Source organism: Cnephaeus nilssonii (assembly GCF_951640355.1).
Source record: "Cnephaeus nilssonii genome assembly, chromosome: 2".
Classification (NCBI taxonomy): domain Eukaryota; kingdom Metazoa; phylum Chordata; class Mammalia; order Chiroptera; family Vespertilionidae; genus Cnephaeus; species Cnephaeus nilssonii.
The window spans coordinates 37,206,160-37,309,002 of NC_137073.1; the positions used below are offsets into that span (position 1 = coordinate 37,206,160).

General features: G+C 39.2%; 1 protein-coding gene across 1 annotated transcript; it reads right to left on the minus strand.

Moving 5' to 3' along the window:
* Positions 1-346: 346 nt before the first annotated feature.
* On the minus strand, positions 347-51,808 carry SLC27A6 (solute carrier family 27 member 6). The gene is made up of 10 exons (XM_079787011.1): positions 51,172-51,808; positions 39,963-40,166; positions 35,083-35,241; positions 33,411-33,535; positions 17,544-17,738; positions 10,474-10,564; positions 7,278-7,476; positions 5,956-6,053; positions 4,649-4,779; positions 347-942 (listed from the first exon to the last, which is right to left on the minus strand). The coding sequence occupies exons 1-10, from the start codon at positions 51,650-51,652 to the stop codon at positions 766-768; spliced, it is 1,860 nt and encodes a 619-aa protein (XP_079643137.1). The 5' UTR covers positions 51,653-51,808; the 3' UTR covers positions 347-765.
* Between the last annotated feature and the right edge of the window lie 51,035 nt (positions 51,809-102,843).

Sequence of the window (102,843 nt, forward strand, 5' to 3'; positions counted from 1 at the left end):
ACTATCCTTGTCAGACATTTCCCATTTAACCACTCACAAACCTGCCATGCTCAGTGCCCATTCTGCCTCTGATCTTGGTGTCAATACCTGTTATTCTAGTCTATTCTTTCCATGTATTATTAGTGGTTTCTACAGCTCTATTTGATTTTATTGTGAATTTGATCCTGTTTATACATCTTCAAAAATCCCTAAATCCTTTGGACTTACCCGTTTTCCTGCTTTGAAGTTTTATAATTCTTCTACCATTTTAATGTGAGCTTAAGATGAGGAAGATGGGAGTGCATGCATTTAGTCGCTCAGGTTCCTTTGACTGTAAATTTATCATTCAAAACATCAGAACAGAACCTCAAAACATATTAATGAAGATGGTTTTATTGAATTACAGGACAGGGCACATAAAAATTAAATATTTGAGTAATTTAACCAATTATTCAAAACTAGAAACTTTAAATGTTAAAAAGTACATTTTTAGTAAGTATCTAGACAATAGCTACTTATTTATTATTTAAGAGTTTTGTGATTAAGGCAAGTATTTAGTTATGCACTGAATCCCCATATTCCCCATATAGGTAAAAAAGATAATTAATTAAATTTTGTTATTAAAGCAAATTAAAGTTCTTAATTAAACAAAAGCTACTGCATAATAAGGAAATACAGCACAGGCTTAATGTCAGTTCCTTTCCTCCATTTCATGCTGAAGAACCACATACTCTCCTCTCACCTCTCCTAAGAAAGCATTTGAAAACGCTGTATATAAAAGAAACCTTAAAGTTTGATCTCACCTAACATTATTTGATCATAAAGTTCTTTGGTCAATGGAACATAAGTTTTTTTCAAGTTATCCATGAAGTAAAGTGGATCAGAAATTTTCAATGGACTAAATCCTTCTTGCACCAACTGAAACTTCTTTGGTTTGAATGTCCCTGTTGTTTCCATCTTTTCCTATAAAGCAGTTACCAGGATTAGTAGAATAATTTAATATTATATATAACACAAAAGTAACATGTTTAACAATACAGACTATAAGAGAGTTACAACATTTTCATACCCAATGGCCATCTCTATTTACTACTAATAATATAACATTAGAAATAAAAAAATTGGCCTCTAAACATTTAAACCTTTAGCTTGATTTAGCTGTGAACTTTATTCAACATATAAAAACTATGAACATAGTCAATAACTGATTACAAAGGATTATAAATATGTCTAAGACACATAGGTTTATCTCTTCAATCAATGTCAATACAATTATGTACAGAGTATGCTATTAAATACGAAGATAAAGGATGTAAAAGACAGATATCTATTCCATAAGGCAGGTTACTATAAGAATCAGGGGGAGTAAAGAATGATCTAAAACTTGAGTTTCCAAGCTATACACTGAGGTGCATTGTGGTACCTAAGTGAATTTCTAGGGTCTCCACGGAATATTTTAAAATTTCAAAATAAACCCAGTGACATCTGTCATTCACCACTTGGAAACAACTAGCTCAATATTAGTTTGTGTTTCATTCATTTCCGTAATGTTATATCTTTGCGAAACAGAGTTTTCAGTGGAGCTGTGATAAAAAGCAAACCCAAATCAACATGTAACATGGAATTAGGCTGGGCTTGTTCAGTCCAATCTAATTCCAAAGTTTGAAGAGTTGTGCAATACCAAACTTACACATCTTTATTTCTGTGGTTATTTGAAAATGAAATAAAAGTATTTTTCTTTCACTTTATGTGTATTATTTTTTTCAAATGGCAATTAATTTGTTAGACCCAAATACTTGTTAATTTGTTTTGGCCTAACCTCTGAATAAACAAATGTTTAGGTATTTTTTTTTTTTTTTTGGTCCAAGAGTGTCATAAAATAATTACGGAGACACTAAAGATACCACGAATCTAGAAAGTTTAAGGAGCTCTGCTTTAAGGGACTTAGAGGAGATATGAGTGAATCTCTGGCAGTTTCAAGCATGGAGGAGCAACCTTGTTTTAAATCAGATGACAGGTGGAGGTCCATATGAAGTTCTATGAGTAACCTGGTCGCTTTGATTTATACTTCTAAACAAATTCTAGACTCAACTTCTCTTTGAACCTCCTTCCCTGATCTCATGCACTCTCTCCCCTCTCCTACCCAACACTGTCATCTCAGAATCTTTGATTACTTCCTAAGGATAAATTTCTGGAAATAAAATTGCTAAGGCAAAATACATGCAAATTCTAATAGTCTGATCACATATTTAGCACATTGTTTCCTAGAGAGGTTATAACAATTTGTGTTTCAAAATGAAAGGATCAATTTAATTTCTTCCCAGCCATACTAAATAATAAAACATTTAAATTTTTCTTGTAAATTTATTGGCAAGAGAATTCTTTTAAAATTTGTGCTAACCAGATTTTTAGTAAAATAATTGTTTTATTCATTTTGTCAGAAGTTACTTATTACTTTGCTTATATCAGATCATAACTCATTTATTAAATAAATATTTTGACAACTAAGTGTCATGCATTATTCTAACTATAGTAAATACTGTAATAAACATAGCAGTCTTGGCCCAAGTACTTTTAGGTGCTTAATGATGCTAAAATATTTTCTAAATTTGTATAACACTGACATAGTCTTCTAGAGTAGTCCTATGCCAAAATACTTCTTTTCAATAACAATGAATTTAAGTAGTCCCAGGAGAAAATGTTTAAAATATTATGATTTCTCAACTTCCTATTTCATTAAAATACATTGCTTCTAGTGGGATAGGGAGGGTTAGGAGGGAGCTGGGTGTGGTCATAAAAGGACAACATGGAAGGATCCTTGTGGTATTGAAATTGTTCATATCCTGGCTGTGGTCATTGATGCATAAAGCTACACAGCTAATAAAAGTGTATGGAACTTAAGACAGAAGGGGTTAAGAACAAGCCTCCCAAAGGTATGCCACTTTGGCATGTGAATTATTTTGAAGGCAAATGAGACCCTGAGGACTCATGAGAAAATTTATATCTCCCTTAAAGAACTTAAATTAGGGGCCTTGCCCATAGTAAGTTATCACCAGAAATAACATTTTATGACCTATCTATCTGGCAGGGCAAATTTCTAATTACTGAATGCCTGCTCTTCCTATTGTCCCGGAAACGACCTTCCTCCTCTGTGAAGCCCCAATGCACCTTACCTCATCCTGAGCTCAGAATGCCACACGTACCTCATTCTCACTTTCTGTCGCTAAAGCTCTCATGTACGTGGGGCCTCTGACGCTCTCAGGTATGTGGGGTTCCCAGATGTATGTATGCATAAAATTTGGTTATTTTCTCTGGGTAATCTGTCTCATGTCAATTTAATTAGTAGACCAGCTGGAAGAACCTAGGCTAGAGGAATATTTCTTCATCCCCCACAACACACACACACACACACACACACACACACACACACACACACGCACACGCACACGCACACACACACACATGCACACTAGTACAAGTAAAACAGAAAAGTTTAAAAAGATGGGCAAATTGTATCAATGTCAATATCAGTTTTGAAAAATGTTACCATCGGAGGAAACCAAGTAAACAGTACACAGGATCTTTTCTGTATTATTTCTTACAACTGCATGTGAATCAATTAAAAATGTGTTATTTCTGCTTCATATTTACTTACCTTTAGTATTTCAGATGATATGAAAATAATCTGAGATGATGTATGTAAAAGCTCTTAAAAGAAAAATATCATGTAAATGAAATATGTATTTATGACAGGTCAGATTATATGTCCCATTGGCCAAGCACTGACTTGACCATAAGGATTGCTCAGCAAATGCTTTAAAAATAAATATGACCCCATCTATCACGCTATTAGAAATATAATAGCAATATGACAAATGTACCCAGAAAAATTCTGTGATTGGATGTTGAGAGATGATGAGTACTAGCTTTGGGAAATTTCATTTAAAGCACAATATTAAATAGATGAATGGCTGATGAAATGAGCAAGCAAAATTACCCAGTAGCTGAATAAATGTGTTTTTATTTTTATTGTGTTTTAGTCTAGTTACCGAACAAGAGAAAGAGCCCATTTCTCAAAACAAATAAGTGCAGAATTCCTCCAAAATATAAAATCCCAGAGGGGTTTTGTGGCAATCCTTATAGCCAAGTCATTGCTTGGCCAATGGGACATGTCATCTGAACTGTCATAAATACGTGTTTCATTTATATGATATTTTGGACAGAATGAGGACAAAGATTAAAAGCAAAACTGTTTAAAGCCAATTCCCTTTAAGTTCTGTACACTTCCTATAGACACCTTGATGTCAGCTTGGTGGAACCCCATATTAGGCACATAGCACTAAATGTCCTCAGAAGGCACGTGTGAAATGTGGTTTTCGGCTTGCCACTGTCTCTGGGACCATCATTTTTTGCTCTGAGATCTTGACTCAACAGGGAGGGAGCAATTCTACAACTAGGACAAAGACAAAGACAGCCTAGCATTTCATCATGCTCCCCCTTCTATAATTAAGTGTCAAATGTGGCATAAATTAACATGCTGCGGCTTTTCATCGCTCTTCAAATTCTCTAATATAAATAAAATGCACATATTAGTTAAAAGATAAAATCTTATTTTATAATTAATCTCCTGGATTCCTGGTTTTTAAATTTAATGGGTAAGTAAAATTACCTGAATTCTTAAAAATCGTGGGCAGGCATAAGCTGGTAGAAATGTTACAACTTGTTCATAAACTTTTTCCAAGTCTAAAGACTTATTTGGTTTTAAAGTAATAGAGGCCATTCCTGTTTTTCCTTCACAATCTGAAAAAGAAGTTTGAAATAGAGTCCATTTACAAGTACTAGGTGCATTTTAAAAATAGTCCTGCATACTAATTGTTGTAAAGGGAGACATTACACTTATTGCAGCAATGACAATGCGACAGTAACGTAAATGAGTGGGTCCTTCCCTGAGCATACGATATACTCTCTAGAAATAATTTAGGAACAAGGAAGGGCAGAGTCTAATCCTAAATATCTACACTACAATAATGAAATAGATGGAATGGAAAACACCATAAATGGCCCATAATTTGCATCTTACCACCACTAATATAAAATATTAAGAAGAAATATGTATTAAGAAGAGAAATGTCCATAATAAGCATCAATGCAAAAAATAAAGGTCATGTCTTTATTTAGAGGCTGGTATTGTCCTAACTACATCCACAGATCGCTTCCTGCGTATCATGCCACCCATAGATGTTTCCAGGGGACTGGAGTCTCCCGCAGCATTTCTCCAGCACCCAGTGGCTGGCTATTAGAGTAAACACCCCTTCCTCTGCGCCCCTATACACACTCTCACCCCACCCCTACATCCCCATGCACTTACAAACATTAGTTAGACAATTCTGTCATTAGTAAAAAAAAAAAAAAAAAGACAGTGACGAGGAGTCCCGTTATTTCAAGTTGGTCACTTTTATTTGCCATTTCCACCATCATGATACAGTCCTCACATGCATATTTATAAAGATAAGTGAGGCCAAAACAATTTAAAAATAATTTTTAAAAGGTTCAACTTAACTACAAGTCAGTGTTCTTAAACATTTAAACTAGAACACGTTTCTGTTTAGTGGCATGTATAAACTCCAGTCTCAAAGAGAAAAATAATAGACTATTAAAAAGCAGTGAGTCACTGGCCCGAGTGTTTGAGCTCTGCTTAAAAATGAACACATATATTAAAATTCAATGGGGAAAAAAATCAACCCACACTAAAATAAAAAGCAAAAATCATAAAAATTTCAATGGGTACCTTTCCCCTGATGTGGCCATGAAGTTGGTTAGCTTGCTCTAGGGCATTATTTGCCATGACAAGACTGAGATAACTATCAAATATATATATAAAAAATGTTGAATTAGTAAGAAATGTTGAATTGCAAAACTAAAGAAAGTTGGCAATTCTCTCTGAGAATCCTTCCCAAACCCAAAATATATTCATACCTGGCACTGCCACACCATATACGTTTGATTCTTGTATGAAATCCAACATTCCAATAATATCAGCAACCTCTGTGGTTGCAATGTTTTCTCCTTTCCATCTAAATAAAACACAAGTTCCAGTTAGTACACCTATATCTGAAGAATTAGGTGCCCAGTTTTATTTTTAGTGCCTTGCACTTAGCTCTGTGCAAACACCTAGTAAGGAAAAATAATGGCAGTTTTCAAAACAAAATACATATTCTAAGGAAGCACTTTGTTGATAACTCAACAAAATCCAGTATCTATTTTTTAGTTAAAATTACTTTATCTATGTCTCACTGGTATAAATTGCTTACTGTAAAATGTTTTTTACAATATGTCATAAAAATAAAAGCATGATAATCCTTTTTATTTTGTAATATAATAACAGTTAAGTAGAAAATATCCCCTATCTCTAATGACAGATAGAAAACACTGAAAGGAAAGCTATAGTTGCCTTTCACTGTACTGAACCCTTTTGATTTCTAGGGATTAATCCCTTTGGCTCTTTCAGTGCATCTGAATAGATATTTTGTTCTAATTAAAATAAATTTTAATTGATTTCAGAGGGGAAGGGAGAAGTAGAGATAGATAGAAACATCAACGATGAGAGAGAATAATTGATCAGTTGCCTCCTGCATGCCCCACACTGGGAATCGAGCCCACAACCTGGGCATGTGCCCTGACCAGGAATCAAACCATGACCTCCAGGTTCAGAGGTTGACGTTCAACTACTAAATCATGCCAGCAGGGCTTAAAATAATTTTAAATAGTGTGAGCTCCTAACTTGGTACAAGAAAGTGAGGAAGTATAATTCATTTATTCATTCAAGCAATTTTTGAATGTCTATTGTCTATCCTTCACTGTTCTATAGTCATTGATTAGGAAAGTAAAATGTCATAAGCCTAAAATAATCTTAAGTATTAAGAAAGAAAATCTAGAAAGGGAAATGTTGCTGTTTAATTATTTTTATCACTAGGTCAAGAAGTAGACCATATTTGACCAAATTGGTTTTAACTCTACCATTTAGATTTCATATCTGTGTACCTGTTTGATATTCTAAGAAAAAGGAGCTTACTAATTTGGACCAAATGGATTCATTAAAATAATTATAAAAATTGACATAAAAATTTAACTTATATTTCAATCTAGAAACAGGTGGCTGATAGATTTTTAAATGGGGAGACATGGTTGAGTCTGCCCTGAAGGTAAAGAGCATGTGGTCTATAATGCTCCCATAGAGCCCTGCTCAGAGCACAGTTCACAATCACAGAACAGGCAGTGTAACCGATGATGTCTCATACCTGAAAGTGTCTCCAATACGGTCACAAAAATAGAGAAAATTCTCGTGATCTTGGACCATTAAATCTCCTGTGTTAAAGTAAACATCTCCCTTCTTGAAAACATCACATAGCAATTTCTTTTCAGTGTGCTTTTTATTCCCAACATAACCAAAGAAGGGATTCTTTTCATTCACTCGGGAAATGAGAAGTCCAGGTTCTCCTGTGAGAGAAAGGCATCTTCAATGATCTGATTAAAACTGTTATTATACACACCATGCACGCACCTAATTTACATCTGACCAACACAATAGTGTTGCCTATCTGCCTTTCCTCTGAACTTATTTTATTATGTTTAACATCATTTGCTCTGGGTGCTCAGAGTACAACCAGCACATCTTTTCACAGACTGCCACAAATGCAAATTACTTTGGGAAAACTAACAAAAAGGAAATGGAATGTGAAGAAAGTATATTAAATTTATTTTACATCCTGGCTGGATAGAACAGTGGCTACTTTTCTTTTGGATTATGCAGATTTTACCACTGCTAATAATGGAAATTCTATAAATAACAACCATAATAATAATTTTAAAAAGGCGATGATAACAGCAATATTTACTGGGCACTTACTATGTAGCAAGCCCCAAAACTGCCATTTTGTTTATTCTTTACAGAAATGCTTTGAAATTAATAATTATAATCCCTATTTCACAGGGAAGAAACTAGGGGCCAGAGTCCAACAGATAGACAGGAATGAACCTAGTACTCAAATTCAAGTCTCAATGATTTTTGCAACCAGGTTTTTGTATAATACTATCTCTGATATAATTAATATGTTATTAGAAGTTTAGGAAAATGTTTTATTCCTCTGGTATGTTAGTCTGGTAACCCTCGATGGGCAAGAGATGAAACATGAAATTTATTAGTTTTACTTTAGACACATCATCAAAAGTAATTTTTCAATAACATTTATTCAAATGAATCCAGATTTTGGCCAGCAATCTGCAAGGTGAGAAACTACTTCCAAGAGAAGGGTGGAAGACAAGGAGAGCAGCAATCACTGCCCCAGACAATTTCAAGGCTATTGGTGACTTGTTTTGCTCCTTGTGAAGCGAGTGAACATCTTTGTGATGAGTTAAATGGGTTAAATTCCAGCTTTTTTTTTTTTTAAACTTTCTATTCAACTGCCAATTACTCCTATTCCTTCTGGACATTCTGGCTTCTAAAGGCTCACAAACCAGTGGCCAAAACAAGCCTGCTTTGCTACAGCAGAGACCCCTCATGGTCACTGTCATTACCAACCCCATCATCATCATCATCTCTATCATTATCATCGTCATAATCAACTTCATTATTACACTTATTGAGCAATTTCTGGGTACCAGTCACTATTCTGAACACTTTACATATGTATCCCACTGGATTCTCATCACAAACCTGTAAGACAGGCCCTTCTATAATCTTCATTTTACAGTTGAAAAAACGGAGGAAGAAAAAGTAATTTGCCCAGTGTCACACGCAGCCAATTGTGCGGGTTGGAATTTTTAACCAGGACACCCTGACTCCAAAGCCTCTTCTCATTGCATATTCCATCAGTCTGCATTCCCTATAATTCAGAATTTTCAAGCCTCACCTTTCCCTTAAATTTTATGTTGTTTTTCTTTTTCAGGACACAAGTGACGGTTTCTTCCCTAAGAAATCAATTATTGCAAATGCTTGAAAGGTCATAGGGTATTCTTATCTGTCATTTACAGGCAATTTATGCAAGACACAATGCCTTAATGGGTAAAGAAAATATTTAGTAACCTTTAATTAGAACTGCAAAATAGTAATAAGCAGTTCTGGGATTCAAGTTCCAATATCAGATATTACTGCAATTGTAAAAAATAAAATAAAAAAGAAACCACATACTAACTAGCAAGGTGTGTTGAAATGAAGTTCCTTAGAAATGGCTTTTCTTTTGAATACTATCTATAGAATTCATTTAGGGAAAGATATTTGATAAATATCCTCAGGCTTGAAATTCAGAGGATTGGGAAATCTGTGTTTTTAATAGATAAGGTTTATATTTTTTTCTTTACTTTCAGCTGCCAGGAAAAACAAAACAAAACAAAAATCAGTTTTGCAGCATTTACCTCCACATCTGAAGTAAAGATTTAAAGGAAATCATCTCTGAAACGTAGTTTAAACATATTCTGAGGCAGTAAAATGTAAGTTTGGCCTGATTTATTCAGTCTGGTCTGCTAAACAATTTTAAGTGCACATCTCTACATTTAATTTTCTAGATTGATGACATGCAGCAGCAAGTTAATTGGGGCACTTGCTTTCATTAAAATTTCTAACTAAAGCCCTAGCCGGTTTGGCTCGGTGGATAGAGCACCGGCCTGTGGACTGAAGGGTCCTGGGTTCGATTCCCGGTCAAGGGCACATACCTCGGTTGCAGGTTTGATCCCCATCCCTGGTCGGGGCATTGGCAGGAGGCAACCAATTGACGTCTCTCTCTCATATTGATGTTTCTTTCTCTCTGTTTCTCCCCCTCCCTCCCATTCTCTCTAAAAATCAATGGGAAAATGTCCTCTGGTAAGGATTAACAAAACAAAACAAAAATTTCTAACTAAAAATTATAAGAAAGTCTACCTTGGTGGAGGAGGAGGAGTGAAAGGGAGAAGAGAAGGGGTGGGAGTGACAAGCACATGCCTGGCCCTCTGGAGGGCTTTGCACACATCATCTCCAATAACGGAAAACAACAAATGCACGAAATAAGTGTTGTCACCTCTACTCTACATAGGAAGAAAATGAGACGCAGACAGGCTGGGTGACCTTCCCAAAGCAGTACAGTTTCTAAGTGTGAAAGCCCAGATTTAAATTAAAGTCTGCCTGATTTCCCACTGCACCTAGAATGTTAAATTAAGTCATTCATTTTAATGTTGGTGATATAGGACATTGGACATATGCCACTGTCAGAAAACAGAAGTAAATGGTCGATTAAGAAAAACATGAGGCCAACAGTAATCCCTTTTAAATTTTAATAATTTAGCATCTGAGAGATTCATTTGTGGCCTCTAACATCTAATAATTAAACCATTCTACCTACATTGAAATTCCAGTTAAGTCATATTACCTATTAGAAATAATCATTCTTTCTTTTCTAAATTTAAATTTAAAAGGAAATTCAGAAACCTTGCCTGAGGTGACATCTTCAAATATAAGAATCTTACCTTTTTTTACATGACTACACCAGCCCTGTTCATTTCTAATGGGCTCATCTTTCTGGAAATCATACTTTATCAAGTCAAAAGTGAAAAAAAACTGCAAAGACAAAATCAAACGAAAACAAGACTTAGTTATTTGTGCAGTGACATCTATGGGTAGAAGATTTTGTTGAAACAGTGAATTAGAATGTGGATTTTTTAAAACACACACTCTTTACTGATGCAAAATTAAATATTTGAACATCAAAATTGAAGGTATTAGTAAACAGTACTCATGTGCTGGCATTTACTTTCATTTCTTTCTTGTTGCCCATTACACCTTGGCAAACATTCCTAACTTTAATCCTGAATGAGAGAATGCAAGTGATCCCTGCACTCAACTACATACTCGACTACCTACAGGGAGGAGGACCACTGCCTTGCCTTCTCCTTTTTGCAGTCATTCAAAACACCCCTTGAAGGGGAAAGTTTTAATAGAAATAAAATGTAAACTATGTGAATATAAGGAGCTTATTGTCTATTTTTAATTTACAATCCCTTGAAAAGGGACAGGTGCCCAGAAAGTACTTGTTACCTGACACTTTGATCTTTCCCCCAGGCCTTTCACCTAATGTCCCTAATGCAACACTCAGTACTTGGGTGCACTACTGTGGTGTGAGATGGCAAATTTGTTGGAACATCCTGATCACATTGGGTATCAAGCTTATTGGACAACTTTCCTTGTCCCCGAATATTTACAGCTGCCCCCCTCCTGAAATGGTCATTATTACCATGTCATGCTGATTCATAGATCCACTAAAATCTGACCTGGGAGAGAGAACTACAGATTGGTTCAATCCAAACCCCCTCATTTTATAGTTAATAAAATTGAGGTTTTTTCCTGATTAATTAAATAAGCAATCTTATTAAGCTGAACTAGAAAATAGTAAACTAAAATAGAGGAAATAAAATGAAGTGAGAAAAAATAGAAAGGAAGGACAAATAGGAGAAAGAGAGAGAAAAAGGAGGAGGGCTAGAAGGATGTGAGAAATGAACAAATCCTACATAATAAAAGGCTAATATGCAAATCAACCGAACGACCAGTCACTATGATGCGCACTGACCACCAGAGGGAAGATGCTCAACACAGGAGCTTCCCCGTGGTGGTCAGTGCACTCCCAAAGGGGGAATGCTGCTCAGCTAGAAGCCAGGCTCATGGTTGGTGAGTGCAGTGGTGGTGGTGGGAGCCTCTCCCGCCTCCGTGGCAGTGCTAAGGATGTCCAACTTCTGGCTTGAGTGGGCATAAGCCGTCAGTTGGACATCCGCTGAGGGCTCCCGGACTGCAAGAAAATGCAGGTCGGGCTGAGGGACCGCCGCGAGTGCACGAATTTCATGCACTGGGCCTCTAGTCCTATATAATAAAAGACTAATATGCAAATAGACCGAATGGCAGAACAACTGAAACAACTGAACAACCAGTCACTATGACGTGTGCTGACCACCAGGGGGCATGTGTGGAACATGGTGGGCATTGGCCATGGTGGGATGGTGGAGCAGGTGAGTGGGAGTGCCAGACGAAGGCAGGGCGCTGGTTGCTGTCATCGGGGCAAGCCTCTGGTGGTTACTGAAAATTCTTTGCTCCCGCATGCCGCAGTCCTGCCGGGTGCTTGCACCTGCTGCCGATGCTGGCCTCGCTCGCTCCTGCTGCCAGCACTGGAGCCATTGCTTGCACCCGCTGCCAGTGCCTGGCATTGGTCCCGATCACTAGGTGCCAGTCCTGATCACTCAGTGCCATCAGCGGTTGTAAGCAGCAGTTGCCAGCCCTGATTGCCCCTGGGGGTTTCTCCACCTCCCCCTGCTCCTGAGGGGCGATCGGGGCAGCAGCCGCTGCTCACACCCACTGATGGGGCTGGCCATGTTTGCACCCGCTGCTGGTGCTAACCCCAATTGCTCCAAGTGGGAACGACGCTATTAGCGCGTGCGAGTGGCGGTGGTGGGAGCGGGGAGGCTGGCAGACAGGGGACTGGGGGTTGCAGCAGGAGGGGCCAGGTAGGGGTGCGGAGGACCTGCCCCTGTGCCTACCACAGCCTCTCAGCCCACAGTTCCTTTCAAGGTGCATGAATTCATGCACTGGGCCCCTAGTATAGAATAAGAGGGAAAAGATGAGTGAGATTAATAGTATTATTTTTATCAAAGACTAAACATTAATATCTCTGGTTTTTAATCTTAGTAAAATCAGCATGTAACTAGAATCATAATTCATTATTTGAATTAAAATATAAATGAGAACAACTAATATTGACTTACTGTACGCCAGCCACTGTGCTAAGGAATTAAGAGCAGTTTTTAATTTAATCATTAAATCACCCTATAAAGTAGAAATTAGTATTATCCTAGTTTAAGATGAGGTCCAATGAAAGAGGTTGCAAAGCAAAACATATTGTTATTCCAGACATAAAGATTCTTTATTAAAATGCAAGCTTGCATCTTGTTGGTCTTTGTCTGTAATTGAGTAACTGGATATTGGCCACTTGCCTAATGACTGGTAACAAGGAAGATTCCAGAAGTTCCAGAACTGCATTTGTCAATTTGGCCAAATAAGAACAGAGTCCTGTTCATTATCCAATCTCTTCTCTCCTGTTTTAATATGCTTTCTATTTTGAAAAAATTGCCCAGCAACTGGTGTTATTAGCTTTAGTGTTATTTCTTTTAAATTAATTTGGCAACTACCTGCATGGGTGACATTCACTCCACACCAAATCACTGTTCAATGTGCCTGTTGTCAGATACAGGGCACTTGATGGTCAGAAATTGGGTAATTTCATGATATAAATGAAATTTAAATATATCACAGCATCTTCTAGAAGTCGCCAGGATCAGAGCATTAGGTCTCAGCCAGAGGGATTTTTATATTTCCCTTGCCTTCAAGAGGCTCCACACGTTACAAAAAATGGCTGTTATAACACAAATAAAAAAATAGGTGCCACACTTTATTTCCTGAGTAAATATGCACATGTACATTTTCACCCTACACTATGTGTATCATTTGCTTTTTCTGCCTCAACATATCCAATGGTTCTTTAATTTACGTTTGATATTTTCACCAGGATATATTTTTCAGATGACCATTCTGTACCATATCCCTCTTACCCCTGGAATAAAATATGCTCTTTTGCTAATGATTCAAATCTTTATTTTAAGGAAGTTTTCTTCTATTAGGTTTCAAATAATTATTATCTCTTTGATTTTTTTTTTTCTTGCAGGAACACAAGTTAAGCATATATCAAGTCATTGTTTTCAAAATCTATCTTGTTAATTTATTTTATATTATTACTAGAGGCCTGAGGGCACAGGATCTGTGCACTGGTGGGGGGCATGGCCTGCAGGGATCGGCCCGCTGTGGGAGTGCTGCTCATCCCGGTCTGCCGAAAGGCTGTGGACCTGCCCTCTGAGCAGCTGCTCCCTGGTCCAGCATCTTCCGTGGAGCTGGAGCACTCACCTCTCCAGGGGACCCGGTCGGGGCCAGGCCCAGGGACAATAGCACTGAGAGGCGGCGGAGTAGGCCTCAGTCCCATGGCCACGAACCTGCCTCCCAGCCTCCGGGGTCAGTTCTGCGAGCCTGGTGGCGGTCCTGCATGGCCTGTGGGCATCCGGAGGAGGCAGCAGGGAGTGAAGAGGAGGAGCCTGGGGTGAGGAGGTGATGATCGCAGCCCGGGTTCCTGCCTGTTGGCCCAGGGTTTGCAGAGGGAGCAGCCATTCATCCCAGTCAGCCGAGCGGCATGCCCACTGTGGTAACGCACTGACCACCAGGGGGCAGACGCTCAACACAGGAGCTGCCCCTGGTGGTCAGTGCACGTCATAGCAACTGGTTGACCGGTTGTTCTGGTCGTTACGCCGTTTGGTTGCTAGGCTTTTATTATATAGGATATGAATACTCTTTTTATTATTTGTGTGACCCCCCATTCATCTTGCTCCCTAACAATGTTTACAGTCCTGTTTATTTTTAAGTCCTTTCATGTGGTGTTAATCTCTTTAATATTTTCATTTTTTTCTTTATTGATTTTTTTTGAGCTAAGTATGCCTATTTTCCAACTCCTTTTGTTAATTTATGTTTTCCTTGAAATTTCATCTGCTTTAAGCTCTTATTTTTAAGGAGAATATTAATGCAATTTTTGAACCTATAGAAAATTGTTTTTCTAAAATTTTCTTGGCCATTTTGTTTCATATAAATTTTGGGAGAGTTTGTTCTAGGTCTGTGAAATATGCTGCTGGTATTTTAATGGGGACTGCATTGAATCTATAGATTGTTTTAGGCAGTATGGACATTTTAATGATATTGATTCTACTAATCTATGAACACGGTATATTCTTCCACTTGTTTATATCTTCCTCTATCTCTTTTTTTCAATGTCCTGTAGTTTTCTGAGTACAGATCTTTTACCTTCTTAGTTAAGTTGATTCCTAGGTATCTTAACTTTTTTGTTGCAGTGGTAAATGGGACTTTTTTTTTTACTTTCTCTTTCTGTGAGTTCATTTTTAGTTCCGGGCCATTTTGGAGGACTTATTATTTTGATGTTCATATTTTTTTCAGTTGCCTTTTAATTTAGATTCATTCCCCACCTCCTTTTCAAATTTTATTTCCCCTAGGGATTTCATGTTTGTTCCTTCCCCCGGTGTAGAAAAGAAGGCAGTCCATAACTTTTACTTGAGTTTGTTTTTTTAAATGAGTTGTCACCAAATTTTTTATATTGTTTGCTTTGGGACACATATCCCTTCAGTCTCATGCATTTAAATAGTAAGTATAGCATACAAGAAGGACATTTGGGTCATAGGAACTCTGTGTTGCTGCTTTATCTTTTTCTTGCACTTATAAAATCCTATTTCCATTGAGAGGCTGATTCCTCTCAGACACACTTATCAAATCTCTCTACACAATTATGAAAGAGTTACTGGTCTGATTTTTTCTGATTGCCTGATATGTAACAAAACAATATGTGAATGAAGTAATAAAAGACAGAATTCATATGATATTAGGTACTTTTATTTCATTTCCAAACTGGAAAAAAACCCCTAAATGAATGGAAAAACAGGAGTTTTCTAAATAAATTGGAGACAATCATGACTTCTTGCATTATTGACATTACTAGAGGCCCAGTGCATGAATCCATGCACATTGAAAGGAAATTAATTAGAAGAAATAATTTAGAGGCCCGGGAGGGACCATGGGAGGTTGGCTCCAGGGCGTGTCGAGCCCTTCTAGCTCAGTCCCAATCGACCAGACCCCAGCAGCAAGCTAACCTACCAGTCAGAGTGTCTGCCCCCTACTGATCAGTGTGCATCATAGCAACTGGTGGAGCGGTCAACCGATCAGTGGGACACTTAGCATATTAGGCTTTTACATATATAGATTATAGTCTGACAGGGAATTTGAGATATCAGAAAATTAAAATTAAGTCAAGCCAATAATAAAATACAAATATTCTTCATTGTAATCTGTGAGATGATTACTTTGGAGTGACTCAGCTTCACTAAAGAAGCTTTTAATATAAATACCAATTCTTTAATGGAATTAGTTCAATGAATTGAGAAAATTAACTGTAAGGGATGTAAAACTCAGTTAATATTAGCACTTACTTTCCCCAAATTACTTTTATTCAGAATGCAAATGCACTTCTGGCAGGACTACAAGACCCTTAAAATCCCAAAGAATGCATTAACCTTCTTTAGGTTCCAAACATTAGGGCAATTTATATTAGTTTTGAGTCTATTTTTTTACTTTTTAAAAATTATGTATTTTATATATTAAAAATTTTTTTCAATTACAATATACATTCAATATTATTTTGTATTAGTTTCAGTTGACAGCATATTTTTTATCTCTTTGACACTAAATATTTTACTATGTTTTAAATTTATGATTTTTATTATTTCCTTCCTTTTAATTTGTTGAGTTTGTTTTTTAAAATTAACACTATAGAAATGGATATTTAGCCCACTAATTTTCAGCTGTTCTTATCTGAGTCTATCCATTTGAAATGTAACATTTTCATTATGATTCAGCTCAATTTTTTTGCTAATTTCTGATATTTTGTTAAGTCATGAAAATGTAGAGATATTTTGTTTCCAAATACATAGGAAATGATCTAGCTGACACATAAAAAATATATTTTTACCTTCATTAAACTGTTGTCAGAGACCATAATCCATATAAATTAAATCTTTTGAAATTTGCTGGAATTCCCTAAGTGGAACAATAATCTTTGTGAATTTTCACCAGTGCTAGAAAAAATGGATACTCTGCAGTTTTTAGATGTAGTGTCCTATATATGTCCATTAGTTCAAGTAGCTTGTTCATTGTATTATTCAAATATTCTATATCATTGACATTTTTTGTTTGTTCTATAAAATTTTGAAAAAGCTATAAATACAATATTCTACTATGATTCTGAACTTATTTTCCCTTGAGGTTATATAAATTTTGAGACTATTTTCAATTTTATTCTTTAAAAAATATTGTTGAGTACAAATTCTATTTTGACAATTATTTTCTCCAAGTCAGTTGAAGATATCTGTTTACTATTTTTTGTGTTCCATGGTTGCTGTTGAGAAATCAGCTGTAAGTCTTTTACTTTGAAGAAGGTGATTTTTGGGCTGCTTTTAACATTTTAGTGGTATCTTGATAAAGTTTTAAAATAAACCATATATTAGAAGCCTATACATAAGTTTTGACTGATATAAAAATGAAAGGCAAATAGAAATAGTGGATTGAAAATACTCAAAGAAAATGGAGTCAAATTAGTATATATCAGGATCTATGCTTACTATTTATATTGACATCATTAAATCTGAAAACTGAACAAAAGAATTAGGTATCATTATCCTCATATGAGAGGGAAAACATGGAAGGTTGAGGTTTTCATAATCTCTAGTACTATAGTTCGCCTAGAGGCTACTACTTTATTCATAGAAGTTCTCAACTTAAAAAAAACAATAACACACACACCTGGCAATACTTACCATAATGTATAAGCACAAAGCTAGAAGAGAGGTCATCAGGTCTCAAAATATTTCTTTTGTAAAGAAAATATGGTACTTACTTTGTAAAAGAAATTTGTTCTCCCGACTGCTCCAACTTTCCCAGTGTGATTCATAAAACAAATGTTTCCTTCAGTAGCTCCATAAAGCTCACACATCTTGATGTTTCCAAATCTGTCTAAAAATTCTCTCCATACATCACTCCGTACACCATTTCCAACTGCCAAACGCACCTTATGATCCTTTTCTCCTTCTCTCTGTTAGAAGAAAATATTTTACTTGTAATTTATTAATTCTAGGTTCCCAATTCTTTCTTTCATTACTATTACTCAAATGGTAAGTACCTAGAAGCTGTGTGTGTGCAATGAAAGGAAAGTAAAAAAAAATAAATAATGTAAATCTGTTGCAGAATCGTGTCCAAAAGCTAATGAAACTAACCTGGCCCAGAGTAATAAACCTTTATTTCCCCATATGTGAGAAAAGCTCTTTCTAAACTCCAGCTTATTGAAACCTTATTTTGGTAAAGATCAGGTCAGGAAGAAAGCATATTTCGGGGAGTTGGGGGTGGGGAGGGGAAAGCATTACTTAAAAAAATTATTAAATATACTTGAGTTTGTACTCTCAGTTCTATCATTTATTGTCTATATACCTTTGAACAAGAGGTTGAATACTATTCTGATTCTCAGTTTATTCATTAGCAAAAACTGATAATAATACCTATTAATCTCACCTATACTATACTGCAGTACACAGTTAAGCCCCATGCCTAGCATATAGTAAACAATAAATTGAGGTCATCTAACCACTGTAATATTTGGTTTGCAAATATATGATTACTACTTGTAACTATTATATTTTTGAATGTGCAATATTCTTATATTTTTACTTATAAATCATATGTTAGAATTTAAATAACTATATATTTTATTGTACATTCAATAAGCAATATATTAATTAATATGAATTATACAGTAATCAAAAATCATAACCTCACACACCTGTTAGAATGACTACTTTAAAAAAGACAGGAAGTAAGTGTTAGAGAGGAACTGGAGAAAAGGGAAACCTTGTGCACTGATGGTGGGATTTCTAGAGTGGATTGCAACCACTATGGAAAACAGTGTGGAGTTTCCTAAAAAAATTAAATACAGAACTACCAAATGATCCAGCAATTCTACTTCTCGGTATTCATCTAGATAATGAGAACGCTTATTTGAAAAGACATATACATCCTCATGTTCCTTGCAGAGGCAAAATATTGATAGCAGGAGGCTACTGCTTATCTTGAGAGAACTACTCAATAAACTAATGTGATAAAATAAAAATGAAGAGACGGCTAAGACTGTGGATACACTGGAAATAACAGTCTGACTTGCTGTTGCAGGCGTAGGCCCCACACCAATGGAATTTAAGGTAAATATTTTGCAGATAGAGGAAAAAACTCACTCAGAGCAGCAGCTCCTTCCAAAACAGAGGATTCTTTTCTACCACTAAAGAACTCTGAGGAGTCTGCCCTGTTCCCACCTATGGGCATGCCAGATACTGCCTACCCGGCAGGAACTAGCTTTTGGACTTTCCATTGCATTTCCTATATAAAACACTAGTGTTGCTAATCTAAGGATTCATTCTGCCTGAACAGAGAACTCTTTAATATGGAATAACTGTTGGATGCTTTTCAGGTCGGAGGTGAGTTTTAGCAAGCAATATTATTTATAAAATGTGTTGGCACACTCTGGAAACCAGTAAGAAGGTGATTTATAAACCAAGTCCCATAGACTTTAACCTGTGTGGGCTTTAGCTACACCAGTTTACTAAATAAGAATAACCATTAATCCAAAATGATGTAATTGGTATAGAAAATCCAATTACCAGAACTAAGATAAGGCTTTTGCCAAGAAATATAAAATTCATTTATTTAACTCTCAAGTTATTTTTATTCTACTCTCCTCTCCTTTAAAAGAAAATCCAGAATATCATGCTTTAAGGGGTGTGAGAAAAGATTAACTGGTTTATTATTTAGTGTTGTGGGAAAAAGAGAATTTATATCTCTATGTTGAAATGTATGCACATGATAGAAAATTTGGAAAGTACAAAAAAAAGCTGTAATTCTACCACACCAACATTATTATTTTTATATATCCATATGTATACATATAAAAAGTTATAACCATACTACATATAGAACTACATACTATTCTACTTTATTAATATAATATTACATTCTGAACTACTAGCTCTTATCCTTTAAAAACATGATTATATAATTTTCACAAAATTATATCACAATTTATTTACTACCACCTATTTTTGGATAGCCACACTGTTTATAAAAATTCATTCTTATAAATAATACTGAGTGAATATCTGTTTATAAATCTTTGCATCTCATTAGGATAGAAAGATTCCTGGAAGAAGCCAATAGTTGTAAATATTTTTATGACTTTGTTACTAAATTGTTATATAAAAAGAATATCCTATCTACATCATACCTCCCCAATTAACTAGAACTAAGGATTTCCATTTAATTTAAAACACTGTTGATTTGATAAGAAAATGTGTTGTATTATTTTTTTAGATTCAATTTTTTAATTTCAGACAAGTCAAATATTTGTTATATAATAATATATAAATAAGATTAACATTTTATTTTAATAGCATTATTAATTTCCTTTTATTTTTACTATTTTCATTCAGTGTTTATTTTTATAATTAAATATATTATTTATTTTCATAATTATATTAATCTCTGCTTTTGTTCATGTTTCTTTTTTATGATTAAAAGTCTCTTTTCCCATCTCATAGGCAAAAAAAACCCCCACCCAATACGTTTTCTTCTTGATACTTAACTATTATATTCATCTGGAATTAACCTTGTGAGAAAGGTATAATGTTTTTAAAAATTCATATAATGACATTATTCAGGTTTTTGTTTGCTTGACTCAAATCATGAGCCAGGTAATGTGTGTGTGTGTGTGTGTGTATATATATATATATATATATATATATATATATATATATATATAATATATGTAAGTAAAAATAAATATACATAAATAAAAATAATATATAAATAATAATGTAAAAATTATTTGAAGCCCTATTGCCCAAAATATATCATTATTTTTGGTACAAACACACACAAAAAGAGAGAAAGGAAAGAAAACCCAGAAGTTAAAGAAAATAGTCTACAAAGGAATGGAAATTTTACCTAAAAGATATATATAATAAGATGTTATAAAATCTAAATCAAGGGTTAGCAAACTATAGATTGCAGGGGCCAAATTTGGACCACCTCCATTTTTATAAATGAAGTTTTATTAGAACTTAGTCATACCCATTTATATGAATTGCCTATTGCTGCTTTTACAACAGAGGCAGAATTAAGTAGTTGTGACAGAGACCGTATGACCCACAAAACAGATAAAGCTTTTGAACCCCCGAAGTAAAAAAAGCAACAGTTCTTAATATTAACATACGTCCAGCACCATCTGGTTAATGGATAATACATCTGTGTCACAAATATTGGTTCATTAAGCGTTCTCATTCAGATCCCCACGTATGTTCATTTTATGTTTCTTTCTTAGGAAGGGATTTATCTCACTGGAAATAACTGGGAGTTTGTTTTGTTTGTAAAAGGGGTGAAGAGTTTCTTAGGCACATTGAACATGTTGGTAGGCGGGCAAAATATTCGTCAGATGAGCCTTAAAGCAAAACAAAAACAAAGAAACCCACAACTACCTGCCTAGTGATGTTGTGAAGTTCTCTTGTGGCCCTGGAAGATGACTGGAAGCCAGGGGAGGTGTAAAAACATTTACCTGGCAACTGGCATGATGGATGGGGAGGTGGGCAGGGGTCGAGAATATTGGCTGAAGTGATCCAGGTAAAAGATGATAAGGGGAAGAACCTAGGTTATGGTCAGGAGAATGAAAAAGGAGAGTCAGCAGAATGACAAGGGTGAGGAAGAAAAAAATCACCAGAATTGGCAAAAGGAACCTTAAAAAGTGACCCTGGAAAACATGGAAATTGAGAGGAGGGTCTGAAGGTTCCTAATTATATTTGGTTTTATGTGTCCATTTTGAAATTGCTGTGAAACTAGCAGTGCATCATATAAAATAGAACCAAGTCTTCATAACACTCATCTATAATTTTAAAAATTCCCTTCTCTGTTCATCAATTCCCTTGAGCTTTCTTTAGAACAAATTCCCATTCCCTTTAATTCTCCCTGAACCCTGAGGTTACTACCTAAATATCACTGGGTATCACTGGGAATGGAATGAGGAGAGCATGCATGCATAAATATGAGTACACTTAAGTGAATGAATGGGTATAAAACACCTGCATATACACATACACAATGGAAAGAAACAGTGTGGCAGAGACTGGGGGACAGAGAGACAAAGAGATGGATAGAGTCAGAGAGAGTGCATGAGAGACACAGACAAACTGAAAGCAGGAAAGACAGAATGATAGTGAAAGAAAGTGAAAAAGACCGAAAGAGAAAGCTAGCAAGAGAGACACAAAGAGCAAGAAGAGAGACAGAGTGACAGAGACTACAAACACAACAGTGAAACGGAGGTAGTACATAGGAACATAGACACAGAGTGAAGTATGCACAGAGACCCACAGTCTACGAGAAACAGAGATGCAGAGAGAAATCACACACTCATACAGGGATGCCAAGTGAGGCACATTCACAGAGACAGAGACCCACACACTGAGAACGATGAGATACAGAGACAAAGATACATTCACACAGAGAGATATTCTCTCTCTCTCTCTCTCTCTCTCTCTCTCTCTCTCTCTCTCTCTCACACACACACACACACACACACACACACACACAGAAAAACAAAACAAAACACATACACCCCAAACAAATCTGGACACAGAGAAAGATATTGGAAGAGAGAGAGAGAGAGCCACACCCAAATATGTTGACACAGTTGCACAAGTATTGAGACACACAGAAAGAGATACACGCAAACAGAAAGACATACGAACAGAAACCGAGATAGAGAGAGAGATCAAGAAGGAGAGCAAATACAGAAATCCAGAGTGCAGGATGTGCGGGACAGGAAAAAGAAACATGTTTGCAGCCCGATCAGGAAAAGCAATGGGAGTGAATATGTTTGAGCTCTATGTCCAGGAGCTCAGGCATTATCTCATTTTAATCACCACAATAGCCTATACAATAAGAAGCATTATCCCCATTTTGCATATTGAGCTAATGAAGTTCAGGTCCAAGATCACGTACCAAATAGACAGAATTTGAATACACTAAAATGTAAGCACTATGTGGGCAGGGACTGTTGCCTGTTCTATCCTCTGCTGTATCAATTGCCTAGGACCATGCCTGGTGCATAAGAGACATTCACAATCCATTTGTAAAAGTAAGAAAGAAAGGTAGGGAAGGCAGGTTCAAGAAAGGAAGGGAGGGAGGAAGGGAGGGAGTGGGAGTAGGAAGAAAGGATGGAAAAAAAAGAAGGGGGGTAAGGAGAAAACCAGCTTTAAAAAACCCTTAAAACCCATGCTCTATTTTTTTCAAGCATTTCTCCACGATTTCAGTAATAGGAAGCAATCAAAACATGAGTTTCTAATTCAGTAGTTAGTGTTTAAATGTTGACACACTCCCACACATGTATAGAGTAAGCCATTTTATGATATACTAGAGGCCTGGTGCATGGATTTGTGCACCGGTGGGGTCCTTCAGCCTGGCTGCACCCTCTCGCAATCTGGGACTCCTCGGGGGATGTCAGAGAGCCAGTTTCGGCCTGATCCCTGCAGGACAGGGGCTGGGAGGGACCGCAGGAGAGCTCCAGGTTTTGTCCAGCCTGTCTAGCCCAGTCCCGATCGGCCAGACCCCAGCAGCAAGCTAACCTACCGGTCAGAGCATCTGCCCCCTGGTGGTCAGTGTGAGCCATAGCAACTGGTTGAATGGTCGAACAGTAGGAGGGACAATTAGCATATTAGGCATATATATATATATATATATATATATATATATATATATATAGATAGATAGATAGAAAGTACTAATTTTTAAAAAATATTTTATTGCTTTTTTACAGAGAGGAAGGGAGAGGGATAGAGAGTTAGAAACATCGATGAAAGAGAAACATCAATCAGCTGCCTCCTGCACACCCCCACTGGGGATATGCCTGCAACCAAGGCACATGCCCTCGACCGGAATCAAACCTGGGACCCTTCAGTCTGCAGGCCAACGCTCTATCCACTGAGCCAAACCGGTTAGGGCGAAAGTACTAATTTTATCTTCAGCCATTTAAAATCCCATTTACTAGTAGAATTTAAAAGAGAATTTGCTGAATGGGTCAGGGGTTTTAATATTGCCCCCAAATTTTGGATTTCAGCAGACCAGTTTCCTTCTGGCTTTCAGTGCCTGCCATGTATCAAATTGATGTGACAGTACCAGTAAAAGAGTCATACTGATTTGAACTAAGGCTCTTGTTTCTTCAAAACCTTTTTTGGGACCTGTTGACCAGTTATACGTGATGCAGTGATTGACCTATAGTTACCTCCTACTGTGTCACAGATTTCTTTATTCAGTGGCCGGAGATAGCAGGCCTCTAACAATGCCCTGCTAGAAACAAAGTCTCTTTCTTCCAGAAAATGTGCTTAATCCCACTCAGAGAATCTATAACAACACCAAGCTGAATGGCCTCTTTATATGTCTATGAGAAGTTGAAACTCCCGGAAGTTGTTTAAATACAGGTAATTTTGTATCAACTTTGATTTCTCAGTAAACAAAGACTGTACTGTTTGTTAACAGATGGAAAGACAGAAAAGAAACATAAATTCATAGTGAAAACAAAGGGGCAAATCGTTTCTACCTTCAACCCTGGAAAACTAGCTGCTTAATGCCCCAAACAAAAGTATGATCTAATTCCTAAAGGATCATCTAAAATATATTAACAACATATGTTAGGGATTATAATTCTTTCATCTTGATTCTATTTAATGTAAGACCTCTTTTTCTTAAAACTCACTGATAATTACATACGCACACCAACATACCCCATAACAGTAACTACACATTCCAACAGTTCGCTTCCTTCACAGACACTAATATGCATCAAAAACATATTGATAGCAAGCCAAGTAGGTATTACAGAATAGATACAAAACAACATTAAATACAAATAGGGTATCAGAGAATCCTGGGGCACCCCTGCCCCATACAAAATAGCAGAATTTCTTATGCTGAAGCAGGAAAGGCATGGTCGTGGGAGAGGGTGGGGGCCCAGGACATAAAACGAGCAGCCTGCCAGGCTAAGCCAGCGCGGGCTCCGGTGTCCCCTGAGAGTCTTTGTCATGCTGCCTCTGCAGCCTGGGTCTGGGCAGGCCATGGTTTCAGAGATGACAGCCATCAGTTCACAAATCATCTTAAGGCATAAATAATAGTTTGAAAAGACCTCTGTGATCTCAAGTGTTACAGCAAAAAGCAAGCACACTGTGGGCTTATTTCATGCTCATTTTCTAGCTGTAATAGTAATGGTATTGCTGTTTACAGACCACGTATTCTGAACAGGCGCTTTCTCTCCTGGCAGCCCTGGGGAGGGCTGAAAGTGGAAGGAAAACAATGCTTCAGTCCAGAGACATTTCAAAGTTGCCTTCGAAAGAGCGAGCAGCCCTGGCCTCTAATCTGAATGGCTGTGCTGACTCACCTGAAAAAACAACAACAACACACTGCAGACACCGAGGGAGCTTGCTCTTCCCTGGAAACCCAGGAAAAGGGTCACCTGAGCCCCAACCACGATTCATGAATGAAATGTTCTGAAAGTGCAGGTGCCCATGAGCTGTGAGCTGGATGCAGCAATGGCCTGGCTCCCTCCATGCGATGATGCAACTCTGATATATCCAAACTCCCTCTTTGCTTCTGTCCTCCCCAGGAACTCCGACTTCCTGATTATAACCGACTTCCCTTGCAGGTCTAGGACTAGGGAAAGACTGGGTTTGTCCTGAGCACAGGAGTCTCCCAGCAGCTGGGCTTGTTAGAGCACTTGATTTCTAAAATATAATTCTACGAATTTTCATTGAGCACCTACTATATGCCAGACACCACTGTCGGTACTGAGGATACAATTATGTAGAGAAAAAAACATGAACTCTCTGCTTTCCTGAAACTTATAGTGTGTGTGGGTAACGTAGGGGTAATGTGTAATGGGCTAATAACTTATATGAGGAAAAATAAAGCAGTGAAAGAAGACAAGGAGACACACATTGTAGTGAAGAGTCTGACTCCGTTCTCGATGTTTGACGGCTGATGACTTTCCAGCCACACCGGTCAGTCCCCTTTCCTCTTCTGCCCACATCTGGCACGCTAACGGGAAAGCCCCGTGCTCCTCCCGTTGGTACCACAAAGCACACAAGCAGTTCTGAATGCACAGGACTCCTTGCCCCAGCGCTGCCTGCTTATCACAATGAAAGCTGAACCAGTCTCTTTCAAGTCATTTTTGGACATGCTTGGGATCCCACCCTGCCTTCCCCAGAAAGCCCTGTCATGTGAGCAATAAGCCTGTTCATATTCCCCTGGTGGCATCAGCAGAACAAATGTAGCGTTTGGGGTCCATCTGAGTGGGTAAGGTGACCATACCAGACACCAATGTGGGTTGTGGCCAGACAAGGCACTTGCTAGGAGGGTCAGAGGGTGAGCCACACAAATATCTGGGGGAATATTCAATGGGGTGAGACTGACAGTCCTGGTGCATTGAAGGAAAAGCAAGGAGGTTGGTGAGGCTGCAGCAGTGTGAACAAGGAGTAGAGTGTGTGGGGTAGAGGTGGGCGGGGGCGGGGGAGGGGGGTCAGGGGAGGTCCCAGCAGGGGAGCAGATTACTTAGAGCGTGTGGTCCATGCTAAGGGAATTTGAATTTTCTTTCAAATAAACCGTCTGAGGGAACTGGGTAGTGAAGTAACATAATCTGACTTACACTTTAATAGAATCATATCAACTACTATTCCAAACATGGAATAAGGAAGAGGCTATTGCTAAAATTAGAGGCAGGAAGTAAGTAGTGCTTAGATGAGAGTAGCAGGTAGGTGGTAAATTGAGGTTTGACTGTGGATATATTTGAAAGTACGATCTGCAAGATTTGCTCATGGATTAGACAGGGGTGTGAGAAAAAGAAATTTCAAGGGAATCCCAGAGATTTTGTGACTGAATACCTGGAAGGATGGAGTTGTCATTAACTGAGAAGGTCAAGGTGTCAAGGAGTACATTTTAATGGAGGTGGTAAAAAGTTAGGCTCTCGCCATTTTTGACAGAAGATATCAATTAGATTTCTAAGTGAGGCGATTAAGTGGGAATCCAGACATCTACAACTTGAAATCAAGAGAGAAGACAGGCCTGGAGATGTAAACTTGAGTTAAGTTGTGGAAGGTATTTGCAGCCAGGAACATGTTCAGGGAAGGAGAGAAGAGAGAAGAGAGAAAATGTGTGATTGTGGAGTCCTGGGCTCTCTAACATTAGAGATGAGAAATATCGAGCCATGGAGAAAATTTATTTTTGAGCCTGGTTTATGTGAGTCTAATCTAAAGACAAACACTGACTAGATGGGGTTGTGAGCCTGTCAGGCTGAAGACTATCTTCAATTTCGGCATATTCACTAAGATGAAACCACCTTGTGAGGCTCCTGGGAGAAGGCCCTGCCATTGTGGTCAGTCTGTCTCTGGCTGGGCCCATTTTGTCAAAGTTTTAATGCACCGTAACGAAATAATCTAGAATCATAAGGATCCTTTCTGGCTCCCCGAGAATCTCTCAGATTTTAAGAAAACAGAATAAAAAGAAAAGGGATATAATTTACAGAAAATATGTATAGGGTGTCCCCAAAAATGTATACACACACTTTGAATAATTATAAAGGCAGTGTTTATTAAAATACACTTCATTTTCAACATGGAGCTATCAGCTGTTAAAGTGTGTATACATTTTTATGGGACACCCTGTCTATAGCCTAAATGATAAAGTATGCTATTAACTTGAAAAGTAGGCTTCACACATATGCGTGATTTTTTTAATTAGACCCTGCCCACACTATACTCTCTGGGGTCCAGATTTGTACATCCTATTTTACTTCTTCACATGGGTGCCTTATTAACATACCAAACTTAACAGGTCCAAAATAAACTTAATTTCACCCCTCAAATCTGTTTTCCTTATTTCTTCAAATGGTTCACAATTTAACTAGGTGTTTGAACCAAAACTCTGGACTCTATTCCTGATTTTATCCATTCCTTCACTCCCTGTCCCTGAACTAACATGTCCTGCCATCTTTCCTTCAAAACAGATCCAAATTGGTACAGCTTTTTACAATTTGCTTTTATCTTTTCTCAAATGCTCTGATGGAAGTAAAATCCAAATTCCTATTTATGATCCTCCGAGCCCTATCAGATCTGGTCCACAAATGGGCCAGCCATTCTTCTTCTCTTCAAACAGTCAGGCTGGGTCCTCTATGGGTCTCTTAGTTTTTAGTTCATTCTGTGAGGACTGCAATCCCCCAGCTTTTCCAGCTGGATCCCACCCGTCCTATCAGTTCCTCATCTCATAAGTGACCACTCAGTGCAGTCTTCCCTGACCACTCCATCTAATTAGCAGGGTCCCACTCCCACCACTCATCATTCTCTAGCATCTCAACCTGTTTCATTTCTCCATACTTGTCATTGTAATGAGTTTTCTTCATATCTTTGCTGGTTTATTTTCTCTCTCCCCAAACTAGAGTGTCAGTTCCATGAGAAAAGGGGTCTTATTTGCCTTGTGTGCCCCGCCCCCGCATACCCAAATCAACAATATTACTTGAATGACATGAGTGACATATATGACTCTATCCCAAGATATATCCGGATGTAAGTATGGTTTACTATCGACTGCCTTAAGAATTATTTAAATAAGATATATTCTATAGCAGGAGTTCCCCAGATACTGATGTTAGAGTTCTACCATGTTCCTCACCTATCATCCTATCATATTAAATGCAGCGTTAATCTTAAAAAAAAAAATTAGATGCAATCAGAAATTGTATTGCATTGCTTCAGAAACATAGAAAACTTGGGAGATTGCAAGGTTGGAAAGAATTCGCCTGGTCAGTGTAGCTCAGTGGTTGAGCATCTATCTATGAACCAGGAGGTCACAGTTTGATTCCTGGTGTGGGCGTGTAGGAGGTAGCTGATCAATGATTCTCTCTCATCATTGATATCTCTCTCTCCCTCTCTCTCTCCCTTTCTCTTCCTCTCTGAAATCAATAAGAACGTGTGTGTGCGTATCTATATATATAAAATCCTAAGTGACTGGCCGACCGGCTGACTGGCCAACCATTCAGTAGCTATGACGCGCATTAACCACCTGGGGGCAGACACTCAATGCAGGAGCAGAAACCACAGGCATGGAAACATGGAACAGAATGATGAATCTCAGAGGGAAGGGGGGAGGGTGGGAGGAGATTAACCAATGATCTTATATGCATACTAGAGGTCTGGTGCACAGATTCGTGCACTGGTGGGGTCCGTTGGCCCCCGCAATCTGGGACCCCTTGGGGGATGTCGGAGAGCCGGTTTCGGCCTGATCCCCGCAGGCCAGGCTGAGGGACCCCACCGGTGCACAAATCTGTGCACTGGGCCTCTAGTATATATATATATATATAAAGGAAGGTTGGAAACAATTGCTCTCCTAGTCTCAGGGGAAGAGAATAGTTACCTCACTGCTCCGTGAATAAGAGGAGCCAGTACCTTGGCTTTTTTTTTTTTTTTTTTAAGGACAGTGCTGCTGCCACCAGTTTGGCATAAACATGCCAAATGTTTATGTCAATGTTTATGCCAAAGGAACTTTTGCAACTGGAGCTTTGAAAAAGAGAAAAAAGTCGGGATTGGGTGTGGGGTGGATAAACACTTTTGCCAAGGAAAGCCAATCCTAGGGCGTTTTTATGCATCTACTAAATATATAAACACTCAACTCAGACTGATTTTCCTTGCAGGTAAATCTCCTTTGGAATATATTACTTACCCTGACATTCACAACGAATCTGGATATATTCAGAGAATGTGTGGTTTTGCTTTCTTTTACTTAAGCATTTATTTTAAATGAGTGTCTATGGGACTTCAAACCATGGCTTATGAGACATCCTATTTTAATTCATCGAGGGTGTGGACCACATCACTGGTTCACTCTCTGGCGCTACCCGAATCCACTGCTGTTCTAGTTGCACAGTAGGCACGACCCCTTCCTAGAAGCTCATAGAAAGGAATGAACACTGGACAGCAAAAAGCAAGTTCTTGAAAGGATAAGATGTCCTAACAGAAGACTCTCCTTTGCCTAAACTTTAATGCCAAGAACTGCTTGTACTTGTTCTGTGTGAGCCCAACAAAGAGATTAGGAATACAATGCACCTCAGCTCAGGAAAACGATTAAGCTTTCCTTTGGGCAAAGCTGTATTTATTTCCCTTGCTCCTGCCTACAAGTAAGTGCTTAGAGATTATTTCACAAACACCGTCTTTCCTTCAAATAACTTATCTCAGAATTAAAATATCTAAATTAACTAAAGTAATCAGGAATTCTTTTTCAGTTCTCAGTTCTCTAAATTATCTCATTTCCTCAAAATTTGTGCATTACAACTGTAAAGAGGTAAAAGAGATATTTCATTTCATAAAAAATTCAAAGGAAAACACCTTGAAAAAGATTTATAGAAAATATGACAAACTATTAATATCTTTATTAACACTATCATACCTTGCCAGTAATCTTAATAAAGAAATTAAATATATGATTATTTCTAGCCTATAAAATTATAAAGTTAAATAATCTTTTCCCCATTAAAAAAACAACAACCCAAGGCATTCTTTGTTAAAATAAACTATTATTAAGAAGCCCAAGCAAATTGGGCTTTATCCACCCTATTTGAAAGGGTGGGCCATCAGGACTGGCTTATTTCCCCTTTTCCTTCTTTCAGACACTTTTGAGGAAGCTTCAGGGAGGGCTGAGTTCTCTAGCATACTATTTTTAACGCCCCCAGTACTGATAAAAGACTGTGCAATAGGCATATTTCCACATTGTTTAGATTAACTTCAACCACTTTGAAATGCAATCTGGAAATATTCCATAAAAATCACCAAAATATCCATGTCTGCTGACTACTTTCACTTCTGAGACCCTTGTACTGACTATATTGCATGAAGATACTAATTGCAGCATTATACAAGACGGTAAAACTTTAGGACAATAATAAATGCATGTATTCGACCATTCAATAACTACTTAGTGAGCAGAGGACCTTGCAAAAGCTAATGTTTCTATTAAAGGATGAGAGGAAATTGGAGTGCCTGGGGGAACACTTAGAAAGGCCCTGGGGAAGTTCATTAGATAATACCTACTATGAACTATGGCTTTTATCTTACTGCAGGACATTAATTCCGTAAATTAACTCAATCCAGAAATCATATTGCCAAAGAGTATAATGAAAACTAGAAGAGAAAATATGCCAGGTTGTGGCATTATAATTCTTCCATTGGGACTCTTCAGGTAAGATCACAATCCTGATAATGGCAGTCTCCCTGAAGAGAATAAAGGTAAAAACCACCTAAAACATTCCTCTGGGACTCCCTGTCTTAGCTATGGCTCCAGGAAATCCATAGCTGCCCAAGCACTCCTGACCAAACAAAAGGAGTAAGATAGGAGGCTTCTGCCACGAGGAAGGTCAGGAGCTAGACAGGAGGTCTGTCCCTAGTAAACTCCAAGCTTAAGGTAAATAAAAGCATTTTGTAAATAAGATTATCCAGTGTCACATTTTTTTCTGTGTTTATGTCCCTTGTGTAATCCCATATCTTTAATAAAGTTTTATTTAAATGCCTGCAATCTCATTTTAGCTGTGCTGTGGGTAAAGGAAGGATTCCTTATTTTAGCTGACCAGAGAAGACATCTCAGCCCGCCTTCCATGCCTTAAACTGGGGTGATGATGGCAAAGGTGAGAAATGCCCTGGTCTGGGAAGGGTGTTTCTCAGAGGCACAGCACAGGGCAGGCTGTCTCTAAGGCAGTGGTTCTCAACCTTTCCAATGCCACGACCCTTTAATACAGTTCCTCATGCTGTGGTGACCCCCAACCATAAACCTATTTTCGTTGCTACTTCATAACTGTAATTTTGCTACTGTTATGAATCGTAATGTAAATATCTGTGTTTTCCGATGGTCTTAGGTGACCCTGCTAGCGGTTCTCAACCTGTGGGTTGAGAGTCTAAGGCAGTGATGGCGAACCTATGACATGCGTGTCAGCCCTGACACGCGTAGCCATTTCTGATGACACGGGCCCGCATGCCAAGGATGAAACATTTGCTGCTCCTGAGGTTGAAACATTTGCGACTACAGTCTTGGAGTTAGTTTTTTCCTCAAAGTGTCACACTACCCGAGTTATGCTCAATTTTTTGGCGAAGTTTGACACACCAAGCTCAAAAGGTTGCCCATCACTGGTCTAAGGGTAAGCATTCTCTATCACCATTCTTCAAGGGATGGTGTTGACTTGATTACTGAGTCACTTCTTTGTATCCTCAAAAATGTTTAGAAATTCAGACAGTTAAAAAATAATCATCTTGAACTACAGATGAGACCAGGAAAATAAAAATAACTTCTGAAGGCAACAAAGCAAACACATTAATAAAGACAAACTTCAGGCTGTTGCAATTCTCTGCCTGTTTACTTTCAGAAGGGGGCATTTTACCAAAACTCTGTGGGAATGATTGCTTTAGGTGGGAAGAGAAGTGTAAGCCAAAGCAAAATTTCTTTTTTACATTTAAAGCAAAACCAAACAAAAAGATATTCTAATATAATCACTTATTCAAAATAAAACAAAAATGGAAAAACAAGTAAAATCAGTGTTGTTAGTTGTGTTTTTTTAAACAGCATTTAGGAAGATTATTTAATTCAACCTTGGAATAATTGCTTTCTGTAAACATAGCATGTATCTCTTTTCATAATCAGATGCATGCTATGTACACGGAGATTGCCATCAGTCTAAACATGAAGTGAACTGGATTGCAGGTCTGTCTTTTCTGCCACAATATAGAGCACATTAATAGTACACTCCTCCATAACTCTCCTTTTATTTTTTTTCTGATTTGTTTTGTATTCATTTTATCTTGGATTAAGTTATTTTATCTGTGTAAGTCAGCTAAACTATGTTCTGGAAGAAGATCATATCTAATAAAACAGTAATATGCAAATTGACCGTACCTTCGCTATGCCCACAGCCAACCAGAGCGCACAAGATGGTGGTTAATTTGCATATGCTGAGGGAGGGAGGAGTGAAGAAAGCAGAAAGCATGGCAGCTGTGTGGGTGGGCGGTGGCGCAGCTGTGGAGCACGCGGCCATGGTGGCCTCTGAGCCGGTGGCAGGCAGTGTGAGCGGTGGTGGCGGTGGTGGGAGGGGCGCACAGTGGAGGCGGCAGGCGGGGCATGGCGGGCGGTGTGTGAGGCCGTGGTGGCCTTGGAGGCGGTGGTGGCTGCGGGCGGGGCGTGGCAAGACTGGTGTCGTGTGGTGGGGTGGGTGGGCGGGTGGGGCGCGCAGCAGCAGCAGCGCGCGGGGCTGAGGAGGCGGCGGCAGCTTGCGAGGCGGGTCAGGGTGATCAGAGCCAGCGGCAGTGCATGGCCACAGAGGCAGCTGCGTCAGCAGGCGCAGAGGGTCAGGAGTGTGGGGCGAGGTGGGCTGGGTTGGGTGGGCGGGATGGGCGGGAGGCGCCCCGCCCTTTTGGCCCGCCCCGCCCCGCCCCGCCCGCCGCAGCGGGAGAGGTGGGGGGGTGGGAGGGAAGCCCGCCGCCAGAAGTCTTGCAGGAAATATTCCTGCAACGGGTCCCTAGTAGAGTATAACAAACAAAAATTACGTTTTCTCTCAATACTTTTCTTTCTGGATTTACTTCTCCATTAGAATGATTACTCTTACCTTAGGTTGTTTGCAAAGGTAACGACAAATTTCTCCAATATATTGAAACACAGTCACATTATACTTTTTGCAGTCATTCCAAAACTGGCTTGCTGAGAATTTCTTCTTTAATACACAAGTAGCTCCTATGAGAAGAGGCAAAAAAGGGTACTACGTAAAAAGTTCAAGGGATTTTATAATCCAGCAGTGGCCATTTATATCAAGCTCATTTGAAAACATTAATCTTACAGTCCATATCTTGAGATTGAGGGTAAGGGGGTTAGTAAGACAGCTCCAATAAAAAGTTCACTGATGACTGCAGAACCTAACTTTAGCAACACTGTAGGTCACATGAATATGTCCGAAAGGAAAGCTCTAATGATTTGACCATCATCTTTACTTACTGTGGACATTGATCATATTCTAAATATGCTACTCTACAAAGTTACTTTATAGTATTTTAGACATATAAACAGTAGTAAATGATCTCTATCCTACATAATAAAAGCCTAATATGCAAATTGTCCCTTGGGTGGTCATTGCACTGGGAGTTCGACTGGGAGACCAGGAGTTCAACCACTCGCTATGACGAGTGCTGACCACCAGGGGGCAGCGCGGAACATGGGGGGCATCAGTGATGTGGCACTGGCAGCGGGCGGCAGTGGAGGCACTGTGGGCCCCAGTGGTACCTGACGAGAGTGGGACCGCAGCGGGACGGTGGATCAGATGAGTGGGTGGTGCCAGGCCAAGGTGGGTGCGAGCGAGGGACTGATGGCCCCACTGTTTGCCCCACAGATGGTGACCAACAGTGGTGGCGGCGGTGGGGGGTGGGGCTGCCTCCCAGCTCCCAGGCACTGAGGGAGCTGGGCGGGGGTGGGGGTGGGGGGGCTCCTGCCCTGGTCGATCTCCCTGCAGGCAGGATGGTGGAGAAGGTGAGGGCATGGCACCAGGTGGGGCTTCGGGGCTGCGAGCCTGGGGGCATGAGCTGGGGCCCGATCCCCACAGGCCACCCTGAGGGACCCCACCCATGCACGAATTTGTGCACCGGGCCTCTAGTTTATATATAATTTCAGGACGAGCTGGTAACAGACACATAACCTCAGCATGTTTATGAATGGAATCTACTGTGTCACAAGCACCACCAACAAACTTATTTGGTGTCTGGGGCACACTGCTGGTGAAGACAGCCTCAGCAATGCTTACTATGCACTTACCTTTCCAGCGTAAGTTTGTCACGTCTCCCTTCCTGAGACAGGGTCTATATCCCAACCCTTCAGTTTCTGAAACCAGACTGGCTTGTGACTTGCTTTGATCAACAAAATGACTCCCAAGGATAAGCCCTAAGAGCTGCAGCTTCCACATTCACTCTCTTTAAAGGTTTCTACCACCATTTAAGGAGGCCAGGATAGACTATTAAAGGATGAGCGACCCCGTGGAGAAGAAAGCCCAGTCAAGAGCCAGCTCCATCCGCATGGCCAAACTCCTAGGGTACTACTCTTTCCACTTCAGGAATACACTGAGCATATCATGAAATTGTGTACTTTTAATAAATTGTATAAATTATTAAATGGTATAATTACATAGTATGCACACAATCATTCTGAATTCTACTGGTAGAGTATCAAAATTTAAAAATACAAGTTCTAATTATTAGGCATTTTGAAAATGTATCATACAGAAAATAACAACTTACCTAACTCAATACATCCACCAATTCCCAGGATAGCTCCAGAACTATGATACAGAGGAAGGGTTATATAAATGATGTCGTCACTAGTACAACCAAAAGCCCACAATCCAGCAGCACCCTTTAAAGCCTGCAGCTGGGTAATCACAGCTGCTTTTGGTAGACCTGGGAGAAAAGAAAAAACATACATCTGTAATAGGAATGAAGTATGGTCTCTCCTAGACATCTTGAGGCTACCTAACCAAGGCCAAAATAGAGGCACAAAGAACGGATTTAGAGATGACAGCAACAAGATTTAGGAAAGCAGATGGATCACTGACACCATCCACTCAAGAAGCTGAGAACTAAGGTGAAGCCTTGAAGAAAGCTGATTAGCCCCCACAGAACCCCAAAAGAGGCTCAGAAAATTGCTTACCATGTACCTCATGGAATAGAAGATTATTATGGAACTATAAACAGGGAGCTTTATAGAAATTCTGTATATGAAGCAATTACATTGACACAGAATCTATATACGTAAATCTTACCTCTTGTTCACCAAGATACCACATAATGTCGTAGGTCCCATAGACTTTAATGGTATGAAAACTGACCTTAATTCTTTTCTTAGTCAAATACACTCTGAATTTGTTCCTGGGTCCCAGAATATAATATTTTCATGGTCCTGGGCAAACAGGACTTGGCAGCAGTAAGAGTGGTAAGGAAATATTCAATATCATCCAAAGGGCTCCCTTATAACCTGCCGAAAGGGCCTGTGAGAAGACTCATGTAACTTTTTAAATCCTGACTTGCTACATCACTTCCTAACTTGCACCAACACTTTCTTCATTATCAATAGTATACATTTATTTTTTTGTGAAAATCTAATGATTTTTATGATATTAGGTGACATACTGATTGATGTAAATTCTCATATTTATTACCATTATAATCATTTAATTCAGTTCGGGTTTGAGTTGTAAAACATCCCATATAATAAAAGCCTAACAGGCTAAGTATCTGGTCATCTGGTTGTCCGTTCAACCAATCAAAGTGTAATATGCTAATGATATGCGAAGGCTGCTCAACCACTCGCTATAATGTGCACTGACCACTAGGGGGCAGATGCTCCAACTGGTGGTTAGCTTGCTGCTGGGGTCCAGCTGATCAAGACTGAGTGAGACAGGCTGGACATGCCCTGGAGCCCTCCCCTGGTTCCTCCCTGGCTGGTCAACCTCCCACATCCCTCCCTGGCCCTGATTGTGCACCTGTGCCCTCTCACAATCCGGGACCCCTCCAGGGGATGTTGGAGAGCTGGTTTTGGCCCGATCCTGCAGGCCAGGCCAAGGGACCCCACTGGTGCATGAATTCGTGCACCAGGCCCCTAGTCAGTTTATATTAGAAAGAGAGAAAGAGAAATGCTTTTTATAAAAAAAATCAATTAAATCCTTACTGAGGCTCAATGTGATTTTGTTACATTCTTTGATAGCTTTGTATTCATAAAGCATGACATTATCTGTATGCCTAATTTTGTATGTTGCTCTGTTCTGGCCTCAATAAGACCTCATGGTGCTCAGGACTTTGAGCTAAAAAAAGATACTCGAATAACTTTCCCTGTATAATAGGTCATTCCCAAACTAATTGTGCAAGAATGTCAATATATGCTTTTGATATTGGTTTTAAAATTCAATAAAATATAATATAATAAAATAAAATTACAGTCCCAGATTGCTTCCTCCACACTGGTAGATGATCTGAGATTTATTCTCTGGAAAAGGTAACTCTGGAAACAGCAGGAAAGAGAGAGACTGGACAAATAGGGGGAAGAAGGGAAAGTCTGCATACTCCTCCAGCTCCCTTTTGACCCTTACCTAGTTTTATCCTTCCAGATCCTTGTCTGAGGAATCTGAATAGCCCACAGTAAAAGCTAGGACACTGACAGTCATAAATCCCCCAACAAAGTGTCCTGGACAATGAAATCACCCAGTCCACAGGTCCCACCAGGCACACAGAGCTCATCTAGTCAGCATGTGCTATGTTTTTTGTGTGTTCTGACGTTTTGTGTGTTCTGTACTTTAAGTATTAACTGTCGGTCAAAAGTCACCAGATATTTGAGGAAATTCTCTATGGTAAAGGTTAGAGACCAATACAAACCCCAAACAAAAGGATGATGAAGAAAATGAAGACAAGGTAAAGAGGGTAAATTTTCAAAAAGTTATTATAATTAATATTCCAAGAGATATGAGGATATAAAATATCAATAATACAAAAATAGCCAAAAAAGGAATATTAAGAGAACACAAGGGTTAGAAGATAAATCTCTCAAAAAGTAAATCAAAAGATAAGAGAAGGAAAACAGAAAAAATAGAATTAATAACTCAGTCCAGGAGGGGCAATCTTCAAAATGTTAGAGTTCTAAAGATAAAAGAATAAACAAACAAGCAAATGTACTAGAAGGAGGGAACGAGGAGAAAGAACAGAAATAGAAAAGGAAAGAGAAGGGAAGTAGGACTTAAAATTTTTTTTTCAAGTAACTAGAATTGCAAGACATGAGTTTCTATACTAAAAAGGTTTACAAATTTCCCAGCAAAAAGGATGAATAAGACCAGTCCCCCTATAAGTCATTATGACATTATAGACTAATGAAAACTCATAAAAGATTCTAAAAATCCTCCAAAAGAAAGAAAAAGAATACCAGTTTGCATATAAAGAATAAGAAATCAGAAAGAAAAAGACTTCTTAATATGTATACTGAGAGTCACAAGATAATAGAGTATGTCTTCAAACCCCTGCACAAAAATCATTTCTAATTTGGCTTCTATACAAACAAGTGTAAGGGTAGAAAAAAGAAGACATTTTCAGACATGTGAGGATCAACCCTACCTCCTAAACACTCTTTATCAGACAGCTACTGAAAGCAGGACAATGACAAAATGAAAAGTAAACCAGGAAACAAACTTAGGATCTAAGAATTAGGGGGTCAGAAAAAAGAAAAGAGTTGAAGGGAATTCCTGGGAATACAGCGAAGAATGAAACCAGGACGGTAAGAAAGTAACTGGTCAAGACTGAAGTAGAGTGAGGAAGGCTCTGGAAAAGAGAAGGCCAAAATCATGGACTGATAAAATACAGACCATCCTTTCAGTTTCAAAGGTGAGTTACCTTTTTGACAAAGGGGTGAGCATGAGCCAGTTATATGTGTATAGGAAACCAGGCTAGCAAACAAAAACAGTGATTAATTTCAGGGTGGAAGGAGTTTTATGTGAAAGGAAAGAAATATACTTATGCTACACTGTAGAGCTCAGCTAGAAATAGTGTTTAGTAAGTTATGATACTGATACTAATAGAGTCAAAATTTATGGTGAAATAATATTAGTGTGATGCTGGGGAGAGAAAGTGCCGGCCCAAGAGAAAAAGAAATGAGTGGAGGAAGAGAGTGCTGATAAAAGAAGACAAAACCCTCATCCTCCTATGAGAAAAATCAGTAGATGCTTTTTAGTATGTATCTATTTATGTGTCTAGTAAGATACTGATTCTATTTAGACATATGGAGGTGTTTATATAAAGAAAGATACAAAAGTACTCAGTGTAGTTGGTTTGGTGAAGGAGACTCTAAAACTTTTAAATTTTCACTTCTGTGCTATATAACTTCAATACAAATAAATACCATACGAAAACATAGCAATGCCTTTGCTTTCAGCCTGTTGTGCAAATGTATAAAACACGCTGGTTTTAATCCTGAAGAACAAAAGCTGTTCTCTTTGGGCTGGGGAGGAGGCTGCAGGGGAGGAGCAGTGGAGAAGATTGTTTAAAGGCCAGAGTCACTTTCTATTTTTTCACAAGACACGGTCATAAAGATAAACCAGTTAATAATCTTCTGCAGGAATTTTTCAAAGTTGATCATTTCTAGAGTTTCATTGTCTCTTTCAAAGTCCAAGTCAGACTAATTTATGCTGACAAGTTGGTACATACTAGCATTTTCCAGTTCATTTATCAAAGCTTGTAAACATAGTAAAAATATATAGTCTACTCTCTAACTTGAAAGAGATCATTCTTAGGTTCCAAGTAGAAATAAAATAAAATAAATAAAATAAAATGTAGGAAAAGAAAGGAAGAAATGAAGAAAAGGGAGGGAAAGGAAAGAAGAAAAAAGTAAAAAAAGTATGCAATCGTAGTTTTGCTTCCAATACCACCTGTGCAAAAGAAATTAGTAACAGTATATTCTTAATATGTCTCATTCAAACCCCCAGTCATCTTCGAACTAATTACAAAAGCTTGTTTGGCCTCTGAAATACCATTCGGTTTTTCCTAAGAATCAATTAAGTGTAACATTTCTTTTGAATTCTCAAGCAGTTTAATTATTATTATTATTTTTTGATGTGTGCATGTTATTATTGTTTATCTAAAGAAGGGAGAGTTTAGTTACTTGATTCTGTTTTGTATTTTCTCCCAAACCTGCTATGCCTTCAAGACTTCCTGTTTGTCACATGTTCCAGTCACCTTAGGAGAGTCAGCAGAGCCAGCAGAGCCAGCTACAGGAGCTTAAATTGCAGCGACAGCTGAATTGTTTTAAGGATTTAACATTTTAAACAAGAATATATAAAACTGTTTTAAAGTAGACTAAGGGATTTTTTTTGATCCAGCAGGATGATTAGAAACTATTTAAAGGAATCTCCCCATTTTGTATACCAGGAATCTAAGGAACAGAGAAGCTAGCCAAGATCTTGCCAAAGGAGCTGGTCAAGTCTTGGGACAGTCCTTGGCCTTTCCTTGGTGCTATCAAAAGTGAACGTGGTGACTTGCCAAGTTCAAGTTAGACCGAGTTCAAGTTAATGCCATTACTCATGGCAGAAATTTGCCCAACACTGTTGCTTTCTTTTTGGGTATTAAGAAAACAAAAAGAGTCATACCTGTTGTTCCAGAGGTGAAAATATAAAGAGACGGAGTCTTGAGGTTCGAGGCAACATGGTGGCTGCGTGGCAGCGGCTTGTCAGATGCTGTCCTCAGTTTCTCTGTGAGTGAAATCACGCCTCGTGGAACAGAATCTCTTACCGCCCAAACACTCATGTCATCTGGGAGGCTGGGGAGGATTTCTTCTACAGCTTCAAGCAAATCTAAAAACCAAAGGATTAGGAATAGGTAAACAAAACAGAAATCTCAAACCATCCACCTTGGGTTTTCTTGGGCGTGTTGGAATAGAAATAAAATGTAAATACAATGCTAATTTCACTTTCATGTTGGGTAAGTAACATCAAAGTCATTTTATTATTCTGTTTCAATGGGATCAACTGAAAGGTAAATCTAGCCATCATTTAATTTAATCAACACAAATAGGCCAATTCAAATTGAATTTTGAAGAAGTTATTATCCAGACTATGTTTTTTTCCAATTAAAATAAATGTATATATATTTTTTAGAAAGGGGACAAGATTTGGGATTAGACTACCCTGGATTGGACCCCAGCCCCACTATTTACTGACTGGAGAGAGAGAAAGACAGAGAGAGAGAGAGAGAGAGAGAGAGAGAGAGAGAGAGAGAGAGAGAGAGAAAGAGAAAGAGAGAGAGAGAGAGAGAGAGAGAGAGAGACATCAATTGGTTGCTGTCTGCACATGCTCTGACCAGGGATCGAACCCACAACCTGGGTATGTGCCCTGACCGGGAGTTGAACCCGCCACCTTTTGGTGTACAGGACAACACTCCAACCAACTGAGCAACACCGGCCAGGGCTTAAATTAAACTATTTTTTAAACTCTGCTTTAAATCTAAATTCAGGACACTGCATTAAACATTGTCCTTGAAATACAACTCAGTAGCTCCAGAAAGCCATCTGCCTATCACTGTTTAGTTCAACCACAATGAAGTACATTTGGGAGAACCCCTGATCGCTATGGAATCACAAGATCATTATGAGTTAGAGACCATTTCAGAGCCCAAAGTGAAGTGAGGAGATTTAGAGATGTAAAACATGCCCTGGTCAGAATGCTCACGTGCATGCAAATATGGACCTTTCCACCTAAGCAATTATACTTATTCCAATGTTTTTTGTTGTTGTTGTTTTTTTAAAAAACATATATTTTTATTGATTTCAGAGAGGAAGGGGGAGCGAGAGAGAGATAGAAACATCAATGATGAGAGAGAATCATTGATTGGCTGCCTCCTAACCCCCCCCCCTACTGGGGATCAAGCCCACAACCAAGCACGTGCCCTTGACCAGAATCGGACCTGGGACCCTTAGGTCCGCAGGCTAATGCTCTATCCACTGAGCTAATCCGGCTAGGGCTATTCCAATGTTTTAACAAAACTTTAAAAATAATCACAAGATATATTCTGCTTTGAAGTTGAATCAGGGTCCTGCATTAAACATTTTCCTGGAAATGTGAATCACTATCCAGTTATATAAAAAAGCCATCTGTCAGCCACTGGTTAGTTCTACCATAATACAAGACATTTGTGAAAAACTCATGATTTCCTTCCTCAAAATCTATAACCCAGATTGATCCCAAAGAGGCAGCAACAGAAATATGTCAAATGGGACAAGGCAGTTCACAAATAAAATCTGCAAGAAAATGAGGGAAACACAGAAAACGGTAAGGAGTTGATATGTCATAGGTGGGACTTGAAATTTTTTTTTTTTTGTCTCCTGAGGATATTTTTCCCATTGCTTTTCAGAGAGAGTAGAAGGGAGGGAGAGAGGAGGGCAGAGAGAGAAAGAGAGAGAGAGAGAGAGAGAGAGAGAGAGAGAGAGAGGGAGAGAGAGAGAGAAACACTGATGTGAGAGAGACACATGGACTGGTAGCCTCCCGCATGTGCCCCACTATATATTCTTTTTTCTTTACTTAGAACAAATAGGAAATGTTGCAATGCTTGTATATCATTTGAAAAAGTATACATAATTACATTCTTTGATATATATATATATATATATATATATATATATATATCAATAATAATAATCTCTTTCATTTTAAAGCAGTTTATAAATTTCAGTGTTTTCCCATATGTTATCTATGGGATCCTCACCATAGCCATATCCTCATTTTAAAGATGAGGAAGGCATAGTTACAGGGGCAAGTAATCTCCTCCAGCTCAGACCTCTAGGAGAGGCAGTGTGGGGATGCAGCCCAGGTGTTCTGATGCTAAATCATAAAAGCTTGTTGGGTGCACGTTTGTCCTCCTTTCTGCTCCTTTTGATTCCCTCATCTCCATCTTTTCCCTTCCTCTCCCCTTCCCTTACTACCGCCCTCACACTGTTCCTTTTCCCCTCTCTCACCTTCCATCTGTCCATCTGCTTTCTTTCAGCACCTTTTACACCTCAGCTATGCTATGATTCACAGCAAAGCAATGCAATGGTAAAATTTTATTAGCCAATTTACAAATAGATATTTGTGTGGCTTTGGGGAATAGGCCAAGAACGGTAATGTAACCTCTTTGAGCTGAGAAAGTTTGTTTTGTACACTGATACAGTCTCAGAATTTAGCACAAAGGAGATGCTCAATAAATATTCATTGCCTGGATGAGTGAAAGACCTAACAAAAAACTTTGAGGTACATATGGGCATTCAGTAACATTTTTACTTACAAAATTTTGCCAATAAATTGTCCCTCTACTGTGTATTTGGTAACTGATTTTGAGAATAGATGTATCAATGGAATTTCTTTGTTATTTTATATCAATGTTGTTAAGTGCTAGAAGCATGACACCCCAAAAGTACAGTGTTTTAGACACACTAAGCATCCACAACCCAGCTACATGCCCTTGACTGGGAATCAAACCTGAGACTCTTTGGTCCCAGGGTCGATACTCTAACCACAGACCCACACTGGCCAGGGCAGGACTTGAAATTTTTAAAATGTTTATATCTATAACAAATCCACACAAAAGAAACTGTAAGAGTCCAGAGAAAGTATCCAGTTCTAGTGAGCATACACAGGAAGCTGCCACATACAGATTGCTCTGCCAAGACAGAGAAGTGAAAAATCACAAGGAATGCTGGGGGAAGAACAAGTCCCAAATAAATGAAAAAGCAAGACAAACAAGTAATCTAGACTTCCTATTTTCCTTTAACTTTTAGTACTAAATTTTGTTTTAGTCACTCTCTCTGGCACTTTGCCCTGTGTAAGTACAAGTCTCTGAACCGACTCATTTCATTATCTTAATTTCAAATCTCTCACCTGGAATTGTAAATTAGCAGCATTCACTTCTATATGTTCTGAATGACATGTCTATATAAATTGGCAAAATAAGTGCAAATTGAGTTACACTATGATTCATTTAAATTGTGGCCCCAAATCTTTGTTGGAATTATTGTCTAAAGAAACAGTGAGCATTTACAAAGAGTGATGACTTTTACAGGAAAAAGGAAGCAAGCAGGTTCCTAAGAATCTGAGGAGATACAATTTAACTTTCTTCATACGTTGAAAGTAAATTGACCTAGCTGAGCCTTTTAGAATTTTCAAGTAGAATTTTATCTAACAAAAGCATTCCTGCAATAGTGGTAGGAAATGTGGGTGAAAATAGTGAAGATTGGAATAAAAAAGTGAAATATTATGTAGGTGATAAAAGAATTATTATTTACTTATCACTGCCACTCTTTTATAGTAAGAAGAAAAGTTTTAGTGTTATTTGGAAATTAAGTTCTGAATATTAGGTCTTGACAAAAAGTAGCATTTTAAAAAATCCTTCAAGGAAACTTGGCCATGTTTCATGAAGATATACTCTTTATTGAAGTGTACTGCCATTGAAATCTCTAGAACTGTAAGCGCCTCGAAAGAATGACGTGTGCTCTCCTCCATGCTTTGGCTAATTGCCCCTGGCCACATACACCATAGGGGCTGCATACTGGTAGATATCTGATCAGAGAATTGACCTCTGCTCCTGGGATTCACTGTACGTGCAGGTCTTGAAAGTAAACTACCATAAGAAAATGAGATAGCTGAGACCTTTAACAAAGTCTACATTGCAGGAGAAGGCTCCATCTCTCTTTGCAAAGCAATAGGGTCTTCCATTGTTTCTCACATTGTAAGGCACTATGTTAGGTGGGGTTGCAGCACAAAACCAGGTCTCTCCTTACAATCCACTAGTACTTTTTGTACAAATTAATTTCTTGTTTCTACATTATTATTATATATCTTATTCAAATTTATGAGGCTATAAAATCAGTGAGTTACTCATACTGTATTAAAAACTCTTCCAATTACCCTGTTCTACATAAAACAAGCTAATATTTTTAAAGGTATTGCTTGTAGCTCTTAACACATTGCCAAACATTTCAACTTTAAAACTTTATGCATTAATACAACTAATATGATACTCAATTACAAATGGTCAACTTGAGTTTCCATTATTGCAAAGCAATATTCACACAGAATCCACAGTGAAATTACAATTTCACCACATACTTATAACTACCATCCTATTAGTTAGAGCAACACTTTAGGTTTTTCATGGAATGCATGAGCAGGCTACAGTTTCTAAGAAAACTGACCCATAAGTAAGCAAAAGCAGTTCATATGGTGATGTAGATACTAATACCTCACATCAGGCCTGAAACTCATTTCATCATAAATAATGTGTCAGCTATTTTTACAAACATGAGTTTATTAACAATCATCATAATCCCAGGAAGTGCACAGAAGCACGTCTTTCAATTGTGATTACACACTGTTCCTTGAAACAATTTTATTAACTGCCCTGAATACATGCACATAAGTTTGTAAGTTTGGTTATGTGTTTTCCTCTCAGCTGTTCCCACATCTTTTGGGGAACAAGCAGGCAAAAGTGTACAAGAAAATAAAAAGTAAAACACTTTGTTTAATATTATTTACAATACGTTGATTGCCAATGAGTAATTATTACTCAAATGGGAGCACAATGACATAATGTGCCTGGTTTACCATTTTTCAATGACAAAGTAGTGAAAATTAGAAAAGGAAATCCATAAAAAAATCTCTAGGCACAATTAGATTAATTAGTACATAAATTATATCTTTTTAAAAAGGCACTTCCAAGATGGCATTTTTTTAAGATTCAGACCCCAACAGGGCTATTTGCCACAAGCCTTTTGGTAATAAATGAAAGAATCCACTCTTCTTGGCCAGAGAATAGATAACCATCTAGCTCCTAACCTGTGTCTGAGAACATTCCAGCCCTGGTCTCTGAGGGCTGGGAAGCAGATATGACTACACTGTTACTAGGGAGGACAGAACTGGCTTAAAACCAGTTTACTCGGGTCATGTGACATGTGCCTGGATCTCCCTTCATACAGCCTTCTGCCCACAGCAAATCCCATACTAGGAGACTCGGGAGCAAAGACTTTGCATATATGTCTCTGCCACTATGCAGTTAAAAATAATTACGGTAACCATTTACTGAATATATACTATGGGTCAGGCACTCTGCTGTGTCCTTTATATTTAACTCACATAAGACCCAATGATATTCATTGGTCATCAGCAATGTGTTAGCAGTCCGTCAATGGCAGAGTTAGGATTCAAGCCCATGTCTGTCTGAGTCCAAGATGGGTATTTCTCCCAGTTAGTCTGAGGAAACACAGCCTCCCTGTAAATTGTTTTTGCTCCTGCCAGTACTCAAGCATCATGCCCTTACAGTAAATACAAGGCCAGCAGATATTGCAACTAAGAACATCAGGTCAAGTGTCTCTATGGTCAGTAAAGAATAAATGGTGCATCGTCCGTGCGTAGAACATGGCCTTTGCCAGCTTGTGAACCATGAAGCCACTTAAACTGCCTATCAAAGTCAGTTGTGTTCTTTTGGGATGGCAGTAATTCTTGACCTAGCTGAATCTAAAACAGAAAAAAAAGGCAAAACAATGATTCATTCTACTAAGTATAAGAAAAAGTATAGAAATTCCCTGAAAATGAAAATAGATTTATGTCAGGATATCATGGTACATGGATAAAAAAAAAAAGAAAAGTCTACACAGGCCATTTTATCTATCTGAATATATATTACTCTCTACAAAATTTAAAGGGTCTTTATTTTTCCTCTAACTCATCCTCTTGGTCTTTAAAAACAGATGACTTTATGGTTAAAAGTCATTTGAAGAATTACAATGGCCCGATTGTTAACTGGAACATTTGTCCTGCACATTCTGAATGCAACAGTTCACAAAAACTAAAGGGCAGGGCTTCGTGCCTTATTTTAACTTTATTGAGCTGACACAGGATTTTTACTTCTTGTGAACAGAAATCCAAAACCCTTCTAAACATGTAAAGACACAAAATACTATTGAATCTAAAGTAAAAGACTTCAGGGTAACATGAACATAATCGCTTAGTTACATGTAATTATAATGACTTAATATGTGGAATATTGACAAAGGAGAGACAAATATATATACCTGGAAGTACATCTGAAATCTTGTGGATGCCTAGTGTGTCTAAAACACTGTACTTTTAGCACTTAGCAACATTGATATAAAATAACACAACAAAGAAATTCCATTGATATATCTATTCTCAAAATCAGTTACCAAACATACAATAGAGGAACAATTTATTGGCAAAAATTTGTAAGTAAAAAAGTTACTGAATGCTCATATGTACCTCAAAGTTTTTTGTTAGGTCTTTCACTCATCCAGGCAATGAATATTTATTGAGCATCTCCTTTGTGCTAAATTCTGAGACTGTATCAGTGTACAAAACAAACTTTCTCAGCTCAAAGAGGTTACATTACCGTTCTTGGCCTATTCCCCAAAGCCACACAAATATCTATTTGTAAATTGGCTAATAAAATTTTACCATTGCATTGCTTTGCTGTGAATCATAGCATAACTGAGGTGTAAAAGGTGCTGAAAGAAAGCAGATGGACAGATGGAAGGTGAGAGAGGGGGAAGGAAAAGGAACAGTGTGAGGGCGGTAGTAAGGGAAGGGGAGAGGAAGGGAAAAGATGGAGATGAGGGAATAAAAAGGAGCAGAAAGGAGGACAAAAGTACACCCAACAAGCTTTTATGATTTAGCATCAGAACACCTGGGCTGCATCCCCACACTGCCTCTCCTAGAGGTCTGAGCTGGAGGAGATTACTTGCCCCCTGTAACTATGCCTTCCTCATCTTTAAAATGAGGATATGGCTATGGTGAGGATCCCATAGATAACATATGGGAAAACACTGAAATTTATAAACTGCTTTAAAATGAAAGAGATTATTATCATTATTGTTGCTAAGTATATCAAAGAATATAATTACATATACTTTTTCAATTGATATACAACCACTGAAACATTTCCTATTTGTTCTAAGTAAAGAAAAAAAGAATATATAGGTAGATGACAACCTTGGCAGCAGGCATTACTAGCAATAATAATCAGAGTTGAAATATTGGGGGAAAGGAGTAGGTTTAATCTAAGACTATTTAATTTTCTATAAATACTGAAATTTTGCAGGGAAATTTGAAATGCTACTTGCCACATCTTCTAAACCAAATTACACAGATATAAAACTTTTTTTGCAAGAATTTTTGAGTCTTCTCTGAAAAGAAAGGAATACTAATTATAAACATTTGATTGTTTTCTAGTTATCTGTGTATTGAAAACTTGATGTCTTAATATTTGCAACTTTTGCTTTACTATTTTTACATAAATGGGATCATATATTTGTCATAGTTATATCCTAAGGGGATTGACAGCCATAGAAACCTGTGGACTATACAGACAGCAGCTCTGACATTGGAGACCAGGTTTTGAGTGTTTGCTCTGAAACTTACTAAGTTGTGTCATCTTAGTCACCTAGGTGAATTTCTTTCCCTCTCCATCTCCAAAATATACTTCTGCATCTGCCTCACAGAATCGCTGGGAGTGCCTTTTACAGAATCAGCCTCGAGTAAATGCCAACAGTTGATATTTTTGTTAATGATAATAACAACAAAAGCAAATACATTTTCAGAATTTAGCACAAACAGAGGCTCAACAAATATTCATAGACTGGATGAATGAAAGACGTAACAAAGAACTTTGAGGTACATACGAACATTCAGTAACTTTTTTATTTACAATTTTTGTTAACGAAGTGTCCCTCTGCTGTCTATTTGGTAACTGAACAAGCCTTTTCCTTTGGCTTGTTCCTGGAGACAGAATTACTAGACACCTGCCATGACTGAAACTTTACCTATCACCATGAACATTACCTGGCGTGTCTGCAAAACCTTTTTGAAACTGGTTCTATAATACTTCTAAAAAATAAAACTTTGCTAAGACATGCCGAAGTAAAGTGTTTAAGGTCCTATTCCAAACAAATTCCTTACTAGTCTTTCTTATAGCTAACACCAAATTAGGTTGTAACAGCAAAATCCAAATGAGATCCCTTATCAAAAGCTTGGATGACTACATAATAATAACAGCAATTATTTCAATTCACTGAGGCTCTAGTTAGTACATACCAGGCACTCGGCTAGCCACTTTACAAAAACTATGTCATTTACTTTTCAGAATTACACTGTGAAGTAGATAGTATTATCACCATCAACTAAGCAAACGAGCCCAGGGCAGCTTCTTTTTCTTTTTTTTAAATAATATATTTTTATTTATTTCAGAGAGGAACGGAGAGGGAGAGAGAGATAGAAACATCAATGATGAGAGAGAATCATTGATTGGCTTCCTCCTGCACGCCCTCTACAGGGGATCGAGCCCCCAACACAGGTATGTACCCTTGACCGAAATCGAACCCGGGACCTTTCAGAGCACAGGCTCTATCCAATGAGCCAATCGGCTAGGGCCAGGGCAGCTAATCTTATCTTTGCTCACACAGCTAAGAAGAGACAGACCATAAATGAAATCCAATTCTGGCTTATCTCTATCTAAACCACAAGATTGGTCTTTCTACCTCCATATACTTACTCTCCCTGGAGATATAATTATTTAACTGTTCATCTCAATCAGAAATATCCAATGATAATCTAAGGCTTCTTAAATTTATTCTAAAATCTATATGTATACATTGTTCACTGATTATACTCAAGATGCCAAAAATACAGTATTTTTAGGGTAAGAGCTTCAAATACAGAAAGTGACTGTAATCTAAGCTATGTCTTAAAAAATATTGTGTAACTAATCAAAATAGAATTGTCCCATCTTTGAGAAACTTGTAATTTATATATTTTGAAGGTATGCTAAAAAGAGCCGTTAGTAAGATTTAAGGTTGATTTCTCCAGCTACCTTCTTATTGAACAAATTGACTAAATGGTTCTTTCTTAAAACTCCAGCATCCCGAAGTGGCTTTGATATCTAAAAAATGAAATCAGTTATTGGAAAGCAAAAGAAAAGCAGGCACAAGTAAAACTGAAAAAATTAATTGGTCCTAATTAAGCAACAACCCAGCCAACAGCAAAGCTTGAATACTCTACTTTGAGAGGTAACCAGGCCTATGCATGTTAAAAGGCCCTCAGGAGATGCTATGAGATATTTCTCGGGTTGGCCTTAACATCATGGCTTCAGAAATCTTTTCTGAGATACTGTCTTGCTTTTCTAAAGAGAATTTGTGGCTTTATCAATTTTTAGCATAATTTGAGGTTTAGATTTGCTCCAGAACCTGCAATCTAGATTAGAATGATACATAATATGGGAAGTGAATACATCAGAGTATATCCAGAGATGAACTGTGATTTCTTTTTCCTGCTGCACTCCCATTATCACTTGCCCCTGCACAAGTGGTAAACGTTGTTTCACCATGTTATCAAAATTGTGTGACTCATTTATACTACTTATTGCTACAGTTCAGAGACTAAGTATCATTTTTCATAGTTTGATTTTACTTTATCATGCAACCCATCTTTAGTAATTAGGCATTCAATTAGGCATTTCTTCTTAGATCAGTGTCAACATGTACCGGTATATCCAAAGCCTGAATCCAAACAAAGGGAGGGGAAAGAAGGTTAGAACTTACTGAAAGCAAGCAAGCAAGCAAGCTGTGGTACATTTACACAATGGAATACGATTCCGTTGTTAAAAAGAAGGAAATCTAACCCTTTGCGACAGCATGGATGGACCTGGAGAAAATGATAAGCTAAGTGAAATAAACCAGAGAAAGACAAGTACCATATGATTTCACTCATATGTGGAATCTAATGAACAAAATAAAGTAACAAATAGAAAAAGACTCATAGATAAAGAACAAACTGACAGCTGTCAGAGGGCAGGGGAGTTTCAGGGCTGGATGAAAAGGCTAAGGGGTTAAACAAACAAACAAACAAAAAACTCACAGTCACAGATAATAGTACGATTATTAACAGAGGGAAAGAGAGGTGGGGGAGGAGGAAGAGCATAAAGGGGTGGAGAAATAAATGGTGATGGGAGGAAACTTGATTTGGGGTGGTGAACACATAATACGATACACAGATGATGGATTATAGACTTGTACACCTGAAATCTATATAATTTTATTAGCCAATGTCACCTCAATAAATTCAATTAAAAATTTGTACTTGCTATTTTTCTAAAAAAAGAAAAAGAAAAAGAAATGATATACAGATGGGGGCAGGGGACGAGAGAAAGAGGTCTTAGAGTCTGCCAAGAACCCGCCCACTGGCTGGTAGGCGGGTGCCCAACCTTGCTAGGCAAATCCTAGCTTGCAGGCAGTGCAAAATAAGAGTAGACATGAAGATAGGAATTCATGCACCTCAGATTAAAAATATTTGTTCTGCGAATACAATCAACCTTGACAGTGTTACTATTAGAGGCAGGTAGGTATTCCACAATGAAATCAAGGTATCTTTCCTACTCATCAAATACTTTTTTCAGATCTGATCAAATCTAGAACTGACTGAGTTCTAAGTCTCTGTGCTTTTGTACTCAATGAGTCTCTACTAATTAGCAGTAAAATTGCCCTCTTCTCAAAATAGAAGCAGAGATTTCCTAAGTTTTCCGAAACTGTCTTGATATCTACTAATCTACAACAGAGTAAGTGGGAGAGGAGGGTATTATACCACCAGTGGTAGAATTGTAAAATTCTTTTGTAACATGCAAACTTCATCACACACCCAAAGTATTACTTGTGCACTGTTCTAACAAAAGAAGGGCGGGATGGGGGTGGGGGAGGGGGAGGGAATGGCGTGGGGAACAGGGTGGGAGGGGCTGACATTCTGCCGCAGAGGACACCCCGTACCCTACCTGCGCCCACCACCAGGGCCCGAGGCTCACAGCTGCGGATGCAGTGCAGGAGGGAGTTGGACCGAACGTTGGAGTTGAGGAAGGCCACCACGCAGCCCAGCTTGGCCAGGCCAAACCACACGTGGACAAAGTCGGGCTCATTGCTCATCAGCAGAGCCACAGTGTCCCCCTTTCCCAGCAGGGAATGGCTCAGGAAGACGTGGGCCACTCTGCTGCTCCTTTTGTCCACATCCTCGTAGGTATGGGTGTCTCCCTCATACACGATGAAGGGTTTCCGGGGCTGCTTCCTGGCATGGCCCAGAAATGCATCCAGGACAGTGACCAGCTCCCCTCTCCGACGGTACAGCTCTATCCGAATCCCACAGCGGATCACCTTCAGCAGGAACCAGAAGTCCTTCCAGAAGTAGGGGAACAGCAGTTTCTGCAGGAAGTGCAGTAAGACCATTCCCGCCCCTAGTCCTGATACCCATGACAGGAGCATGGGGGCCGCCGGGCCGGGAGGCCGCTCGGATCCCAGCCCTGACAGTGGCCTGCTCTTCCAGGCCAGTCCTCTGCGCTCAGGACTGGTACCTGCCCTTCTTACCAGCCTTGGAGGGGCGGGGGCGGGGAGCTTCTGAAACAGAGTTAGAAGTTTGCAGAGAGAAGCTTGCACAGAGGGGATCCCGGGAATGAGGCTTGAGACACCTGGTGGCTGGGGAGAGCGCGCTGGATTCAGGCGAAATGCACGCAGGCAGCCGCCAGGGGCCTCGGCGTCTGGGAGCCCGGCCCCGCGCCCTCGCCTGGGCGGCCCGGCGGCGGTCCTCCCGCACTTGCCCGCCCTCTGTCCGGCGGCTGACCCTGAACCAGCCCCAGCTCAGGAGAAGGGAGTCCCGGAGCCAATGCTCTCCTCGGAGTAGCTCTTCCAGCGACTGCGACGTGGAGGCTGAATTGGAACCTGGAGAAACTGGGGTGGCGACACAGCTGAGAGATCAGAGGCTTCTGTCCAGACACGTCCGATTCCGAGGGGGGTTTCGGGACCGCGCCACCGTCCCGCGTGGGACCCCAAGGCCCGTGGGACCCCGGCTCTGGAGCGCCGCCTTTGCTGCGCTCCGAACTCCCCTCGGACGCAGCGGGTCTGGGCGACCTGCTCCGAAGTCAGAGCCGCGCCGGCTGGAGGAGGTGCCTCGGTTCCCGGCCGCAGCTCCCCTCCCAGTAACCTTGGGGGCTGGTTTATCTCTGCTCCCAACTGCGGCGGGGGTGTCGGCCGCCGGCCTCCCGCCTCCTGGCTCCGGGCCAGCCCAGCTCCTCCTCGCCTCCGGGCTGGCAGGGAACAGGACAGTCCCGGAGGGAAAGGCAGGGATGCCAGAGGACGTGACGAAGGATCGAGGAGAACCGGGCTGCTGGGGGACAATTACAGAAAACAAAACGAGAGGGAGGAAGGGAAGGGGGGGGGGGGAGAGAGAGAGAGAGAGAGAGAGAGAGAGAGAGAGAGAGAGAGAGAGAGAGATGAATGGGGCAGTCGAGGAATATTTGAATTCTTTGTTCATAAACCACCACAAAGTTGGTTTTGTTCTACAAAACGTATCTCTGAAAAAGGCTGGTATTGACATTTATTTTGGAATTCAATGCTTAGAGTGCCTAGACAGTGCTTTTCACAAAAATTCCAAAAAAAAAACATTGATTGATGTGGTAGCTTCAGTCCATATGGACATCCATATTTTTTTTAAAAAGTATAAAATACTGACTATTCTCTGTCCTTAAAAATAAGATAACACTTTAAAGTTAGATCATTTAAAAAATTCTCAGACTTCAAACTAAGGATTCTAAAAGGGGCAGAAGGAGGTGGAGAGGGAACAGGTAATTGCAAAGAATAACAGCAAAATGTTGTACAATGATGAAATTTTACCGAAGACAAAGGACAGGGGCATTTAATTATACACTGTTTTCCTTGCAGACACTCATCCCAGCTCTCTGCTTTTAAGATTAATTGTGCCTATTGAAATGATTAAGCACTGTCTCACATTATCAGCTTCTGCTTCTTCTGTCTTTTGTTTTGCAACTGGGTTCTAGCTAACCTCAGATTTTCTGATACAGAAAGAGCTGGTAACTCCAAAGACATGTCTGAAAGTGATTACTTGCAGTCACAGTGAAGAGCCCGCAAGACGCTCTTCAAACCCTTTTGTGTAGATGAAGAAAACACTTTCTAAATTGGCAATTCAGAAAGATCTTTTTCAGGTAAAAGAAAAGTGATAGCATCAAGTAGTTCACAACTGGGAAAATCAGTTTCAGCTTGAAAAGCATATTTGAAGTTCTCTCCTTTTCACTCCGAGGCCTCGTCTGGTGGCAAGGACCATAGGCCAGGTATAGAAGGTCACCAGGGAGAAAGCCCCAGGGGCTTAGCAACGGGCAAAACTAGGAAAACAAGGACTGTGCCTTGTTTTCTTCCCCCTAGTTGCTAGGGCCTAGCATATTGCTGGTCGTGCGGTTCTGTCCCTCCCCTGACCTTTCTTCTCTAGGCTTGTTCCTAGTCATGTAGTAGACCCGCCTAGAGGGGGAACAAGGGGACCAGAGAGTAGCCCTTAAGCATTAAGCTTCCCAGACAATGAGGCTCTAACCGCATCAAATACATCTAGGCCTCAGTTGTGTTTCAGCTCGAGGCCCAGATAAGCAGCAAAACCAGACAAGTGATGCCGGAGCTGACCTCAGGACCAGCTGCGGTCACTAATGACCCCCAATCAGTGAAGACCACGATACTGAAAGGATACACCTGGAAAGCAGAGATCTCTTGAGACCATCTCCTGGGATGCCCCCTAAAACCCCAACCTTAAAAGCCCTTCGAACTGAGGACCCAGTTCGTGCTCTCTCTCTCTCTCTGGAGCATGCCCATGCCTTTCCCCTCCCTCTCTTCTTCCCTCCCAAGGCCTTTACCTTCCTCTCTCCTAAGCTCCAAGGACCCTTCTTTTGCCGCTGTAATTTGTTTCCTGAATCCATTTCTTCTGTACTCACTTCTTCTACCTCTGGCTTTCTAAATAAACTTTCTCTTATAGTTTGAGTCTTGGCTCTGAATTCTTTCCTAGCCAGAGCTCAAGCACCTGGGTCACTAGACCAAGGTCCAGTCTAACACCTAGTGGCATTCTAGCTGCCAACAGTCTGCTTCAGTCACCTTCTAGAAAACATTTGAAGCAGAGAATGGAATATGGAACAGCTGGTCTCAGACATTAGCTTTACAATACAAGTCTGTCCTCCTCTAGTGGAAGAAAATGAGTAAAGAAACACGATTTCCATCTTTTTATTTTGTTAAATTAGAAACAGTAAGCACACATTAAAACAATTACTATCTACTGTCACCACTGTTTCATAAAGGGAGGTCTTATTTCAACATTAAAAAGAAGGAAGGGCATAACATTATAATAAAGGACCATATTTCAAAATAAATAAAATTAATTTCATGAAAAACTCATTGTATTGCAATTACTTTTCTTATCATGGTCCAGCTAACACTAACCCCAGGGCATGGAACTAAATTTTCATCAATTACTAATGTGAGTCAAAATATATATCTGGCACCATAAATGTGAGACAATCTGACTTACTGGGAAAACTACAAGCATATATTGCCAAAATTTATATTTACCAAGAACAACTTTGTGTCCGAAATCTTACTGTGAAGGAAGAAATCTGAAAATCTTGGGATGTGTGCATTGTGTGCATTCCTGCATCAACCCATGTGTCTGTTCCTATTTTTCCCCAGAAATTTTGTATTCACTTTCAAATAGTGCCAAACACAACTGAGTAAATAGATATAATTATTAGTTATAATTTTCAATTATTGCAAAATGGGCGATAGACAATAAGCTAGTTACAACTTAGTAAATTTATCATTTAACTAAAATAAGGAGAAGTAACAACATGCAAATAGTCTGGACATTTGTTAACATTACTTTTGATCAGGGACAATGCAGTGGTTCTTAGGTTCCTCTTTAGAACATGTAGAAATTTTGTGTTTTTAATGTTATTTGAAAATATTGTGACCATGCAGATCAATGCAAAAAGAAAATATATCTACCCTTTTCCCATTTCTGATTTGAGTTTTCTCTCGAATACAGTCCCAATTCCCTCTGCACCCTCAGTTCTGTTGAAGATTAACTGTTCAGTGAGTAGATCAAAGTAAGACTGAACGAATTGTATCACATGATAGATCCTGACTTGTCTTATGCCCATAGGATTTTACCACTGTCACTTGATAATTCTGACTTTATACAAACACATTACTTGTGTGCAGAAGAACTCTGATGGAATTCTACGGCAGTCACATTTCGGAATATGGGAGGTTTGGGTGAGAAGGAAGATATTCAGAAAGGACCCAAATGATGCTATGTTGGTACCAATACATGATGACAAATGTGTGCAATGGGCCAAGAAGCCATAAGTACCTAGACCGCAGCTGGCATTTCAGGAAGGGGATAAGGGTGGAATGGATATGTGAGGGAGTAAATAGCTCTAAAAATGAGGGTCAGATGCTCAATGTAAGACTCATCTACTTTACAATTCTGTCCAGGAACAGAGTCGTGTTCAGGTTTTAATCACTATTTTAGTCTCTGATCATAGCTTGGTTTTTTGATGGGAAGCTTACTCCTCCTACGATCTGTTTGCATTAATGAGCAATCATTACCCAGAATATTATTCCTCACAAGGACTCATGAAGCAAACTCAACATTAATGATGAGGGCTGCTGTTAGAGGGTAGGGAGGGGTTAACATTACTACATGTCTTAGACACATCAAACACTCTTGAAATATAAAAATTTTATAGTACCAATAAGTGATCCTATAATAATAGTCTTGGGGAACAATTGTCAAACAAATTAAATATTTAACTATCATTTTTGCCATAGACTAAAAACTATGTCCAGAAATTTATGCCAATCAGGCTTCTGACAATAATTTACACATATATTTTATTCATGGATTTAAAAACAGCTTTCTTATCTCCAGATACTTCTGTTTATGAAACTTCCCCTTCCACAGTGTTGGTGAAATGTACTATTTGGAAAAGATCTTTATGTCAAGTTTTATCACTGACTCTGAGTCCTCAGGGAAGCTTCATTTCTATTTTATAAGTCACCTAGTGTGTGCAATGGGCCAAGAAGCCACGAGTACCTAGACCACAGCGGTCATCTGATTGTCAGTGAGATAAATCAAAGAAACTGATAACTTTTATTAGGCATTAACAATATTCCGAATATGGCAGTGAATTGGTTCCATGGGCCACTACTTGTACATGTCTTATGAGGCCTACGATTTAGTCTTATTTCTTGTGTATCTCATTTCTTGACACATCATGCAAGTTTATAGTACTTAAAATTAAATTTTCCCCTCAATGGCTTTATTATGATATTTATTTCCCCCTTTGGGGTCAGACAGTCCAGTGCTGGTAGGTGCAGGGCTGACATGACTCTGCCAAGGTCAACCTGTGGCTTCCACTCATGGAGTCTAGGCAGCTGCTTCAGCTCTTTCCTGACACAAGTCATCAAGGTGGGGGATGGGGCACTAGGGAAGCCAGTCAATTGGTAGTTCTTTGTTTCAGTTTTGTTGTTTATCTTTTTATTAAACGAAAAGTTTCAAACATACATAAAGTTATAAATAATAAAAACGACACTCTCCACTCATCACCTAGATTTCATGATTAACATTCTGCCCAATTTGTTTCAATGATTTTTTCTGAAATATTTTAATTGCAGACAACATGACATTTCTACTTCAAATACCTTGGTTACATCTCTAAAAAAGGACATTTTCCTACCTAATCACCATATCATGATCACCTCTGGTAAAATTAACAACAATTCTTTAATACATTAGTCCATATTTAATTCTTCCCAAAATGTCTTTTTTTAAATTTTTTAATTATTTTTATTTTATTATTTTTTTAAATTTCTTTATTGATTAAGGTATCACATATTTGTCCTCATCCCCCATTCCCATCCCACACCCCTCCCCACACATGCCCCCCACACCCCTGTTGTCCTTAACCACTGGTTAGGCTCATATGCTTGCACACAAGTCCTTTGGTTGATCTCTCTCCTTTACCCCCACCCTTCCCTACCCTCCCTCTGAGGCCCGACAGTCTGATCCATGCCTCCTTGTTTCTGGGTCTGTTCTTGTTCATCAGTCTATGTTGTTCATTATTTCCCCTAGATGAGTGAGATCATGTGCTATTAGAAATACACTTATAAGAACCGAAAATGAGACAAGCAATAATGGTTATGGTGACAGGCAAATGAATCAGTCTGTAGTGAGTTTCTTTCTGAGCCAACAGTTCTTTTGAGACCCAATTTCCATGTCCAACAGTTCCTTATGTGTACATGTCAGCACTGACATTACAGTTCTGGATGGTGGACAAATGGTGGTAATGCAGGTCTCTCGACAGGACTACTCCAGCCATGAAGACAGAAGAGAAGCAGTCCAGAGACGGAAGATGCTGATGTGGCCTTCCCATACTAGCAGTTAGCAGCTGTGCATCACTGCAGGTTGCCCAGGACCAAACCAAAATGTGTTGTGGTTAGCTGGTCTAAAACCAGAATCAATTCAACCTCTGAAGTCCAAGTTATCCTATCTAATAAAAGAGTAATATGCAAATTGACCATCACTCTGCTACACTCACAAGCCACGCCCACCAGCCAATCAGGAGTGAATATGCAAATAAACCCAACCAAGATGGCTGCAGCCACAGAGAGCAGGAGGGAGGCTTGGGTTTCCCTGGCAATGGAGGAAGCCAAGCTTTCCGCCAGGCCTTGCCGGCCCAGGCCTCCACTCAATGCTACAAAGTTTCGATGATAGAAGATAAATAAATCCCAACATAAATGGCGGCAGCCACGGAGCTGGAGAGAGCAGGAGGCTAGGGTTGCCCCTGGCAATGGAGGAAGCCAAACTTTCTGCCTGCCCTGGCCTGCTTTGGCCTCCGCTTAAGGTTACAAAGTTTCAATTATAGAAGATAAATAAATCCCAAGAGAAATGGCTGCTGCCACGGGAGTGAGCAGAAGGCTTGGCTCCGCTCCAGGCTACAAAGTTTCAATTGTTGAAGATAAATAAATCCCAGATACCAGGGCCTCCGCTTGGGTCGCCGGGGGGCACGGCCAGCCTGCAAACCACCACAGGCCCCTCGCCCAGGCTGCCCCACGCCCCAAGGGAACCCCCACCCTGATCCGGGACACCCTTAAGGGCAAACCAGCCAGCCCCTACCTGTGCACCAGGCCTCTAGCCTATCTAATAAAAGAGTAATATGCAGATTGACCATCACTCCAACACACAAGATAGCTGCCCCCATGTGGTCAAAGATCCTGCCCCCATGTGGACACAAGATGGCCACCACAAGATGGCCAGTAGGGGAGGGCAATTGGGAGGGACCAGGCCTGCAAGGGAGGGCAGTTGTGGGCGATCAGGCCAGCAGGGGAGGGCAGTTAGGAGGAACCAGGCCTGCAAGGGAGGGCAGTTGGGGGCAATCAAGCCTGCAGGGGAGGGCAGTTAAGGGTGACCAGGCTGGCAGAGGAGGGAAGTTGCGGGGGACAAGGCCTGCAGGGAGGGTCAGTTAGGGGTGACCAGGCCTGCAGGGGAGGGCAGTTAGGAGCAAACAGGCTGGCAAGGGAGCAGTTAGGCATTAATCAGGCTAGCAGGGAAGTGGTTAGGGGGTGATCAGGCTGGCAGGCAGAAGCAGTTAGGGGCAATCAGGAAGGCAGGCAGGCGAGCAGTTGGGAGCCAGCAATCCTGGATTGTGAGAGGGATGTCTGACTGCCCATTTAGGCCCGATCCTACCGGTAGGATTGGGCCTAAATGGGCAGTCGGACATACCACAAGGGGTCCCAGATTGGAGAGGGTGCAGGCTGGGCTGAGGGACACTCCTCCACCCACCCCCCATGCACGAATTTCATGCACCGGGCCTCTAGTCCTATATAATAAAAGCCTAATATGCTAAGTGTCCGGTCGTCTGGTTGTCCATTCAACAATCAAAGCGTAATATGCTAATGATGTGCTAAGGCCGCTCAACCACTCACTATGACATGCACTGACCCAGGGGGCAGACACTCCGACCGGTAGTTTAGCTTGCTGCTGGGGTCCAGCAGATCAGGACTGAGCCAGATGAGCTGGACATGCTCTGGAGCCCTCTCGTGACCCCTCCCCAGCTGGCCAACCTCCCACATCCCTCCCCTACTCTGATCATGCACTGGTGGGGTCCCTCAGCCTGGCTTGTACCCTCTTACAATCTGGGACCCCTCAGGGGATGTCAGAGAGCCAATTTTGGCCTGATCCCACAGGCTAGGCCAAGGGACCCCACTGGTGCATGAATTCATGCACCAGGTCTCTAGTCTTTTAATATAAACTAGTCTTTATTATAACCTCTTTATCTTTTTCCAAGACATTTCCTTGTTAAAGATAACAGGGCAGTGGTCTTGTTGAGTGTCCTACTTCGGCATTGGTCTGATTGCTTCCCTATGTTCTCCTTTGTTAAAAAAGAAACAACAGGCCAAAATGGAGTCACTTTTGCTAAGCTATATCACCAAATCAACATTTAATAACTCACTCAATTGCAGTTACAGACTCTTCTAGGAGTGGACTTTTAAAGCAAACAATTTGGAATTTTCTGATCAACAGTAGTAAAGTGATCTGCCTGATGAGACTTTCCGCCTTCCCCTAAGAGGAGCATCCTTGTCTGAAATACTCCACTTTTCTAACTTCTTACTTCCACATTTTTTCTGTCTATAAAATCCTTCCTTTTGTACAACTCACCCGAGCACCTTTCTAGTTGCTAGCTGGGAGGCAGCCCTGTTTATAAATTGCTTAATAGAGCCAATTAGATCTTTATTTTTTCTCAGTTGAATTTATTATGCTTTTATTATTATAGATGTTTCCTTTCTAACCTCTCCTGCATGTGGGGTCTCTAACTCTCTCATGTATGTGGAGTTTCCATACATATGTATGTATTAAATTTGGTTATTTTCTCTTGCTAATCTGTCTCATGTCTATTTGATTATTTGACATGCCAGAAGGTCCTTGAGGGTAGAGGAAAGTTTGTTCCACCCCAACAACAAGGTAAATAACTCAGAATTAGCTCATGTATATGTGAATATATGCATGTATGTATATTCTTTTATTCTCTAGAATCTAATAAAAATATTATTTGTCTCTTTTAAATGTTCCTTATGTGACTAAGAGTTTCTTGTGTAAATATCTTATTTTTAAACAACTTTATTGAAGATTAATATAATATTTAAATGTACATATTTAAAGTATGCAATTTAATGTTTTTATATATGTACATACCTATGAAATCATCACCACAATCAAGATAAGTAATTTACCCATCATTCCCAAATTATCCTCACTTCAAAATCCCTCCTTCCTGTCACTCCACACATTGTGTTTACGTAGCTTAGAAACAGGCATAGAGAGTCATCACGTTTACACATGTGTGTTAAACCAGTGCAGATTTGGTAGGCTGGTGACATTTGGGTGTGAATTTAAAAGTTTTCAACAAATATGCATTAGATTTTGTACACAAAGTATTTAGTCTGAAGTCTCTTGTGCAATGAAGATGGTTGAAATGTCAAAACATAATGCTCCAAAGGGGAAAGCAACAATGGAGTTTAATGAATTAGCTCCTGTCTCTTTTTACTTGGGTATGCCTTGTACCAACCCTTTTGACTAGAACTGTACCGAAATTGAAGTGCCATCTGAATGAATCAACCAGGAGAATTTATACTTGCCATCTAGCCTTTGACAGCGGGGGGGGGGGGGGGGGGGGGGGGGGGGGGCAGGGGGAAGGAAATAAAGTGGATCTCAGAGTCTACTGACAAAAAAAAAAATTATATATTCAGGTGACTGCTCATGGGTATATATCTATATCTACTCACATATATCCAGGACTGGCCTCTTGCATGTGAAAGGTCTGATTTAAAAAGGGGCCACATATTAAACTATACAAGCTTGGAGAGGCCTGCAGGGAAGGCTTTGCAAACTCAGAAACCAAAAATGACCACAAAGGATGGTCTGAACGTAAAACTTCCTAACAAAAAAAGCGAGTGATGGTGAATAGCCAGGTCCTAGACCCGTGGCTTCGTTGACAAAGGTCAATCTTTACCTTAACTAAACCTGTTTATTGTCTTTTTGCGTCTAAGACGACACGACACACCTTTGAAATGTCAGTGTAATCTCCTTTCCCAGGCCCTCCGGGGACACCCGCTGCACCAGAGCACAGAACCCCTCATGGTTGCCTTGTCCCCTGAATACCATCTCTGTGCTATAAATGTTAGTTATAAAGTACCCAGGACCCACCAATGTAAAGGAAGTATGTGTCTCTCCATTTTACTTTGTATCCAATCCCAGAGATTTCCCCCAGCTTTGCTCCCTCCTGCCCTCTTAATCTACCACCAATGGATTTCCTATGTCTCCTTTGATTCTAATGTATTAATTAAGCTGCAAAACTGTCATTCTCCAGAGCATTTTCTCAATCAACTGAGATTTGGCTTCCTGGCAATTGTCATTAGTTCGGTTCAAATTTACTCTTACGACTTTTTCTTAGGCCGGGCATTCTTTCATTGACAAAGGCTGTCTCAGGGAGTGACCCTTATGGCTTGCATTATTACCCAATGCTGCAACTAGGGCTCCCTTCCACTTCGTTGCCGATGGCTGCTTTCCTTTTCTCCCCACAGAATCTTGGTTTTTTGGTCCCTCACCCCACCCCAGCGTTTTAGACTGTGAGAGAGAAATAATGCGGAAGCTAGCTGACAAACTCCTAGATGGGTTCTTCCTCTACTTATTGTCTCACGGGCTAGTCACATGCTCCACCTCCCAACCAGACGGTCACCTCTCAGAGTTCCCCACCCTTCTCTTCACTGGAATTCTAATACATTTTTGTAAGAAATTGCCTAGGTAGTCTTTTGCATAAAGCAGAGAACAAATCCCTAATGTTTAATTAAACCAGAGGGAATTTGGTTGCGATTGACTGCAAACATGAGAAACTAGCTTACACTATGCAGATTGAAACAAAAAGGGAATTGCCAGAAAGGCTGGAGAATCAGACACAGGCAAAGCAAGAATCAAAGGAGGCTGGGTGTTGGGTAAACTACACCACCCAGCACCATGTGGATGCAGACACTGCTACTGGGTGCAGCATCTGGCACCCTAGTCCACTTGGCACAGAACGGAATACAATGTTGCACCATGCTGATTATGGCCAATAGTAATTTATGCTGCCAGGTGAATTCTTGTTGTTGTGCTCATCCCTCACTTCTAGGGGCTGGAGAAGGAGGGTGTTTGCACAGGGGAGGTTTTGTAGTAGGAAATGACCCTTGTCTCCCCAAGTACTGCGTGGTGGAGGATGTTCCAAATATAGGACGGAGCTTCAACACCTAAACAGCCAAAGTAAATGTCCAGTGCTGTGATATTTTTGAGAGGACTTGAAATTTTGTGAGTTTTCTCTTATTTTTTAGTTTCAAGTTGTTGTTTTTTTTGTTTGTTTTACTTTTATTATTAAAATTTTTTAACTTTCTAATAAGGGCTCTTCAAATGGTGGGATGAAACCTGTAAATCAGATGTGAAATCAATTTAGTGAGCTGTGACTAATATTATATATATATATATATATATATATATATATATATATATATATATATATTATTGATTTTCTACAGAGAGGAAGAGAGAGGGACATAGAGTCAGAAACATCTATGAGAGAGAAACATCGATCAGCTGCCTCCTGCACACCCCCCACCGGGGATGCGCCCGCAACCAAGGCACACGCCCTTGACCGGAATCGAACCTGGGACCCTTGAGTCCGCAGGCCGACGCTCTATCCACTGAGCCAAACTGGTTTCGGCTAATATTTTTTAATAGAATAGAATTGAGTAAAAATGATCAATGTGCATATGACATAATATGATGAGTTTTGTTCCATAAAACTTTTGTTTCAGTTATATAAAGTAAGTATATATATATTTATTTAATTACAATGTAAACTGCTTTTATTACTATGGGTCACAGTTTTAAAAATTTTGAAAACCACTTTGATCCAGGGACTTGGAGACTAGAGAATAACTTTAGTCTTTCATGACAATGGCCTGGAAGAGGAGACAAACGATGGGGAAGACGGGACTTGTCAGGGTAGCAGAAGTGGGAATTTGTGGACCACTCCTAGGGCCCTATAAGAAATGTAATGCAAAAGCAAGGACCTGCAAGGACTCCTCACTCTCTTACTATTGTCCTTTACACAAGCCCCACATGGCTGGACCTCTTTACCAGGTTCCAATCATTATCCAAAGTGATAGAGGAGAAAGTGTTGTAAAGGATTACAGCATTGGGACATGGTTCCTAACTTCCCAAGTTAGAATCTGTTATGAATTTCCCCAGAGAGAGCTTGGAGTACAAAGCTAGAGTCTGTATTATTATTTCTGCTATATTTAAGCTCATTGTGGGTTAGGTAAGCTACATGTATAACGTTATTTCTATAGGAAATATGTTCAATTTCTAAAGAACTGACACAACTTTATAATGATTTGGTAACTTCCTCCAATAGTTATAAATAGAAGTGGGGGCTGTCATGTGGACAATAGAGGAAGTATCTCTCAGTATAAACATATGAACAGGCACTGGAAGCTATGTAGAAATTGCTTTGTCATTTTTTTCATACTGCAAAAAATAAAAAAGAGTTTATAGAGTTTAATTTGGCATTTGTACAAATTTCAGTAAGATTAGACATTTTTAATGTCATATTTTGTCATTGCTCATTTTCAAGTCTCTTTAAAACATAGTTATCCTTAACTTGAAGATATTGAAGGCCAGTCTGTTTTCCTTTTTCATGGGGGAAAATATCATGATACCATCACATTGACATTCCTGTGTTCCACACTAAAGGCATCTACTCTTTGAACTGGAGGATGCACTGAATTATATAATTTATCTGCTGATTAAACATTGTTCTATAGCTCAGATTTGCATGGCATGATGTGATTCTCAGGACATGAAACTACAAAGAGAATCATTACCAAGAATGCAGACACATTTTCTCTTTCAGAGCACTAGACTATAAACTTCTAGAGAGTAACTCTGTGTTCCCAGGTTGAATACAGAGCTCAACACACAACTGACACTCAACAAGTCAGTTTTGAATGTGATAGCCACGTTTCTCCCCAACACTTACTATTATGTGCTTTATTAATTAATAATCATGAAAATAGGTTTTGTCACTGTTTATACTTTGCAATTGAGAAAACTGAAAGTCGTTAAATAATGGCTCAAAATCACACAGCTCATGAGAGGTCAATCTGGGATCCTAACCATGTACTTTGACTCAAGAAGAGTCCATACCAACTACCTGTCTTGATATTGAAGTATTGTTGGAAGGAAAGAGGACCACAAGGAATATTACCAAAGGCTTTACAGAAATGGTCAGAATAAGAATATAAGTAAAATTATTAAACAATCCACTAGAGTGCTATTTCTTTTGCTAGAGTAACTTTCTTCTCTGCCTCCCTTGAGTGAAACTCCTTAGGGCCTGTTGTATTAGGGTCTGTTTCAGCTGTACAGACCAAAATATACCTGAATAATAGGGGCTTGCATACCAGTGAATAAAGAGTTTATTTTATTCTCATGTAAAAAAACCCTGGCGGTAGGAAGCTCACCCTGTTTTTATCAGAAACCCCAGCTCATCAAAGTGAATCACTCATCACTTTCTATAAGCTCTGCGCTTTCCTCTCCCCATGCTTGTGGTTGGCGTGTAATCCCCACCTGAAGAATATCTTTCCTCTCATTAAAAACCAGTTACTAATATCCTTCCTTCTTGAAGCATTCCCTGACACCCCTAAACCTCAATAGCACTTGCTTGTGTGCCGGCTATAGCATTGTATAATCATTAAAAGCATATCATTTGTGGTAAGAAAAACACCAGCTGTAATCCTGTTCTGGTATGGACTGAAATCTCAAGTGAGCTATTAGCCTCTCTAAAAGTGGAAATAATACTACTGACCTCCCAGGGCTTAAATGAAGATTAAACAAAATAATGCATTCAAAGTAATGACATCTAAGAAATGGTCACTATTAGTTTAATATTTTTATCTTTGATTTTCCTATAGTCTTATGCTATATGTATTATATAAAAATCAGATATTTATTTTTATTTTTTAAAATAAATCTTTATTGTTCAGATTATTACAGTTGTTCCTCTTCCCCCCCGCCCCCCCATAGCTCCCCTCCACCCGGTTCCCACCACACCCCCTGCCCTTACCACCCCCCCATTGTCCTCGTCCATAGGTGTACGATTTTTGTCCAGTCTCTTCCCGCACCCCCCCACACACCCCTTCCCCCCGAGAATTGTTAGTCCACTCCCTTTCTATGCCCCTGATTCTATTCTATTCACCAGTTTATTCTGTTCGTCAAATTTTTTATTCACTTGATTTTTAGATTCACTTGTTGATAGATATGTATTTGTTGTTCATAATTTTCATCTTTACCTTTTTCTTCTTCTTCCTCTTCTTAAAGAATACCTTTCGGCATTTCATATAATACTGGTTTGGCGGTGATGAACTCATTTAGCTTTTTCTTATCTGTGAAGCTCTTTATCTGACCTTCAATTCTAAATGAGAGCTTTGCTGGGTAGAGTAATCTTGGTTGTAGGTTCTTGCTATTCATCACTTTGAATATTTCTTGCCACTTCTTTCTGGCCTGCATAGTTTCTGTTGAGAAATCAGCTGACAGTCATATGGGTACTCCCTTGTAGGTAACCAACTGTTTTGCTCTTGCTGCTTTTAATATTCTCTCTTTGTCTTTTGCCCTTGGCATTTTAATTATGATGTGTCTTGGTGTGGTCCTCTTTGGATTCCTTTTGTTTGGGGTTCTCTGCACTTCCTGGACTTGTAAGTCTATTTCTTTCACCAGGTAGGGGAAGTTTTCTATCATTATTTCTTCAAACAGGTTTTCAATATCTTGCTCTCTCTCTTCTTCTGGCACCCTATAATTCGGATGTTGGTACGCTTGAAGTTTTCCCAGAGGCTCCTTGCACTATCTTCATATTTTTGGATTATTTTTTCATTTTGCTTTTCTGGTTGGGTGTTTTTTGCTTCTTCGTATTTCAAACCTTTGACTTGATTCTTAGGACCTCTAGTCTGCTGTTGGATCTCTGTATATTATTCTTTATTTCAGTCAGTGTATGCTTAATTTCTAATTTGTCCTTTTTCATATCCTTGAGGGTCTCACTATATTTCTTGGAGGTTTCTAGAAGATTCTTGAGTAACCTTATAACCATGGTTTTGAACTCTATATCCAGTAGTTTGCTTGACTCCATTTCTGTCATTTGTGACCTGTTTCTTTGTCTCCTCTTTTTGGCTGCTTTCCTGTGTTGATAGAGTGGCTTTGTGTGCTAGGTGTCCTATAGGGCCCAGTGGCTCAGCCTCCCTAATTACCTGAGGTGGACACTTTTGGTGCACCCCTTTGTGGGCTGTGTTCACAGTCTTGTTGTAGTTAAGCCTTGATTGCTGTTGGTAACACTGGGAGGAATTGACCTCCAGGCCAATTGGCTGTGAGGATCAGCTGTGTCTATGCTGGGAGAACTTCTGTGCTGCAGACACCCTTATGGGACAGGACTTGCTTCAGTGGGGCTTTGGCGCTCACTGAGTCTGCCCCCTAAGTGTGTCTGTTATGGAAGTGAAGAGTTGTAATCTGGATAGTCTCACTCTGACCACTGGGCACACTGGCTCTTGGATCTCCAAGGAGGTGCAAAGTCAGCCACTTCCTGAGGCCACCCAGCAGGAGCTACAGAGAGATCTGCAGATTCCTTCTCTTTGTTTGGGGTTTGGAGGTGCCCAGATGAGGCCCAGCTGTGAAGCAATGCAAGCTGCTGTGGAGCCTTGGGCCTTCTTTTGTAAGCTCTGGGGCTCTCTGACCCAGGGGCAGTTTGTTAGGTTTTAGATTGCAAAAGGCCAGGCCATTCATATGCAAAAGCCTCTGCTCACAGCTTGGGTGGGGTTGTAAATTGGGTGGGGCAGGGTCTCAGGGAATCACCAGGGTGGAGCAAACAGCAATGGCTGCCCGTCAGCCCTGCCCTGAAGAGGCCCCCGGGTCTCTGTGTCCCGCTGCACCGTGCAGGAACAATGATCACTGCAAGCACCTCTGTGAGAAAGCCGCCCTCCCATTCCGGCCGATGCCAGACAGTCCAGTTTCTCTCTGTATGAGTCTGGGTCCCCAGAGTCTTGCCCAGAACTGGAGTTCAGAGCAGTCGGGAGCTTGTATCTCCCTCCCGATTGAAAAAGACAACAGCTTACCCAGTTGCCAGTCCCTTTCGTGCGCACCTCCATACCTCCACACTTCCACACCTCCGCACCTCCTGCCGGACTCAATGCACTTTTCTCTTTCCTTCTAGTTGTAGAGTTTCCACTCAGCCAGCCTTCCCGTGGTTCTGGATGATATTCATTTTGTCTTTTAGTTGTAGTTTTGATGTGGTTGTTCATGGCAGCAAGTTCAGGTGTTTACCTATGCCGCCATCTTGGTTGTCCTACCCAGATATTTATTAAGTGATCAACTTTGTGCCTAGCATAAGGTGACCAGACATCCCGCTTTTGGTGGGACAGTCCCGATTTTTAACAATTTGTCCCGCGTCCCGCGGTGTTTTAAAAAAGTCCCGATTTTTGGAAAGAATGCACGACAAGCTAGGGAACGGCGGGAGAACAGGAAGGGAATATATGGTTTTCAGTGGCCATGTGGCTATTTAGCCAGGATATGAGTTTTATATTATTTTTGTTAATTTTATAATGTTAAACTTTAATAATAACAAATAATTGTTGAGAACTGATTATCGAGAACTGCTTATCAAAGTTCGCATTGTTGATCAGTTGTTAGAATTCGACCACCATTGTTTGGACTTAATGAACAATGGCATTTTTTGGGATTGGCAACTACGAAAACATTTTGTAACTGTCTCTCAGACGATACACATCGTACTGCGTGCTAGTAAGCTAGTTAAACAAGTGATGTCATTACAAATCAGCTATTCAGATAATTTAGGTAAGTAATTTATTTATTTATTTCATAAATACATAAATTTTCTTGAATTTAGCAGACAGTACTTGTATTATTTATATTTTATAGTGGTGGCAAAAAGTCTAGCACCGGCCTTGAAAGTGACACTTACGACTTACGTTACGGCAAATTCATGACCTTTTAAACAACGACAGCAATCTACTAAAAAAAATTCACTCAAATCAGAAATATGCCAAAGAATAAAATAATACTATACATAATTTTTTATTTATTATGTTTGTAAATTGTACTTATGTTGAAATTTTAAAAAAATATATTACAATACTATTTTTGCATTCTATGAAAATTTTTGTTGCTCCATATATACCAAATTTTTAATCAAGAACCCCCACCCTCACCCTCCCACCGGTCAATGGTGTCCCGCTTTACCAATGTTAAAATCTGGTCACCTTAGCCTAGCACCATTCTTGGCTTTACAGATGCAGCTGTGAATAACAAAACCAGGTCTTTGCTTCTGTGAGCAACATTCAGTGTTAGGATGATAAAGTATAAATAAATAAATATCAGATTTTGATTGATTTTATTCAGAATATTAGAATTGGTGATGTTCAGAGAGAGAATGGATAATTGCTTTCGATTGGGGGTTAGGGAAATCTCTCCTGAGAGGGGTCATTCTAGCTCTGACCACAGTATCCCCACTACCACCAAACCAAACAAAACATACCAACACAACACTCTCTATAAATGCAATCTATAACATGTAGTCCTTTAGATCTGGCTTCTTTAATGAGGCATACTGTTTTCAAGATTCATGTTGTAAAAAGTATGAGTACTTCATTTCTTTTATTGCTGAATAATATTCATATATATATATATATATATATGTGTATATATATATATATATATATATATATATATATATATATATACTGTGTTTTATCAGTTGATGAACATTTGGGTGGTTTCCACTTTTTGGCTTTATAGATGCTGCTGCTATGAACATTCACATACACAATTTTGTGTGGACACATGTTTTCATTCCTATTGGGTATTAAAACTAGGAATAAAATTTCTAGATCATATGGTAACTATGTTTTAATATTTTGAGGAAATACCAAACTGTTTCCCAAAGTATTTTTCAAATTTCACATTCCCACAATCAGTGTATGAGAGTTCCAATTTCTCCATATACTCACTAATAATTGTAAACATCTATGCACCCAATATAGGAGAACATAAATCCATAAAGAAAATATTAACAAACATAAAGAAAGAGATTGACAGTAGTATCGTCATTCTAGGGGACTTGAACATCCCATTGAAATCAATGAATAGATCACCCGGACAGAAAATAACAAGCTATAACGAGAGACAAAGAAAGACCCAGCAATTCCACTTCTGGGTTTTATCTGAAGAAATGCAAAACATCAATTCAAAAAGACATATACATCCTTATGTTCACTGCAGCATTATTTACAGTAGTCAACCTAAGTGCCCATTGATAGACAAATGGATAAAGAAGGTGGTACATATATACAATGGATTATTATTCAGCCATAAAAAGAATGAAATCTTGCCATTGGCAACAGCATGGATGGACCTTGAGGGCAGTATGCTAAGTGAAATAAGTCAGACATATGCTTTCACATATGCTTTTATTTATGTGTGGAAACTAAAACACAAAATATATGAACGAACAGAACAGAAACAAAAATTCGTAGATACAGTGAACATTTTGATGGTTGCCAGATGGGTAGAGGTTTGAGGGAAGGGTGAAAAAGGGGAAAAGGATTAAGGTGTGCAAATTGCCACTTATAAACACAGTCATAGGAACATAAAATACAGCGTAGGGAATATAGACAATAACACTGTAATAACAATGTATGTATGGTGTCAGATGGGTGATAACTTCATAAATTATATAAATGACTAGTCACCGTGTTGTACACTTGAAACTAATACAGAGTGGGGCAAAAGTAGGCTTAGAGTTGTAAGTACTTGAAACACAGTTTATTCTTGTATTATTATTTATTAATTCTTGTATTATTTTCCATATGAACAAATGTAAACCCACTTTTGCCCCTCCCTGTATAATACTGTCAACTGAATTGAAAAATTAAAAAAAATTTAAACAAAATCTAAGATTTGAAGGACTAATACGTCTCTCCAACATTCTCTGATAAATGATCTTGATTGAGTCATAAATTTCTCTGTTATCAGAGTCATAAAACTGTGTTCAATTTGATATATGCTTTTAGAATCTTTACACATTTATCAGAATTGTTTGTAGTTTAAATGATTTATCATCGAGGACAGATTTTCATTTCATTTCATTTCTAACTACCAAGTTATAGATTCAGATATGATATGCCCCACACAGCATGGGTCTCACAAAATGTTCCCTCATGAGTCCCAGCAGTTATATGGCTTCACCATATTTTAGATGCCACCAAAATGGAAATACAACTGCTCTATGGATCATCAGTAAAAATTGCTGGTGAGTGCTTTGTTGATGTGGTTAATGAGGATAACATATTCATTTGCATTTAAGCATGACCTAGCTTTTCTTTCTTAAAAGTTGGTGAGATAGAAAATAAGATTCTAGAATTCTGCATCTTGAAATGAGCAAGTTCATACTGGAGGAGCTATGGAGCTGAGATAAATTATAAGCAAGTTAATTTTTGATTGTAGTTTGCATAAAAATAGGGTATTAGCAAGTAAGAAGACTGTATGATGGCCAGAATATACTGTTAACATGTGATTCAAATTTAATAAGAACAGAAATATGCATGATATTTGAAACATTGCTCAAATAAAATCAAGCCGTCCTGGTCCTTGTTTATACAGGACATCACCTTAATATTAATGGTAAATTATTATCTTAAATTGTAAAGGTAATGTGTGTGTGTGTGTGTGTGTGTGTGTGTGTGTGTGTGTGTGTGTATATATATATATATATATATATATATATATATATATATATTCCATTTTTTAAATCTCCACTTGAACATTTTCAACGAATCTAAATTTCAAGTGATTTCTCCTCTTCAACCCATCAACACTGATTGAGGGAAAACTGTCATTGAGGACTTTCAGTTAATCTACAATGTTTCATAAGCCATCTGTCTTATGATTGTCTTCTTATGCATTAATATGAAAAATTTATATGAACAACAGCAAAAATTTAACACCAAGAAGAGCCTAGGGAATTGAGTAATATAGAATATAATAGTTAGGAAAACAATCAGACACGTTTATTATTAATTACTAGAGGCCCAGTGCACGAATTCGTGCATGGGTGGGGTCCGGACTGCTCGCCCGATTGGGGCCATCGGGGCGAGCCAGCTGGGGGGAGGGGCCACAGGAGGTTGGCTGGCCAGCCCCACCCAGATCAGGCCAGTTGGCCAGCTGCAGTGCGAATCATAGTAACTGGTCGTTTCAGTCATTCTGGTCGAGTGGCTTATATATAGATAGATATCTTTGAGCACTCCCCACTATCCCTATGTCAAGAGCACCTTTCAATGTCCTCTATCATGTAGGCTAGGTTTTGCTGTAAGGCAAATTGAAATTTAACCCAAGATTAAGAGAAACCTTCTATTCATATTTACAACTAGCTAGGCATTACAGATTTTATCTTTTATAAAAAATATTTTTTAATTGATTTCATAGAGGAAAGGAGAGGTAGAGAGAGATAGAAACATCAGTGATGAGAAAGAATCATCGATCAGCTGCCTTCTGCATGCTTCCTACTGGGGCTCGAGCCCACATCCCAGGCATATGCCCTGACTGGGAATCGAACCGTGACCTCCTGGTTCATAGGTTGATGCTTAACCCCTGAGCCATGCCAGCTGAGAAGGCATTACAGATTTTAAATAAAACATGAACCCTTTTCCGTGAGCAAATATATTTCAAATTCATCTTTTGAATGGCATTTAGTGTTTTTTGATTTGTTGGACATGGATATTTCTTCTAGCTGTCTATTGCCCCTCTTTCTGACTAATGCCTATTTCTACATACCTCAAACAATTTCTAATTACACGTAATAGCAAATATTAAAAAATAATTTATTTTGTATCACCTATGCAGTGAGATTTCCCACAATATTTTTTGTATGTAAAAATTTAAAAATGGACATTTTTTGTTTTAAAAAGTCCATAAATACTTTTATTTACACCGTGAACCAAAATCTAATTATGGATAAATAAATCATCATCACAAGCTGGGGAAAAAGTACAGGGAGAAGGACAAGCAAAATATGGGAACATTTTTAGCAGTTTGTTAAAAAGAAAACTCGAGTTAGAAAACAAATAGAGAGAAAGAAATACAGTTTTCTGAGGCACAGACTGTGAGGGGCTCCTTCTAGCTCATGCCATACACATTTGAAACTAAGAAACACTGCAGTCACATTGCTATATAACTGCTATTTTGTTAAAATGGTGGGACATAAAATTAGAATTGTGCTATGTTCCCATTTTTACCAGTCAACTAGATGTTTGTACAATGTTTGAAATAAAAGCTCTTACAACATGGATGCATTGAATATATCACTGTTATCACCCACACAGCTTTACCCGTGACTCCTTACTCATTGTGAACAAGCAAATGTGGTCATTTATTCAACGGGGCTAAGGAGTGTTGAGGAATGGCATATCCTATCTTAAGGCCCTTTGACCTCACCTCTAAGATCCTCATTTCAAAGTCTGAGAGTAACTCTGAGACCCACAGTCACAGTGTTCTGAGACAATCCTCAAATTGTCCTCCATTATCACCAAGGGACTGGGTTCTTCACAGGAAAGTAATGAATAAGAAACAAAGTATTCTGTTTATCATAGCTACACACAGGCTAAGTAAAAATTCATCCTGACGAAGAAAAACTCACATTTGCTGCAAACAGAATCATTGTAACTTTAATTATAAGACCTTGGAAGCCAGTAAAGAAAGTCAGCACAACACAGTGAGTCTCATTTATAACCTGATGATTGAAATGGAAACATATTTTATAGTTGTTATGAATTCCTTAAAACAAACTGTGCATCTAATACTTGGCTTCACCAGTGTTCCTTTCTACTCTTCATTTCTTAAAAATATTGTTTGATTATATCCCATGTAAAAGTGTTATAAATAACATTTTCAGAAGAAAAGAGAGGGAGATGACCAAGTAGGCCTGGCACTGGGAAATGGAATAAGGCCTGAGACTGGGAAGGAATTTCTTGAATTGTTTAGTCCAATTAAAATGTTTATAGATCCATCTACACAAATGCCACTGAGGCTATGTGACTTCATGTTAGCATGTGTTTGTCTAGACAGGCTGCCTGAGCTTTGCTTATGGAGATATACAGGTTTGATTCAGTCTTCCTTCAGTGTTTGCCAAAATAACCATGGCTTTACCAAATGGTGCCTTCACTTGATTTAGTTGGACAGTTCTTTCACCTTCTTCATAGTGACATAAAAAAGAATGAACAATTTGAAGATGCATATCAAGGCCAAATTTGGTATAATATAGCTTTCTTTCTAATATCCCATTGTTGTCTGTCTGAGATAAAAGAAATAATACTATAGTATTATTGAAGCAATAACACAAAGCTAAAAAAACACAGTGACAAGAGATTAATTCCAGGCAAGCAAAAACAAAGCACAACTAAAGGTGAAATATCTTCCTTTCTGAAGTGGGTTAAACAGGGGCCCACAAAAGATGACTGCATGCCCTAGGGCTTGGAACCTATGAGTCTTACCTTATTTGGAAAAAGGGACTTTGCAATGTAATTAAGTTAAGAATCTTGGGGCTAGGAGATTATACTGGATTATCTGAGGGGATCCTAGATCCAATGACAAGTGTCTTTATAAGAGACACAGAAGAGAAGACCGACATAGAGAGGAGAAGGCAATGTGAAGACAGTGGTAGAGACTGGAATAATGTGACCATTAGCCAGAAGCTGGAAAAGGCATGGGGCAGATTCTCCCCTAGAATCTCCTTAGGGAATAAGGTCTGGCCAAGTCCTTGATTTTGGACTCTGGCCACCAGAACAAGGAGAGAATACGTTTCTATGGTTTTGAGCTATCAAGTTTGTGGTAATGTTATAGCAGTCCTAGAAAATTAATATAGTTTCCAACTAGATAGATGGATATATATGATATATCCATAGATGGAGGCCCGGTGCATGAAATTCGTGCACGGGGGGGGGGTCCCTCAGCCCAACCTGCACCCTCTCCAATCGAGGTGCTCTCAGGGGATGTCCTACGGATGGCTTAGGCCCATTCCCTGTGGTCTCTGCTCTCTTTGGGGCCTGGGGGCTTCGCCACAGCCATGGAGATGAAGCCTCCATGCCCTGCTGTCCACTCTCTGCCTGCCGCTGCCATGTGAACGAAGACCCCATGCCCTGCAGTGTGCTCTGTCTGCCAGGCCTGGGCGCTTTGCCGACGCCGACACACTAAGGAAGCCCCCAAGCCCTGCTGTCTGGGCTCTGTCTGCCGGGCCTTGGGCTTCCCTGCCATCATCCTACGAACGAAGCCCCCAAGCCCTGCTGTCTGAGCTCTGTCTGCCATGTCTGGGGGCGAATCCAGCCTCGCTGATTGGTCCCCACTAACCCCGGCCGGGCCAACAGGCCTGGACACTCCAGCGGCGGGGCTGAGGGGACTGGGCACCACCATCTTGTGGCTATGGGTGCTGCCATCTTTGTGATGGAGTGATGGTTAATTTGCATATTACTCTTTTATTAGATAGGATGCATAGATATTGTATACATATATGCACACACATATGATTGTGTGCACACGTGTATACATGCACAGTATATACACACACATGATGTGTACACATGTGTACACACATGATTACATGTATGTAGATTTATATAATCAATATATTCATGATATAGCTGCTACTAAACAAATCTTTTTTTTTACATTTTCCCCCTTTATTGATTAAGGTATTACAAATGTGTGCTTATCCTCCCGTTTTCCCACAACCCCCCAATCCTGCCCTCACCCTCACCCCCTGTTGTCTGCGTCCATTGGTTATGCTTATATGCATGCATGCAAGTCCTTTGGTTGAGCTCTCCCCCTTAACCCCATACTCATCTACCTTCCCTCTGAGGTTTGAGATTCTAACTGATGCTTCTCTGGCTCTGGATCTGTTTTTGTTCATTGGTTTATGTTGTTCATTATAATCCACAAATGAGTGAGATCATGTGATATTTATCTTTCTCTGACTGACTTACTTCACTTAGCACAATGCTCTCCAGCTCCATCCATGCTGTTGCAAATGGTAGGAGTTCCTTCATTTTTACAGCAGCATAGTATTCCACTTAACCACTTGAAGTTTTCTGTTGAATATCCCTGAGCACGTGTTAATCGTAATGCTCAATGGATAATGTTAGGAAGTGGGGCCTTTGGGAGGTAATGAAGTCATGAGGTTGGAGCCCTCATTAATGAGATTAGTGCTTTACAACAAGAGGCATGAAAGAACTAGTTTCCTCTCTCTCCCAGCCATGAGAGAATGCCATGAGTAGATGGCCAGCTGTAAATCAGGAAGAGGATGCTGTAATAAATCTGACCAAAAGTAACCTCACAGGGTGATCTGATCACAAATTCTAAACTTGGCAGGTCATGGTAGGTAGTCATACTCCAGTTCCACAACTTCTTTAGTAAAAGGTTTTCCTGTGCATCAATGAATACACCTTAAAAATGCCAGAGGCCTTGAAGGTGAGGGTGTAACCACCCTTAAGGGCACTACCTTGTTAACTATCAAGTGTCTTGCTTTCTCCCACCTTCATGTAACCTTCCTTATGTTCCTTCCTTAATACCAAATGTATAAAATAAATTGCAAACCTGTCATTCTCTGGAGAATTTGAGAGCTTGCTTCCTGGCAATGTCATCATTTTGGCTCAAATAAACTCATAAAAATTATCTATAGGTTTGAATACTTTTTATGTCAACAAAGGCATTTACCAAGAACCCAACATTGCTGGCATCCTGATCTTGGACTTTCAGCCTCAAAAACTATTCTATATAATAAAAACCTAATATGCAAAGTGTATGGTTGACTGGTTGGCCGTTCAACCAATCAAGCATAATCTAATCTAATAATAGACAAATATGCAAATTGACCGCACCTTCGCTACGCCCAAGCCACGCCCATCAGCCAAGCCACGCCCACCAACCAATCAGGATGAGTATGCAAATTATCAAAACAAAGATGGCGGCTAATTTGCATATCGCGACAGCGTAGAAAGAAGCCAAGAGCTGCAGAAGGGAGCAAAGCTGCAGAGAAGCAAGCAAGGGTGGGGGGAGGAGAAGGGAGGAGCGGAGGCGGGGCCGGGGGAGAAGGAAGTTGAGCAGGCGGGGCCGGGGGAGAAGGGGCGGGGCCGGGGGAGAAGGGAGGAGCAGAGGCGGGGCCGGGGGAGAAGGGAAAAACAGGCGGGCTGGCAGAGAAGGCGGGCCGGGGGAGAAGGGAGGAGCGGAGGCGGGGCCGGGAGAGAAGGGAAAAACAGGCGGGCTGGCAGAGAAGGCGGGTCGAGGGAGAAGGGAGGAGCGGAGGCGGGGCCAGGGAAGAAGGAAGGAGAGCGGGCTGGTGGAGAAGTTAGAAAAGTAGGGGGGCTGGCGGAGATCGCAGGGCGGGGGACAAGGGAGGAGAGCAGGCAGGGTGGGGTAGAGTGCAGCAGGAAACCCTATTGCAGGATTTTTCCTGCAACGGGAACGCTAGTATGTTAATAATATGCCAAGGCTGCTCAACCACTTGCTATGACATGCACTGACCACCAGGGGGCAGACAGTCGACCAGTAGACCAGTTGCTATGACATGCACTGACCACCAGGGGGCAGATGCTCTGACCAGTAGGTTAGCTTGCTGCTGGGGTCTGGCCAAGAGGGGCCAGATAGGCCCTGGAGCCCTCCCCCGGTCCCTCCCGGCTGGCCAACCTCCTGTGTCTCTCCCGTGCACCAGTGGGGTCCCTCGGGCTCAGAATTTGGGACCTCTCGGCGGATGTCAGAGAGCTGGTTTCAGCCTGATCCCACAGGGGGAGCACTGCTCAGCCAGAAAAACGGGCTCACGGCTGGAGAGCATAGCAGTGATGGCGGGAGCCTCTTCCACCTCCGCGGCAGCGCTAAGGATGTCCATCAATTGGACATCCCCTGAGGGTTCCTGGACTGCGAGTGGCACAGGCCGGGCTGAGGGACTCCCCCTCCATCCTGAGTGCACGAATTTTGTGCACTGGGCCTCTAGTGATAAATAAGTGTTTATTTTTTAAGCTATTCTGTCTATAATATTTTTGTTATAGTAGCCCAAACTATGACAGTGCCCCAATTCCATCAGTTTTTCCTAGAGAATCATGAATGATAGAATCACATGGTAAGAGGACCTTAAGATTTCCTATTATCCTTTCCCTTGTTTCCATGCCAGATGCACGGTTGATTGTTATTTTTAGTTTACCTGGTTGTAAAAGTGATAAACTATGAAATTCCTATGGCATGAAATTTAAAGAAGTATTTCATTCAGTTGATAATTTTAAAACAAATCTTAAAGTATGCTAAATGTCAAGCATCAATTATGACTATTATCTATTGATCTTAGGCTCCAGTGGGCAGGTAGCAATGATAATAGTGGTTTTTATGCATTTCAAGAGCTTGATGGGACTTCATGAGTAGGTATGTTATGAGCTTCTTCCTAAGGTAAGTCATGGTAAGGAAAGGAATACCACTTCCAAAGAATTATCATATGATTTTTGTTATATGGCTCCTGATTTCCTTCCTCTAAATGGCTCCTAGAGAAATGACAAATGAGGAGCCCTCCTGAGAAGATGGATGTCCATCATGAGTTGGGATGAGGAGTGAGTGAGGCAGTGGTGTTATGGGGGCGGGAGTGTCTGGAGACTGAAGTGAAGGGATAGTTTGGAGGAAAGCTGTAAATTCTGCTCTTACTTTTCACCACATTGTCTATGGAAAATTGCCTGCCCCATGACTGAAGAAATTCACAGCAACTGCCAGGCTGTTGGGGTTGATGGGGGTACACAAGGACCATAGTCCCCCCCACCCCCAGTTCTCTCAGAGATTTATGAAGAGACATGCTCAAGGATGTTCACTGCAGCCTCATGCAAACACAGAGATTGGGAGTATCGCAGAGGCACCCTATTTGGGAACTAAGCAGCACTTATTGATTGCTTTCTTACCAAAATATAAAGCCTCATGTTAAAAAAAAAAGTCTAATTTTAGACTGGCTAGTAGTTGAAAAAGAAACTGTAGACATTTCCATTTACCATGAAGTTGCAAAATATAAGAAGTGGTGTATTTCAGTTACCATGTTAAGTCTGGCCATGGGAAACATTTCTGTGAATTTTTAGAAAAAAAGAACTTTCTTAAACAGGTTAAATTATCCAAAGAAATGAAGTAAATCTGAGTTGTCAGTATAAATTATTAATATTAGTCATTTTAGTGCTTTTCCTGTTCCCCTATTCTCATAATCATCAATCTACCTTTGAAAGCATAGTCTATGATTGCCAGTCTTTCCTCATGTACAGTAACATGTTTATCAAGTTATCTTTCTTGTCACACAACCCAATATCATGGTTCTGGCGTATGTTTGGTCCCATGAATAGGTAAGTCAAGGGTTTTAAAAGGCATAAATGGAACTCAGGATGCTCTAATATAATTAATGTCCTTTTTTTTTTCTAAAGAATGTCTAATAATTAAATCCCAACAATCTTTGGAGAGAGATCCTCTATTACCCTTGTACCTCATATTGGCAGGCAGGTTGGAAACCTGTCCTAACATATGTTAAACAAAGCCTCACTTCTCCAGTTTTTGGTTTGGGAAAGATGATAAAAGAAGGCTTTAAAAAACTTTGCTAGGTTAGAGAAGCAACATTGAAAGGGATATTGCCTAATTTTAAAATTTTATTAACAGGAATTTTTAGGAACTTGGGAAGACAAAACCAACTATCAAGTGTTTGAAAGAAACTCTAAGAACAAAAGGGTTTAGTCCATGTATCATCCTTGTTTCACTCTATTATTTGGGAATTCATCTTTTCTTTACAAAAGAAACCTACAAGAGTATAATTTCTGACCAGGTCTAGTTATAATGATCATGATATTTTTCAAAGCCCATGGGAATAATTCCGAGAATCTGAAGACTCACTATGATTTTAATGGCTGGCTGGCAGTTTTTCTAATCAGCATTGCTGTGTCTCACATCCTTTTCTTTTTTATTTCTTACCAAGAAGTATCATTTTAAATTGAATCATGAATATCAAGTTATGCAAGTAATCAGGTTTAATGAATACACTGAATGCATTTTATACCAAGGAAGCAATGGTAAGTCTAAGGAATGTAGAAAATATTCTTATTAAAAATGAGTATATTAATTTCTTTGGATATATATATATCACTATGAACTCTTAATAAATTAATGAACAAATATAAGTCCTTTAAAATTTTTTTCTTTTTAATAGTCAAGGTAACTAGTAAACAGAATCAGTTATTGTATAGACCCAAGAGTTAGAGGATGAACAGAATCTACATTTAAAAAATACATGCCTGTGTTAGAGACATCTCATGTAGGTCTAGGAAACACGAGGGAAACCCTAAATATGCACAGTCATGGTTGTAGAGGTTTGGTTGCTTGAGTCAGACAGGGCATTTGATAATTTTAGCAAGTCTCTTATTTGGAATTATATATACTAGAGGCCTGGTGCACAAATTCGTGCATGGGTGGGGTCCCTCAGCATGGCCTGCAGGGATTGGGCCCAAACCAGCAGTCCAACAATGCTTGCTGCTCCTGCTCATCCCAGCCCTGCTGCGCCTGCTGAGGGCTCGCACCCAGTCAGTCCTGATCAGGAGAGGCTTGTGCTGATGTAGCGGCACTTGCTAGCTGTGAGCTGTGCATCTGGTGCCCATCCCGAAGGGTGTGTGTGTGTGTGTGGGGGGGGGGGGGGGGCCGGACGTGATCGACCATCCGGGTGGGTGATGGGACGCCTTTGCTGGCCCAGGATCTAGATCCATCCTGCTGACTTTCCCGCCAGTTGTCAGGAGCCACCTGGCGGCTACTTTTATATTGTTTCTTCCTTGCAGAGCGTCTAGGGAGGGGAAGCGGCCGTGATGCCCAAGGCCAACTTCCAGGAGGCTGGTGGTGCTGTTGGGATTGTGCTGGCAGCGCTTGTCCATCAGTGCCTGGACCATTCTCCGGAGATTGGACCTGCAGGACTACTGAGGGAGTGAGTGGCTGCCACTGGGCTGGTGGGCCACCGGGATGGGTCGGTCAGCTCAGTGGCACTCCTGCTGTGGGAGTGCACTGACCACCAGGGGGCAGCTCCTGCATTAAGTGTCTGCCCCCTGGTGGTCAGTGCACATTATAGTGACTAGTTTACTGGTCGTTCGGTAGCTTGGTTGCTTAGGCTTTTATATCTTACCTAAGAATAGACAAACATGTAAATTGACCGTACCTCCGCCACGCCACCAGCCAATCAGGAGTGATATGCAAATCAACCCAACAAATATGGCGGTTAATTTGCATACACAGGCGCCGAGTAATGCAGGCGTTCTGCCCCACCCCCGGGCTCTCAGGGCCTCTGGGCAGCATGAGAAGGCGGGGCTGGAGCAGAAAGAGGCGGCTCCTGGAGCGGAAAGAGGCAGCTCTGGGGCCGGAGTGGAAAGGCGGTGCTGGCAGCCAGGGAAAGGAAAGCCCATTCTAGCATGAATCTTTGTGCATCGGGCTTCTAGTATATAGATAATATACTACACATCTTTACATATTACATATATATTATATATGAAATATCTCTTTGCTTCAATCTATTTCTTATTCTTTAGCCATATTAATATTTTTAAAACATCAAATCCAGGTCATTCTTTTCCTCAAAAATGCTCAGCCATCCTCCATATCTTGTAAAATAGCTCTCAAATTTTTTTTACTGGCTATACCATGTTCTTTAATCTTTAACTCTCCCGCCCCCAAAACTATTAAACCTTATCTCCCATAAATTCTTTTTAAAAATATATTTTTATTGATTTCAGAAAGGAAGGGGGAGAGAGAGATAGAAACATCAATGATGAGAGAGAATCATTGATTGGCTGCCTCCTGCATGCCCCCTACTGGGGACTGAGCTGGCAATCTGGGCATATGCCCTGACAGAATTAAACTGTGACCTCCTGGTTCATAGGTCGATGCTCAACCACTGAGTCATACCATCTGGGCTCTCCCATAAATTCTTAATACTGTTCTTTGCCCCAAACTGTCCATTTCCAACTTCAAGCCTTACCTTGTGTTTCTCATGCCAGTTGCCATTCTCAAACTGTCAACTGTGTAGCTTTAGCCCAATTTCTTTTAAAAATGTCTCAATATCTTTAGCACTCTTTGATTTGAATTCTTGTAGCATTTCTTTTCTCATCTGCTTATTTTAGCATCTAATTATATACTTCTGCATCTTGTTAATTATTATTTCAGTTAATCAGGTACCTATAATTAGGTATTTAAATAATAATTACTGTTGTATATGAGTCCTTTTGGTCTGCTGAATGAATGAGTATAGAGAGAGCAAATTCAAGTACAATGATATAGCAAAATCAAAAGTGATGTTAGGTCTCATAGTTACATAAGTCAAATAAATAGCCTATATAATAAAGAGGTAATATGCAAATTGACCATCATGCCCTTGCACAAGATGGCCAACCCCATATGGTCACAAGATGGTCACCACAAGATGGCCGGCAGGGGAGGGCAGTTAGGGGTGACTGGGCCGGCAGGGGAGGGCAGTTGCGGGGGGACCAGGCTGGCAGGGGAGGGCAGTTGGGGGGACCAGGCCTGCAGGGGAGGGCAGTTGGGGGCGACCAGGCCGGCAGGGGAGGGCAGTTGGCGGTGATCGGGTCTGCAGGGGAGGGCAGTTGGGGGCAATCGGGCCTGCAGGGGAGGTCAGTTGGGGGTGATCGGGCCTGTTGGGGGCAATTGGGCTGGCAGGGGAGGGCAGTTGGGGGTAATTGAGCCGGCAAGGGAGCAGTTAGGCATCGATCAGGCTGGCAAGGGAGTGGTTAGGACGTGATTAGGCTGGCAGGCAGAAGCGGTTAGGGGCAATCAGGCAGGCAGGCAGGAGAGTGGTTGGGAGCTAGCAGTCCCGGATTGTGAGAGGGATGTCCGACTGCTGGTTTAGGCCCGATCCCACAGGGACATCCCAGCAGTTGGACATCCCCCGAAGGGGTCCCAGATTGGAGAGGGTGCAGGCTGGGCTGAGGGACATCCCTCCCCTAGTGCATGAATTTCGTGCACTAGGCCTCTAGTACAATATATAATAGCACAAAAGATATGTCAGGCAATGTATACCAACAGGAAATGACTTGGATATGTGGTCAAGGCACATCTTCAGTATCTCAACCAAGATTTTGACAATTGTCTAAGAATGAGAGTAACTTGGACCTGGCTGACAGTAGTGAAAAGGGAGAAAAGTGGCCCGAGTTCAAATATATTAAGTGTATGCTGATGAATTTGAGGTTAGGATGTGAGAGAAAGAAGGTGACAAGGACAAACGCAAGGTTTTTTACCCGAATCATCAAAATTAACAGAATTCCCAGGAATTTAACTTCAGGCATATTTGGTTTGAGAAGACCTGAGAACTTCAAAAAGAGATATTGAGTGGGCACTAAGGTCTGGAGTGGAGGAAGAAGTCCTGGCTGAAGATATAAATTTGAGAATCATCAACATGATTTGATGTTTATCTCGGGATATGAGTAAAAATGGTTTTATTTTTACTCCATATTGACTAAGTAGAAACCTGAGACACACAAAGTCTGAATAACAGCACAAGGTCCCTTACCTGGAGGGTACAACAGGAATGAGAACTATCTCTCTAGTCTTAGATCAGGACTCTCTCATTTACAGTACTTGTCATATTTAAATACATCTACCATCTTATTTGTGTCAGCCTCCCTGGCAATACATTCAGCACATGTTTATTAAACACCCACAATGTGCAGAAACTATTCTAGAGGCTAGGGATACAGACAAAACCCTGTCGGTTGTGGAGCTTATACCTTATTAGGGAAGAAACACAAATGAATAAATAAGTAGATATGCAGTAGACTGGTGGATGATACATGTAGATTTTAATGATAAATCAAGGTAAGAGGGGAAAGGAATACCAGGGCAGCAGAGGTGTTATTGTGTTGTTATTTTTTACAGAATAGTTATTAAAGGTGTCACTGAACTGAACAAAGACCCATGGAGTGAGAGGCAGCCATGTAGGATTGGGGGAACACATTTTTAGAAGAAATAGCAATTTGAGATGATTTCCTCCCATAAGTCAGTAAATTATAAGAGAGGCCAAATAAGAATTGAGTGAGGATATGTTTCCTCCCTGGCCTAAATGTAAATAGATTTTTCACCAGATAGCTTCATTTATAAAATAACAAATTTAGATCTGATATTATGGGACGAAAAATATACATTGCTCTTGAATTTAAAAACATTAACCACAATAAATTAAACAATTATTTTATTCTAAAAGGTGGAAACTAGCTTTGAACCATCCTTTACATGTCCCAAAACCAAAGGATACATTAACTAGACATAACTGTATATACAAATATTAATGTAAATAGACACCCTTGCATGTGCTGCCATCGTGTGGCACAACAGAAAAGTGTTAGTAAATTACTACATTAATGATTGCATTTATGCTACTACTGGTTCTCTTAGTCAACCAAATGTGTCTTCTGGGAGACAAAAGCATGCTTTATAACTGATCTTTGAGATTAAATAAATTTAATTAAATTAACATTGAATAAAAAACTAAAAAATAAAATTTATAAAAACTGAGACTATATTAGCTTGACTAATAAAACAATTAATTGTATTGTAAAATTACTTCACCACACATAAAATGTAGTTATATACAATACACAACATAATTCTATACATACATAAGCAGATATTTAAAATACTGGGCAAAAGCCACAAAATATATACAGAATTATCTCTAGATTATAGATAACTTTTATTGTTCTCTTTCTACTGATTTTTTTCTAATAATAACTTTTATTGTTCTCTTTCTACTGATTTTTTTCAATACATAATACCTAATTTTAAGATTAATATCCTTATTTGTAATCCCCAAATCACCCCTTAAGCAGGTCTTGCTTTTCAGTCTTCGATGAATTGCTTTCTGCATATGCTAGATAATATACAAAAAGGTAATTTTTTTTTCTTTTCCATATCCATGAATTTTGTACTTTTTAACAGAGATTTGAACAGAGTAATTGCCTAGGTATTTATGAGCATTGTGCTCAGAGGAATAGGATTCCTGGGGAGGGAAGAGATGCCAGAGGAGGTGAATTAATGTGTCAAAAAGTAACTCCCAGTCACCTGGGAAATTAAAGAATATGAGACAATACCAGTGGTATGTTATGACCTCATTTGTCTTGAGAGGGAAAGTGTTTTAGAGATCACTCCATTATAATGCTGAGTCACTTCCAATGCTGACCTTTGCTTCCATCTAGGACTACTCATCATACTGTGTGCTCAGTGGCCCTGCTCACACCTGATCCCAGGTTCATCACTTTTATCTTACAATGGATTGCTGCGTGGTGGATCTTAACCTCCCTATAAGATAACATTTTTATATTGTCAAGATGTATGGCATTTACATTTGGTTCTACAATGTAACTCCCACACTTGTTTAACCTTGGTTCCATGCTTATGTGAATTCAATGCTTATGGCCAAGATAGCTAGTGGTCCTCCTATATCTATCCACCTTGTCCATTGTTGGTAACAGAAACCTTGATTTTCACCTGCACACTTGGTAGGTCAGACTGAAAAGTGCATTTCCAAGACTTCTGGAAATGGCTAAGTTCTAGCCCATGAGAAGGAACTGGAAGTGCTGACTGACTTCTTCCACTAACCTTGTTAAAAGACAGCTGGTGTCCTACATATTAATTTTTAAACATCAATTTCAAGAAGTAGTATGTATGTTGGAAGACCCTAGATAAACTATAAGGTGGGATATGAACCCTACAAAATTTCAGGTAAGATTTTAGAAGTCTGATAATATGGAGTGTGTCCAGACATGGCCTCCAAAATAAAAGACAAATTACTACTTCTCGAAGCCTGGCACCCTTGTGGGACAACTCTGAAGGACCATCCATACTCTTAACTCTCCATTGGGTTGACTTAAACCTCTTTGCATCATCCCTGTCTGCCCAATCCTGTTTTCCCTACTTCCTTATAGGTAAAAGGGGAGGAACACTCCTCCGATGCCCCTAATTAAACTCCTGAACACAGAATTCCATTTCTGAGCACTTTTCCAGGGAACCCAAACTGAAGTACTTTTCAGTATCCACCCCATCTCCAGTCAAACTTTTCTGATTTACAGTCTTCTAAAACCCAAAGGAAGTGTATTTAATGCAGAATTTCAACTCCTTGCTATCCCTGTAGTTATATACAATACACAACATAATTCTATACATACATAAGCAGATATTTAAAATACTGGGCAAAAGCCACAAAATATATACAGAATTATCTCTAGATTATAGATAACTTTTATTGTTCTCTTTCTACTGATTTTTTTCTAAATCAGGATATTTATTATTTTTATAGCATAAAAATTTTTTAATAAAGTGAAAAAACAATATCTATTAATAATGATAACAATAACTACCAGCCAGGAATACTAAATATACCAAATAAATCAGATGGATTTGTAATATAAACCCCATTTGTAGTGACTGATAAGAACATTCATAATCTCTAGTCTATTTCTTTGCTTTCCAAGTAGAGCAGTGAGATAAACTTTGTAGCTGTGGCTGGGAATCTTTCAACACTCAAAAAGGAAAAAACCAAGGAGCTATTTCTGTAATCTCTAATTGTCAAGTGATGTGTAATGTTTCTGCTGTAATCTGCTTCAAATCAAGTAAAAGGCAATCACAATAAAAGTGTGGAATGACAGCCATATTACAACACATTCACTTGGTATTGTTCGGGTTAATCAGCACAAATGACCTTTGAGAATTTATCAGAAGGGGATTTCTGGTGGTATCATTATTACTAGAATTCCAGAATGAATGCTGGTTCTCTTTTTGTTAATGTTTGTGATTCTGGCTCTTAACCTGAACTCTTCTGAAGTATGTAACTCATTTAGTTGGGTCTTTCTTCTTTTTCCTTCTAGGCCCATCCTACACTGCTTTCCAATTTTACTGCATTTCTTAAGGAAAAAAAAAACCCTCACAATTCTTTACAGATTTAAAGATAATACTTATTTGGCACACAAATGGCTCTAACCCTAAGACAACACATTTGTTCTTTCAGATCTATAAGTTCACCCATATTAATGCACATTTTACAAATTACATCTTGTTTCCTTTAGCATTATAAAAGGCTTTAATTTTAAGAATAAAATGTTTTTAAATAAAAACATTAGCTAGTCCTAACTATGAAAATACTTCCTTTTCTTTTTGGTTCTTATTTGAGTAGTAGTGGCCCTGCACATGAATCCATACGTGAGTAGCTCACTGCCACATGCCTCAGCTGGCCGCCCTGCCCAGCACCGCTCATAGCTCTCCACCGCACATAGCTTACTGTCCCGCCCTCCTATAGCTCTCTGCCGCACGTAGCTCACTGCCCTGCCCTCCTGCTGATCGGTTGTTTTGTGATGGTGTCCTGACCAATTTGCATATTACCCTATTATAAGTATAGATATCTTCTCAATAGATCCTTGGCTTTTAAAGGGTTGCCATTTTGGTTTGAATTTTTACCTCATAGTGATTAGGAGAGGGACAGTGTCTTGCACATAGATGGTTTAATGGTTATCTGTCTAATTGATTGATAGGCCAAAAGATTTATATTGTGATAAAACTGACTATATAAATTAATATTGCCAGCTTTGAGCAAGGAAAAACAGATGATACTATTTGCTAAACAGATAATACTATTTGCTTTAGCACAAGCATATTGAACTCCTGGCCCAGGGGCCACATGTCTTGTTTATTGGCCCGTGTTAGCCTTTGAGTTTGACATGCTTGCTTTAGCAACAAGTGAACATATATTCCAATGTTAGCCTGAGCCCATTGTGACTATATGTGGCATGTTAAAGATGGCCACACATTCTTTGACACTTCTTACATTGAAACTGATTATGATATCCCTTCCCTTTGAATCCAGACTAGCCTTTGACTTCTGTGGCCAATGGAGCATTGCAGATATGACACTATACTAGTTCCAAATCTAGCCTAAAGAGGATTGACAACTTTCACCTTGGTTTTTAGAAGCCATGGGCCACCATGTAGGAAGTTTGACTATCCTGAGGGACAGAACATGTGGGGAAACCCTGAGATTACAATGGAGAGGAAGAAAGAATGAATGAATCTATCTTAGACCCTTCCAAATCAGACCAGCTGCCAGCTGAATACCCCCAAGTGACCCCAGTTGATGTCACATAGAACAAAAAAATTACCCAGTTCAACTCTGCCTGAATTCCTGACTCACAAAATCATGACATGTAATAAAAGGGTTGTTTAAGCCACTACTTTTGGGGGTAGTTTCATGCATAGCAATTAATAACCAGAACATTCTGCATGCTGGTTAGCCTAGTACAGTCCCAGTTTCTGTCAGTTGTCTAGGCATCCTGTCATAATTTACATTTGTTCTGGATTTTCAATTTCTTCACAAAGTATTATTAACAATTGTGTTAAAATAAGCCAAGATGGGTTTGGTAGTTTCTGTCATGGCCTCATCTAGAAGAGTGTGAGAATTATGTGGAATAAACAGTTTCAACCTGAAACTTAATTTAACTTGAAAGACAACCAACATAACCTTTTTTCTTTTCCTGAAACTCTCAGACTGAAGAAAACTAACATTCCCCTTTCAAGGTCAACATGTAGGGTGCTTGCTGATGAAGTTCCTTTCTTGGGACATAAGCTGCAAGAGACAGGTACATATGTCCTTCCAGTCTCTGGTAGTGGTCAAGAAACATTATTCACTGCTCCCATAGCTGGCCATGTAGCAAACCAGCCAGTGGTGTCTTGGTCCTGCCTTGGTCTACCAGACAGACAAATCTGTTAGACCACCAGTTCTACATGAAATACTGTTCATGATAGAGGGGGTGAGGGCCTCAGGGGGAAACATGGGCAATTGTAGGTTCAGTGTATGTGATTAATGTGTAGGAACTAGAAATGGATGTCCTATTATAGAGTGAATAGAGCTTACTCTTTTCTTTTCTGTTAATCCTCACCCAAGGATATTTTTCCATTGATTTTTTTTTTTTTTAGAAAGAATGGAATGGAGAGGGAGAGACACACAGAGAGACACATTGATTGGTTCCCTCCTGCATGCTCCCTAAATATGTTCCCTTGACCAGAATTGAACCCAGGACCCTTCAGTCCACAGGCCGATGCTCTATCCACTAAGCCAAACCATCTAGGGTGAGCTTACTTTTGATGTAGTGGTATCATCATTATTGTTCATGTAAATCTGTAATATTTATTCTTTTTCAAATTTTAAAATTTTGCAATAAATATTCAGAAGCAGTGAACTAAAAAGAAAAAGTGATTATTTAAGGAAAATCAAATACTGAATTTTTGTTTTTGAAGAAAGTAGATGATAAAAAAGTGATTTGTAAAAAATGTTCATTTCTCATCCTCTATGGTATCTACACTGTATCACCAACTCATGTAAACCAGAAAACATAAATCTGCTAAAAAATAATCAGCATCTACCTCAATAATCATTTTAAGAAGACTGTGCCTAAAGAAAACAGTTTAGTAGGTATTTACATATTAACCTATGAAGCATGATTTTCATTTACATCAAAAATACTGATTTTCTAAATGGTGTTCATTTTTAATTCCAGGATTTCTTGTGCACATATGAAAGTGAAGCAATAGCTGTGAATGCATCTTTGATTGACAAAAGAGAAACTTGGTAAATAATGAATTAATGCTGTTTGTTCATCAATGTCATCAGGTAGTTCAAATAGAAAATCAGTTAAATTTATATCAATAATCATGCAAATATTTTTCATCCAATTATTGGAATCAAAGATAAGTGTTTACTTCATTTTTTAAAAGTAAAACAGCTGGCAGTGTGGATCCTGTTGTAAAATTTGTTTAAAAGTTCAACACTGAAGATAAAATGATTTATTTTTGTGGTTAAAATATGGAAATAAGTTTAGAATAAACAAAGTTTTATGATTAAAAACAACAGTCTTAAAAAAATTCCACTTGGAATTGGTGGTGGTGAACACATAACTCATAACTAAGTTCAAACAAGCTTCAAAATTCTACCAATTGAAACAGCCATGCTTTGTTTTTTTGGATTCGACATAAGTACCATATAGCATTTATCTTTCTCTGACTGACTTATTTCACTTAGCACAATACCCTGTAGACCCATCCCTGTTGTTACAAATGAAAAGATTTCATTCTTTGTTATTATTGCATAATATTCTATTGTATATATGTGCCACATATTCTTCATTCATCTATAGATGGACACCTAGTTTGCTTCTATATCTTGGCTATAGTAAATAATGCTGCAATAAAATAGGGTACATATATCTTTTCAAATTCGTGTTTTCATTTTCTTTGGATAAATACACAGAAGTGGCATTGCTGGGTCATATGGTATATCAATTTTTAGGAATCTCCTTACTGTTCCACAGGGGCTGCACCAGTTTGTAGCCCACCAACAGTTTCTATTTTTAATATATTTAAATTTCATAAGAAATGGAATAAAATTCAGAAGGCCTTCAATTTGTAACACTTAAGCTTGGTAAAATATTAAAAATAACCATACATAGAGAAGGATTTTAAATAAATTTTGTCTTGGAATAATGTTTGTCAAAGATAGCTTACTGAATGGAGGCCCCCCCCCGCAAAAAAAGTCCCTGAAATATTAGGCAAAAAGCTTGAGAAAGTCTTCTATTAAGCAGAACTTGTCCTGAGTTTATTAAACATATCAGTATGTGTAGGAAGAGCATTTTATCAAGTAAAACTATCATAGTCTACAGACAAGTCCATTTTAAATTCAGTACCATAAAAGGCAACTTTCAAGAAGATTGCAGACAAATTTATAACAAATTTTAAAAAATAACATTTCATTGAAAATATATTCTCTAGAAAATATTAATGATAAGGTATTAAAAGAAGAAATAGCTATGAAATTGATTAAAATATAAAATATATTAAAATCTCTATATATAGTATATAAAATATATTTTATATACTATATAAAATATAGTATATAAAATATATATTTTATAGATTAAAATATAAAATATATTAAAATATCTATATATAGTATATAAAAGAGAAGCAATTATTTTGCTTCTGTTATTTTATGTTTTCAGCTAATCAATATTTTTCCTTTAATGTATATGGGTATATTCTATTAATTTTAAATAGAACAATTTTATAGGTCCATCACAAAATAAAACCAATTTCCTGGTCTATAAATATTTCTAAAAGCTATAGTATTCTAATGATTTTAGTGCCCATGGCTTGCTCTCAAAAGTGTCCCAGTTTGGAGGATAACTTATGTGGTTGCTTTACTAATTTCTAATATGAATTATTGTTTCTAGTCACTTATTTACTTTGCTCACATGATCAGATTGTCATCATTATTAGATTGTTTTTCTCTCTCCATGAAGCTGAAAATGTCAATTTCCTTGTACTCTGACATTCCCTTGGTTTTCTATTTCTACTACTTTCGATTCCCTGAATATATTTTTTCCCATCTCCAATGTCTTTAGACAGTCATTGTTAATGCTCTTTTCTGACATCTTGAACTCTTCCTTTCCAAAGCAACCTGTGATCTTTCCCATTTTTCAAAGTCTAATTCAAATATTATCTCCTTCCACATTCTCTAAACCACAACGAATCTCATCCCCTTTCTTTTCCTGAAGAGCTTTACTGGATCACATCACATTTGCTTTGCAGTATCCCCAGTTTTTCCATCTAAATCATCATGTCTTTAAACACCATATTTTCTGTTTGATTTCTGCTTTCTTCCCTTCCATCTCCTCCAGCCTGTGGTACAGTGGAGTAAGCCAGGTGGTACTCTATAAAGTTTATTTGACTAATTGCTATTTTTTCTGTAAATATTTTTCACTTATCTCTCTTGAATCATAATTAATTTTATTTTTAATGCATTAAATGTTTATATTCTTTCCACGATGTTTCTCACCCAAACTCCTCATTACTAGTATTTGAAGATAGCCTTCTAGGGTTTTCTCATAAGTGAAAACATTTTACTTATTCATCTCCTAGTTTTGTTGCAAAGTCTAGTCTTTCATGTTGCAATTCTAATGACTCTGACAAAAATATGATAATTTCTTCTCATTTTTAAACCCCAGTATTTCTCACCATAAAAATAACACATTCTCTCTTTAGATAATGGGTAAAAAGGAAAAAAAAAACAAAACCCCACAAAAGTTGACACAAGTAGGTCAGAATGATAAAACCATGAGTATTATCAATATAAGGAAGCCAAATAGGTAACAACATTCATAATACACATATATAACCATGTTTAGTAAAGTGCTTATAATTACAACTCTCCAAAGAAAGATATGAGAATTTGTTTAGTGAAAAATAGAGCATTTCTGGTAATACAAACAATGAAAAATTGCTTGGATTGTATTTATCGAGAGCTTTTTAAAATACTTGGCTTTCAATTAAATGTCACTTCCTTCTGAGGTTCTTCGATTATTATTAATATTTGAAATTCTGTAAGGTAAACATCATGCCTATTTTTGCCTCATACGTTTTACCCAAATATAATGCCCCATGCAATAAATATATATGAATGAGTGAATTATGTAACTTTGTGTTAAGTAGACCATAACCTGATGTTATGGTGCCACTATGATTTTCTTTTTGCATTACCTTCCCTTATGTCACCCCTCTCCCTGCCCCCTAGAGACAGCTTCATACAGCAGACATGGTTATCTCAAGCTCTCAAAACAAACAGACAGGACTGCTTAATCATGTGCTCAAGGATCCACAATAATCATATAACTTTAGTAGGCAAATACATGGGCCACTGCATACAAAAAAGATGGTTACATCAGTGCCTGCTCATCTCCATGCACTATTTTATGACTGACATGTGTAGATATTAACATATTTTTGTAAATAAATTATATATATATATATATATATATATATATATATATATATATATATATATATGGAAATGTATATGCGTATTGGATGGGCATGTATGTATGTATTGGAAAATCAGTAATCATATATGTACTCATCACTCAATTCCCTTTTCTTCTCTTATTACCTGTTGACTCCAGACCCAGCTTCATGAAAACTCTGAACTCTGCCAACTTTTTATTTTTTAATGTGTTCTTCCACTCTCCTTTTCAACCACCATTGCCCCCATTCATTCTTTTCTCATGACATATCAGGATATCCTGTGATTCTCTAGAGACCCAGTTTCACCTCCTCTGTCTCCCCGGTCTTGAGCTTCCTTCACCTTCTTCCTTCTGCTCTTGCAAGTGAAGGATATTATAAAATGATTCGTAAACATCACAAATTGTTATCCCCTCTGAGAAGAAAATCTCTAATAGTGGAGTTTCATTTATATAAAACAGACTGCCAAAGGATAATTTGGGGAGCAAGAAATATTATACGTCTCTTATTCAAATAGTGTAGGTAGGTATCCTCTAGCAACCAAAGAAAACCCAGGTTTTTTTCTCAGTGGTGCTGTTCTTGTATTTTTCTTTTTAAAAAGTCAGCCAGTAAAACACACAAGGAAATGTATCTTTTTAAAGTTATTCAACTGTTTTAAAAGAAAGAACCACACCCCTAAAACTAAACATTACAGTGCTTGCTATAGATTTTCTCCCTGCCTTTGGAAACTACCCAACTATTTTCATATGGTGTTTAGTAGTCGTCCTCCACCCCCATGATTGATGTGGTTTGAATGCTAAAGTTATAGTTCCCTTGTCATCCAAAGTGATTTCCCAAGATGATCTGTTTCCTCTCAAACTTCAGACATTTTAACTCACACTCTGAAACAGCCAAGGCAGTTCTTATGAAAATCAAATTAACTTACCATCAAGGATATGTAAAAAAAAAATTTTCTGGATCCTAGTCAGTGTTCTTAGATGTTCCTGGACATGACTGGAGATCTAAAACATGTTCTAACTATAGTCACTATGGAAAACAAATTCTATTTATTTAAAGTTAAAGAAGATTGATTTTAAACATCCATTTCCCCCCCATAAAATCATTTGAGTTTCACTGTGACTGAATGCATCAAACAAAAGGAAATTACCGCCTGGCAAACAGAAAACATGTCTTCCACTATTTTATCTTTGAGGAGCTGGACAGTTCATGTAAAGAGCCTTGCTTTGGACTGAGTTGCTTGGGCACAATTCCTGATCAACTGGGATGCGTGTCTAGTAGCAAATGCGAATGTTTCTGATGTTCTCTTATCAACATTTTCAATTAATATTTAGAGATAAGAGTTCCAATCCTATATAATAAAGAGGTAATATGCAAATTGACCCTAACACCCTTGCACAAGATGGCCTCCCTCATGTGGTCAAAGATGGCCACCACAAGATGGCCGGCAGGGGAGGGAGGGCAATTGGGGGGGACCAAGCCTGCAGGGGAGGGCAGTTTGGGGTAACCAGGCCAGCAGGAAAGGGCAGTTAGTGGGCAACCAGGCCAGCAGGGGAGGGCAGTTGGGGTGACTAGGCCTGCAGGGAAGGGCAGTTAGGGGTGACCAGGCTGGCAGGGAAAGGCAGTTGGGGGCGACCAGGCCAGCAGGGGAGGGCAGTTGGGGGTAACCGGGCCAGCAGAGGAGGGCAGTTGAGTGGGACCAGGCCAGCAGGGGAGGGCAGTTGGGGGGACCAGGCTGGTAGGGGAGGGCATTTAGGGGCGACCAGGCTGGCAGGGAGGGCAGTTGGGAGCAATTGGGCTGGCAGGGGAGCAGTTAGGCATCAATCAGGCTGGCAGGGGAGTGGTTAGGGGGTGATCAGGCTGGTAGACAGGCGAGCGGTTGGGAGCCAGCAGTCCCTGATTGTGAGAGGGATGTCCGACTGCTGGTTTAGGCCCCATCCCACAGGCAGTCGGACATCCCCCGCAGGGTCCCAGATTGGAGAGGGTGCAGGCTGGGCTGAAGGACACCCCCCACTCCAGTGCACAAATTTTGTGCACCGGGCCTCTAGTCTGTATATAAAAGACAAGAAAATGAAAAAAAGAATTCACAACATTTATACTTTATAAAGATGAAACTGAAATTTGTAGAAATGTCAGTTCTCTGCCTCCACCCATCATTCACTTTTGACCACACCTGACAAACATACTCCTCCATTTATTGTACTACCTCAAGAAACTAGCTCCCTATTGCTTAAATCAAATACCAGGACATAAATGCTTGAGTCCAATCTTTTATTCTACATTTGCAAAAGATACCATGTTCTGTTGTCATTGCCACATGTTAGTGTTTCTAGAACTCCTCCACTTTCCATCATTCCCATTGGCTCTATTTTATTCACCCAAGGCCACTGTCAAGTCTTGCTAGATTATGAAAGAACCTCTGTCTGATTTCTGTAGCCACAACTCTCAATAGATGTTTTCCTCCTCTTCCTCACACCTTATCTTCAACAAAGCTGATATACTGTCAGGTCCCAGCATATATCATATTCACTTTTACCCCTGGATTTTGTGAATTCGGTTTCTTTCTTTTAAAAAAAATAAAATATTTTATTGATTTTTACAGAGAGAAAGGGAGAGGGATAGGAGTTAGAAACATCTATGAGAGAGAAACATCAATAAGCTGCTTCCTGCATACCCCCTACTGGGGATGTGCCCACAACCAAGGTACATGCCCCCGACCTGAATCGAACCTGGGACCCTTCAGTCTGCAGGGCGAAGCTTTATCCACTGAGCCAAACCGGTTAGGGCATCGGTTTCTTTTGTTTGGACTCTTCTCCCCAACCTACCTAACTCGTTTTGTCTTCTGTTTTTCCTTTGAGGATGAGCTAAGTAATTAGCCTTCCTTACCCTTCACCACCCAAGTCTGATAAATGTCCCTTCTCTTTGGTTTTTCAGTCAAAAGAAAATATAAAACAAACAAAATGAAACTGATTTTTTAACTAACATAGATGTTTAACTAACATATGACAAAAATAGTTTTTCTTCCCAACAGAGTACATGAATTACTGAAAAATTCTATGTACTTATTTTTTCTATTATACTTTTACACCCTGAGGCCAGGGTCACTAAGTAACACAAAGAAGTGAAGTTACAAATGCCACACACAGCACTTGATTAGTGGGCAGAATCTTGTAGCCTGCCTTATACCACACTATTCTTAAAGTCACATGATTTATAGACTTGTTTATAAAAAGTATAGGTTTCCATAATTCAGCATCTTTTCCTTCTCAATTTTATAATTTACAAAAGAATGTGGATGATTTAACTCATTAGAATTTAAGTACTTAGTCCCCTTTGTAAAGATTCATCTCTACAGTTGTTTTCCTCTAAACCAAAAGGCCTCAGAACTGGTATATATCCTATAATTATGATATATGTATATGGCTCACTACAGAACACCATTTTTTCTTTATGGGTTTTTCTGTCATTACCTCAAATTGCAGTCATTCAAAAAGATTTGTGGACTAATGCAGAGAAAAATGAGTTTAGCAAATTTGAATTATTTCACCAAAAAAAAAGTAATTTGCTTTTCAAAATCCCTACAAGAGCAATGTATAAATAAGATCTAAAAGTAATCAAAATTGAATCTCATAGCCCTAGGCACTGCCAAAGATGTAATCTCCCACAATTTTAGTGACTCTCAGTCATTTTGTGTCCTCCCGGTCTCTCTGCTTTGCCTTAAGAAAGTACATGACTTTTAAATTCATGTGAAAGATTAATCCAGATTTAAATAGTACCCTTTTTCCATTTGCCTCTGAGGAGGGGCTTAACTAAAAAGAATAAGTCTTAGGAAAAGCAAATTTTGGGAAGGAGCCTTCAAGATCCATCAAAACTTAATTGTCTAAGCATGAGGTACACTCTTTCCCAGAGTGGCAGATAAGTTAGTTTAAAAACTGTCCTCTATATTAGGAGCTCTATTAAATAACATGAATTGATATTCTACATTAATCAAATATTTAAGTCAATAAAATTTATACTTTTTATAGTAAGACTGAATTAAAGCAAAAGAAAATATACTCAATCATTAAATCACTAATTACTTTTAATCTTTCTTTGATTATGAAGTTACTTTAGGGTATTGCAGGACCTCAGGATTCTCATTAATAGAAAATTATTGCTCCTGTGGACAAAATACATTTTTATTATGTAACACAAAAATTAAGAGTTGATTACTTAGTAATTTTACTAAAGATATTGATTATTGTTTGACTTCTATATACTCCTAACAGCTGCTGGAGAATAGTGGCCTTCTTTTATATTCATGTGACCCCCACTCTTAGACTACATGATTAGAGTTCACTGATCTTCGATATGTAGATTAATGTTTTTCAGCAAATTTGAGGAGTTTGATCATTATTTTTTGAGCTCTTTTTTTGTCCTCTTCTTCTGGTACTCCCATTTCACATATATTGATGCACTTAATTATGCACATTTCTCTGACATTCTGTTCATTCTTATTCATTCTTTTTTCTCCATTCTTTGGGTTGCGTAATGTGTAATGATTTATATTCAAATTCACTAATTCTTTATTCTGCCAGTTCAAATCTACTGTGACTCTCTCTAGTAAAAATTTTCATTTCAGTCGTTTCACTTTTCAGTAAAAATCAGAATTTCCATTTCATTTTTAAAAAATCATTTCAATCAACAGTCTGAGGGAAAACAAAAATATGAGTAGAAAGATCTCTGAGAATTTGTAACCAAAGGTGTGTCCTCAAGCAGATTTTGAATCAAATGTACACTTCTGTATGGTCCAGAAATACAGAAGCTAGGATATTAGCATGAAAATACTCAGGTCATCCCTTCTAGTAATGTTTAGGGAAGAACAAAGTATAAAATTAACTCTGGAGACTCCCCTCCCTCAATCCAGTCTCCGTAAGATTTTCTGAGATAAAGCTCCACCCAATAAAAGCATATAGTCCAAAATTGTAAGTTATGGGAAAATCTATACTAATAAAAGAGAAACATGTAAATTGACCATACCTCCACTACACCCACCAGCCATGTCCACCAGCCAATCAGGATCGAGTATGCAAATTAGCCCAACAAAGATGGCGGCGGCCACAGAGCTGGAGCAAGCAGGAGGCTTGGGTTGTCCCCGGCGATGGAGAAAGCCAAGCTTCCCACCCGCCCTGGCCAGCCCTGGCCTCTGCTCAAGGCAACAAAGTTTCAATTATAGAAGATAAATAAATCCCAGATACCTGCTTCCAGCCAGCCCAGGCCTCTGCTCAAGGAGGCGCTGAAAAAAAAAAAAAAAAAGGAGGGGCTGGGAGCCTGGATCACTGGGGGGGCGTGGCCAGCCTGAAAACAGCCCTCAGCTCCTCACCCAGGCTGGCCACACTCCCATGGGGTGAGGGTCCCCACTGGGGGGCTTGGCCAGCCTGAAAATGGCCCTCAGCCCCTCACCCAGGCTGCCCCATGCCCCAAGGGAACCCCCACCCTGATCTGGGACACCCTTCAGGGCAAACCAGCCAGCCCCCACCCGTGCACCAGGCCTCTATCTATACTAATAAAAGGGTAATATGCTAATTAGACTGGGAGACCTTCCAGGAGACCTTCCGGATGTTCTTCTGGACAAAGCCATGGTGGCGGGGCCGAGGTAGAGGCGGTTAGAGGCCAAAAGGGGAGGGCAGTTGTGGGTGATCAGGCCAGAATGGGACGGCAGTTGTGAGTGATCAGGCTGGTGGGGGGCAGGGCCATTGGGGGTAAGCAGACCAGCAGGCGGGCCAGTTGGGGGCAAGCAGGACGTCAGTGGGGGTCAGTTGGAGGTGATCAGGATAGCGGGGGGGGGAAGTTTGGAGTAAGCAGGCCAGCAGGAGGGCAGTTGGGGGTGAGCAGGCCAGTGGGGAGGGAAGGTGGGGGTGATCAGGCCAGCAGGGGGGGAAGTTTGGGGTGAGCACACTGGCACGGGGGGCAGTGGGGGTGATCAGGCTGGTGGGGGGGCATTTGGGGGTGAGCAGGCTGGTGGCGGGGGGCAGTTGGAGGCAAGCAGGCCAGCAGGCAGAGTTGTTAGGGGTAATCAGGCAGGCAGGCAGGCAGGTGAGCGGTTAGGAGCCAGCAGTCCTGGATTGTGAGAGGGATGTCCGACTGCCCGTTGAGGCCCGATCCCTGTAAACTGGCAGTAGGACATCCTTCGAGGATGAGGGTGCAGGCCAGGCTGAGGGACACCCCCCTGCCCTGTGCACGAATTTCGTGCACCGGGCCACTAGTATAAGTTATAATAATCAAGTCATTAAACATAACAGACAGCAAACATATTTAGACTCCAAAGTAAACTATGGAATCATCAGTAAATAAAAACATTAAAATGTTTTACTATTTAAAGAAATAAAAATAAAGGAATATATACCTTCAAAAAATACCAGGCTGAGGCACAAAAATTAAAGAAAATTTCTATAAAATGAAAAAATATTCACTGAAATGAAAAAACAACCAACCAATGGAGTTTATAACATCAGACATAACTAAAAACATAATTAATGAAATGAACTATAGTTCTAATGTGATTGCCTATAATGAAGTTATATCAAATAGAAAACATATACACACACAAGAACTTAAGAGACATGAAGGAAAGAGTGAGAAAGGCCAATTTACCCCTTAAGTTTTAAGAAGAAACAGAGATGATAAATGAAAGGCAATAATGAAAGATAATGGTTGGGAATTTTTCACAATAGAGTAACAAAGACATAGGTCCTCAGATTCATAAAATACACTAAATCACAAGCAATATAAATAAGACCAAATTCACAACTAAACACAATATAATTAAACCAGAGTATTTTATAGCTATAACAATCTTAATAGAAGACAGCTAGAAAAGACAGATACCTGTGTGTGTGTGTGTGTGTGTGTGTAAAGCTTGAGAGCAGAAGCAAGAAAAATAATACCCTCAAAGTGCTGAGGTAAAATAATCATAAACTAAGATTTTTATAGCCCCAAAATACTATCTTTGAAGAATAAGGATAAAATTATGATATATTCAAAAGAACAATATTGAGAAAAATTTTCACTAAAAGACTTTTACTTTACAAACTAAATTCTCCCGGGGGGGGGGGGGGGGGGAACTGAGGCAAAATAAGTAATGATGAATTAAAGAATTGGTAAATTTGTGGTTATATTTACGGAAGCAATAATTGTATAAACTCTAAAAAAATAATAGATAAATTAGTTGAGGAGTGACTTAATAGAAACAATCTTCCAAGTTAAAATATTTGTACTCTAAGTTACTGTTCAAAGATAATGATTGAATTTTTAAATGATCTATAAGTAAGTAAAACTTTAAGAATAAGCATAAAAAAGAGAAATAGAATATATAGCTTCTAAACCAATAAAGTACAGTAAGAGAATAAGGAAATCTTGATCAATCCAAACAAAATTTATAAAGGAAAAATATTAAGTACAGAAATAGCAAGAGAAATGTCAAACAAAATGTGATAGTAGGCAAAAGCAAAACAAAACAACAAAACAAAAACCCCAACCCCAAAAATGTAATTAACCTGAATTCAATACATATCCATCCATTCAAGAACTAGACTGAAAACATAAAAGCACTTAAAGTTAAATGTTAAAAAAACAGGTACATGCCAAGTAAAGTCAGTGCGGTTTTTAAAAATGCCTATCAAGGCAAGAGGAAGCTGTATTTCTCATGTTTTTTCACAGGTGGTAGTTACATGATATTACCTTTAACTTTTTTTTAGGGCTAAGATACTTCCAAATTACAACAAAAGATGATAAAGGAAATGGCTCAAAGTTCAGAGTTAGGAAACAGTCCAAGGGCATCTAGAAGAACTCTCAGTTTCCAATACTACTAGGAGGATTTGGGTTTTGGTCTGAAAATACTACTAGTGTTTTGTGTGATGATGTGTGTAATATCCATTGAGAGCTATAAGTCAATATATTTTTTAAAAAGCACAAGAGTGTCATTTTGGCAAAGACCTAAGAGACCAAAACACTGAGCTTGCTTTTGTCTCTCTAGGCACTCCAGATTTCGCTTCACTTGAACTCAGATCAAATTTCCAGTCTCTTGTGTCCCATTTGCAGATGATGATACCATATATAGAGAGCCCCAAAGATTCCACCAAAACATTACTAGAAATGATAAATGAATTCAATAAAGTAGCAGGATACAAAGTAAATATTCAGAAATCAGTTGCATTTTATACACCAATAATGAACTACCTATCATAAAGGGAAACTAAGAAAACAATCTTATTTACAATTACATTAAAAAAAACACACACCTAGGAATAAATTTAACCAAGGAGGTGAAATACCTGTACTCAGAAAATTATGACATTGAAGAGAGAAATCAAAGAAGATACTAATAAATGGAAGCATATACTGTGCTCATGACCAAGAAGAATTAACATCGTTAAAATGTCCACACTACCTAAAGCAATCTACAGATTCAACAAAATTCCTATAAAAATACCAATGGTTCTTTTCACAGAACTAGAACAAATAATCCAAAAATTTGTATGGAAATATAAAAGACCCTGAATAACGATAGCTATCTTGAAAAAGAAGGACAAAGTTGGAGGTACTACATTACCTGTTATCAAACGATGCTACAAAGGCATAGTAATCAAAGCAGCATGGTATTAGCATAAAAAACAGACATATAGATCAATGGAACAGAATATACAGCCCAGAAATAAACCCACACCTATATGAGCAATTAATATTTGACAAAGGAGGCAAAAACATACAATGGGATAAAGACAGTTTATTCAATAAATGATGTTGGGAATATTGGACAGGTATATGCACACACACACAAAGAAACTAGACAGACTTCGTACACCATATACAAGAATAAACTCAAAATGGATTAAAGACAAATGTAAGACTTGAAACCTAAAACTCTTAGAAGAAAACATAGGCAATAAAATCTCAGACTTTCCCCTTACCAATATTTTTTTCTGATATATCTCCTTGGGCTAGGGACTACAACAAACAAATGGGACTACATCAAACTAAAAAGGTCTTGCACAGCAAAAGAAGTCATTAACAAAATGAAGACAACCTACTGAATGGGAGAAGATATTTGCTAATGATACATCCAATAAGAGGTTAATATCCAAAATTTATAAAGAACTCATACAACTCAACACCAGAAAAACAAACAACCCAATTAAAAGTGGGCAAAGGACCTGAATTGAAACCTCTCCAAAGATGACATATAGATGGCCAATAGAAAGATGAAAAGATGCTCAATGTCACTAATCATCAGAGAAATGCAAATTAAAAGCTCAATGAGATATCACTTCATACCTGTCAGAATGGCTATTATCAATAAAATCAATGAACAACAAGTGTTGGCAAAGATGTGGAGAAAAGGGTACCCTACTGCACTGTTGGTGGAAATGCTTAATGATGCAACCACGATAGAAAACAGTGTGGAGATTCCTCAAAAAATTAAAAATGGAACTGCCTTATGATCCCACTTCTGGATATACATATGAAGTAACCCAAAACTCTAATTTGAAAGAACACATGCACCCCATGTTCACTGCAGCTTTATTTACAATAGCCACAACATGGAAGCATTCCAAGTGTCCATTGATAGACAAATGGATAAAGATGTGGTATATATATAAAATGAAATATTATTTGGCCATAAAAAGAATGAAATCTTACATTTGTGACAGCATGGATGAACCTAGAAGGTATTGTGCTAAGTGAAATAAGACAAACAGAGAGAGACAAATACCATATGATATCACTTATGTTAGGAATCTAAAGAACAAAATAAATGACCAAATAAAATCGGAACAGACTATAGACAAAGAGAAATGATGGAGGCCAGGGCAAAGGGATGTTGGGGGTGGACTAATAAAAGGTAAAGAAATTAAGAAGTACTGATTGGTAGTTACAAAGCAGTCATGGGGATGTAAGGTATAGTACAGGAAATGTAGTTAACAATACTTTAGTAACTAGCTATGGTGTCAGGGGGCACTTGAATTATTGAAGGGGACACTTTGTAACCTATATGAATGTCTATCACTGTGCCACACACCTGAAACTAATACAAAAAGTGTTGAATGCAAATTATAATAAAAATACAATAGAAGAAAACATGAAAAAAAACTGTTCTCTTTTTATTTGCTTTCTGAACAAATTTCTTTTCCAATCTCTTGATTAGTTGTTAGGGTAACTGTGAGGAACCCAGATAGCCACCATGGATTTTCTTGTCACCTGAGATAAATCTTGAGTGAAGAAAGGAGGGCCCTGTTTTGGCAAGCATTTCCAATTTGATTTCCACAAAGAAATGACAGAACACTCACACACACACACACACACACACACACACACACACACACACACACGAATGCATGTGCACACTATTTCCTGTAGATGGTAACAGCTTTCATAGAAAAATGGGGCAGCTAGGACAAAGGGGGGGTGGGTAAAGACAGAGTGCCATGAAAGAAAAAATCCAGCTTTTCAGGAGAGAGAGAGAGAGAGAGAGAGAGAGAGAGAGAGAGAGAGAGAGAGAAGGAGGGAGAAAAAGAAAGAAGAGAGA

Coding starts and splice junctions, on each gene's coding strand:
- SLC27A6 (XM_079787011.1), bottom strand. CDS start 51,652: ATGCTCCTGTCATGGGTATCAGGACTAGGGGCGGGAATGGTCTTACTG. Junction 17,739..33,410: donor ACCTTTGCAAACAACCTAAG/GTAAGAGTAATC, acceptor TTCTTCTAACAG/AGAGAAGGAGAAAAGGATCA. Junction 10,565..17,543: donor GAACAAATTTCTTTTACAAA/GTAAGTACCATA, acceptor TTGTCTTTGCAG/TTTTTTTTCACTTTTGACTT.